A 144179-nucleotide genomic window follows, 5' to 3' on the forward strand; every position below is an offset into this window, starting at 1 on the left:
GACGCAGGCCCTTTCACATTGGACTGGCCCCATGTGAAAGGATGCATTGCTGGAAGTGCATCATTTTTGTGACACACTCCAGCAATGCATCACTTTCCTCTAAACACTCTACTTTATTTTTTTACTCTATTTTTTTACACTGTTTTTCCCCGTGATGCGCTCAGGGTGCGCGTACCGGAGAGCGTACCGGGGAGCGCAGCCAGCGCTTACCCCGCGAAAATTTAAAAAAACAAACGTTTTTTTGCCCTACAAGGTCCTTCTAGGCCCCCCTCAGAAAACCTAGGGGTGTCTACTCTGCCCCCTTTTAATTATTTCCCCCTTTCTTTTTCACCTCTTGTGTCTCGATTCTACCGAGACACAAGATGGCGGACTCTCCGGACTGTTTAGAATGTTGACAGACACCCGACAGCCAATCAGCTTTCCGCTCGCGCACTCACGTAGCGCGCCGGGTTCGCTCCCCGGTACGCGCACCTGTGAGCGCTCGGAGAGCGCCTATAGATATATATGTGTTTTTGAAGTTAATTTTCGTAAAAACCACTGGAGCAATTTTCACCAAACATAGCAAAGGCACATCTGCGTACCAGTCCCTACATTTTTGCCAAGTTTGGCGTAATTCCGTTCAGCGGTTCGGGCTGTAGACTTGTCAGACCGTCCTATGGAAATTAACATGGGGAAAACACGTTTTGCGAACCCCCTTTTTTCTCAGCCCCCACTTCACGAATCCCCTCCAAAGCTTTCAGGGAAGGAGCGCAGCGGAGCTGGCCAAAATTTTGGAAAATTACACACAAATTCCTCCACCGGCGCCAGAGTTATTCCCAATAGAATGTTGCGGATTTCCTATGGTAGCCAATCCTAACTATAACTACCTACTGGCAATCGCCAGTAGGTAATATATATATATATAAATATATATATATATATATATATATATATATATATATATTACCTACTGGCGGTCGCCAGTAGGTATATATAGTTAGGATTTTTTCTCTATGGGATTTTTGAAAATTCTATGTCTAATAACTTTGGCGTTTGTGGACGGAATTGGCTGAAATTTTCAGGAAAATGGCACATTTTGTTTCTGAGCAGCCCCTGAAAATTGGGGGGGGGTTCGTCTAGGGGGGGTCGAGAAAAAAGGGGGGTCCCAAAACGTGTTTTTAACATTGAGTTTTCCATAGGGCGGTTGGCCTCACTTTTAGCCCGAACGGCTGAATGGATTTGCACGAAACTTGGCAAAATTGTAGGGACTGGTAGCCCGATGTGCCTTTTGTAGGTCTCAATATATGTGCTACAGTGGATTTTGAGAAATTAACGTTTAAAAAAAGATATATATCTGTAACAGCGGACCGGGCAGCGCTCCAGTACGCGTACTTTTCGCGCAACGGAGCTTTGTGAAGCGAAGCTGATTGGTTCTCCGGCGTCTGTCAACATTCCAAACAGTCCGTAGCGGCCGCCATCTTGTCTCTCGGTAGGATCGAGAGACAGGAGGAGTCCAAAGCGAAGGGGCAAATGACCATAAGGGGGCATAGTAGATCCTCGCTGACCCCCTAGGTTTGATGTGGAGGTTTTAAAAGGGCCCCGCGGGGCAAAAAAAAAAAATAATAATAATAATCGAACGGCTGAATGGATTTGCACGAAACTTGGTAAAATATTAGGGACTGGTAGCCCGATGTGCCTTTGCTAGGTCTCAATATATGTGCTCCAGTGGATTTTGAGAAATTAACGTTCAAAAAAAGATATATATCTGTAACAGCGCTCCGCTTCGCGTAACGGAGGTTTGCGAAGCTGATTGGTCATTCTGTCACTGGGCTATAGTTGGGCTACATCTGGCTGATATTTGGGCTACATTTGTTTTTTTTGTCTCTGGCGGCCATCTTTGGGCTACATTGGGCTACATTGGGCTTCATTGGGCTTCATTGGGCTACATTGGGCTACATTTGGGCTCCAACATATATATAGGCCAATGTAGCCCAATATATATTTTTCAAAGTTAATTTTCGTAAAAACCACTGGAGCATATATTTTGAGACATAGCAAAGGCACATCGGGCTACCAGTCCCTACAATTTTGCCAAGTTTCGTGGAAATCCATTCAGCCGTTCGAGCTAAAAGTGAGTCCAACCGCCCTATGGAAATGAAGGAAATGAATGGGTAATTTGTAATTAGCAAATAGCTCATCGCAAACTAGGAATGGTAAAGAATCGCTATTTATTCCTTAAAGTTCGCTATTTAGGAAATGCAAAAAACTTTGATGATACATATGGCGGTTCATCTCTAACAAGATAAGAAGCATAGGGATAGATTTATGATGACTGGCGCATCACCAGGGATGTGTTAGTCATTCTGTGCCGCTGTTCCGTCACCTATGGTGTGCTGCATTTACAATGCGGCGCATCATGGGGCAAAAACAGCACAGATGCGTGATGTATCTGTGCCGTAAAGGTGGCGCATTGCTGGAGTTGTATCGCAAGTGTGATGAAGCTCCAGCAAGGGTCGGGGGTGCCCCTGTCGCAGGGTTTCTGTTCTCACACAGAACTGTGGACAGAGGATTGGAACCTCGGCGAATTAGGGTGCCCCAAAACTCACCTTAGTAATCAAAAACCCCTTAGCAAGCTAGGTACAGTGTCACATTGGATATAACAAACTCTCAATGTTTAGACAATCCAGAATATGAAATTATAGTACCTCAGGATACGTGGAACTCATGAACAGTCGGTCGTTATATATTTCTTAGAAACCAGAACATGGAGTTAAGAAGAACACATGTGTATTTGAAATGTTTATTTACTAATGCCGTCTTCTCAGGCGTAGTATCTTAGATAATACAAGTACACATATTATCAGTAGCAAAATTACCAGCATAGTTACTAGTACATAAAAAGCGAATGGTGACAGTATGTTAACATGCTGTAAATGAATAAGAGTTAGCAACACTTATAAGCAGCCGCGGGCCGTGGAGGGAGTTACGGTGGGGCAGGGAGGCGGGGAGGGGGAGGGGCAGGGTGGAGAGGGCTCCACCCTGCCCCTCCCCCTCCCCGCCTCCCTGCCCCACCGTAACTCCCTCCACGGCCCGCGGCTGCTTATATCTCACCCTCCCTAATACACATATTATATTATTTGCTAAGAAGGTCTCTTTGTGTTGGTTTAGGGCGTGCCCATACTTTAGTGTCTTAGATTTGAAGGAATCACATCAGCATACACCAGCTCTCTCTTCATGTGAACCGCATCAACTGTTGTGTATGTGTGTTCGGCAAAGCAATATAAAACCCGCCTCATGCCCAGAATTGGCAGAAGTTGCACTTATGTTATGAGTATGAAGTCGTGGAGATCAGACCTCATAACAATTCTGTATTGTGTTGTTCTTGAAACTTCAGCAGTCGCTGTACAGATATAGTTTAACAAGCAAAGCAGATAGTAGAGCAATAACATATTATTCTCATGTAAACCACGATGAACTACTAGGTTGAAAGCTAAAGCAACAACTAAGTGTCGTGTGCAGAAGTTGCAAAAAAGGAAAAATGGCGTTTAAACCGGTAATGAGCCCATGCTAACTTAACACGGTGTAAAGATATCCAGGACCTAGATGACACCTCCCCATGATCCGGAAACGAACTGAATAAGATAATAGAAGTGCCATCTCATGAGAGCAGATTGCAAGTTTATATGTGGACGGTCCGCAAGGTAAAACATTAAAAACTAGGAAAATTTAATGCTAAAGAAAAATAAAACAGCCAAGTACTTTATCGAGTCTTAAGCCAATAGGCAAGCTAAATAATAAAAACTTGACAAATAAGTCAATGAATTGTCAATGAAATGCTAGTACTCAGCATATCAAACATGAAAAAGGTCTATGACATAACTGTGTATGCAAAATAAGCTGCAACAGCCTCCAATAGGAAGTCACCGTCTTCATCCGAAAAGAGTTCAGCCATCCAATTTAAAAGCGGAAAAGAACATACGTGCTCTCCCAGCACCGGATCCTCTATCACCATCAGAGGACAGCTCGGTGGGTTTTCAAGAAAGCTCTGTTCCAAGAAAGACTGTGTTGCCGCCAGTAAATTCCAGGGACCAATTAGTCCATGCATCAATGCCACAGCCATAATCCTTTCGCCAGGACAAACCAACTCGTGAGTAATGATAGGAGTCATCAGCTGATTAAAGTCGACGTCAGGAGAAACCGGTCCGCAGAGACACAAATCAATGGCCCAATCGAAATCACAGGTCAGGCAGTGAAATACAGGCTGGACACAGGTGAAGTAGGAGAATCGAAAAGATAATCCATATGCCGTGCTTAATATCGCCAACGGCATTGTGCCATAATATTCTAGCATGCGATTGCGGAACAGTGTCAGCAGCTGCAGGGCGGGAGCTTGCACAGGAGGGACATCCATATTTAAAAATGTAAAAAAGCACAAGAGCGTCCGCTGGTAATGCAAGTAAAAATGGGAATCCACGAAGCAGAGTGGAAAAAATAGAATGAAAGAAAGCAAGGATGACTCCAAAGATTTTCTCAAATGAAGTCACGAGACCACTGGTAACAACTTTAAAAAAGTGCGCCAGGGCCTTTGTGGAGGACGCGTTAAAGATAGTCCGAACCATCTTGCTGAAATGGAAAGGCAAATCTGTATTGAAAAGGGTCTGCACCTCTGTACGGGTGTTCGCTATGTGAAGCACGAAAGTTTCATGGGCCGAACTCAAGGCCACCTCTCTCTGAGACAAAAGAGCTCTTATTCTTGCCATGCCGTTGAAATCTGCTCCCAAGGTTGGTATTTGGGCGAGATTGAAAACTCCCTATGTTCATGTGTGGGAGGAAATAGAACATTTCTGCAGCAAATAACCCGTTCACTTACTGTTACGATAAAAGGAATACTTTTAATTAACCCAGAACAATCTTCATTATTGAGCATCAAATAACTACCATTTTCCAACAACTTGAACGTGGGGATGATAGCAGGAGCTGGCGTGCCTTGCAACACGCAAGCCATATTTGGTCGGTGTTTGTTGCATGAACCGTGTAACTGTATGTGCCTACACATTAGTGAATGATCTGGCGTCTCAGTGCATTCCTCTCCATTCAGATAAACTTCTTGATCATCTTTGAAACATCTGTATGTGTATGGAAGCGACCAGACCTCATGAAGAAAAGCACTACCTAAAGGTTCATAACGACCTATTGGTATATATTTCATACAATTTGAAAACTTATATAAAGCAAAAGGCAGCGTTATTAAACCGTGGATAAGGCACGTTGCCAAAAAACCCGCAATCCTCTGCTGATGATGTCACTGAGCATGTCATGAATGATGTAATATGTGACATCATCAGCAGTGGATTACGGGTAATAGTATCTCTAGTTTACTCCCCTATAGCTGTCTTTCTTTTAACATAAGTGTCTGTTTCCTTCCCTTATACTTACTGTTCTTTTTTTAAAAAAAAAATTTTTGGTTCACTTCCGGTTCGCGTACCGGCGAGCGAACTGGGAAGCGAACTACGAGAAATAGAGGTTGGCACAGTTCCAAATATTGTACCAATTTTTTAATAACGGGGAGGTAGTTCTGAAAAGAACTTTTTTTTTTATTGTTTTTGTTGTTTTATATTTTATTTATTATTTTTCTGAACATTTTTTTACTTTTTTTGAATTTTTCTGAACAGTTTTATATTTTTGGGGGTTTTTCTTGGAGGGGGCAATGAAAACGATTCATTGTAAAGGGCTCAACAGGAGCAACAAAACAAAAAAAAAGTATTTATTATTTGGGGCGTTTCGTACAAACTTGCATATGATTGTCAATAGCTCTGTTGATCAGAGTGATGCTACTTTGTCCGTAGCAAATGAATCCACTGCAATGTACGCAGACTTGTTTTACTTCACCAAATCTCATTTGTATATTTGGCACCATCTCCCTGCCCTCTGGTCCCGTTACTTCCGGTACAACAGATCTTCTGGCCATAATAGGGAGATTATCTAGGTCGTTCCGAAACTGTGCAGCACTGTAGTTGTTAGGATGCCACCTAGTCATATGGCGATGCATTGTGTAGTTTCCGAAGCTGTATTTTTTGTCGGTCCCTCTGGACAGTCTATCTTGACATATAAGGCAAGTTACGTATCTTGCATTTACTTTTTTCTGACCTTTGGGAATTTTAAAAAATTGCCAAATTAAGTTTTCTTTCCGGTGAGACGTCCTGGGCTCCTCAGGCAAAAACTGCCTCTCTTCGTGCTCGTCGTCCTGTTCCTCTTCTTCCTCTTCTTGTTGAATTATAACTTGAGCAGGTGGTCCACTCTTCCTTGGATGTGGTGGAGGTGGTGGGGAAGCACCAGCTGAAGCTACTAAAGAAGCCATTGCTCACTGGTAACAAAGGGTCTTTCTCTCACAATGATGAAAGTCAGAGTGAGGAAAGAAGGAGGGATTTTCATCATTTGGGAAAAACAAGAGTTCTCAACCAATGAAAAGTGTTCATTTTAGATTATATGACCTAGTCTTACATCATTAGGAAACCAAAAGTGAAATGAACCAATGAAAAGTGTTATTACCAAGTCACATGACCTGCTGTGTTTACGTTAAGCGCTTTGCAGGGCCTCCCGGTTTGCTTCCAGAAACCTGCGCTTTGCGACTCGCTTCGTGTACCAGTTCGCTAACGTAGCACGTCATATGACGTATCACGCGACAACGTGAAACGTCATGCGGACGGGAGGCGTCACGATGTTGTTTTCTAATGCGGCAGTTGCGGTAAAGAAACGTTTACCGGCTCGCGGTCTATTTCGCGGCATCAAGGTCAGCTAACGGGAAGCTTCCCGATTCGCGAAGCGGGAACGAAGAAAAAAAAATATTTAAAAAAAAAATTATTCATAAACATATAAAATATATTTTTGGATTTAAAGAAGAATACATTTTACAGCTACAGATATTAGCTGTTAAAAAACCAATGAAATTCACTGAAAAAACCATAGGTTATAGACCATATATAGTTAGGAATTAGCATTTACAAAACCTTGAAAATTCACTGAAAAAACCATAGGTTATAGACCATATATAGTTAGGAATTAGCATTTACAAAACCTTATTTTACTCACACAAAACCATTGAAATTCCATATATAGTTAGTTGCACTAACTATATATCGCGCACCCGCAATCCACTGCTGATGATGTCACATATTACATCATTCATGACATGGTCAGTGACATCACTGATGACATCACTGATGACATCTCAAATGACATCACTGATGACATCACTGATGACATCTCATTTGACATCAATGACCACATCACTGATGATATCATTCATGTGACAATACAATGCATCTCCTCACATTTTAATATAACCTCTGTTTCACCCAGTGTTAAATACAGAGTATAATTTTTGAAACCATTGACACACCAATACTAGTTACTACATACGCACTCACTGATTCCTATGTCTACACACACATTCACTCATTCACCCATACAATCATTCATACATACAATCACTCATCTTTAGACTACTATCATATGCACTCATACACCTATACAGACACTCACAGTCTGCCACTCATCCATGGAGTTACTCACACACCTAGTCAGTCCTGTAAAGAATCAATGACACTTCCATTTTCTTGTCTATACAGTTAAACATAGAGCACCTTACATTTTCAAACATATACTAACACATACTTACCTTCTTATACAATCATTGATACAAGTGCACATTGATCTGCACAGAGTCACACACCTCCCAGCCAGCCACACACACACTCAGTCTCCCATACAAATACTTGGACAATCAATCAGTAACCCATATAGTTAATCATATAGCTACTGATCAACACATGCAGCAGTTTACAGAACAACAGACATAATGATGCACAAATTAAGACAGTTTAGTCACTAACCCATGCACTCAGTGAGACACATTTAATCACTCACTCATACATTCAGTCATGCACCTACTAAATCCTTTGTCCAGACACTTATACTTCCACTCATTCTTCAATATGTAAGACACATTTTAACTTTACAGAAACATACAGTCACTGGATGTTGTCATCAGTGATGTCATTAGTGATGTCATTTGAGATGTCATCAGTGATGTCACTGACCATGTCATGAATGATGTAATATGTGACATCATCAGCAGTGGATTGCCGGTGCGCGATATATAGTTAGTGCAACTAACTATATATGGAATTTCAATGGTTTTGTGTGAGTAAAATAAGGTTTTGTAAATGCTAATTCCTAACTATATATGGTCTATAACCTATGGTTTTTTCAGTGAATATATATATATATATACTGATAAAACATAGCCCAAAAAGGAAACTGTAGTCACGTGGAATTCACATTTCTCCAACTTAACAGACTGTGTTTTCTCCTTCTTTGTAATATTACTCTCCCATGTTTTTCTTGGTCTTGCATGGTGGCAAAATATATTTTAAAGCCTTGTTTATACAAGATTTGGTATGCAGCTGGGCCTTACAGAGGCCGAATGGCATGACCAAGTATTTGTATAAACCAAATTTAGTATGAAAGACAATTTTCTACTACTCATATCAAATTGTATACACCCCTCAAGTCCAGTTTTGTGAAGACCTTTGCATTCTTGACCTGATCTAGTACTGGCTGGATAGAGGGCAAAGGGTAACAATTCTTCATTGTTGCATTATCGAGGGCTTGGTAGTCTATGCATATTTGGAACTCTCCTCCCTTCTTGAGCACAAAAAACTGAGGAGATGAGGTAGTAGAGCGGAAAGGGCATATAAACCCTATCTGAAGCATTTCTAATTGCATTTACGGAGATGCATATTCTCTTTCTTCATCAAATTGTAGATCCTATTGCAAGGTATCTGGGCCCCATGCAGAAGATCCATTTGGCAGTCATAGGGCCAGTGCAGTGTATTAACTGTAGTCTTTCTTTTATCAAACACCTTTGCAAGGTCCTAGTAACATGGAGGCTGAATAGGAATATAAACCTCCCCGATAATCGCCACTTTGTTACGGGACCCACAGATAGGAGTATCAGTCAAACAATGCTTAATATAAAAAGCATATCGAAATGTCAAGGTGTGCTTAGGCCAGTCAATGTCAGGATTGTGCTTCTCTAGTCAGTGTATGCCAAGTATTGCTTGGAATTGAGGGGGCTGGATCAAATCAAAACGTACCACTTCTTTGTGGCTTTCCTGCATGTGAAGCAACAGTTCCCCAGTGGAATGGGCCCAGACTTTAGGGCACTTCCATGTATAGTTTTTACTTCCTTCAACACCTTTTTGGACAAGGTAGGTATATCAAATTGGTTAGCTAAGGATATATGCATGAAATTCCCAGTGGCACCTGAATCAATTAAATCATGCAGAAGTCTTCCTAGTACGGATAGACAGATAATGGTACGTATGTAAAGAAATGATGTGTGCTAATGTGTGTGAGACAGTACAATTAGAGCTACCTAAACACTTGTCTCAACAGGTATTGGGATGACTAGTTTCCAGACTCCCCTCTTCATGTGGGCTTCAGGGTATATTCCTGTAGAAAGCAATCTTTCCTGCCACATTATAAGCATAGTTCCATGTCTTAAGAACTCTGTCACTCTTCCTCTCTCAGTGGCCCTCTTAAACTACCCTTTCTCTGTACACTAGTACCTTGGTATCGGTACAACCCCTAGCTCTGCATCATTCCATAAGGCAATGGTCCAGCTCAACAACTAAATCAATCAAATTGCTGCACAATTTAGGAGGGTCTACTACTTGGGATTAGAGAGCCTTCAACTCATCTCTTAAGCCTATATCAAACAAAGAGCTTCGTTTATTTTTATGGCAGCCTGCTTCTGCAACCAGCTTATTAAAGTTGGAGACGTAAGTCATAAAGTCTTTGTTACCTTGCAGTAAATTTAATAACTCCATGTCTACTGACTACATAAAGGAATGATGATGAAAGAGCCATTTTAATTCAGGCTTGAAAGCATCAAAATGGGTTCGTTCTGCTCCACTAATGGAAAGGACCATGTAGCTGCAGTGCCTCCTAAGTATGATAAAACAAAAGCAACCTTGGACTGCTCATTAGGGAATCAAAATGTAATTGACATTAGTTGATAAAGGAAGGAAATTTCACAGGATCCCTGTGAACCTTTCAGGAAGGGCCAGCAGAATAGTAAGAGGGGGAGTTAGATGAATAACATGTACCCCTGCACCCTGACTATTCCCTGTAGAGATAGGTGATTTGGGAAACGTACCTCTCGTCATTCTTTTACCATGCCCTGATTGTTAACACTGATCCCTGTAGCCCTTAACCCCTGTAATGCATATACTCTTTGTGTTAATGCCTGTGTTTCTTTTTGAGGGTTGCCTAGCATATGGGCCGGATCTGCAAGAGTGATATCACATGCCTCCATTTCGCTCGGGTCAAAACTTCCTACGGCTTGTCGTTCTGTTTAGTTTCTATCTGGATCTTTCCACAGGAGGAAGAGGAGGTCATGTAGCTATATCCCAACTTCCCTATCAATAGAGAAAACCTAAAAATGGTCAAAGTCAATCCCAACCGAGGGGGAGGGAGAAGGTAAAAAATGTATGTCCACTGCTGACTGCCTTTCACAAGTTGCATCAATTGGGGCCCATCTACTCTCTCCCTACATATAGAACTCAAAAAGTTATGTCAGATGCAATGACCAAAAGTGAGTCTCTGTTATTGTTTGTACAGGATCAAGGGTTAACCTCATACCTGCATGTATTCTCTCTCTCTTTCAAAATAGATGTTTACAAAGGGGAAATGCAAGTATCACATCACTAAAAATAGAAAAGAGAAATAGACATCAATATGTGAGAGTCTGACATACTTAATAGTATTTTCTGGCTAGAGCAAATTCAAAAGGCACAGTATACCTCTTCTATATCAATTAGGTACCTTTTAATGTAGGCTTATATGGTGTGGCTGAAAAGTAACGGAGAGAAAAAAAGAGAGCAAACACACACACACACACATATATATATATATATATCACAAACAAAGAACCCAACTTGGAGAGCCACGTAGGGTGAGTACTTCTTTATTCTGTTAGACAGCCTGAAAAATAACGTCCGTTAGCACAGGATTCTGCATACCATTTTTCGAATTCCTTACGCGTTTCGGGAGTCCACGCTCCCTTGTTCATAGGTGAGGGCAAATGGGGGCAGGCAGCATGCCGTGACTCTAAATACCCAGTAACATAAGTCCCGCCCCATGGGCGTGTCAGCGAAATGCATCCTGGTATTGAGAGTTCTTATTCATATGCAAATCTTGAGTAGATACAGCTGCCCTGCTGCCCATTACGAGTTCCTTACCACAGTGGGTTCCTGTAACAACAAAAGCCATAATCAGACTGGCAATGTCCTGAACAGAAGACTCAGCGTTCCTTTAAGCACTGTCACAATAACTGTGCCGGACCCGCATACCAGCAGGAGGGCTCGTCCACGACCATGGGTAGGCCGCAATTATTACCACACACAAAGAACCCAACTTGGAGAGCCACGTACGGTGAGTACTTCTTTATTCTGTTGGGCAGCCTGAAAAATAACATCCGTTAGCACAGGATTCTGCATGCCATTTTTCTTATTCCTTACATGTTTCGGGAGTCCACACTTCCTTGTTCACAGGTGATGGCAAATGGGGGCAGGCAACATGCTGCGACTCTAAATACCCAGTGACATAGGTCCTGCCCCATGGGCGTGTCACATCCTGGTATTTAGAGTTCTTATTCATATGCAAATCTTGAGTAGATACAGCCGCCCTGCTGCCCATTATGAGTTCCTTACCACAGTGGGTTCCTGTAAAGCCATAATCAGACTGGCAATGTCCTGAACAGAAGACTGCTAACGGACGTTATTTCTCGGGCTGCCTAACAGAATAAAGAAGTACTCATTGTACGTGGCTCTCCAAGTTGGGTTCTTGTATATATATATATATATATATATATATATATATATATAGAGAGAGAGAGAGAGAGAGAGATATATATATAGATATATATATATTACCTACTGGCGGTCGCCAGTAGGTATATATAGTTAGGATCTAGTTTCCATAGGAAATTCGCAACATTCTATTGAGAATAACTTTGGCGCCAGTTGATGAATCTCCGCGAATTTCTCAAAGAAGATGGCCCGCTCCTTCCCTGATAGTTTTGGGGGGATTCGTCAAATGGGGGCTGAGAAAAAAGGGGGGTCCCAAAACATGTTTTCCCCATGTTATTTTCCATAGGACGATTAGACACGGCTACAGCCCGAACCGCTGAACGGAATTACACCAAACTTGGCAAAATGGTAGGGACTGGTACGCAGTATGGCCTTTTGTTTAAATGGTGTAAATCCCTCCAGTAGTTGTTGAGAAAATTGAATTTGAATAAATGTATATATCTATATAAGCTTACTGTACTCTGTACCTTCCAGAGTACGAGCTGAATTCTGATTGGCTGCTAATGTCTGTCAACACTCCAAAACAGAAATTGTTGGCAGCCATCTTGTACCTCGGTAGACTGAGGCACAGGAAAGCAGAAAAACAAACGTGTAGAACTCAAAAAGGGGGCAGGGTAGAAGCACCCTACCCCCTAGGCCTGCTCAGGGGGTCCCACAAGTGATGTCATTTGAGATGTCATCAGTGATGTCACTGACCATGTCATGAATGATCTAATATGTGACATCATCAGCAGTGGATTGCGGGTGCGCGAAATATAGTTAGTACAACTAACTATATAGGAGTAATTTCAATGGTTTTGTATGAGTGAAATGTCCAGCTAACTATAACACCCCTAAAACTTATAGTTTTTTGAGTGAATTTCAAAGGTTTTTTAAAAGCTAATTCCTAACTATATAAGGCCTGAAACCTATGGTTTTTTCAGTGAATTTCAAAGGTTTTTTAAATGCTAATTCCGAACTATATGAAGCCTGAAACCTATGTTTTTTTCAGTGGATTTGCAAGTTCTTTTAAATGCTAATTCCTAACTATATAAGGCCTGAAACCTATGGTTTTTTCAGTGAATATATATATATATATATATATATACCACAGGTTTCATGGACGTTATAGATAGTCTGACATTTCCCTTGTACAAATCCAGAGAAATTTGGCTGTTATAGTTAGCTGAGCTAACTATAACTTGTGCCCCGCAATGTACTGCTGATGACATCACATATTACATCACTCATGACATGTTCAGTGACATCCCTGATGACATCTCAAATGAAATCACTGATGATATCATCCAGTGACTGTTTCTGAAAAGTTCAAGAATGTTATCTATATATACGCCAAGGTGTATTGAAGAATGAGTGGGTGAATGAGTGTCTGTATGGATGATTTAGTGGATGCGTGACTGACTGTATAAGTGAGTGATTAAACGTGTCTTAGTGATAGTATGGGTGAGTGACTAATCTGTGTGAATGTCTGTATCAGTCTGTCGGTTGGTGTGTAAGTGGCTGCATGTGTTGGTAAGTAGCTACATGAGTGACTGTACGGGCTAATGATTGGTTGCTATATGGGGCCCTGAGTGTCTGTATGGGTGGGTGCGGGTGTGTGACTCCCTGCATGGATGTGTGAGTGGGTGATTCACTGGGTGAAGGGGGTCATGAGTGTGTCTGCGAGGGGCTGTATGGGTGAGTGAGTATGTGTATGGATGTGTTGGTGTGTGAATAGATGTCTCAGTGGTATATGTGTGAGTAAGTACATATGTAAAAGGCAGTATATATGAGTATTAGGATATGTAAGTGACTGTATGGGAGAGTGAGTGATTGTGAGAGTGGTTGTATGGATGAGTGTGTGCTTGTGCCAGTAATTGTATAAGAGAGTAACTAGGTGTGTGTATAACTGTATAGGTGAGTAAATTGCAGTGTGATTCCGTCTTTGGGTTACTGACTAGGTGTGTGAGTAACTCTATGGGTGAGTAGCAGTGTGTGAGTGTCTTTATGGGTGTATGAGTGCATATATCAGTGACTGTATAGGTGGGTGAGTGGTTGTGTGTGTAGACTTATGAATTAGTGAGTGGGTATGTGCTAACTGGTATTAGTGAGGCTATGGTTCCGAGTATGGTAGTCTGTATTTTAGTGTGGGTGTATGATAGGTTACAATAGGGTGTGAGTAGGTGCCTCAGAGATTAAATGGATTATGTCATCAATGATGTCTTCAGTGATGTTATTTGAGATGTCATTAGTGATGTCACTAACCATGTCATGAGTGATGTAATATGTGACGCCATCAGCAGTATATTGCGGTGGCTCGAGTTATAGTTAGCTCCACTAACTATAACAGCCAGATTTCTCTGGTTTTGCACGAGTGAAATGCCAGACTAACTATAACGTCCCTGAAACCTAGGTTTTTTTCAGTGAATTTCTTAGCTTTTTCAAATGCTAATTACTAACTATAATGTCCCTGAAACCTATGTTTTTTTCACTGAATTTCTAAGTTTTTTTAAGTGCTAATTTATAACTATAATGTAGTAATCGCGTTTGCAGAGTGGTGCAGAAAGGGGGCTGGGCCTCCGACCAGCGCTCAGAATTCCGCTGTGTGGAATTTACAGGAGCCATTCAAACAAAAGGATTCTATCAATGTGTGTTGGTGAAATAAATAATTATTTTTGAAAAATTATATAAGTGCGATACTAGGCTCTCTCTCACGGTGGTAAGACGAGGGCACTATGTGCTTTTAAAATACCCCTCACACACTAAGAATCCCTTAGTGTCATGCTTCATCATTGGGGTCTTCCCGTCCCTCTACGGGGCGGGGCGTGCTACGACCTACGGATTACGTGGGAGCACTGTTTTTGTGAAAGAAGGCTATGTGTTGGTGCAGTATTAAGTGATATCAGTGAAGTGTAGGGACCTAAAATATGTGAATATGAAAATTTAAAAATTCCCTGGCTAGTAGAAAAAATAACGTATTCGCTTCTCTGGCTGGGAATGTTAAAAAAGGGGTTGTGTGGTAGAGCTATTAGCCTGCTACCAGGTCGACATGTTTCACAAGCAGTCCCCTACTTCTTGCTCATCAGGACCTCTGATGGTCCCTACTGAATGATACTCTGTTCTAAAGTTGTCAGCCTAGAGTCCTACAAACTGCTAGCAAAAATAAGCTTTCAGTTTGTGCTTCAGGGCATGAGTTGGCCCTAGGTGAAGCGTAGTAAAAAAATTACCCCCAAAAATTTTTGGAAAATATTTGAAAATATTGACACACTGGTCTTTTCAACACAACCCCTTTTTTAACATTCCCAGCCAGAGAATCGATTAAATTATTTTTCTACTAGCCAGGGAATTTTTAAATTTTCATATTTACATATTGACAAATACTGGACCAACACATAGCCTTCTGTCACAAAAACAGTGCTCCCACGTAATCCCTAGGTCGTAGCACGCCCCGCCCCGTAGAGGGACGGGAAGACCCCAATGATGAAGCATGACACTAAGGGATTCTTAGTGTGTGAGGGGTATTTTAAAAGCACATAGTACGCTCGTCTTACCACCGTGAGAGAGAGCCTAGTATCGCACTTATATAATTTTTCAAAAAGATTTTATTTTTTCACCAACACACATTGATAGAATCCTTTTGTTTGAATGGATCTGCAAGGAGGGTGATTCTATCATTTCCCTCTATACTTCCTCTATTGTTTTGGACTTACAGGAGCCACCAGGAGGGTTTCTTGGCCCCCAAAGTCCCTCAGGAGTAAAGTGGACTTCATTCCCCAACCCATAGTGTGTCAGGAGGCGTGTTTGCAGTATGGTGTAGAAAGGGGGAAGTGGCCTCCGAATACCTCTGAGCAATATCACTAGGTGGGACTTCCTGGAGGTAGCAGGAGGGGTAGTTGGCTACCAAGGGCAACTTGGGGCCAACTACCCCTCCTATTACCTCCAGTAAGTCCCACACAGAAGTATTGATAAGTTCTCAAAGCAAGCAACGCTCCCTTTGCCCACCAGTCTGGAAACGTGCTCCCTGGCACGCTCTTCGATGGGATTCAAGTCCCCTTTGCTGCTGGGGGTCATTAGGGGCTGACTAGCCTAGCTAACACCTCCAGTAAGCCCCAGATAGTGGGATTGCTAAGACTGGACACAAACCACGCCCCCTTTCTCCACCACTCTGCAAACACACCTCCTGGTGTGCTCTTGGTTGGGAGAAGAAGTACCATTGCCTCCTGAGGGTCCCTGGGGGGGATCACTGAAAGAATATCGACGGACAGAATATCGACCGTCAAAAATATCGTTGAGAAAATATCGACAGTCAAAATATTGAGTTTCTATCTACAAACAGGTAAGTACAAAAATATCGAGTTAAAAATATTGTTTACAAAAATATAGTTGTTAAAAATATCGTATCTACTAAAAACAGTGTTAAATTAAATTAATATTAATAATTAATTACTAAAATATACTTAAAATTACTTAAATTAACTTATAATAATTAAATAATTAATGAAAGTTAAATAAATATTTTTTTATTTCATATTTATTAAACATATATATATAGTAATAAAATATAATAAAATAATACCCAAAAACTGAAAACTGACCCTGAACCCTAAAAATACCCCTTTACCCAAAAACTGAAAACTGACCCTGAACCCTAAAAATACCCCTTTACCCAAAAACTGAAAACTGACCCTCAACCCTAAAAATACCCCTTTACCCAAAAACTGAAAACTGACCCTGAACCCTAAAACACCCCTTTACCCAAAAACTGAAAACTGACCCTGAACCCTAAAAATACCCCTTTGCCCAAAAACTGAAAACTGACCCTGAACCCTAAAAATACCCCTTTGCCCAAAAACTGAAAACTGACCCTGAACCCTAAAAATACCCCTTTACCCAAAAACCCAAAACTGACCCTGAACCCTAAAAATACCCCTTTACCCAAAAACCCAAAACTGACCCTGAACCCTAAAAATAAAAACGATATTACTTCACTTACCTTAAAAACGATATTACTTCACTTACCTTAAAAATGATATTTTGGCTGTCGATATTCTGTCCTGTCGATATTTTCTCCAAACGATATTTTGGAGTCGATATTATGTCCAAACGATATTTTGTAGTCGATATTATGTCTGTGCACCCCCTGGGGGCCAACTAGCCCTCCTCTTATCTCTAGTAAGCCCCACACAGATGGGTTGCTGAGAGTGGTCCGAGTCCACGCCCACTTTTTACACCCCTCTTCAAAGGGCACCTCCGGCGCACTGCTGCTCGGCGGATAAAGTCCGCTTTAGTCCTGAGGACCTCAGGACACAAGAGGACCTCATTGCCCCACCAGCAGTGCGCCAAGGGGCATGGACTCAGACCACCTCCCAGCAATCTCACTTTGTGGGGTTTACTGGAGGTAAGAGATGGGCTAGTTGGCCCCTAAGGACCCCCAGCTTTTCTTAATTAGTGCCCTGGGGGTGGTGGTCCCCAAGGTCTGTAGGGGGGACTCAAGCCCCCCCACAATACCTTATTTAAACAAAAGCAGTGCCCCAGGAGGTGGCAGTCCCCGGGGCTGCAGGAGTGGCCGTGTGGCATTTGTTAATTAAAGCCCCGGGAGGTGGCAGTCCCCGGGGCAGTATGGGGGGGCAGGAGCCCCTCACGCATTTTGTTTTATGATAAAGGCCCGGGGAGGTTGTGGTCCCCGGGGCTGCGGGGACCACGAGCCCCCCTCATTTAAATAAGTATCGCCCTGGGAGGTGGCAGTCCCCAGGGCTATGGTGGCCCCGCAGGGCAACCACATCAACATATTCCAATGCCTCCGAGACATGACCCCCCCCCCCCGGGGGCTTCAAGAAAACGAAGTGCGGGAGACAACACTTCATTAATAAGAAATGTTCTGCTGGATTTGAGGACCCTATGCGAATCCCGCCAAATAATTTTTTTTAAAAAGCCTTTTTTGGCCCTGGATCCACTGAGCAGACCTACGGGGTCAGGTTATTCCTACCCTGCCCCCTAATCTTGTTTTTTTACCTGTTTTCTTGTAACTCGGTTCAACCAAATCACAAGATGGCTGCCAACACTTATTGGTTTGGAGTATTGGCAGCCAACCAGAATCAAGCTTGGGAGGGTTTGAGGATCCTGAGGATCCACCGCGGTCACCAAATATATATAAATATTTTAAATATGAATATTTCAGGGACTTCTAAATGGATTTATACCATTTAAGAAAACAAAGAACGCTTTCTGAAACAAGAGCTACCTTTTTGTTAAATTTGGTGTAATTCCGTTTGGCAGTTCGGGCTGTAGCTTTGTCTAAATTTTCTTATACAAATTAACATGGAGAAAACGTGTTTTGGGATCTCCCTTTTTTCTGGGTCCCCACTTGACGAATCACCCCAAAACTTTCAAGACAGGAGCTGACCGGAGAGCCCCATTAGTTTTGAAGATTTCAGGAAGATTTGTCATACGGCGCCAAAGTTATTGGAAAAACCAAAAATGCTTTTCACATTGAAACTAGATCCTAACTATAACTACCTACTGGTGACCGCCAGTAGGTAATATATATATATATGAGGAAAAGGCAGGACATTCAAACCTTGACTCACGCCCGTTTCCAAAAGCACTTGCACCTGGCGCTGAAGAGGCAGACCACGCCGAAATGCATCCGCCATAGAAGGTGACAGATATCCACTCTGTTTGTGCAGCCATTAAAGCGCTTCCGAAATACTCCCAAGTTGTGGCCTTTTCTCTTTCCTGGAAGGAGTTGTGTTTTGATATAAATCAGCGCGCATTCTAGTGTCGCACTTCAAAGGCCCCCGCTTTTCCAAGAGGCCCTGTCTACGCTGGAATACTGCTTCTGTGGTTTTTGTTTCTCCGGGGTACCGGAATCGACAGGGCCCACCACTCAGCAGAGGAAGAAGTATGACGGTATTGATGCCATTGAGCACCACGTCGGGCAGGTAGGATTTCCATGCCTTGCCCCTGCCAGAAAGGATTCCTATGCAGAGGAGGTTTAAGCGGTTGGGGACCGGAGGAAACGCCGCTGCTCAAGTGTGCTCTAGGACATTAAGGCTATTCGCAGACTTTGGAGCATAATTCTCCTTCCCTCACCTTACTCCTGCAATACCTACCAGTGTTTACTATTGCATGCTGGAACTTGTAGGCACTGACCACCAAGCGGACTACAGGAGGCAAATGTGTTGGAAGGTTATCAGTGTGGGAGGAGCTGCGGTCTGTGAATGAGGAAAAGGCAGGACATTCAAACCTTGACTCATGTCCGTTTCCACAAGCACTTGCACCTGGCGCTGAAGAGGCAACCACGCCGAAATGCATCCGCCATAGAAGGTGATAGATATCCACTCTGTTTGTGCAGCCATTAAAGCGCTTCCGAAATACTCCCCAGTTGTGGCCTTTTCTCTTTCCTGGAAGGAGCTGTGTTTTGATATAAATCAGCGCGCATTCCAGTGTTGCGCTTCAAAGGCCCCCGCTTTTCCAAGAGGCACTGTCTACGCTGGAATACTGCTTCTGTGGTTTTTGTTTCTCCGGGGTACCGGAATCGACAGGGCGCACCACTCAGCAGAGGAAGAAGTATGACGGTATTGATGCCATTGAGCACTACGTCGGGCAGGTAGGATTTCCATGCCTTGCCCCCGCCAGAAAGGATTCCTATGCAGAGGAGGTTTAAGCGGTTGGGGACCGGAGGAAACGCCGCTGCTCAAGTGTGCTCTAGGACATTAGGGCTATTTGCAGACTTTGGAGCATAATTCTTCTTCCCTCACCTTACTCCTGCAATACCTACCAGTGTTTACTATTGCATGCTGGAACTTGTAGGCACTGACCACCAAGCGGACTACAGGAGGCATATGTGTTGGGAGGTTATCAGTGTGGGAAGAGCTGCGGTCTGTGAATGAGGAAAAGGCAGGACATTCAAACCTTGACTCACGCCCATTTCCACAAGCACTTGCACCTGGCACTGAAGAGGCAGATCACGCCGAAATACATCCGCCATAGAAGGTGACAGATATCCACTGTGTTTGTGCAGCCATTAAAGCGCTTCCGAAATACTCCCCACTTGTGGCCTTTTCTCTTTCCTGGAAGTAGCTGTGTTTTGATATATATATATATATATATACATATATACATATACATGTATAGTGGTTTACAATGTATTAATTATTCTATGTCTATTAGTAATGTGATTTAGCCTATCCAGGAACTAGCACCATAAATGTTGAGCACAATGTCCGGGGTGTCATGTGATCAAGGCTGCTGCTACGCAGACGAAACGCGTCATGCTGGCAATGAGGAAACAAGAATAAAGCACTTGAAAATATAATCGAAAGCGCACTACTGTGGTCTGTACCTGGATCGTGTGGTAAACTACGAAAGTTCAGGACTGAGGTTTATATATCTAAAACAGCACTGTCTTTTCTGTGCCTGTCCATTTGATATTGGTACTAGGGGGCTAGAACGTCTGGGGGCCGGAGGGAGCACTCTGAAGAACTATTCACTGGACATTGACTGTTTGCTCCTCGCAACACTCTGCCACACAAACGCATTTCCACTTGGACACACCGCTAGCAGCACTTACCTGGCTGATGCATTCTGGGGCCTGTAGTTCCAACGAACAGCAGGCAATGTGATTTCACTCCACTGGAGGGTGTGGCGCCCAAAAACGAATGGGACAGTGACAGGGACTATTTAAACGAGCAGCAAAGTCACCAGAACATTTCTGATGGCATGTGTGGAAGGCCTATGTCAGGCCGAAATGCATTATGCCCTAATTCAGCTTTATTAAAGTGTTTCCTCCGGTTTCCCCGCTGTGGCCTCTGCTTCTTCACAGGTGGGAGGAGTTGTTTGGATATATATATATATATATATATATATATATATATATATATATATATATATATATATATATATATATATATATATATATATATAAATATAAAGGCACTCATGCCAAAACCCGTCATGCCATTGTTCCAATAGAGATTCTTCATGATATCCCCGCTGTGTCCCTCCAGTTTCGTTTGTTCTATATTTTGTGCGTTTGCTCTCGGCGCTCTGGGGGACCCGCCCATGAAGTGTTTGAAGCTACATGGGCAAAAGCAAGAGTGTTTCTGAGGTATTGGATGACTCCAGACCACCACATCCAGCGAAAGCAAGGCATCCCTGCAGTGGCAGCCTGTGATTGCACGGAGATACCCGATCACGGAAAAATCTCTTTTCGCTGCCTAAATCTTCTATGGTACAGGCAGTGAGACTTGAACTGCGAACCACCTCATGGGGTATTATAACGTGTATGGCCCTACTACGATTCTGGCAACGTGTGAGCTTGGGCCAAGATCTTAAAATCTCACAATGGTGCCAGAATGAAATTACAAAAAGTGATTTAAACTGGGCAAAAGAAACTAGAGTTATAGTCCTCAATGCTATTTGTCAGCTAAAGATTGAACTGAGATCAAAAAGAGAGAGCTTAAGATGCGGGGCTTCAAAGTCTCCCAAGCACAGGATCATGACTATCTTTCTAGGAAAAGCTCAGTTCTCCATATGGTCAGAGTGTGGCAAAAAGATCAACATTTCCCTTATATTGACAGGCTACCCAGTTGCTATCTAAGGCGCAAAGTGTTATGAGTAAGAATTGGGGTAAATCCATGTTATGTGAGCAAAGAGGTAAAAAGCTTTATGCTAAATAATGAAGTAAAATGTACTTGCACTTTAGGAACAACTTGTAATATCATACATATTTTATTAGATTGCCAGAAGTTGTTAGAACTGCGAATACAATTTTTATGTCAGATTTCTAAAAAGTATGATATTAAAAATAGGTCGCAAGCAGTAAACTTGTTAGTGGAAATGGTCAACCTAGACATAGCTTGTGCCATTGGGAAATATATAAAAAAGGTTAAGGAGTTCCAATAATGTAATGATTAGCGAGAGGTTTAGGCCAAGCGTATTAGGCGTCAGAGAAACATTAGATTAAAAATCATGTGATATCAAATATTTTTATATTTAAGGATTTTAAATTGAAATTGTGTTTTAGAAAATTTTGAAAAAATGCTAGTTTTTATTGCTTCGCTCTTCGAGGGGATGCTCGGTTTTTAGATGGTGTTTAGAAGCTGTATAACTTGGATTCTATTATGATGTGTCTTATTTATTTGGTTACTTTGATGGTTGTAATAGACCGAATAAAGTTTTACTGAACTGAACTAAACTGACCTGATCATGGTATTGAGGTCTCAATGCAGGCTGGACACTGGAGAAGAAAATATTGCTGCAGCATCCCTGTTTTTTACCAACTGGAACTTTTAATAACACTCTTCCAGCCCTCATCATAAGATGTACAAGCCGAAAGACGATACTTACCCAGTCAACCAGAAAGGTGCACGCTGGGTACTGGAATTCACCAACGTGTGCTGCAGAAAGACAGGGATTGCTAACTCGGCTCAGCTGGATGGCAATTAATGCAAGAGGGATTGAACATTTTAAAAGTAGGTTGGACGGAAAACCTAGTTGTTACAGGCATTTGATAAAGGCACTCATGCCGAAGTGCGTTATACCGTTGTTCGAATAAAGATTCTTCCTGATATCCCTGCTGTCTCCCTTAAATTGCTTCACACAAGAAGAGATCCTTTGTTATATATATATATAGGGCGGAACCACGCCGTCATGAGCACACGCCGCCCGTGGTTCATGACGGTGTGGTTCCGTCATGAGCACACAAGGGGTTAAAACAATCTTTTCTACTGATTTGTCCAATATGTGATTTTGCTAGTCATGTTATACTGAATCTGTAGTTTTGCTCATTGTTTATATGTAAATACGTACAAAAACATTATGTTGAGGTGGCAAGACTTTGATTTTTTTCTCAAGGAACTCTATCTATTTGGATCGAGAGACTTAGAAATGCTGTTTATGGACCTGACATTTAGAGACCTTTTGAAACTATTTCTGATTTCTGTGTTCTCTGTATCTGAGCCTTCATGGCATGTACTGCAGTGTTCTATATTGCTGTTCTAAATTACTGCATACATTTTGAAGAGGGTAGAGAGTTTCCTTTCAGGTAGGTACAGTAAGTGACTGCAAATGCGGCCGGCAGTGGGAGTACCTGCAGGGCGGTGACATGGGAAGGGGGAGGGGCAGGGTGGGGGATAGTAATGTATGGATTACGGATCTTCCCAGGTAAGTAAACATTTAAATAAATAAAACGAAATTCGTTGAGTGCACTGCATCACCAAATGCAATGCAGTGCGCGCAACGAAATTCGTTTTATTTATTTAAATGTTTACTTACCTGTAAAACTCCGTAATCCTTAGATTACTACCCCCCACCCTTCCCCTCCCCACGTCACCGCCCTGCAGGTACTCCCACTGCCAGCCGCGGCTGAATGACTGCACCCACCTGTAAGGCGATATCTGGGGGACTCTTGGGAAGCCCTTTCTCCTCTTCAAACAGCTTACTTTAGGAAACGCACTGAAACTGCAGCACCTTTTTGTGGTGCACTTCCAGTGCATATCCTACGGGCATGTTTGCCTCTGCACCTGCGGCCATAATACGGCACGGCCACAGAGGTAAAGTGAGCCCTTCATTTGCATGAGGTCACACATCTGTACAAATGCCTCTGCTGCCCTTTCTGTAATACCATTGTGCACTGGGGACGCACAAAGCAGTTGCACAGGCTTGTTGCGCTGCTGGGGTACAATGTATACTACAGCCCTTGGTTGGTAAAAGTTAAACAAAAATGCAAACCTTTAACTCACTTTTTACAGAATCATTCGGCACTCTAACAGGAGATTATTAAAAAATAACCTGTAAATAACTGCCATCCAAACCAACTTTACCCTCACGGTAATGGGATAGCAATAGGCACAATAATTTGCAAGCTAATTATGCGCCAATATTATCTCACCGACATCCTTAAATTGGCAGCCGCGAATTTCTGCTTCTTATTGTTGATCTAGTCGCTTTTAAAGCATGGATGCACAAGCAATGGTTATTGTGGCATTAAATTATCAACGCGTCACTCCCACTTCAAACATGGCAGCCGAGCGGTGTGTTTATAATTAATGCGCCAGTTTCTGTATCACGTAAGGACGCACATGAGGAAGCAGGCAAACGAGTACGTCAGGCCCTTGAATAGGGTCTGCGTGAATGCACCCGCCAGTAGCCATTGGACTGAAACATCAACACCCAGGCGCTTTCGGAGCTGCCAATATTACATATTTATTGTGTGTTCTGTTTATCAATGCGTCATCTATCACCGCTCTTTAACCTTCACAATTAACCTTCAAAGACCTCATCACGCCCTCTATACAAATAACGGACAACGACATCTTTCACTGTTAATGATTTAAGTGTATGTAGGTTGCCATAATAAATAATGCAAGCTAATTATATCTGAAAGATGAATTAATGAGGCTAAACGGAAAGGTCTAATGCCACTGACTTTATAGAAGGGTGTCAGTTTTTCCATTTGCCTTTTTCGTAGATGCCAGGGCACAATAAATGTAACTCGAGACTGAATCAGCATTTTTAGGCTGAAGTGGTGGCAAATGTGGTGATCACGTACACAAGCACCTGATCTTATCTTCTTGTTAGGAATACCCTTTACACCACAGGATAGGTGTTATTGAAACTTCAATTGGTTAACCCCGGGAACCGACCTCTGCTTCATCAATTAATGCAGTAAATAGCACAGCCTGATTGATCAGCCAAATTACAAACTTTCACATATGGGAATTTGCATTGATTGCTTCAGAAACGTGCTTTCTTTAGGTCGGGCATTAGCCTTTGACCTGGCTGTCTGAAGATGGAGCTAGACAGCAGTCTGCTTGACAAGAATGGACAGACCCAAACAGGCCCTTCCCAAAAGGACATTCTAACCAGCCAAACACATTTTCAGGAGTCTACAATTGATGTCTCTGGATCTGCCATTGTATTAACTGTTTCGTTCATTACAGAATATTTGCCTTCAGATCGGCCAAGGAAGAGGAAAATAAGTCCGTAGCCGGCACTTTTTTAATAGCAGGTTGATAGCCGGCCTCGTTTACTACCAATGTTTACAAAATGTTGCCTTCTGCAAGTCAGTGTATGGATACTCCAAAACGCCCTCCAAAATTAACAGCATCATAGCATCCTATTCATTATATTCATGTGTTCTTTATCGTAGCCACAGAGGTAGGAAGGCAGGAGAGAAGGCGGATGCATGCATTGCATGCGTCAAGAAGGCAGGTGGCCGACTGTGAAGTGGGATAATTCTTGGGTAGGGAGAGATGAGTCTTTAGGGCGATATAGAGGAGTCACTGTGTGCATTTCCTGTGAATGGAGGGAAATTCCATAATGTGGGAACTTGTATGGAAAAGCATCAGTGTCCTCATGGGTTGTATGTGGATTGTGGTACAAGGTGGAGAAGTGGGGCTCAATTGTTAGAAAGGCAGACCCTGATGCAGAGGTTTGGCCCGGGACCAGGGTTCAATTCCTGCCTCGGCGGGTCTTGGGCTCAATTTCCTCGGACCTGATAATTCTCGCCTCGGTGCCTATTCTAATCATGGGTCCCACTCTGGGCAATAGCTTAATCTCCACAATGGCCCCAACAGCGCTGGGATGCCTGGCTTCACCTTGGGGGTGCCCAGGAGTGGGCATTTCACAGGGAAAAAGCCAGGAAGGGTTCCACAGCGGTATGCGTACAGCGCCAAGACATCTCAGGGTATAAGTGCGCTATACAAGTACGAATTCATGTGGAGGCTGTTGTTAGTTAAGCATTGTGGTCATTTAGGTGTGGGTTGCTGGAGGTATAGTAGGTGTGTACCAGCCAGAGCTTTGCAGATTTGTTTAGGGGCATCCATTTGCAAGGAATAGGTGAGAAAGGTGGTTTACCTCCCACAGGGCTCCTTGAAGAGAATTGCAAGCCAATCCCCCAAAAATAAACGTGAGAGCTTTAGTGTGACAAATTGACCACATAATTGTACAGTTATTAAATAATGAACGTAAACGTTCACACAAAGAAAAGGCTTTCATCACAAAAATGAGACCAAAATGAAGAAAACAAGAGAAGAGGAGAAAAGCGGAACAAAAGGCCTTGAGAACAACAAGTCTAAAGTTAGACGATCGTAAAAGTTAGAAAATCTCCGAAGTAAGGGTCATAGTATCAAGAATGGCGTTAAAAATTATCGCCGGTTTAGCGGCAGAAAACTTCCGCTAAAGCGGCGATAATGGGATTGATAATATGGCTTGAAGAATTCCAATAGAAGTCCATGTTCTGGTGTGAACATGGGCTTCTATTGGAATTCTCCAAGGCATATTATCAAGCCCGTTATCGCCCCTTTAGTGGCAGTTTTCTGCCGCTAAACCAGCGATAATTTTAACGCCGCTCTTGATAATATGCCCCCAAGTGTGCAAAGCTTCCTAGGGTGTAAGGTAAGGTCACCTAAAATTTTTACGTTTTTAGACTAAAATGCAGTTGGAAGTTATTCCAGTGTGTCTAGGCTGAACTGTGTCAGTTACCCTGACATTGTATCTTGAAGTGAGCGAGTCAAGGCTGCTGTGTGATAGTGTCAGAGCTCCAGTCAGGAAAAATGTCACTTGAGGCTGTAATTCAACATCCTATTTACAGATGCAAGTCAATCAGATACTTAGATAGTACCTCCTCCTGAAAAATGACAGCCTTCTGGCTTGGAGGCATTCTGGCATCTGACAGGAAGAAATCCAAACAAGTGCTGGTTCTGTGGGTGAAAAGCAGTGAGCCACCCCAATTTACTCTAATTTCTATTTTTACTATCTCTATCGGGCATATGGTTCATTAACCAGTAACCTGTCTCTTGAAATGAAGCACATAGAATCTTGCTAAGACGGTTAGGACTGGAAAGGAGAGAGACATGTTCTTACAACTTTCTTCAGTGATGACAAAGAGGATTGTTACATATTTAGTTGCACTGACAATTTTGTTTGATTTAGTAAAGTAAATTAGAATAAAGCTTTTGGCTCTAGGCATTCTTACACACGAACAGTTATAGTTAATGATACTAATCAAATCCCAATAAAGTTCTCACACTCTACATTTCTACTTTTATTAAAGTATTCTGTATTTCCCGTTTTTGGAGAGAGAACGCCTGGTAGCAATAAAATCCTTCCAAATGATTTTGCATTTAAAATTTCAACATGGCTGAAGATAGTTTTGTAACTAGGCATCTCAATCCTGCCTTCTGAGCTCACCTTGTATCTACTTGCACACAAAACTCTAATCTTCAAGCAAACATCTACATATTTTGAGAAGAGAGTAAAAAATTTATTTTCTGAGGCACTAATAGCATGTAGGGAAAAACTATATCTGGGCTTAGAGTAGGCAAAGCAGAAAACTGCACAGTATGTAACTTATAATAATTGTGAAGTATACGCTTGCGTTGTAAAATCTTTGCAGACCAAACTCAGGCGTATGTCACTAGCTGTAATGAGAACACTCCTCTACAGATGGAAGAATGGTTTCAAGCCATGTAATTCTAAGGTGGAACTGTTTGTTGATATAATACTGAACAGTGCTTGGAGATTAAGGCTATTCATTGGCCAGTGTCGCAAATCCCTTCACAAGGGACACCCTTGGCTATCCTTATTGAAGGCTCACCTATTTCTATCCTCTTTTCTTCAAGATATGTTATTGTATACAACCATCTGTGAAATATGCCTTGATATTTACTAAATATATGGGATAAAGTACCACATGCCATACATTATGAGTATTGCAAGTCACTGAGGAGTTCCGTGACTATATAGAGGGACGAGGCCAAAGTCCAAGTTACTTAATAAGGTCCTAGACCTCAGAGGAGACTTGCAATATCCTTGTAAACTATTGGGTGCTACTTTATTCCTTATAAAGCATGGTCACGCCATCTTACTTTTAACAACGTCTTAAATGCTAAGTGAGTTGCGGTTTCATGTCAAAGAGATAGGATGTTTGCAGGCATGAAAAATCTGCAGTGCAAAATTAAAAAGACCAACAAGAGGTTGGATGTTTATTGCCAAAGATATTAGAATCACTTTAAAGTAAGTCACATTTAAAAAACAATCTAGCTCAGAATGTGTAGACTCAAGCATAGAGATTTCCTCATTCATATAATTATCTACAGCGTTCAAGAATAAGCATATTGCCATAAATATCTACTTTTTGCTGATCAATATTCATTTCGAATAATAGATTAGAAGAAGGTAAAGGCAAGTTTCATTTTCAGTGTTTAAACTGCAGATTAAATCATGCTCCGATTCCTGCCTTTCTTCTTCGCTGCTAGCTCTAGTGAAAGGCATTGTGCCTTCAGAACTCAATGGTAATAACTTATTACAGTTGAGCAGCTACATCATATCTTTATCACAGACTCCAATTTATGTCACAAGTCCCTTGTAATAGAGAAATTGTAAATGGGTTTGGAGGCTCCCGTGTATTACAATGCATTTTAGCTCTGTGGTTTGCCTAATTTTGATTGTAAGTGGTTGCTTCGTGTCAATAATCTTAAACAAATACAGCACCACCTTATTTAGGCTACACTGGCTTGACTTCCCTTCCACTTGTGACCCTATGTAGCTGGATTTTGTTCTGTATGCTTTGCGTGCATTTGCCCTTAACTCATAGCCTTTTCAGAAAATAGATGTTTGCTTAGACTTGAAGTCTTTCATACCATGCTCGAACAATTGGCAGACATTTTACCTGCACTTAACAGCAGGTATGACCTGTGTTTTGTGTCTCATTGTGTTGTTATACTTATTTTTTATGTGTTTGCTTTTCTTTTCTCACATTTTAACCCCCAAGCTTTGTACACTGTGTTTCAGTGAACATTCGGCAGTAATATCCATGCCTGACTTTCATGATGGCTGCCCTAATGGATTGTTCATATTTTGCTTTGATAAGACATTAATTTGCTGATGCTGCCTTTATTCTAGGTTGTTGAAATCAGCAGTCATGTTGTAGTGGACCCTATAGAATGGTTGCTTAACAGTTGGCTGTGGGCACTCCTAAATCTAAAATTGCCTCTTTGTTCTTCTCTAAGAGGCATCTGATTTCAAATTGGCCACACTTTCTGTCCAATGAGGGCTACCTGACGCCATTATAAGACTATGGTTTTCTTCTCACTAGTCAACCCATTAATTACTGATTTAGTTCCACTTTACTCAGAATTCTTTTTCTTTCTGGCATTCCACAGGCTAAATGCATACCCTTTGCGAATGCTAACATTGTATTTGATTTTGGTTTGTATAAAAGCAGTAACTGTTTTATTCATTCTTTAAATGTGGGCTCATCCTAAGATGACTGCCATGCCATCCGGTGTTTTCTTTAGCTTATCAAGATGTGAGCCCTTTGTGTCAATTTTCAAGGCTCACTCTTGGTCCCATGATACTAAAATGGGATGGTAGCATCAGGGTTGGATTTGGATTGGAAATCGGCCCGGGCACGCAAAAAAAAAATCAGCCCTCATTTGCATAATCACTCCTCAAATCCCTGCTATGGCGTAATCTTATAAAAAAAACTTTAAGGGGGGTAAAAAAAAAATGCATGCGTTAGTTTACAGTGGTGAAACAAGTTAGGCCACTTCTACTCAGGCCCCCTGCCCCCACTCAGTATGTGCCCACATTAATGGGCCGGCCAGCGAGACAAAGGGAGTGACACCTCTTGCCTGTTGCTAAACGGAGGTAATGAGCGCCCATCAGCCTCTAGAAAGGCCACTCAGACACCTACTCGGCTGCTGGCTGTATTCGAACAATGGAGTCAGCGCCCAAATGCCCCCCCAGACTGCTCAAAAAATCAGCCCACAGCAGAACTCGGACACCGGCCCCTCGGGCATTGCCCGAATGCCCGCGTTACCAATCCGACGCTGGGTAGCATTTATACATGTGATCACAACTCCTGGGATCTTTCAAGACCTTGTGTGTCATTGTTTTCAGTAGTTGTCTAGAAACCTCGTCCAACCCCTATGGGAGCTCCTCCAAAATTAAATGAGCAGAAGTCCTTCTCGGGCTTTGTGTGCTGTGTGCCTTCTACAACCACACGTTTCTAATCCCCTATTTCCTTGATAACCTTTTCCAGCAAGACTTTGCACAAATGTGCACTTGACTTCATCAGGCCATTAGTTGGAGTGTCATATCTGTGCTCAACGATGTCCCCTCAATTTTCATTTATCATCTTTTTGAGTGCCATGGTAACTCTCATACTCACAGCCTACATGAAGAACAAGTATCCAGACCGAGAAGTTCATATTTGATGCCTCCCTGCCTGGGTGTCTCCTGCCTCTTCCCTCACTGCTGTGGTATGCGCACACACCTATGGATGTGATTATGGCCTTATCCACTCTGTTTTATGCCTCTGTGACACATTGCTCTCTGAGCAAATGTTTACAATACACCTGACCAAGCAGAGGCATGGATTCCTATGCCATGAGCTGGACTTGATGGCTAATTTTCAGCCATTTGTAATTATCAGCCAGTTCCTAACTTCTGTGCTTTCTGACCCTGCTGAGTTTTCTTCTCTTTGTCGCCAGCTGTCGTGTTCTGACTGCAGGATAAACAAATCACATGGTACTGGGTATGATTCAAATGTATTATTTCCCAGTGACCCTTTCTATTTCTATGTTCCTCTACTTTTGGGAAAAAATTCGAAACCTGTGATGTTATTGTACTGCCCCTCTCTGGAATGGCCTTCTCCACTTTAGGCAGGAAGGGGAATCTAGTGTTCTGGATGTGGACCAGGAGGGTCTTATGGTCCTTCTTATGACATGACAGGTTCTGCCCCTGTTAGATATCCCATACTCTTATCATTCATACTTGTGTGCTTTAAAACACCAACTACGAAAACAAATACAGTTTATAAGGTGCACTTTTCATGATAGACCCCTTCTTGTGTTCAGCTCTGCCTTCGCTTATTCTCAAATTACTGACCCCTAGCTATACTAGGTATTTTTGAGTACTGCTGTTGATATTTTTCCATCACAAAAGGAAGAAGACATTTTATGCACTTACCAACATTTCGTTGGAAGGAGTTTCATTATGTTATTCATGAGGCAACCTCGACAGTTTTTACAGCAGAAGATGGAAAGGATTATTGCTATCTTTCCAGGGTGTGCTAAATCAGTGTAGAGACTATGCTCAGGTACTTCAGTGTCTTCCTTGTATTTCTTTGTTTTTGATTGGTTTAATCACTCATATTCTGAATGAAGCAAGAACACATGAAAGATTTTGACTTTATCAGTGTTAATGCTATGTCTAAATCATCGCAATGCTATTCACGTCTTCACAAAACAGACTTTGCTCTTCTGTTTAGACCAGTGGTTCTTAACCTAGGATCTGCAGACCCATGAGGGTCTACAACAACTACTCAAGGGGTCTGTGACTGGATAATTAAATAATATTTTGCAGATTAATAGGTTATATACACATTAAAAAGCAAAATTGAATATTTTAAAATGCTGATGTGAAGAAATGTGAAATTGGAGGCAAAAAACTTAAATTGGTATTCTTAGCTTGATTTGTGGGAGCAGCACAAGTACATCAAGCACAATCCAGTATAGACATTTCATAGCCTTAACTGAAGAACTGGTATGTGCTGACAAAAACAGAGTATGGATTAGAAGCAAATAAAAGTGATTTTCTGGAGCCTAGCACATCCCTCACATTTTAGAAATAAACCAAACGGAATGTTAAAAGGCTCCAACCCTGCCATTAAAATTAAAATTTCGATTGTTTAAATATTTTTTATTGGTAAATAAATAACACTTTTCATTTTTTTAATGTACTTCTTTCTGTAATTTTTGTAAAAGCCATCTTACTTGCTGCATTTCCACTTCTAGCTATTCGCGTAGCTTTCTCAGGAGCAAATATGAGGCTTCTGAAGGGCCATTGGTGAGACAAATGTCAATGATGTGATGTCATCAAATGTCTGCGGTAGCATGAGTTGACTTCACCTATCCTTGGCCATTTAGCATATCGAAATCCATGCAAAATGTGGTAAGAGGCTTCAATTCCGTTCTAATTCCTAATTCTGCTCTTCTCTTCTCCTGCCATTGAAGTCCTTCTAGAGTTACAATTATGCTAGTATGGAGGTTGCGTTCACAGACAAAGCTCCATCAATGACAGAGCTAAACTGTGTTACATTATTTGAAGATGTAAGGTAGTTCCCTCTTAAGCATTTATTTGCACTTTTATGTTGGGAATTGTTTTGAGTTCCCTGCACACGTGTGCAAAGCACTGCAATAGTTTCATGAAATTATTGTATGTGCATGCTACTACATATATGTTACTCTTTGTTTTATATGAAATCGTTTTAAGATACTAGCCTATAGAATTTTTTACAACTTTTACAAAAGAACCTAGTACCAGTCGCCAAGGTGTGCTTCACATTATTGGAAAATATTTCCAGTATAATTTTTGCGAAACGACTGAGGTACCAATTGACCGTACCGGGGAAATCTATTCACATCCCAGATACCTATACGTAGCTCAATAAATGTTCCCCAAACATTTCAAAAATATTTATTGAGACCTCCAGTTATTGGGGGCAGTTAATGGATTTTTCTGAAACCAGTAGCCAATTAACAATATACATTGGCCATCTATAATGTGCACAGACATACTAATTATTCCCCTGGGACAATGGAAGCTCACCTGAATTTCATCTTTGTTTTTGACTTTGATAACAGTTTGTGGCACCTCTAATCCCTAGAGACCCTTCAAACTGCACATTGGAGCTCGATAGGGCAATCTTTGCGGTGAGCCCAGAAAGGGAAGGCTCTAATCTGTCTCAACACCCCATAGTGTCAAGGAAACCCCAAAGTAAGCCCCCGTCAGTCCTAAACCTAGCTAGTGGAAGCTTTTCATAATTCTTGAGGTGCCCAGGTGCATCCACGAAAGTGAGCCCCCGGCCTTTCCAGGCACTCTGAAGTTCAGAGGCTTGGGCCATTCCACAGAGGAGTTCCACATCTCCCACTTCTTCTTTCTTAATGTTCTTTGTCGGAGGTCCTGTCTGAAGATAATCACATAGGTCACTGCAGCATCATCACCTTGAAAGGTGTATCTTGTCCTCTGTATTTTTGTAGAGACCTCTGCGTTGCATTCTGAGGTGATTCATTTCTAAGATTTTGCTAAAGGGTGGTAAATTCTGACCCAGCACGTTTGGGTGGCTATTTGAACTTGAAGGGTGCACTGGGCATTAATTGGCTCTGGGTATCTACCCAACTGAATTGTTTTGGAAGTATAAACTAGAGCTGCTGAGTAGTTCACTGATCAGCTTTTAGACTGGACCTGGGTCAACACTATTGCTTTGGTGAATCCTTTATTGGGGGATGGTGTATTTGTGGGGGCTGGAGTACTGTTCACCTTCTTTTCTCTAGGACTGAGGCTGAAGGCCCAACTGTAGCTCTTTTAGCTTTCTCTGCCCTCCTGCTCCAGAAGCCCTCGGTCAATCCAAGTATTCAACGGTACAGAGGTGGGTCTGAAGCCCGCTCTATCCCTTAAACAAGACCAGAGGATCATCGCTGAAGAAATAACCTCAACAACAACTGGAGTTTGTGAACATCTGCTGAGCCCTTCAAACCCCTCACCATAGATGGAGGTGTCAATCTGTCAGAATAAGCTTACCAGGCTGTAGAGACTCAGGAATCAAAGAGTAAGAATAAAACTCCTTACCCTTGGGCACTCCATGCAGAACGTAGACTTTAAAGGTCAAAGAGCACAGGAAATCGCCAGCTTGCACTGTACAAAAAAAAACTAGATGAACGCATGACTGGATCGATGGATGGGGAAGCAGAGGTTTTTATGAGGGATACGAGTAGACAGGGATACATGTGAGGGCAACGATCTCCATATGATAAGCAGCCCCATGCCTCACCAGATGCACCCATCTGGAAAACAGTGCACCTGGGCTTCGGACTGTGACAGAGTAGAAGAGAAGAGCACAGTTAAATATTTATGACCCATCTTGAGTCATAGATAAATCAAAACAAAGTGCAAAAAAACCAAAGAATCCTTCTCATCAGAATTTGCGGTTTAAACGCATAAGAATTAAGATTGCTTAATTAGAACAAATGCCAAGCTAAAGAAAGTGCAACAAACCACATTTCTTTTACGGCAGTCAAACGAATGAAAAGAAAAACCAAAGTCCTTTAAGGGAGGCATGCAAAGTACAAAGAGGGGAAATCTCCTATAAACCATTTAAAACACAACACACAAAGTCTCCTTTAATCGGTTATTAAGGTCTTATGCGAATGAGTCTACAAGCAGGTACGGGAAACATACAGGATCAAATGTGAATGACTTGTTAGTGAGATACAAAATATCACTTTGAGCAGGCATCTAACATTTGTTTCATAAAAGAGGATACACCAGAGCGTTCCTGCTTGAAGACACTAGGGTATTCTTAGGGTTTAGTCTTGCACATGCACACTAGACTGCATGGTCTGCGCATGCGCGTTTGAGACCATTGAAACAAAAGGCCAGCAGTGGTTTGCCTCTTCTAGTGAGCTGCTTCTGCACTAATTGCATTTTGTGGCAGCCATTAGGGCCTAAATTAACCCGGTAACAAGGATACTTCAAGGCCTCTGCTTGAGGGGAAGAACGGTGGCCATTCGAGGACTGTGTGCCCACTGGGTCACCCTAAACCAGTAAAAGCCATGACAGATGGGTTCCTGTAGTGCTAGAAGCACTCTTATGGTCTGACACCAAGTGATGACCTTTGACTACCATCATTTTAATTATCTTTTGGTGTTTTATTTTACCCTAGCATGAATGTACATCCTGCATATGCCTTGTTTCTCTTGAAGATGTCTTCTCGAAGTTTTGAAGTGGGAGCTGTCACAGTAGAACAGCTTGCCAAGAACAGAATGTGTGGGATGTGCATTTGAAAGCATGAGAGAGAGAGGTGTGGAATGTACTTTTTGGTCTTGAAGTGAAGTGTTATGAGCAGTGGTGCACACATGTGCATTGTGTTGTACATTGAGAGATGAAGTATGTGATGCTATAAGCAGTTGTGCACAAATGTGCATTGTATTGTACATTGAGAGATGAAGTATGTGATGCTATTAGCAGTGGTGAACAAAAGTGCATTGTGTTGTACATTGGGAAGTATTATGAAGTTCTTACTATTGGCTTTGACATGGCATCATGCCATCCTGAATTCTGACTCAGCCTTGCTTAAGCTTTTCTGTGCGCACAGACAGGCCTCCAGTGTATTTGCAAGCTGTTTGGGTTAATCACTTTCAAGGTTTGTTTTGTGAGAGATTGTTTAATGTACCCTGGAAGTCTTTCATAAGCTTTGTTAAGATAAAGGCTGGAACATATAGATTCACGCTCCAAGGTTGTCCACCATGTGAGTAGCACGCGAGCAGCAGCTTTATTTATGTGTAGGTGAGGACGGGGATCCGCTTGTAGACGCCGCTCCGTAATGGATCTGCCCGACGCGTTTCGAAGCTCCATCTGCTTCTCTTCAGGGGCTTTAACGGAAGCGGTGTGCGCACCCGCTACACTTCTCCAATTATATAACTCGCCCGTCGATGGGAGGCTCCAGTGAGACTTCTGGGAAGTGTAGTACGGAAAGCACACAATCAAGTCCTGTATGGACTCCACAAGTGGGCTCGCGTGCTACTCACATGGTGGACAACCTTAGAGCGTGAATCTATATGCGGCAGTCCAGCCGCAGAGTATGCACCACCCCGTTAACGTGGGGGTCACGGCAGTGAAGTAGCAGCCGTACATGGAATCGAGGACGGGCCCACTTGTGGAGTCCATACAGGACTTGATTGTGTGCTTTCCGTACTACATTTCCCAGAAGTCTCACTGGAGCCTCCCATCGACGGGCGAGTTATATAATTGGAGAAGTGTAGCGGGTGCGCACACCGCTTCCGTTAAAGCCCCTGAAGAGAAGCAGATGGAGCTTCGAAACGCCTCGGGCAGATCCATTACGGAGCGGCGTCTACAAGCGGATCCCCGTCCTCACCTACACATAAATAAAGCTGCTGCTCGCGTGCTACTCACATGGTGGACAACCTTGGAGCGTGAATCTATATGCGGCAGTCCAGCCGCAGAGTATGCACCACCCCGTTAACGTGGGGGTCACGGCAGTGAAGTAGCAGCCGTACATGGAATCGAGGACGGGCCCACTTGTGGAGTCCATACAGGACTTGATTGTGTGCTTTCCGTACTACACTTCTCAGAAGTCTCACTGGAGCCTCCCATCGACGGGCGAGTTATATAATTGGAGAAGTGTAGCGGGTGCGCACACCGCTTCCGTTAAAGCCCCTGAAGAGAAGCAGATGGAGCTTCGAAACGCGTCGGGCAGATCCATTACGGAGCGGCGTCTACAAGCGGATCCCCGTCCTCACCTACACATAAATAAAGCTGCTGCTCGCGTGCTACTCACATGGTGGACAACCTTGGAGCGTGAATCTATATGCGGCAGTCCAGCCGCAGAGTATGCACCACACCGTTAACGTGGGGGTCACGGCAGTGAAGTAGCAGCCGTACATGGAATCGAGGACGGGCCCACTTGTGGAGTCCATACAGGACTTGATTTTGTGCTTTCCGTACTACACTTCCCAGAAGTCTCACTGGAGCCTCCCATCGACGGGCGAGTTATATAATTGGAGAAGTGTAGCGGGTGCGCACACCGCTTCCGTTAAAGCCCCTGAAGAGAAGCAGATGGAGCTTCGAAACGCGTCGGGCAGATCCATTATGGAGCGGCGTCTACAAGCGGATCCCCGTCCTCACCTACACATAAATAAAGCTGCTGCTCGCGTGCTACTCACATGGTGGACAACCTTGGAGCGTGAATCTATATGCGGCAGTCCAGCCGCAGAGTATGCACCACCCCGTTAACGTGGGGGTCACGGCAGTGAAGTAGCAGCCGTACATGGAATCGAGGACGGGCCCACTTGTGGAGTCCATACAGGACTTGATTGTGTGCTTTCCGTACTACACTTCCCAGAAGTCTCACTGGAGCCTCCCATCGACGGGCGAGTTATATAATTGGAGAAGTGTAGCGGGTGCGCACACCGCTTCCGTTAAAGCCCCTGAAGAGAAGCAGATGGAGCTTCGAAACGCGTCGGGCAGATCCATTACGGAGCGGCGTCTACAAGCGGATCCCCGTCCTCGCCTACACATAAATAAAGCTGCTGCTCGCGTGCTACTCACATGGTGGACAACCTTGGAGCGTGAATATATATATATAATTATATATACATTTAAATGGTATTCGTTTGACATCTGGGAAAGCCTTTCTGCTAGAGAGCATTGCATAAATAAAACCCCAAGCCTCATTCTAACAAGTGAGTCTTTGCATTTTGTAAAGTGAAACCCCTTTCTAAGGTGTTGTCTTGTATGTCTTCTGCCTTGTCGGGTTTGGGCCATCATGTGGGGGTGGTAATATTGTGAGGACGAGGAAGGCAAGAAAGTTCCCCATCAGATTGACTGCTGCAAGTGGACAGGAGATGCCTGCCTTATGCAATCGCCCAGCACCCGGTTGGCTAGCCATCTAGCCAATGTGAGAGACCTTTGTAGGTGTGCATTGAGCCCTGAACACCTTTGGGCTCATACTCCTTTGTTCAACATTATTCCCAGAGGTCGTATGCCTGTAAACATGCAGATGAATTCAAACACACTGCATTTAATAGAAGTACCCTCAATACTGTTGTTGAATTGCCATCGTGTTTGTTCTGTATTATATCCCGGAAACATTAAGAGTCACATCACAAACCTTAAACCCTATGGGTGCCACAAGCTTATTTTCGAATTCGATACAATATCGACTCCTGTTTTTGCAAGCATTAGATGTTGTGAACCACTTGTCATGGTAAGCTGGTTCCACATTGTACAGCAGTGAATCTTTGTATCTTTTTTCCAGGTGCATTTCAAGTTTTGCAAACATTGAAGGTTCAAGAACATTAGAGCTTTCCAAACATTGAAGACAAAAAGTTACACAATTACAAACGACCAACTTTCACAAATGTATGTCCAAGACACACATTTGAATGAATTTCATAATGGCAATGCAGCCATTGCAGATCAATTAGTGTGTTGTGTGGTCAACAACATTCTAAACTCTTAATGAAATATTGCATTCTCTTCAGGTCTAAGCGATGCATGGTACCTGATTTGTAAGGGGCAATCACCCTTATATAGGGTACCTAAATATATCCATCTAAGCGAGGAGCGCATGAGTGGTGCTCATCACGCATTCAAAGAGGCAACACAAAGGGAGTGAAATAAAATAATTAAATAACTTTGTCGGGTGAGGAAACCGATCTAGCATGGAGAAGGTGTCTGCAGAATACTATGAGATGAAGGAGAGGGCGAGCCAAAATGGCCCAGTCAAAAAATTATAAGGCAGTGCCTCAAGGGAAATATGACCTTCAAAGATCTATCCTGGCTGGCCTGAGCTGAGAATTCCTCAGGCCTCTGCACCACATTGGATTTTCTTGAAGTGCTGCCTTAATTTTGAGGTTGAGGTTGCTCGACTACTTTGTTTGGCCCTCTGCTTCATCTTGTAGTATTCTGCAGATTGCCTTCCCCATGCTGGGTCGGTGCTTTTGCTATCCTCATCCATCGTTGTAGTTGGTGGCTGTGTAGACGGTCCCTCTGCAGTGCCAGCAGCTTCCTTCCCCCTACTTGCCACCTTCTCCTTTGTTCTTCACAGAAGGTCATACCACCTTTATGTATTTCCACAACACTATATTTTGTTACCCCCCCACACACACAGTATTAACCGTTCTTGAATATGGCTCAACATCCTCTTAGTGATGGCTTCTGGGGTGATTATGGAGGCTTTGACTTCTGCTTCATCTTTCTAGCACAGTTCTCCGCCTCCCCTTTGTAACTTACCATTGCACCTGAAAGCTGTAACTATGGGCCCACATAGGTCCTTACTGCAAGTTGCTGTGCTTCTGAATGACAGTGCTATAATGCATTTGATAATTGTCATATCATCAGTGAGTCTGGGTACCCTTTGCATTTTGCAAACTTGAACACATCACTTTTTGTGAATCAGTATTTAGAGAAACTATTCCCTGGAAATTATAATTCATTTACTGAATTGAAATATGCAATTTCTTATGAATTGCAAATTACAATTTGGTAAATCAGAGAATAGTACATCTGGCCCCTGATCACTTGATGGTAGATTCCCGTATCATCCACTAGCATGCAAGTCACTGTAGATCTAAGTATCGCTGGTATATAGGTGATAACTGATACAATAGACTCCCAGAAAATTTGTCAGAGGAGCCAGGTAGGAGCTAAAAGCATCTGGAGAAGAAGGCCAACACTTGAAGAATATCACAGCTGAAAGGAGTCTTTTCTGAATAAAGCAAACTAGTTAAATCTATTGAGTATGTGTTTTGAGGAAATATACAAATTATATTAGAATGATACCAAAATATCATTCTTGTTGAAGGTGGCTTTCCAAGTCAAATTCTTCTAACAATCTTCTTCACAAAGACATATTACACAACAGGTCTACCATTTTCCAAAGCATTTTTGTGTGATATTGGAGAATTACTTGAAGGGGGTGAGAACCTACCTCAAATAATAATCACTATCCTTGTCGGGATGAAGTCACTAAATAAATCTGTGCTTAACCCTTTGGTACTGTGGCCCAAAGCAGTCAGGCCTAACACAACATAAGAAAAAGATCAAACCAATATAGAGTACATTTGAATAAATAAAATGACAAAAATGTAATTTGTAAAAATGGAGTTATAAATTAAAAAATTTTAAGGTTCAAAATAGTGAAAAAAGTTTGAAGCACCAACCGCTGTTATCTGGTCACAATGCACAGGTTCACAGTCAAAAAAGTTGACTGCGATAGAGCGTGGGTTGGACACATGGACCAGGTTCTTCCTAGAGAAAAGTTTTACCTTCTAACTTAGTCTCTGGGATGAGTTCCTCAGTGGAGAAAAGTAGCAGGCTGTGGCCAAAGAGGGTTCCATGTCCTTGGATAGCCGCAGGGTGAGGTCTCAGTTAAAGTCTTTGACTTTTGGCGAGAAAGCTCCAAGTGGGAAAAATTACAATTTTCATACCCAGAGAAGGTCCCTCGTCGGACAGGTAATTTTCACACATTTGCCTGGTGAAGATTTCTACCTTCGGACTTATTCACATTTTTTGGAGCTCGGATTCTTCTTTCAGTGAGGTAAAGCTGCACACGCCGAAAAGGGCTCCACGAGCCTGGAAACCTTCTCCTCTAAGTCCAACCATAGAGGAAGCAACCTGCATCTTTGGCCCAGCAGCTATGCGCCTTTGTTGGATCGGTTTGGCAGGTTGGTTAGGGTCCCCATCGGTCCTCAAAGTATACATTTGGAGAAGGTTTCTAAGTCACAAGGTCTCAGGAAACTTTAGGCGAAGAACACTTTGATACCAGCCAAGGGCCAGGACCTTGGGGACAGCACTTGGGTATCAGGACTCACTCCCGAAAATGCCAGCAGAAGGGTCTGGGAAAGGTCCAGTTGGAATTGGTTAGCTGAGCAGTTGCAGGAAAGGCCTCTGGAAACGTTTTGTGGCACGGCAGCTCAAACAGGAGGACATCGAACTGACACCTAGGGGGTCATTAGGATCTCGGGCGGATCGCCACCGCTCGCATGGTGGTGGAGATCCGCCCGAGATCTGTCCCCACCTCCACCCATTTCCCCCCCGCCATATCACTATGGTGGGGGGACCACGGCAGACGGAAAGACTGTCCGCCGCTTTTCCGCCCGGTTGAGAAGTCGACCGGGTGGAAAAGAGTTTAATATGTTGGCGGTGTCTGCTAGACACCGCCATCCATATAATGAAGGGGCGGACACATGCCTTTCCGTGGCAGTGTTGCTGCCACAGAAAGGCATGTGGGAATCTATTGCGGGGGCCTGTTGCGGGCCCCCAGGGACTCTGGGGGGTAGGGGGTGCACATGGGGGGTACCAATGGTACCCCCCTGCATTTCAATATACAACGTGGCAGGCACCGCGCGGTGCCTATCACGTTGTGCACTGAAATGCATGATGTGCATATTTAGCATTGCGGCGCTCGGTGCTTTTAGAACCACCTGCCGCAATTTTAAATATGTGGGATGCGCCCGCCACTGTGGCGGGGGCATCCTAATGGCCCCCTCGGGACCCCCACCCGTATGGCGGGCTGTCCATTTTCACGTCGGGATGGCGGGCGAACCAGAGTCCACCCACCATCCTAATGACCCCCTTAGAGTCCTTTCTGAGGTCTTGGGTTCATGGCCAGCAGGTCCAGCCTTGCTTTAGTTTCATCCGACAGCAGGGCAGTCCTTCATCTGATTTGGACACAGATCCAGGAGTGTTTTGAAAGGAGGTTTGTGGGGTCCACTTTAATACCCAGGGCCGGTCTTTGGGTGGAGGGAAAGCCTTCGACCACTCCCTAAACCAGTTCTGATCATTTCCTCTACTCCCATTTGGTTTGGTGAAAGCCTCACAAGAGAGATAAAGGACAGGCAGGCCCAGGTGTGAGCAGCCAGTGAGAAGGTAGACCTCCTGTGAAGTCAGAAAGGGGCTATATATAGCCCCTAGGATGCCGTTTGAAGCTCAGGCAAGTGCTGGGTATGGCTACATGCCATCCTGGTCAAGAGAGGAACACCCCATTCCCCCCCATGGACTTTGTCCACTGTCTGGGAGCAATACATATAACACTCCTGGGGAGTTATGAGTATCAGGTGACACTATCCTAAAAGAATAGTTGGCTTAGGCAGAGAAATGATTACTTTCTAAACGTGTCATTTCCAAAATAGTCATATAAAACCCGACTTTACCAATAAGTTGGATTTTAAATTCCTATTCAAATTAGTCCTTGAATCATATATCCAGCTGCTCCCAAACTGAAGTTAGACATTACCGAATGTTACAATATAGCCCAGTGTTTTTCTATGGAATAGCCTGCCTTGCCACAGTGAAAATAACGACTTTGGAGATTTTTCTCTGTTAGGACATGTAAAACATTAAAAATACATGCCCTACTGTTAGACATGAAATCCTTGGGGTGATATTCGGCCAGCCTTTTTACTTCACCTATTTTTTGCTGAACTTTTTGTGGGATTGGGACTCTGCGCACTTTACCGCTGGTAACCAGGGATAGAGTGCTTGTGCTCTCTCTTAAACATGGAAAAATTGGCATACACCCAATTGGCACATTTAATTTACTTATACGTCCCTATTAAATGGTACTACATGTGGAGTAGTGTGGCTCACTGGTTAGAGGCGGCAGGCCTGAGAGCAGAAGTCAGCCTGGGACCAGGGTTCAATTCCCGACGCGGCAGGGTCGTGGACCTTGGTCAGCGGACTCGATAATTCTCGCTTCGGTGCTTACTCTAATCAGGGGTTCCACTTGGCAACTCTGGGCATTAGCTTGCTTAATCTCCACAACGGCCCCACCAATTCCGGGGATGCCTGGCTCCACCTTGGGGACTCCCAGCAAGGGACCATCCCACAGGGAAAGCCAGGACGGGTTCCCCAGAGTTATACAGCGCCGGGACGCCCCGTTGCTGGGGCAGCTGTGCGCTTTACAAGTATACTACATTTACATGTACCCAGGCCCTGTAAATTAAATGCTACAAGTGGGCTGCAGCACTCATTGTGTCACCCACTAAAATAGCACTGTTTAACATGCATTGGGCTTGCAACTGCAGCCAGTAGTACAGTTTTAAACTGCCTTTTCGACCTGCCAAAATAACCCTATTGCCAGGTCTAAAGCTTCCTTTAAAACACTTATAAGACACCCCTAAGATAGTCCCTAACAGCTAATAGGGCAGGGTGCATGGTTATAAGAAAATAGGGCATGTGTTTTGGAAAACCCCTAAAAGTCGATTTTACTGTAGTAAGGCTATCTCTCTCATTGACTAACGCTGGTTAACCTTAATACCATTAATAAGTAATAACGTCAGTTTGGGAACAGCAGAGAAATGTCTCTTCCACTCAAATTAATTGTAATTTATAACCCTCTTTAATGGTAACGTCAGACCCTTCTCTTACTATTCTACAAAGGCCACTTCTGGGAAGTTGAAATCAACACACAGTGCCCACACCACAATTACTCAATAAGTGTTTTCAAAGGGTAAGAAACCAATGTATTGTCACTTCCCTAGACAACGTTACTTTGTGTCTATTATTTTATATCTTTTTCATATTTGGGAAAACTCATTACAGAAAAGAAAACAATGAATTGAAATATTTACAAGGCTAAATACACTCTATACAAACATTAAAGACAAAAATTATTTACACATTAGAAAACATTTCAACATCAAGCGTTACAAAAAATGGTAATAATTATATCACAAACAACAGTTATTATAATCAATTAATGAGAAAAAATAAGTTTGGGAAAGTATCCTAAGGATGGCAAATAATTTTTCCCAAACAACACTGTCGACGCGTTTCAAGACCAGGCGCAAAGTCACTGGTCTTTCATCAGGGCTGTGGATTCTTTGTATCAATTCTGTTTGAAGGAGGACTTCGTGAAGTAGTCTAGTGGTGGTCCTGTTGCTAATTAATGTGGCCGAACAGAGATGCCTTAGTCATTAGGGACTGCCAAATTGCGGCGGGTTCAATTGTTCGGCGTAACCATCAGGTTTGAATCTTCATTCGTTTTCTTATTTTCAAATGGAAGAGGTGCCACTAACACCGTCCTGCTACTATGCCACTGCTCGAAAATGCTGGGATCTGGTTTCTCTCAGTAAACCAGAAACCAGATCCCAGATAGCAACAGGACCACCACTAGACCCTTCACGAAGTCCTCCTTCAAACAGAATTGATACAAAGAATCCACAGCCCTGATGAAAGACCAGTGACTTTGCGCCTGGTCTTGAAACGCGTCGGCAGTGTTGTTTGGGAAAAATAATTTGCCATCCTTAGGATACTAGGACCGGCTGGTCCAGTATTTAAGTGTCTATAAGCCATTTAGTCACTTATTTTCTTTCCCAAACTTACTTTTTCTCATTAATTGATTATAATAACTGTTGTTTGTGATATAATTATTACCATTTTTTGTAACGCTAGATGTTGAAATGTTTTCTAATGTGTAAATAATTTTTCTCTTTAATGTTTGTATAGAGTGTATTTAGCCTTGTAAATATTTCAATTCATTGTTTTCTTTTCTGTAATGAGTTTTCGCAAACATGAAAAAGATATAAAATAATAGACACAAAGTAACGTTGTCTAGGGAAGTGACAATAAATTGGTTTCTTACCCTTTGAAAACACTTATTGAGTAATTGTGGTGTGGGCACTGTGTGTTGATTTCGATTTATATAGGGTCTAGCCCCCACCACGTGTTTATGGACCTAACCCCTGTTGTTCACAACTTCTGGGAAGTTGGCATTTTACTTCCTAAACCAAATGTGCCTTTCAGCCGGTGCGCTGGGTCACATTACTATGAATGGCTCTCCCGTGCTGTTCTTTGTATTTTATCCAGACAGGGTACAAAGGAGCCCAGGGTGTGGAGAGAGAGGTTCGTCCTAACTGGAAGGCTTAGGAGGAGTTGTGTGCTGGTTACACTTCAAAGAACCCTGCCTACAGCACACACAAAGGGACTTGACACTAGCCCTGCTCCTCCCTTTATCACCCTAGACAGTTTGGAGCCAAGGCTAGGGGATAGGGAAGAACTGCTGTTGGAGCTACAAGGACACAAAAAACTTCCAAAGGCCTGCCCTGCAACTGTACAGCGGACCAGCACCAACTGTACCTGCCTTAGCCAGCTTCTGACCTCTGCTAGAGTGAGTCTTGATCCCTAAGAGATGGCCCTCAGGGCATGGACCTTTGGCTGGTATCAGAGAGTACTCTTCCTACCTCAAAATTCCTGAGCTTCACTTGTTGATCCAGTGGTTTTGGGCTCTTCAATACCGCAAACAGACTCCTCACTTCCCTTGATGACCATCAGTGACACCCGTTGATGCTAAGCTCCAGCAATAACCTGCTCTTCATGTCTGATCTGAGAACCAGTGCCAATGTTGCAATTCACATCGACCACCAATGCGAAGCTCCAGCAACAAGTGACTCTTCATGCCGAACAGCATCCTGTGCCTCGTCCCGACAATAGTCCCCATGCATCAACCGTCAACATGAAGCTCCATTGTAGCTCCTTGCATGGACGTGGACTCAGAGAAGGTAAAATCTACAGTGAGACAAAGCTGGTCCCTGTAACCCACCCACGGTCCATTGCGGTTGGCCTAAAATTGTGGCTTTGACCTGGGCTAGCACGACCAGATGACCACAATTGACACTTTGTCCTTTTGATGCTATTTTCACTAGAAACGTGAACAAATCATACCTCCTGTTCTACTGACTGGATTTGTGTTGTTTTGGTGTCATTTTATTAATTTAAATTAGTTTCGAATTTTCCCTGTGCTGTGCTGTTTGAGTGCTGTGCTGTTTGAGTGCTGCATACATACTTTACAAATTTCCTTCAAGTACAGCCTGACTGCTTTTGTGCCAGGCTACCAGAGGGTTAAGCACAGGTTGATTTAGTGACTTTTGTGGTTCAACCTGACAACTATTGTGTTTATTACTTAAGTGAACCTCTTATTCACCTTAAGTAATAGCCCAATTTCTCGCAACTACTTTTTAAATACCATGCACCACGCCCTAATGGCATTTAGTGACTATCTTAGGGGTGACGTATAAGTAATAAATACAATGTTTTAGGTTTGCTAAAGGTTGGTTGCCAGGTCAAAATGGCTTTTAAAACGGCACACAAAGATGGCAAGGGCAGGCTTGGGAGACATCATTACAGGGAAGTTTAGTGGATGGCACAATGAGTGCTGCAGTCCACTTATAGCATTTAACTTACAGATCCTAGGTATCTGTGGTACCATATAATACAGGCATTTAAGTAAATAAAAAATGCCCAATGGGTGTGTTTCATTTTTACCATGTTTCAGGGGAAACATAAAAGCACTTCACCATTGGTTAGCTGAAGAATCCTATCACCAACAAAAACTGTTTCAGCTAAAGGAGGCAAAAAATCTGGAGTGACCATGCAGAAAGGGCAAATTTCCGGCAATTTTACACAGATATCATTGACTTATGAACAGTCACTCTATTGTAAGGCAACTACCTGGAATATATTTCTGGAAAATAATTGTGGGATCCAAACTCCAGTTCACACACCAACAAAACTATTTCTGCCACACCATCATTTTCAGGTTACATTTTGCTACCTCAAATGCCCTTGATTTCAAGATGAGATCCCCATCCCCTGAAGAAAGGCTTGCCAACATCCAGACTCACATGACATAACGCATGCTCTTAAAACAGATGTTCTTCCAACATACAACTATATGTCTTCACTTTTGGTGATTCTAAACAATAGTAGGTTGGAAGGCATAATCAATGAGCAACCCCCCAACATTTTGACCAACTTTGGCAACCGTGCCAGAAACCTCCAAATTGGTGCTACTAATGCCAATATCTCTAGTTCCAGCACTAGAACGCATTGGATCATTACAAATGACGTAAAGGCATATGCCTTGGGTACACTCTAATCGAAGTGGACTGCATCTATCCCAATGTCACTGGATTTGGTTGTGAACTACAAAACTGAGGTACCTGTCCATCTAATCGTGTTACAAATAAATTGTCTGGAACACTATCCTGTCAAACAGGTGGTAAATTGAATTGTGTAGCGGTCTTGAATGTCAGCCTTCTCCTTCATTCCTCAGACTCAGTAAATACTCTGCTTGAACTGTAACATCTCTTCTGCAGCACTAATGCCAGAACCCATTTGCGCTAATTCTACCAAATCGTTCTACTATGGACCTCCCAAATTGTTCACACACTTGACAGCTGACACATATTGCATTTTCAGAATTATATAACATTTCATCCTGTCTTGCTAGACGTTACATGGCAACAGAACCATAACCCAATTATCAACAATTGAAATACATATATTTCTTCATCTCTGAGCACCTCCGGCCTCTGGTCACTCTACTAGACTATTTTCCTCATCATGTCAATTGCCTGATCGGCCTACCCCTCTATGATATTCAATTACCAATATATTGCTGCATCCAATTCATCACATTCAAGTACTATGCAGAGCCCAGAAATGCAACGGCAACAGAAACATGCCCATGTCAAGTATAAAAAGAGATATGTTATTCTCACCAAGGTATAGAACAAAATCAAATTTTCCCTCAACATCCTCTGCACAAGTTTGCATATCCTTTATAAGTTCTCCCATGTTAACTTCAAAACACAAGTCTGGGCCAGGCTTAAGCTGGAGCTGACACCTTCAACATAAAAACAAACATAAAACTTGAATCCTCCAGCATCACCTACATCAAAGTCTGTTAGATCCGGCTCTCTACTGCAAAAGCAGTTATTACGCTCTCAAAAGGAATTCAAAAGCCATCAAACATTATAGGGCTTATGTTAATGCTCTGGACCTTTTCGATCCTCATACTGTTGACTCATAAAAACAATTCTAAACTCTTAAAAAACATAAACAATCTCAACTTCATCTACTTCTTTCTTTCCTTTTTTACTCAGATCAATCAAAGTGAGCACTTACATTAAAGCCACTCCTTTATTTATTTCTGTGCCTAGAATTTAACCAAATGTTTCATTAATGTTCCAATTCTTTTAGTTCCTGATATTATTTGATGAACCTTGCTCCCTCTGTATTTTGTCTTATTTTAATTATTTATTTATTTGTCTTGTAATTCATGTGTTCTGATGCTTTATTTTAATTTGGTATTTAGTGTGTTGATTTATTGTTTCTCACTTTTATTTAGGCTGAATTTACTTTCTTATGAAGGTACTCACGTAGAGGAGCGTCCACATAGCTTAAAGAGTTGCTGAGGTCCAGTATGCTCTTCCTTTACCCTCTGTTTTCTGTTATTTCTATTTTGTCGCTAGATTTCAGTGATCCACTTGCCTTTAACTGTCCCCGCAGAATGTACGATTTACTTAATCAAACTGCTGCTGCTGGTGAGCCCAAAGCACACCTAATTCAAGCCTATCTGTGCCTGTTAGTGGCCCTAACGTGTCAATATTTACTGTTCCTGGATTTGTCTCCATGAGCGTTACCTACACACACAGTCAGCGATTGGCCTTGCACATATCCTCAAAGATACGATTATTTGATCTGCTGTTGCTGCTCCCCCAACCATGTCCCACCTATGGCTCATGGATCACTGAAATAATATCGACGGACAGAATATCGACTAGCAAAAATATCGATGCCAAAATATAGACAGACAGAATATCGAGTTTGTATCTACAAACAGGTAAGTACGAAAATATCGAGTCCAAAATATCGTTTACAAAAATATAGTTTATTAAAATATCGACTTTATTAAAAACAGTGTTAAATTAAATTAATAGTTAAAATTAATTACTAAAATATACTTAAAAATACTTAAATTAACTTATAATAATTAAATATTTAATGAAAGTTATAAATAAAAAATTCAATCATATTTGGTAAAACATATATATATAGTTACATAATATAATTAAATAATATCCAATATTATTACAGTACAATAGCAGAAGTGTAAAAAACTACTATTCCCACTCCAGAGAGTACAACAGTAGGGAAAGCGTTGGATAGCGTATGGGTAAAAATTACTATTCCCACTCCAAATAGTGCAACAGTAGGGAAAGCGTTGGATAGCGTAGGGGTTAAAATTACTATTCCCACTCCAGGGAGTGCAACAGTAGGGAAAGCGTTGGATAGCGTAGGGGTAAAAATTACTATTCCCACTCCAAATAGTGCAACAGTAGGGAAAGCGTTGGATAGCGTAGGGGTTAAAATTACTATTCCCACTCCAAAGAGTGCAACAGTAGAGAAAGCGTTGGATAGCGTAGGGGTAAAAATTACTATTCCCACTCCAGTGAGTGCAACAGTAGAGAAAGCGTTGGATAGCGTAGGGGTAAAAATTACTATTCCCACTCCAGTGGGGGCAACAGTAAGGAAAGCGTTGGATAGCGTAGGGGTTAAAATTACTATTCCCACTCCAGTGGGTGCAACAGTAGGGAAAGCGTTGGATAGCGTAGGGGTAAAAATTACTATTCCAACTCCAAAGAGTGCAACAGTAGGGAAAGCGTTGGATAGCGTAGGGGTAAACATTACTATTCCCACTCCAGTGGGTGCAACAGTAGGGAAAGCGTTGGATAGCGTAGGGGTAAAAATTACTATTCCAACTCCAAAGAGTGCAACAGTAGGGAAAGCGTTGGATAGCGTAGGGGTTAAAATTACAATTCCCACTCCAGTGAGTGCAACAGTAGGGAAAGCGTTGGATAGCGTAGGGGTAAAAATTACTATTTCCACTCCAGTGGGTGCAATAGTAGGGAAAGCGTTGGATAGCGTAGGGGTAAAAATTACTATTCCAACTCCAAAGAGTGCAACAGTAGGGAAAGCGTTGGATAGCGTAGGGGTTAAAATTACTATTCCCACTCCAGTGAGTGCAACAGTAGGGAATGGGTTGGATAGCGTAGGGGTAAAAATTACAATTCCCACTCTAATGAGTGCAACAGTAGGGAAAGCGTTGGATAGCATAGTGGTAAAAATTACTATTCCCACTCCAGAGAGTGCAATAGTAGGGAAATTAAATATTTCATATATTATTTCAATAAATATAAATTAATATCTATAAAAAATTAATTAAAAGTAATTACCAATTTAATATAATATAACAATTAATCAATTAAAATTACAAATTACAAAATAATTATTACAATTATTTACCTAATAATGTAAATTAATTACAAATTAACAATTAATAATTTAACATTTAAAAATTAATTAACAATTAATTCATATTAAATACAATTAAATTAATTGATTTATTTAATTAATTATAAATAAATAACTCCCCACCCTATTCCCCTATAAACCCACAACCCGCTACAGAAAATATATTAGTAAAATTAACATAATTAGCAATTAATCAATTAATTAAAATTGATTGCCAATTAAAATTTAATTAATTACTAAATATAAATTAGTTAACAATTAATTAAAAAGAATACCAATAAATAAATTTACATATTTAATTAATTATAATTAAATTACTTCCCACCCTATTCCCCTATACACCCACAACCCGCTACAGAAAATAAATTAGTAAAATTAACATAATCAACAATTAATCAATTAATTAAAAGTAATTGCCAATTAAAATTTAATTAATTACCAAATATAAATTAATTAACAATTAATTAAAAATGAATACCAATAAATACATTTACATATTTAATTAATTATAAATAAATTACTTCCCACCCTATTCCCCTATAAACCCACAACCTGCTACAGAATGAAATTACGCAAAAATTAAAAAAACAAATTTCATTAATTAAAATAAATTATAACATAAATACACACTTTTCACACATATAATAACCTAAAAAACACTATAAAAAATTAGATATTATTAAAAATTCGATAATTTTAATAACCTATATTATATACTTCGATATTTTAACTGTCTATATTTTTAACATTCGATATTACATTACTTACCTTAAAAACGATATTTTTTATGTCTATATTCTGTCCTGTCGATATTTTGTCCAATCTATATTAAAAACTCGATATTATGTCCATTCGATTTTTTGTAGTCGATATTTCGACTGTTTACCATGGCTCATCAATGGTGGACGATAGTGCCACGTCCACCATGCTTCACCCAGACCTTCGCCCACCCACCGAACACCCAGGAAATGGTGTAACTTATTTTACTTCGTGTTGGAGCGGACTGCGGATGATGTGATTGCAGCTCAGGTTTTGACGCCCCGGGTGAATTACATGGGGGAGGAACACCAGAGGATCTCTGTCGGATGACAGATGAAGCTATAAGCAACCATTGAACAAATATACAAGCTACGAATACTTGACGATCTGTTGGGACAACTTTAGACGTCCTAAGATAGCTGCGAATAGACAACAAGAATTTGTCTCTCACTGGTGACAGCCTTCTCCGGTGACGGCTTGACTCCTCGCTTCTTCTATTTGTTAGAAGCGCCGCTTAAAGAAAACGGTTTCATGGATCCCCAACGCGGATATGAATACGCGATAAGAGTTCACATATAATATTCATATGACGCTTAATGCATTACCACTACCAGAATAATCCGAAGTGGCCTTTGTGAACACTTAGAGGGTGTCAAACGAATTGAATAAGAAAATTGTGTCCTAAGTCTCCTTAAAGCTGACTGCTTAGAGGATACTAGGGTGCTAAACCCACTGTGGAAGAATATTTGTCATAAGTCCACTACAGCTGACTTTCTAGAGGCTACTAGACAATACCAAGTGCGCTGCACAAATTGATCTACCAACAACGTCACGACCAATAAGAACTTGATTTAGGATCAGATAATCCATCTTGGAGTAGTTCCAACCTCGCTCGCCTTTGGCGATAGGAGGTTGCCCGCCCACAACTCCTTTTGTCCTGATGAAGACCCAATTGTAAGGAAGAAACTCCTACTGTTCTTTCGGGTCGAAACGTAGACGACTACACACCAGTGACCAACTCCTGTCCCCACACAGACACTGATCGCTCCAAGGGAGTTAGGCTCGTTCTACTGGATCAAATTGGGACTCTGTATGAGCCTTGTAGTGTGGCCTTTGTTTTCAAGGGACCACCAATATGTATTGTTTGGACTGTAAATAAGATTTGTCACTGAATGACTCAGATCACGTATACCCTTTTCCTAACACTCCTTCCACTTCACCCCCCCCCCCTTGTTGTGTTTGTGGGCACAAGCATGTCTATAAATGTGTCTAATGTAACTTAATTTGTAATCCATTGAGAAGGATATACATGCAAAATTTGAATTAAATTCTTTTGCATTGAATAGCTTTGCTTCTTCAAATTGATTTAAATTAATGTAATTGAATAGTTGTGTGATATTTTTCTATACTCAGTCTTAGGACCGCTTTTCCTTCATTTCTCCTATCAGGGAGCCACCTCTTAATAATACTGTTTCTTCAACTCTATTTTTGCCTCCCACTCAACATTTGATCATTTCTTATTGCTGCGTCTCCTCCTCAGACTTTTGCTCAGTTCTGCAACAAATTAACTTCCTTTATCTCTCCATTTGCTCTTCACTTCTCTACCTTCACCATATTCGGCAACTTCAATATCTGGATGGATATACCATCAACGCCTGATGCTCCAGATTACTGGCTACTTTTCTCTTCTATGCCTTAAGCAGCTCTAAGTACTAGGCAAGGACAACATTTTAATTAATCCAGCATGAGTCTCATAATTTTGAGAATTTCTTGTAAAGTTTGTTACGCAAAATTCCAGAAATTATGCCATTATGCCACTTTGTGTAATTATGTGATATTCACTGTAAAAATGTGCCTAGAATGACATAATAACGCAAAAAGCATATTACATGAATTTCGCACACTCCTAACGAATAATTCTGATTACACTGGTGTGTCCCCGGTTGACACTACTCTCGGTAACTCTCCATAGTAGGTGTCTATGGCACAGTGGTGGTTAAAAACATGTCAGGTAAGCCTTAAGACATCCTTCTCCTTTCCTTTTGCTCTTCCTTCAAGAATTATCCTTGTGGAGTCCCACCAGGATACTACCTTAGGAGTGTCTTGTTTTAAATCTATTTACATTGACCTTCTTGCTTTTCTCTTCAAATCATTTAGTTTCTCCTTATGTCCTATGTTGGTGACATATAGATTAAAGTCTCCTTTAGTGAGGACTTCGCTGTCACTCAGTATGCGTTCAAAGCCTGCTTTACAGAGGTCAGCGTCTGAATGAATAGTGATTCACTGCAACACATCTGAAATGAGACAACGGTATGGATCTTTAAAGACCCTCCTACTGTCTGGTCTCCATCCTTGGTCTGCACTAGAAAATTGTTCGGAATGCCACTGCCTGGTATGTAAATAGTGTAAACTTAAAAATGCTTGCAACATATCTGAATCCTTTCTCTAACACAAATCCCTGCCTCTATGACTCTGAGGGAAGAAATGTTGTGTATCTGTGCCACGAGAAGTTCCTATATCCATGTGAAAATGACATGTATATTTCCTTGGACTTGTCAAACAAAACAATCCTCCTTTATCCATCCTCACCAACTTAGTTCCAGAAATGAATTCCTAATATCCCAGTATGCCTCTTTGATACTCAAGAATGCCCCTACACTCTGAGATATCTCGTTCAAAGAATCTTCTCCAAATACCATTTATTTATTTATGCATTTTACCATTCCCCCTGCAGATCCCCCCTTCATTTTTTGTGATAGCTGTTAAGGGTTGGGTTAGTCTTTTATAGTGCACTTTTCCTTCTCTCATCAGATAATGCCATGTTGGGTGTCCCTAAAAAATATGTCTCTATCTACCCTCATTGTGACAGTTTTTTCAGGATCCACCTTGCCACCCTGTGCATATAGCCTTTTCTCCAGATCAAAGAATTTTGTTGGAAAACCAAAATAATCAGTAGATGACTCTTCTTTAACACTTTACCTTTATCTTTTCAGGAATGATAGCCTTGCGGTCCATGAAAAGTAAAAAATCTGGAATCCAATTCTGGACTCCACCCTAATTTTGTGAAAAAACATCCCTGATGCCATTTTAGCTGATACGTCCTGGGAACCAAAATCAGCCCTGGAAAAAAATGCTCAAAGAACCCACTCCCATCCTCCCAACACTCCCTCTCACTCTTTCCATTTATTCATTTTGTGTCTTTCTCCTTCTCTCCTCTCTCTTCTTCCCTACTGATCTGCCACCAAGTTATCTCAAATGTTCTTTAATAACCTGTGTGCCCACTTCTTGTGATGTATTATGCAATAGCTGACTCGTATCCCTATCAAACATCACCTTCATGTAGCTGAGTTTTAGTGCTTGATGAGTTAAGTAGCAGGAAGCTCCACTCACCACCGTCATTGGTGGTAACTGCCCCAAAAAGGATGCATGACCTGCAGCACGATGCGGAGGGGAGGTAAGAAGGAACAGGCTTATAGGCAAGTTCCTCCAAATAAGTTTGTATAGGATTCCTCACCCAATTCGATGAACATGTATGTGTAGTGTAAGTGGACCTCACTTCATGTCTAAGGAGATGTTTTGAAGCAAGAGGATGGGGAATGGATCTGGCATATTACCTGTGATAGGAAAGATGGTTCAAACCTAACAGTACACAATGCCATAAATAGTGTCCTTGCACCATGTAAACATTGGAATCCACAGACTATAACTAAATGCTTCTTTATTCACAACTGTAAGACACTGTTTAGAGCAGATTATTGGTATCTACATACAGCGGCACTGCTTAGCCCCCTGTAGAGTTTGTAAGTGATGAGATAACCGATTCCACTCCCTCCTTTAATGTACTTTCTATTCCATTAGAGAACTTGTGCCATCAAGCATTGTGTCAGAGCACTCTCAACTGCCTTAGAAGTGGCAATAAATTCCTTTGGAGGACATTGTCATCTCAGTGTAGCACATAAAACAGGGTACAGGCATATACTTCAAACCTCAGGTGTGTTCCTGTTTTTGTTAGGCTCATAACATTGACTTTGTTTGCTTACTCCACTTTAAGCTCTTCTGACCAACTATGGACACACTGTTCGGGATCTGTGATTGTTGACTATGTTTGAGAGAGGCCCATCCTGCAGCAGGTCTCTGAGGCAGTGGCACTGGCTTTAGGTTATGACATTATTCTGATATTATGTCTGGAACCACTAAAGTTTAGACGTGGTTGTTTTGCCTTGATTACCTGATGCACACTCATGACATCAGTTAAGGGGATCACTGACATAATATCGACAGACAGAATATCGACTAGCAAAAATATCGATGACAAAATATCGACAGACAGAATATCGAGTTTGTATCTACAAACAGGTAAGTACAAAAATATCGAGTACAAAATATCGTTTACAAAAATATCGTTTTTAAAAATATCGACTTTATTAAAAACAGTGTTAAATTAAATTAATATTAAAAATTAATTACTAAAATATACTTAAAAATACTTAAATTAACTTATAATAATTAAATAATTAATGAAAGTTATAAAAAAAATGACAATCATATTTGTTAAAACATATATATAGTAACATAATATAATTAAATATTATCCAATATTATTACCGTACGATAGCAGAAGTGTAAAAAATACTATTCCCACTCCAGAGAGTGCAACAGTAGGGAAAGCGTTGGATAGCGTAGGGGTAAAAATGACTATTCCCACTCCAGTGAGTGCAACAGTAGGGAAAACGTTGGATAGAGTAGAGGTAAAAATTACTATTCCCACTCCAGTCGGTGCAACAGTGGGGAAAGCGTGGGATAGCGTAGGGGTAAAAATTACTATTCTCACTCCAGTGAGTGCAACAGTAGGTAAAGCGTTGGATAGCGTAGAGGTAAAAATTACTATTCCAACTCCAAATAGTGCAACAGTAGGGAAAGCGTTGGATAGCGTAGGGGTTAAAATTACTATTCCCACTCCAGTGGGTGCAACAGTAGGGAAAGCGTTGGATAGCGTAGGGGTAGAAATTACCATTCCCACTCCAGTGGGTGCAACAGTAGGGAAAACGTTGAATAGCGCAGGGGTAAAAATTGCTATTCCAACTTCAAAGAGTGCAACAGTAGGGAAAGCGTTGGATAGCGTAGGGGTAAAAATTACTATTCCCACTCCAGTGAGTGCAACAGTAGGGAAAGTGTTGGATAGCGTAGGGGTAAAAATTACTATTCCCACTCCAGTGGGTGCAACAGTAGGGAAAGCGTTGGATAGCGTAGGGGTAAAAATTACTATTCCAACTCCAAAGAGTGCAACAGTAGGGAAAGCGTTGGATAGCGTAGGGGTAAAAATTACTATTCCCTCTCCAAATAGTGCAACAGTAGGGAAAGCGTTGGATAGTGTAGGGGTTAAAATTACTATTCCCACTCCAGTGAGTGCAACAGTAGGGAAAGCGTTGGATAGCGTAGAAGTACAAATTACTATTCCCACTCCAAAGAGTGCAACAGTAGAGAAAGCGTTGGATAGCGTAGGGGTAAAAATTACTATTCCCACTCCAGTGAGTGCAACAGTAGGGAAAGCGTTGGATAGCGTAGAAGTAAAAATTACTATTCCCACTCCAGTGGGTGCAACAGTGAGGAAAGCGTTGGATAGCGAAGGGGTAAAAATTACTATTCCCACTCCAGTGAATGCAACAGTAGGGAAAGCGTTGGATAGCATAGAGGTAAAAATTACTATTCCCACTCCAGTGGGTGCAACAGTGGGGAAAGCGTTGGATAGTGTAGGGGTAAAAATTACTATTCACACTCCAGTGAGTGCAACAGTAGGGAAAGCGTTGGATAGCGTAGGGGTAAACATTACTATTCTCACTCCAGAGAGTGCAACAGTAGGGAAATTAAATACTTCATATATTATTTCAATAAATATAAATTAATATCTATAAAAAATTAATTAAAAGTAATTACCAAGTTAATATAATATAATAATTAATCAATTAAAATTACAAATTAAAATTAATTATTACAATTATTTACCTATTAATACAAAATAATTACAAAATGACAATTAATAATTTAACATTTAAAAATTAATTAACAATTAATTCAAATTAATTACAATTAAATAAATTGATTTATTTAATTAATTATAAATAAATTACTTCCCACCCTATTCCCCTATAAACCCACAACCCACTACAGAAAATAAATTAGTAAAATTAACATAATTAGCAATTAATCAATTAAATAAAATTAATTGGCAATTCAAATTTAATTAATTACCCATAAAAAATTAATTAACAATTAATTATAAATAAATACCAATAAATATTTTTACATATTTCATTAATTATAAATACATTACTTCCCACCCAATTCCCCTATAAACCCACAACCCGCTACAAAAGAAATTAGTAAAATTAACATAATTAGCAATTAATCAATTAATTAAAATTAATTGCCAATTAAAATTTAAATAATTACCTAATATAAATTAATTAACAATTAATTAAAATTGAATACCAATAAATAAATGTACATATTTAATTAATGATAATTAAATTACTTCCCACCCTATTCCCCAATACACCCACAGCCCGCTACAGAAAATAAATTAGTAAAATTAACATAATTAGCAATTAATCAATTAATTAAAATTAATTGCCAATTAAAATGTAATTAGTTACCTAATATAAATTAATTAACAATTAATTAAAATTGAATACCAATAAATAAATTTACATATTTAATTAATTATAAATAAATTACTTCCCACCCAATTCCCCTATAAACCCACAACCCGCTACAAAAGAAATTAGTAAAATTAACATAATTAGCAATTAATCAATTAATTAAAATTAATTGCCAATTAAAATTTAATTAATTACTGAATATAAATTAATTAACAGTTAATTAAAAATGAATACCAATAAATAAATTTACATATTTAATTAATTATAATTAAATTACTTCCCACCCTATTCCCCTATAAACCCACAACCCGCTACAGAATTAAATTACGCAAAAATTAAAAAAACAAAATTCATTAAAAGTCCTTCTAAGAGCGGCTTCTTTAGTTTACACTGAGAATAGTATATGTGTACGTCCGCTTGGTTATTTTTATACTCACCTGATCAAAGCCCAACTGAATCCTGGGTCACTTAGTCCGTTTGTTCCTAGTCAGCCACTGACCCCGAACGGAGCATATCAGTACAATGTGGGTAACCAGTATGGAAATGGGTTCAACATTGTTACACATAATAGATATGATACACTCTCAGGTTTAGAGGCCTGTGATTGACTTGAAGAATCAGTGGGTGAGGGAATTGATAGCCTGCAGAAGGAAGTGGGATGTACAGAGATATCTTGTGCAAAAGTGAGGGAGAACAATGTAATATCATGGAATATTGCGGGCCTGGGCTCCAAGATGGGGGATTGTAACTGGATCAAGTATATAAAGCAATATCAAATTATATGTCTGCAGGAGACCTGGTCTATTGAATGCAATCACTTTCTTGAAGGGTACAAGGCTTTTTACATCCCTGCAAAGGCAATTACCAGAGGTAGACCAAAGGGGGGAATGGTCACGTTTATCTCCATTGCACTATCTAGCAAAGTTCACAGAGTTCCAACCTGTAATACCGGTATCATTGGTCTAGTCCTAATGGGGGATAATTGTACGGCGGGTGTGGTAAACTTTTATAATGCTATTAATCATAGTTCTGCTCCTAGTCAGGTAGTTGCATTGAATGTTTTTATCAGCAACTCTATGAAGAATTGTTTACATAATTTATTAATTGTGGGGGACTTTAATGTTCACCCTTGCGGAGACCCCCTCTCAAAATGTATCAGGGACCTTCACTGTGTACAGTCTGAGGGTTTTCACCTTGAACACACCACCGAGGGGGAACACTTAAATGATATGCTAAACGATCTGGACTTAACAGCGACAATAGCCCTGGTGCACCCCACTATGTTATTTGAGACCCCGACCTTTAAGGGTCATGGGAGAGGTACCTTCATCGATTATGTTTTCATAACATCACTAATGCAGTCCTTTGTGGACTCTTTCATCATCGATGACAGCGAGTTTAGTGACCACAACCCATTGTCTGTGCATATGAGGGGTCCACTGATAGCTAAAGAAGGGCAAAATCACACTTCTGGTAGGGTGATCACGACAGATGGGAGAAGGCGACTGAAATGGTCTATGATCACCCCAGATCTGCTGTACAAAGAGATTAAAGTTGTATGTGCAGACGAGATTATGATCTGCATGCAAGAAGGCGCTCAGTCAAACAATATTCTTAGCGCTTTCCAAAACCTAACGGCCAAGGTCTCAAAACTGCTATCAGCCCCTGCTAAAACGATGATGTCCGAGGGACCTAAATGGTTTAACCAGGAATGTTCAAAAGCAGCCAGAAATTTTAAATCAGCACTGGCTGCTAAACCAAGAATAAAGGCGAATGTACAGCTATGCCGGAAGAATTATAAAACTATTACCGCCAGGCATAAGGACTTACTTAGGAAAGAGGCCTGGAGTGAGATTCTTGACCCCTCAATCCTACATTGTAGTACCAAATTTTGGGCGCTGATGAGGAAACCTTTCCTGTCTCAGGTACAAGGTGATGGTCTAGAAAGTTACATATCTAAGGATGACTGGGAAGAACATTTTAAGAAATTGTATTGTTACTCGTTAGATGGGTCTGATAATACACCTCCCCTAGTCAGTGGTGGTGAAATGACTAGTTTTAATAGAGGAGAGGTTATCAAGGGTATCGTTGGACTAACAGCCGGGAAAGCCCCTGGACCTGATGGGATCCCACCGGACCTATTCAAGTCCGACCCAAACTTCTGGGCACCTATATTAGAGTCTGTTTTTAATGCTGCTGTGAAAGATGGCTGTCCACAATCATGGGGTGTCTCTACAATCGTCCCGGTTTTCAAAGAGGGGGACAAGGGAAGCCCACATTGTTACAGACCCATCTTATTAATAGACTCTATGGTAAAAATCGTGGGGAGAATGGTACTGCAGAGACTATCCGATTGGGCAGAGGAACAAAACATTTTGTCCATTGCTCAGTACGGATTTTGTAAAGGCCGTTCTACAATAACCCAGTGCCTGAAACTTTTTCTAATACTCAATAAGTATACTGTAGTGAAAAGGGGCACCATCCATCTCGCCTTCATGGACTTGTCCTCAGCCTTCGACTGTGTTAACAGGGGAAGGCTGTGGCAGTCCATGAGGGAGAAGGGGGTGGATGATGGTCTGGTAGGCTTCTTGGCTGATTTGCACAACCATACCAGAGCTAATGTGAGATATTCTCAAGACCTGCCGGTAACGAATAATTTTAACATTGGAAAGGGTGTCCGCCAAGGATGCATCTTGGCGCCCTTCCTTTTTAACTTCTACATTAACAAACTAGATAACGTGCTTCAGAGAGTTCAGGCAGATTGCCCTAGAGTTGGAAGGCGGGGAATTCCGATTCTTCTGTATGCAGATGATGCAGTTTTAATTTCGCAAACTGAAAAAGGTCTACAATCCTTGTTAAATGCTTTTAACCTGTTTATGACAGACAGAGATCTTTTAGTGAACAACTCAAAATCATTTGTTATGCAAGTAGGCCAGCCACTGAAGAAATCCTTTATTTTTAGAATTGGTGAAGCTGTAATCCCTTCTACAAAGACGTTTTGTTATCTTGGGGTTCTTTTTGACGCTAAACTCAATTGGACCCCTTATCTTGCAAAAAAAAGGGGAGACCTTGTGCGAGTTAATGCCTCCATTTTTAACTTCGCAACAAAATTGGGGCAAAAACCTATTTGTGCCATGCTGAAATTGTACAATGCTAAGTCAGTGGCAACTGTTATGTATGGGAGTGAAATCTGGGGGTATCTTGGTGGCGAGCAGTTGCAGATTGCTGAAAACTGTTTCTTGAAGCGTCTTTTGTGTGTCCCGGTAGGCACTGCCAATTTTACTGTACATGAAGAGCTAGGGATTCGATACTTAAATGACTTGTTTTCCCTACGGCCTTTGATCTGCTGGCTAAGAATGTGGCTGAATGAGGATATTGCACTAACGCATCTGATTGCGAAGGACTTTCTCTGTCAAGATAATGTAATGTGTACCCCTTGGTTGAAATATTTGAAGTCTAATTTTGCCAGGCTGGGTCACTTGGACCTGTTTGAACATCCAAATAAAATCACAACAGGGGATTTGGAGCTCATCAAACGGGCCTTCCTCCTTGATAGGAGGATGCAGAGAGAGGAAGTGGAGCTGCAAAAACAAAGTGTGAGGAAATGTGCCATGCTAAAAACTTGTGAAACTATAGAACCATATTTGGCTGGCGCTTTGACCTCCCATGAAAAATATCTTTTAACAAGGTTCAGGCTAAATATTTTTCATCACCTGCTGATCAGACCAAAATCAGATATTTTTAATAAATTGGCAGCTCCCTGTGGCTGCGACGGAATGTCTCCACAGGACATGCTGCATTTTATATTTTTATGCATGTTTTATGAATTCCCACGCAAGCGTTATCTAGTATCACTTTATAAAAAATAAAAAAAATTTACAAATCAGACCGGAGTTAATGTACTTACAACTTCTGTATAGTGATTGTATCATTCAAATTAAGGAATTTTTAAAATTGACTGTTAAAATAAGAAATTGCTTGGACCAATATTGACCCATTGTGAACTCTGTACTTTTCATAACACCATTTTTGTCTTGACTGTATTCTATGGGCTTAATTCCACTAATGGCACTTTATATGACATGTACATTTATTGTTGATATGATTTTATACTGTGTGTGTACTTTTTATGGTTTGCAACATAACCGAAATAAAGTTTTTATTGAATTGAATTGAAAAAAACAAAATTCATTAATTAAAATAAATTATAACATAAATAAACATTTTTCACACATATAATAACATAAAAAACACTATAAAAAAATTGATATAATTAAAAATTCGATAATTTTAATAACCTATATTATATACTTCGATATTTTAACTGTCTATATTTTTAACATTCGATATTACATTACTTACCTTAAAAACGATATTTTTGATGTCTATATTCTGTCCATTCGATATTCTGTCCATTCTATATTTTAAACTCGATATTATGTCCATTCGATATTTTGTAGTCGATATTTTGACTGTTTACCCAGTTAAGGGGGGGGCATACGTAGCAAGCCCCCCCAGTGGTATGCTCTTGATTGCCCTGGCATGCACTGGCAAAAAATAATCACCGGGGTCAACAAAGTAGTGGCAGTGGACTGTCAGACGCAAGTGTGAGATTACAAAAGGGACTAAGGTCGGATCAAGAGTCAACCTTCTGAAGTCATCTGAGGTCAGAAGGTGAGTAATCTCACCTCGGTAATTCCTGGCATCTGGAATCGATGCCTCTCGTAGTAGATGGCCATGGGGAAGTATTCTTAAACTCTGTGGGGGAGATTTACTAATATTTTCTGCTGTGTTTGCATCACAAAAATGATGCAAATAGGCGCAAAATCTGATTTTGCTTTTCAGCACATAGCGCTGCTTTGCATTACTTAACATCAAGGAGATGTACCATGGGTGGAGCATGGGCTTTCCCATGCAACCATCCAAGGTTTCTGAGGCTAGACCCTATTTACTAAATAAAGTAGACAAGGTTTAGTGTCAGAAAAGTGCGCCCTTTTGAAGAGGTGCAACAAAGGAGAAATGCCCCCATTTCTCCTTCCTTTTTCGACTTTGCACGTGTTCTGCACTTTACGGCACATATACAAAGAGAGAAAAGGCTTAAAGTCCTCTGTCACCTAAGGTGGCTATGTTACTTTTTAAACTTTACGTTTTGTTATTAAATGTGTTTTTAACTTGCCTTATGGACTTCCTAATCTGTGCCTTTTATGGTCTTTGACTGAAATAGCTTGAAACTGGGTTAAAGTCAGTCTATGCATAGTTTTTTATACTGGAAGGATACAAAACCTATGGTAGACTCACAGAGACATCCTTGCACTGTGGCACAAAAGTGTCTCCGTAGCGCACAGCAGCTAATTTCCGCACCAGCTCGAGGGAAAGGGGAGGAGCGTGCCAAATTTCGGTAAATATGGCTCTCCCCTCCTCTCTCCTATTAAAGCAGCCCAGCATTTGCGGCTGCTGCACTGCACTGCGTGAGTAAGTGATAAATCCGGCCCTGAGTGTTTCCTGATCACAAGTCACTGTATTGAATTTGGGTTTTGACATTTTTTTTTTCATTAGAGAACAAATTGAAAATATTTTTTTTAAACTCAAGCTGAGAGCAAAGAGTGTAATCTTCCAAAATAATGCAGTGAAGTATGGCATGTGCATTTTGCATAAATAAAATAAATGTTTTCCAGATCAGAAAATCACATTCCTGCAGAGTTTGGAAACTACAATGCTGGTTTTCATTTTACTTGAAAATTCCTGCGAGCGTTTCACAATACTTCGTGAGATTATCGTAGCTTTCAGACCATTCATTCCCACTTACACACAGATCATTAAATCCTGAAAAGTTCATTCTTTGTGGGAAATTATTGTTTAGCAACAAAATGCTAAATATTATGCATAAACGCTCATCGTCATAAATCTATATATTCAATTAAACAGTGTGCAATTAACGCACAGCAGCCAGAAAAATAGAATCAGCTTAGTGGTAGCAGTATTTGTAATTTCTGGTGGAGAAAATTGTTTGTGGTAACCTATTTTGTGGTGCAAAACAGTTTTATTTGAGCTATTTTTTATTGAAACGAAATTGTGCAGTATGATGCAGCATTCAAACACCAGTATGACGCAGCATTCAAACACTTAGCCATTTATCAATGACATAAATTCTGATGCCAAAGACAGCTTTGACCGCCAATATGTATAAATACCTATTACGCAAATCGACCATTGGCATATTCAGATGCTACTGACATGTCCATCGCCAAGAAATTTCAGAACAATCTGTTTCTGAAATCTGGCCAATAATCTCCAACAAATCCAAATACTGCCAACCCAAAACTGCTGATGTGGTTCAGCACAAGATAAATTGACATCAATTAGAGGTTGTCATAGGTAGCAGCAGCTACCTCCTGCTTCCCCTAGGGGGGCTGCCATGGCCCATGATACCCCTGGACTCAGTGGTAATGAATGCATAGAGGAACAGAAAGTAACTTTGTCTCAAGGAGTTATGTTTACTTAGAGAGGCCAAATTTCCATTATCACTCATGAGGACACTGTGCATCTAGTGACACTGCGCACCGTGACGTGTTGTGTGCGACGAGGCATTAGAAGCGGTTTGTTGAGGAGTGTGGAAGACTGTGAGTCAAATAGTAATGTTTTCATTTTACAGCTCCCTCCTTTAAACCAGGCATCTTGAAAGATATAACTCAGCCCCATATTGAGATTATTGAGTGCAATTACTACTCATACCATATTTGAGTTCCAATAGTTCCACCCCCTCTTGAAGTATGCCTTCACTACTCGCTATTGCCACTTGTGAGGGACACATTTACAAAATAACCGATTCTGTTAGCCAAACAGAATGGTTAAGTCTTAAACCCTGAAATATGAATGGTTATTATCAGTATCGTCCAAGGATACTGCCCGTTGACCCACCCACTGCCACAGGACCTAAAGAAAAAGTCTCACAATCTACTCAAGTTTTTGCCTATTATTTGAAAATATTGGGCAGATTTGAAAAAGGTCACTCCAGCTAGTGAGTGCTATAAAAAATCGGTCACACCCATAACAAGGTGAACAAGTCATATGGGTGGCCAGACAACAGAATTAGATGCAGGTTGGCAGGTTGGCAGGTACTCTTTAGCCATGGAACAAGGGTTATTGACAGCCAGTCTCAGATTCACCACTTCACCTAAATATGCTGCAGTAACTCCTGTGCTCTAAATCTGGGCAGGGCCCAAAACACAGTGACATTTCTCTGGGAAGGACTGTCCTTCGACCTTTCTACCAGAATCACTGCCAACCAAGCCAACCAAGTTTGGTCTAGTGGCGTAGACCCAAAGGTTGAAAACAGGAGACATGGATTTTAATCCCAGCCTTCACATTTGGCAAAACTGTATTCTCTTGGGCAATCACTTTTTGAATTTATTTGCCTTCTCCCATTTTTTTCAAAATTGGGAGTATTTAGAATGAATGCAAAAGCTGTCATTCGCTTTGCGGTTAAAAAGTTGGACTGAGACTTCAGGGGCACTGATGGAGGGCTGTGTTAGTAGGGTGGTAAGATACAGTGCATCACAACTTTATAGTGTCACAGTTCTGATTCTCATGTGAAAAGCTAGGACATAAAAGCCCCGTTCATGACCTGCACTTGACAACCAATATGCAAACTGTACGGCATTCCATTGCATCTTCATTTTGTTGACAGTTGTGTTAATCTCCTTTGAGCAATGTTTCATTCAAAAGAGTTTTAATAAAAATAAAAAGATGGACTGCATATATTACCTGGGAAATAGAGTGCTGTGCACAGTCTCATAGAATATCCACCAAAATGCAATGGGGTGATAAATTGGTTTTGGAGTTCCAAAAGTGTGCTTTAGTCTTGGGTCTCCTAAATTGACAAACTGCTTGATCCTGGGCAAATCATTCTCTGCATGTGCCTCTGTCCACTAATCTGTTAATATATGAGCCCATTGGAAAAGGCATAATGTAAGGAATAAATTCCAAGGGCATATTTCCAGTACATGACCCAGCAATTGCTTCATTGATAGCTTCAGGGCTGCTTAACCGCATGCGTGCGGCGGCTATTTTCGCGCTGCACGGCTTTTTTCAAAAAGCCGCGTTACATGATGAGCTGAGCTCGTCATGAGCGTGCGAGCGGCACAACTCATGACGACCTCAGCTTGTCATGAGCGCGGAAGGGGTTAAATGTGGGTGGGTGACCTTACATCTGTAAAGCTGCTCCTTTAGCTACATTGTGCAGGACCTCTTCTGTGCTGCAGCTCTTCCCTCCCGGCCATGTGATGCAACGCAGGCCCATGTGGCCACTGCGACGCAGGGGCCCCCAACTTTCAAGGACCTTATTCATTCCAAGGTCTATGAATATCGGTGGCATATGAGAAACTTAGGAACCCCTCACCACATTCTGCAAGGAGCCTATAATTTTGTGTTATGCCAATGCTCCCAGCCACTAGCCGGCACCATTTTTAAGAAACATGAAGAGCTGAAAGAACGAAGATTTGGCCATCTTGCCAGGTCAGTCGAGGTGTTCTTTCTGGCAGCTCCAATCCTCCTCTTTAGCTTGTCCTGAAATGGAGTTGGGATCGTAATAAAAAATGTGGGGACATTGCTAACTTGCAGTGCATTTGTGCAGGCAGCAGCACACAGTGTTATATGTCCAAGTTAGGAGCATTTAGTAATGCTGCACATTTTCCTACATTATCGTCTTTTCTGCACAGTAATATTACATATGTGACCTTTTGCACATATTCGCGTGCGTGATAATATGGGATTAGTTTCTCTGAAACTACTTTTGTTTACACATCTGGCTTCGCCCAACATTATCACAATGCCTCAAACACCTAGTACAAGGCCTTTACGCATGATGAACAATTGTCAATCTATCTTCATCCACGGGGTGATAGGGCTATCTACATATCCACAAAAATGCTAATCTGTGTGTACATCGCAAGGATGCTTTTTATTATAATTAAAGAATCATTTCCAGGGGTTAGCAGAAGAGTCACTTTAGCTGACATCAAGGGTCTCTGGATGCTGTGGTTTCGCAGAACAGCTACCTGACATGAGGTGTGTCCCATTTGTGATCAACACAGGCTCCTACATTCTCTCCCGCCAGGTAATGGGGTTGGATCATCCCATGGGGGGATTCTTGGCTCTACACCTACATATACGATAGACATACACAGAGTACGGATTGCATAATAGGAGTATGCCTGATTACTACCTGCTTTTATAAGCCTCCATATATACACTGTTTTAGCCTAGTGGTGGTACTCTATCTGCTATTTACTCTTTTGGTGCTAGTAATCACTTTCATCTGATCCTGTCTACTGATTATTGCAGAACATGTCTTTTTTTAATACAAGAATAACGTTGGTTCAATAAATATATTGAAATGTTCCATTGTGTATTCTCTGCATATTTCTCTGAGAACAAAAAGCATGAGTGGCTGAGCCAAAGGGTTCTGATCTGTTACCACGGAATATGGTACATTGCAATGCGATGTATTGCATCGTATGCTTTTACAACGCAGTCATTACAATGACCGCGTTGTTAGTACACGATGCATTTACATTGCAAGTCATTACAACGACTTGCACTAGGGAGTATGCTGGACTTAGGAATAGTTTTAATTACTATTCCTACTCCAGTTTGCGGACCAGTAGGAAAGGTGTTGGAATTCATTTCCAATACCTCAGCTCACCTTAGTTCAAGTCGTTGTAATGACTTGCGATGTAAATGCATAGCATACTAACAATGCGGTCATTGTAACAACCGCATTGTAATGGAACAGCGATGTAATGACAGGGTTGCAAACACTGTTTCCAGTTACCATGATCCCTCAGGTGTCATTGTTGTCATATTCAGTAGTTGCCAGGAACCATTTTCTCCCTGGTTGGGTTAGAGGGGGCTTATGGTGGCACTGTGAGCTAGCTGGTCATGACAGCATATCCTGTGGGGGTGCTTGGAATCAGTCTAGGCACCTCACCCAAAGTTTATGTGGTCCACAAACGTGCAGGTCCGATGGATTATTGGGAACTACACAACTGGAGCCAGGATTGCAGGGCAAACCTGCGAAATGAAAGAGCTGGCATGCTTAAGTTTTCTTCCTGTAATTGTTGTCACATGGGGAAAAGTGTTGTGTGGTCACTATTGCAACCATTGGCATTTTGGTGTATTACTCTTCACATCAAGCTGGAGGCTCATGCGCATCTGTCGACAGAGAGGCAGTGTTTTCTGAAATCTTGTTTCCAGGGTTTTGACCACCTAGTAAAAACTGTTTTGCTAAAGAGACCAACACTTCAACACAAGAATAATCTACTGCTGTGTGGCCGATTATATCACAACTAGGTGATTGAGTGGAGTATGCAAACACTACTCCCTCCACCGCTTCATGATGACGTTTAAGCCATGGAAGGATAGAAATGAAGGACTGAGACTTTGACTTGAAAGCCATTTGTTTTTGTCTCCTTTCTCTTCCTCCTACTAATATTTGTATTTATTATTATTCAATTATATGACCCAGACATATAAGTGCCTTATGATGGAGTGCAAAACATCCAATGTTGAACAAAGAGTAAAACAGAAAAAAAGTGCTGCAGTTTTAGACCCAACAAATAACAAAAATTTGGATCCTAAAATAAAGTTACCACCATTTGTTTACATTTTCCCTGAGCACACTCCATCACTATCTACAAACTAAGAAGTCACAAAGTTTAACAGAGTACCAGCAACTCAGGGACAACTCTTGTGCCTTAGGAAGTTGGAGCACCTTGAATCTGGACAGCGTCTTTGCCAGGTAATCATCTGGAGACACTCTTAGTATTCAATGTCATGGCCATGTAACCAGGGCAGGACTGGCCATAGCTGTCAGGTGGAGTTTTCCCAGGAGGCTGGATGGGTGGGGGCTGCTTTTGCAGCAGTGGGGGCTGTTTTTTTGTTACTGGAGGATATTTTTTGCAATATCGGCCTCTAATACCAAAAGCAACAGTGCTTCACAATTGAAAACCCTTCCCAGGGCTAGTCCTATAAAATTGCCAGGGCTGCTTTGAGTTCCCAGTCCGGCCCTGCATGTAATAGGGCATATTGGCAGGCGGACTTTGTGTGGAGTTTATCTAGTCAACAGACTGGACTATGCATTACGTGGTCAGAATTCCCTGTTCTAATACTAGCCTCGTTCCTGCATGAAGTGTCAGCCGCCGGGGAGCTAGAATGGGCTTAGGTAGCCTGCCGAATGTAAAATTGCTGACGCTAATTCACAAAAATGACCAACGTTTGAAGCGGAGTATGGAAATCGGAAAGAGAGGTCCATTTTCTTGTGTGAAGAAAGTGGAATCTGAGCAAAAGTCAGATATTGTTTCACATGGTAAGACAGGAAGGAAGTTATATGTCAGAAACTGTGATGGAGAGAGTCTAGCTCATCGATTGCAAACTCATGGATCCAGAGGTCAGTAGAAGGTTTCAGTGTTAGTTACTTCCAAGAAGGGTACTAACGTTTTAGGTTTATGAAGTAATGTGTCCTCTGTCTTCAACTCTAGTAAAAGTTGAGCTTGAGTACGTTGAGGTCATGAACCTCATCATGCACAGTTGTACTTAGAAAGGACAAGCTTTGATCATGTTGGCAAGGTAGGCTCTAGTGGTACTCTGGATAAGTACAGTGGGATACGCAAATATGGGATTTATTGCATTCAGTGGCTTAACGCAGCATGGTAATACTCCTCCCCCTTGCAGAATGTGAAGACCGGCCCCTGAGTCGCCCATATCTCACAGGTATTTATTTGCCTTGGACAGAAGCGAGGCCGTCTGAAGGGATGGGGCCCCCGAAGTGTTGGCACCCTGCACCGCAGGAGCTGCACGGGCCACGGTACATCACTGAGCGTATCCCCAACAAGTCCCACTCAGCTTTTACTGCACCATACAGTGGGGACTGATGGCAGTGTAGAGAAACTAGCAATAAGTGTTAACCCCTTGCCTGCTGATGACGAGCCCAGCTCGTCATGAGGCACAGTGGAGCTGTGCTCATGACGAGCTGGGCCCGTCATAACGGCCGCGCCACTCCCCCGTGCGGCGAATTCCACACCTGTGCGGACGTTCTACAGGAGTGGGCGGAGTCATGACGAGCCCAGCTCGGCATGAGCACAGCTACACTGTGCCTCATGACGAGCTGGGCTCGTCATAAGCACCGCGCGCGGCCACCCTCCCCCCGCACAGGAGGGGAATTACCCCAGCGGTTAAGGGGTTAAACAGAAGTGCACATACACACAATATGGTGTATGGCTGTAGTCATCAACAACCAAGGTTTTCCACCCTTAGTTTCAGATGGTGTCATTGCTGTATTCAAAATACAGTGAAGCATTTTAAGCGCAGATGTGAAAGGAACATGGAAGGGTGGCTTTTAGAATGATTTGCAAGAAACAAAATATGTTATTATTGCCAGTTAAATCAAACTGATGAGCTAATTGTGAAAGCGAAGGTCGATACACAGGCAAAGGGAAGGACAATACTGCAGTGAAAGTTTTTAGAGCAACACGATTAGCGCAAATGAGGCAACTGTCGAGCAATGCCAATGAGGGAGGGAGAAGAAAAATGACAAGTGGATTGCTGTCCTTTTTCACAGGCTGCTAAGTCTGATGCACTTATAGCTTGCACATAAGAAAGGATATAGAATGTCAAACCAGGCTTCTCGGATCTCAAACATGAGGTCACCCTATCCTGCTTTGATGTATTCGGTGTGGGTTATTTTAAAAAAACACATTTTTAATTAATATTGTATTATTTGAGCATTGCTGCTCTGTTTATTTATTTAGCTATTTTGTTGTTTTTTGTAAGGTGCTCATGCGACCAACAGAAGTTACAGAGTGCTGGATGGCTAAGGGAGAGGAGGAACTACAGGCTGATTAAAGTCACTAAGAGGCAAACACTTGGGAGAATAAGTGGTTTTTGAGTTAGTTATCTGTGAAGGCTCTGAAGTTGGATTCACGATGAGGATGAGGTAGTTGAGATGGAGGAACATTGTTCATGCAGAGACCTGCCCCCCAAACTGTTTCAGTCTTAACTGGAATATTGTAAAGACCCAAGAAACAACTGTACGGAATATTCTGTTAGTAGAGGTAGCCTATAGGGTAAATGGTCTAAATATCGAATCCAAAATATCGAGTAACCTAAATATCGAGTCCCAAATATAGAATGGACAAAATATCGACTGGACAGAATATAGACATCCAAAATATCGTTGTGAAGGTAAGTACTGTAATATCGAATTTAAAAATATAGACAGTCAAAATATCGAAGTACATAATATAGGTGATTAAATTTAACGGCTTTTTAATAATATCAAATTTTTTAAAGTGTTTTACATGTTAGCTTATGTGTGAAAAGTGTATATTTAGTTGTAATTTATTGTAAGTAATTCATTTTATGTTATTTAATTTTTGTGTAATTTAATTCTGTAGCGGGTTGTGGGTTTATAGGGGAATAGGGTGGGAAGTAATTTAATTACAATAAATTAAATATGTTAATTATTTAATTGGTATTTATTTTGAATATATTGTCAATTAATTTTTAATTGGTAATTAATTAATTGTTAATTGATAATTAATTTTTATTAATTGATTAATTGATAATTATGTGAATAGTATCATTTTATTTTTAGTAGCAGGTTGTAGGTTTATAGGGGAGTAGGGTGGGAAGTAATTTAATTATAATTCTTTAAACATGTTAATTATTTGGTATTTATTTTGAATAAATGATCAATTAATTTTTAATTGGTAATTAATTAAATGTTAATTGATAATTAATTTTTATTAATTGATTAATTGATAATTATGTGAATAATATTATTTTATTTTTAGTAGCGGGTTGTGGGTTTATAGGGGAATAGGGTGGGAAGTAATTTAATTATAATTAAGTAAACATGTTAATTAATTAATTGGTATTTATTTAGAATACATTGCCAATTAATTTTTAATTGGTAATTAATTAATTGTTAATTGATAATTTATTTTTATTAATTGATTAATGGATAATTATTTGAATAATATTATTTTATTTTTAGTAGCGGGGTGTGGGTTTATTGGGAATTAGGGTGGGAAGTAATTTAATATGATTAATTAAACATGTTAATTAATTAATTGGTATTTATTTAGAATAAATTGTTAAATAATTTTAAATTGGTAATTAATTAATTCTTAATTGGTAATTAAAATGTATTAATTGATTAATTTAAAATTATGTGATTTATATTCATTTATTTTCACTAGAGTGGGGATATTAAAATTTACTCCTATGCTATCCAACGCTTTCCCTACTGTTGCACCCTATGGAGTGGGAATAGTAATTTTTACCTCTACGCTATCCAACGCCTTCCCTACTGTTGCATCCTCTGGAGTGGGAATAGTCATTTTTACCCCTACGCTATCCAACGCTTTCCCTACTGTTGCACTCACTGGAGTGGGAATAGTAATGTTTACCCTTACGCTATCCAACGCTTTCCCTACTGTTGCACTCACTGGAGGGGGAATAGTCATTTTTACCCCTACGCTATCCAACGCTTTCCCTACTGTTGCACTGTCTGGAGTGGGAATAGTAATTTTTACCCCTACGCTATCCAACGCTTTCTCTACTGTTGCACTCTCTGGAGTGGGAATAGTAATTTTTACCCCTACGCTATCCAACGCTTTCCCTACTGTTGCACTTACTGGAGTAGGAATAGTAATTTTTACCCCTACGCTATCCAACGCCTTCCCTACTGTTGCACTCTCTGGAGTGGGAATAGTAATTTTTACCCCTACGCTATCCAACGCTTTCCCTACTGTTGCACTCGCTGGAGTTGGAATAGTAATTTTTACCCCTACGCCATCCAACGCTTTCCCTACTGTTGCACTCTCTGGAGTGGGAATAGTAATTTTTACCCCTATGCTATCCAACGCTTTCCCTACTGTTGCATTCACTGGAGTTGGAATAGTAATTTTTACCCCTACGCTATCCAACGCTTTCCCTACTGTTGCAGTCACTGGAGTGGGAATAGTAATTTTTACCCCTACGCTATCCAACGCTTTCCCTATTGTTGCACTCTCTGGAGTGGGAATAGTAATTTTTACCCCTACGCTATCCAACGCTTTCCCTACTGTTGCACTCTCTGGAGTGGAAATAGTAATTTATACCCCTACGCTATCCAACGCCTTCCCTACTATTGCACTCTCTGGAGTGGGAATAGTAATTTTTACCCCTTCACTATCCAACGCTTTCCCTACTGTTGCACTCACTGGAGTTGGAATAGTAATTTTTGCCCCTACGCTATCCAACGCTTTCCCTACTGTTGCACTTCCAGGAGTGGGAATAATAATTTTTACCCCTACGCTATCCTACGGTAATAATATTGTGTATTTTTTATTAATATAATGTATATATATATATGTTTTAACAGATATGAATATATATTTTTTTGTTTATAAGTTAAATTAATTATTTAAGAATTGTAAGGTAATTTAAGTATTTTAAGTATATTTTAGCTATTTATTTTTAATAATTTTTTTATTTTACATTATTTTTAACAAATTCGATATTTTTACAATGTATATATATATATATATATAAACGATATTTTGGACTCAATATTTTGGTACTTACCTGTTTGTAGATAGGAATTCGATATTTTCTCCGTCGATATTTTGGCCTCTATATTTTGGGTAGTATATATTGTGTCCGACGATATTTAGTCAGTGATCCGTCTGCATTTAATGCCGGGTTTGATTTGCTTGTTGCCCTTCAACTTAGATTACTGAGGCAAAATGTTGTGCTCCTTGTAATTGACTCTGGTTTTGGATGGGAGACCAATGTAGACTGGTGCAACAGTCACTGCTTGAGGGGGCCACAGTTTTGACGAGAAAGGATCTGTCTTGTGTTTGGACTATTAAGATAACCCAGCAGAAGCAGCACATGCAGGAGAGAGCATGCTTGGTGACAGAATTGTCCTGACTGGAGAAGGAAAGTTCATTGTCAAAAATGGCTCCTGAGTTTGATTGAGAGGACCTTTGAGTACAGCTTAGAAAGTATGGCTAGATCAAGGCCAGAAACTCAAGTTGTTCAAGGTCAATACGCAGGAGTTTGGTTTTGATGCCATTCAGGCATAGCCAGTCCTTCATCATTCATGTTTACATGTGGCAGGGAAAATTCTGCACTTCCCTTCCATTTTCTGGTTCTTTTAGGATCTTGGTGTGTAATGAAGTATCATCAGCATGCTTGAGGTATCTGACATTGTGGTTATTGAAAATGGCTGAGAAGGTGGACGTCTCTGTATTGGAGAGAGCCAGTAGAAAGGATGGCCTCGGATGATCCCTGGGGAACACTGACAGTCACATAGATGTTTTTTGATGGGAATGCGTGATGATGGTGGTTAGCAACGAATGAGCGGAACCTTTAGGCAAGAAAACCTCTTGCAAATGCTATTGCTTTATTGTAATATTTTGGAAAATAATGCAATTGTGTAATCTCCCAAAATGTATTTTCTATTTACAAGTGCAATCTGACATCAGAATGTGCCTGTACTATGGAAATGTCATCACTAGTCACATGGAATAGTGGGGCATATTACCAAGCAATAGCGATAATTATCGCTATTGCTTGGTTAGAGAGAAAATTTTACCGCTAAGCTGCGGCGATTTTTACCGCAGATAAACCTTGGTATTACCAAGGTTTATCGCAAATGCGATAAAAAACGGCCGCAATGCATGAATATCGCTGAAAAGTCAGCGATATTCATGCATTACCGAGCTAATGCTCTTAGCCATGTTATCCACCTACCATTGGATAACATGGCTAAGAACTGCTCAGGGGCAGGTGTTAGCTTTTGGAGATATTCGCGCTTAGCGCGAATATCTCCAAAAGTTGGTAATAGGAGATAGCGATGTTAGCGACTGTTTCCAGTCGCTAACATCTTGGCACGCCCACTTTGCATGTCATTAGTGATAAATATCACTGACATGCAAAGTGGGGTTAGCGACAGCTAGGTAATAGGGAGATCATTTTATCTCCGCTTTCTTGGCTTTTAAAGCTAAAAAAGTGGAGATAAACCCCCTTGATAATATGCCCCAGTGTATTACAAGCACATAGTGATAGCATAATGCCCCCATCAATTAGCCAGCAGAAAATGGATGGCTAAATTGACTCAGAACGTATGAGGTAATGCATGGCTCCACAAGCAGTCTGTAGGCCTGAACAATTCAATGCATTGGAAGCAGTTCAAACGTGAATATCTACAGAGAGGCTATCAGGTGTTTGTCTTAGCTCACTCACGATAACTGATGGAACTTGTGCACCCGTCAGTATGCTGTCTTAGGAACGCCAATATCTCACAGCCCGCCCTCAACATAGGGAACCAAAAAAGTAGCACACACTCACGTGATCCACAAGAGGATACGCACAATTTGTTCTTATGCACCAGCTTCCTGTTTAAAATGGCACTTAATTTTTAACAGCAAACCAGGAGCACAATGGAAAATATATTGAAACAATGAACACTGCACAGTTGGCAACAGTGAAAACGCATGTATGTTTTATTTTTATGTGACTACTATCAAGCTTAGTTGTTTGCTTTCAGGCATGTAAAAGTATTATGATCTAGTCAATGCAGACTTTTTATTTTTGGGAAACCATGCTGCAGGCAGGTTGCTTCAGACTACATGTGACACCTCAAGCCGGTGCAGGTTTTTTGCTCAAAACATGGTGCATTGTGGCGCTTGTATTACACATTTTTACTATACAAATGTTGGCTGAAATATTCAAGAATGCAAACTTGCTTTGTCTGAGAGGCCAGGACTGGCTGAAAATGTCAAACATGACAGAAAACCACTTGGCAGTTACGAAAGGGGTGGGAAAAATTCAATCATGTATTATAAAGAATACAAGTCCTCAACCATGCATTAAAAGGATATTACAGGTCACCTCGGGATTCTAGGACATTATAGTCAATCAGTCTGTAGTGTGTGCCTCTATTTCATAACAAAACCTCTTGCTTACTTGCAAAGTCAGGGTATTTTGACATTCGTATGTATATATGATAAGGTACTCCCTGCCGTACATCATAAGGATACTGCAAGTCACTGAGGGGTTCCGTGACCATATAGAGGAAAAAGGCCGAAGGAGGAGTTCTTTTATAAGGACACAGAACTCCAAGGTGACTTGCAATTTCCTTATAATGTACATCAGGAGGAACATTATGTCTTAAAAACATGGTCCATAATAACACTTTCCACAAACCACTTAAATCCTTGGTGCCTTGCTCTTTCATGTGAAAGAGATAGGACGTTTCTAAACATAAATAATAAAATTAGTATCTCTAGTGCTAAATTAACCCCTTGCCCGCGGCCGGAATTCCGCTCCTGTGCTGGACATTCCGATCGCGGGCGTGGTCATGACGGCCCCCAGCCGTCATCAGCACACGAGCACTATGTGCCATGACGACTGGGGCCGTCATCAGCATGGGAGGGGTTAAACAGAACAATAAGCAGTTAGATATTAGTTGCAAAAAGATGTTAGAACCAGGTTCATACAAGTCATATTAAAAAAAATTATAGTTCAGTATGTGTAGAAACATGCAGAGATATTCTATCTTTCCTTTAAAAGCCTGGATAAAAATAAACATGTTGCCATAAATACCTCCTTTCTGCTTACCACTGTTCAAAAAGCAGAGTGGAAGAAGGAAAAGTCGTAATTCGTTTATCATTCTTTAAACTGCAACTTTAATTATGCAGTGTGACCTGTCTTTCCCAGAAGCTGATGGCTCTGGCAGTAAGGATTGTGAGTCAGAACTCAAAAGTAATAAGCTGTTACATTTGAGCTTCAATGTAATTTCTTTATTACAGGTGACGTGAGACGTCAAAGGGGAAACATCCTTCACAACGCAACTTTTACCACGCAGTGCCTTTACGACGTAACTATTACAACGCATGTCATTACAACGCATAGTGCTGGGTGGCGCTCTAGGATAGGGAATAGATTTAATTTACTATCCAACACCTTCCCTACTATTCACGGGACTGGAGTTGGAATAGTAAATTAAACTATTCACTATCCAGCACCCCTAAGCGCTATGCATTGTAAAGGCATGCGTTGTAAAAACTGCGTTGTAAAGGCATGCGTGGTAAAAGCATGCGTTGTAATGTCATACATCCACGTCAAAGTCGCATGATATAAGAAAATTAGAGACAGACTTTTAGGCAGGGATTGGAGGTTACCATGAATTATATTAATATTATCAGAAGTTGTAGTAGTCATACTAGTAGTCGCAGTGGTGGCAGTAGTAATAGGGGGCTTATTTCCAAGCCCCTTGACCCGCTGGTGTGTCATATTTAATTTGGAAAACGTGACGTACCGGTGGCGCAAGGGGCTTGAAATAGGCTTCTAGATTTTAAAGTCACATTCAGAATTTTCCTTATTGTTCCCTTAGACCTGAGAACATACGGGGTGTTAATCATCAGTAGCCAATGATGTAAGAGTTTCAACATTCCCAAGTGAATTCACAATGTTTATTTTTTTTAATGCTCTGCTGTTGTGAAGCAGTGGTGACTGTCTACCTGAGAAATTTAGATTTATGACTGCAGATGTTTTGCATACCCCTTTCACTGCAGGAAGAATATCTTGCAATGATCATTGATAATAACAGTCTTATTTATTATTATCATTATTATGATTTATTTGGAGTTTTGTAAATTGATTATGCTAAAAAGGGTAGCATGACTTATGACTATTGTTAGCATTTAAAAAAATAATTCACACCTACATAGATGAAAAAATAAATGTGACTCAGGCCTGAAGTATTTTGCGTTGGATCACAAATATGATGTTGAAGCTGGTACAATGCTGCAGCGCTACTGGATACATAGTTGACAATAAAGCCACTAGACAAAATGTTTAACTTACAAAAAGGTGAGCCATATGCTATATTCTGTCTGATAGCCAATAGGGTCATATCAGAAATGTTTCTGTGGGTTGTCAGTGTTTACAAGAGGCGTCACAAAAAAGGAAAGGTGATTAATGAGTAGTGGGGCCTGTAGGGCTAGACTGCATTTTACCATGAATGGAACAGTGACACAAATGAGGCTGGCCTAATAATAAAGTAAAGGGAGAGAACATGTAGAATTGAAAATTGAATGAAAAAGGGGACTCAAATATTCAAAATTGCATGGGTCAATCTCTACAAGCATTGGCAAAGTCAATATATATATGAAGTCGGCGGCCAACGTTTTGGCTTTGTCAAAGCTTGTTTTGTCGTCGTTTTCATGGCAGAGTGCCATCACTCATAGTGACTGAAGTGGGATAACCCATTCTTCCATGCTGTATGCTTTAGTGGGTGGAAGAAAAATGTCACAACAGGAGACCAATGGATGAAAAGGACTGGCTGAAAGCCTCTATACTATAAATATATCATAAATGTAATTTTTGTCAAATCAAAAGATCTTGGTAGGGTCAGACCTAGAAACACAGATGTACTGAATGGTATTACAGATAAATGAGCAAAGATATTTTGTGTCAGAGAAAATGATACAGGAGTAGACTTTGAGAGATGGTAGGATGATGTTCGGGTGCGGATGGGCAGGTAGTTTTTTTCTTTTTTATAAATTGGTTACTGTCCACTGAGGCATTATAGAATCACTCTGGAAACAGTGGACTAGAACAATACTTGAAGATAAACATAACATACATAAGTACTAAGTATATGTAACAGTTGTGTATTATTTTACCAACTGTAATTTTGTACATAATTCTCATTTTGTCACTATCCTACGTGCGACCCTTGACCCTGCACCCAGGCAGGTCGCTCTCCACACCGTGCAGCTCCACTGGTCTGTGCCCATGCTTCTACCCAGCCGCTGCCGAGTTCGAGGCCCGCCTGGTGGGCCCGATCTGCTTTGTCCCACCCTGTTTTTGTATCTTGTGACTGTTAATATTGCTCAATTCTCTCTTCTTTATTTACCATATTTTGTGCCTTGTGCCCCGGCCCCGATCTGCTCTGTCCCTCACTAGTTTTGCATCTTGTGCCCGTTAATATTTCTTAATTCTCTCTTCTTTATTTACTGCATTTTGTGCCTTGTGCCCCGGCCCGATCTGCTCTGTCCCACACTGTTTTGGTATCTTGTGCCCGCTAATATTGTTCAATTCTCTCTTCTTTATTTACTGTATTTTGTGCCTTGTGCCCCGGCCCGATCTGCTCTGTCCCACACTGTTTTGTATCTTGTGCCAGTTAATATTGTCTAATTCTCTCTTCTTTATTTACTGTATTTTGTGCCTTGAGCCCCGGCCTGTGCTTTGCCTTTCTCCCGCGCCCGCTCACCCCCTGCACCCTCGCCGGTCCCACTTCCCGCTGCTGCGTCCCCTGTGGCCCCGCCCCCCCGCTCCCATTCGCCCGTCTCCCCACCCAGCTGCTCCTCCCTCCCACCTCCCCTTCTTATGGCGGCCGCTACATGACAGTGAGAGCGACCCTTGACCCTGCAACCAGGCAGGTCGCTCCCCACGCCGCGTAGCTCCACCGGTTTGCGCCCGAACATCTACCCAGCCGCTGCCGAGTTCGAGGCCCGCCTGGTAGGCCCCGATCCGCTCTGTCCCACACTGTTTTTTTATTTTGTGCCCGTTAATATTGTTTAATTTTCTCTTCTTTATTTAGTGTATTTTGTGCCTTGTGCCCCGGCCCCGATCTGCTCTGTCCCACGTGGTTTTTGTTTCTTGTGCCCGTTAATATTGTTTAATTCTCTCTTCTCTATTTATCGTATTTTGTGACTTGTGCCCCGGCCCCGATCTGCTCTGTCCCTCACTGTTTTTGTATCTTGTGCCCGTAAATATTACTTAATTCTCTCTTCTTTATTTACTGTATTTTGTGCCTTGTGCCCTTGCCCCGATGTGCTCTGTCCCACACTGTTTTTGTATCTTGTGCCCGTTAATATTGTTTAATTCTCTTTTCTTTATTTACCGTATTTTGTGCCTTGTGCCCCGGCCTCGATCTGCTCTGTCCCTCACTGTTTTTGTATCTTGTGCCTGTTAATGTTACTTAATTCTCTCTTCTTTATTTACTGTATTTTGTGTCTTGTGCCCTGGCCTGTGCTTTGCCTTTCTCCCGCGCCCGCTCACCCCCTGCCCCCCGCGGGTACCGCTTCATGCCACTGCGTCCCCTGTGGCCCCCCTGCTCCCATTCGCCCGTTTCCCCAACCCACCTGATCCTCCCTCCCACCGCCTCTTCTTATGGCGGCAGCTACACGGCCGCGCAGCAAGCGCCCCACTGGCTCGCCAAAGGCAAGCCCGTCTGCACCCATCCGTACCTGGACCGCGCCGAGCGCCAGAACCCCTGGACCCCAGAGACACCGCGACACCCAACTGCACTACAACGCCAGCACCCTCCACGCACTCAACTCTGGCCGAGAACACACCTGCTACCGGGCAACCCCAATGCGCACCCAAGGACCCTTCACCTGCCGGAACCTCAACTTCACCAGCATCTGGCCAGCCAAACCGCCAACCAAGGAACCCAACTACCTCAGATGCATCCTCTTCAACACCCGCTCTGCCCGCAAACACGCCGTCGAGCTCTGGGACCTCCTCGACTCAACCTCCCCGGACGTCGCCTTCCTGACAGAGACCTGGTTGAACATCGCCTCAGAACCCGACATTGCCATTGCTTCCTGGAAGGATACAAGATCACGCGCAGGGACTGCACCAACGGAACAGGAAGAGGAGTCACCATCATCCACAGGAGCAACCTCAGAGTATCGACCAACAACGGCGACACCCTCAGCACCACCGCCAAACATATGCACTTCCAGATCCACACCGACATCAACACCACCCTCAGGGGAACCCTCATCTACAGACCGGACCCCGACCACAGTTCAGCGACTCCATCGCCGACTTCGTCAGCACGCACGCCCTCGCCTCCACGTACTGCATCCTCCTGGGAGACCTGAACTTTAATCTCGAGAACAACAACAACACCAACTCCACCACCCTGCTCGACAACCTTGCCAACCTCGGACTCAGACAGCTCGTGACAACACGCAACAAGTGTCCTGTGCACACGACAGAAAGTACGGGGTTCTCAGGTGAGAACTAGACAGCAATGATACTTTAAGTAGAGCAAAGAAATTCAACAGTGTGAATTTGAAGAAAAGGTTTTAATGGTTCTATGTAGAAAATCAGTACAGACAAGAGCATAAGGCCGACACGTGTTTCGTCACACCGTGTACGGGTGGTGACTCATCAGGGCCAGCTGTGTGCATGGTCCAGCAAAGGGCGATCCTGGGTGGGGTTGAGGCCGAGCCCAAGTAATCGCTGGAGCAGTTGAGGACGGGTAAGTCCAGGGCGTGGTGCTAGGGATCAAGCAGGACACGGGTAGGTGTGGTCAGCACCGCACCTCCCCGTGTCCTGCTCGACTGGATGACGAACAGCCGACTGAAGTGGAACTCGGACAAGATGGAGGTCCTCATCCTTGGGTCCACCCCTTCAGCCTGGGACGACTCCTGGTGGCTGACCACACTGAGAACTGCTCCGACACCCACAGACCACACACGCAACCAAGGGGTCATCCTCGACTCCACCCTCACCATGACTAAGCAGGTCAACACCGTCTCCTCCTACTGCTTCAACACCTTTCGGATGCTGCGTAGGATCTTCAAGTGGATCCCAACTGAAACAAGAAAAACAGTCACCCAGGCCCTCATCACCAGCAGGCTGGACTACGGTAACGCCCTCTACGCAGGAGCATCGGCCAAGCTCCTGAAACTGCTGCAACGCACCCAGAACGCCTCGGCACGTCTGATCCTCGACATCCCCGCCGCAGCCACATAACGACTTCTGGTGGCTGACCACACTGGGAACTGCTCCGACACCCACAGACCACACACGCAACCTAGGGGTCATCCTCGACTCCACCCTCACCATGACTAAGCAGGCCAACACCGTCTCCTCCTCCTGCTTCAACACCCTCCGGATGCTGCGTAGGATCTTCAAGTGGATCCCCACTGAAACAAGAAAAACAGCCACCCAGTCCCTCGTCACCAGCAGGCTGGACTACGGGAACGCCCTCTACGCAGGAGCATCGGCCAAGCTCCTGAGACTGCTGCAACACATCCAGAACGCCTCGGCACGTCTGATCCTCGACATCCCCTGCCGCAGCCACATAACTCCCCACCTGAGAGACCTACACCGGCTCCCCGTGAACAAGAGGATAACCTTCAAGCTCCTCATCCACGCAGACAAAGCCCTCCACTACACCCTTCCAGCATACCTCAACAGACGACTCAGCTTCTACACCCCAACCCGCAAGCTCCCCTCTGCCGACCTCGCCGATGTCCCCCACATCCGAAGAACGACTACCGGAGGCAGCTGTTTCACCCACCTCCAAGACCTGGAACACCCTCCCCACCAACCTACGGCAGGCCAAAGACCTAGTGGCCTTCAGAAGATTACTCAAGACCTGGCTCTTTGATCGGTAGCAGCACCCACCTCCCCACCCCAGTGCCTTGAGACCCTTACGGGCATGTAGTGTCCTGATTGATTGGTTCTCTTGTGTGAAAACATAAGCTCAGCATGGTAAGCCAATGATAACATCTAAAGGCCTAATTAACTCACTGGAACAAAGTTGTGTCAGATGCCATAGATCTGACGGATGAAAGCATGAATGAATCTGTGCATATATGAATAGATGCAAAAGTGCGCAAATGAGTGACATAGTGCATGTATGATGTGTTATTATGTGCCTCAACTCTCCAATGACTTTACAAGATCCTTTCAGTTCTAAGTCAGTTCTATTGGCAATACCTATTTCTTGTTTTGTTATTTATATCTTTAGCCTGAGTCTCCAGTGGTATGCTTTTGGAAACATAACCTTATGTTTTGTGTGCTGCATTCACTGCTTTCTGTCCCAGAGATATTCAAAGAGTTAGTCTGTTTCATTTTGCTTGTCTGCTTCCTGATTGGGATGTGGTTTATCATTGTATAACCTCCTAGTTGTGCAGTCAGATGACAAAAACAAATTATTTCTCCCTGCATCCAATTGGCCGCTTTTCTTTGGTCTCTTTAAATTGAGGTCACACTCATTGCCCTCTTATTCAGAAGTTTAATGACAGCTTACATTCTAACGTGTACTTGTATAGTTCCACAGTAATGTCAACTTTTAACAGATTTTTAGCTTTGGTCACAAGATGTTCCAGAATAGTTTGCTGACAGATTCAGACTTTAATGCACCATAAATCTCTCTGTTATGTAGCCTTGTAGACTATGACAAATGTGTCCAGTGGCTGGTCACCAATAAATAATAGCAGAACCGTTATGGTTTGTCTATCCCTCTTGTAATAAGTCACTAAGTGTTGACCCAAGTAATATATTTAGTATTAAAACCTCTGGATAGGAAGCAAATGTATTTTTTTAACAGCTATTGATGGTATATATGAATACCAATACCTTTCCAGTGACAGCATCCAAGACTTATAAGCAGTAGTGGTCTACTAAAGGAGCTCTAGTAAACTACAGTTCAACATGATTAAGACATTTAGTCAAAGGAGTAAACTGTATCTAATTATACTGAACATGGTATAGACATATACTTCACAGACTTAACTGAAAGCAGATAATGAATAAAGAAGATATCACTTGTTGCAGAGGCATAAGAGATGCTCCTGCGTAAAAGTAATTGAGCCCCATTTATGAGGAATTGGTGTAGGGCAGTGCCGCAAATCTTCTTGCTGCGCTGCCCTACATCAATGTGAAAGGAATGCACCATATTTGACAAATACGGTACATTCCTGCACATTCCCTGTGTGCTGGCGCACAATTTGCTGCAAGGGTGCCTCTGTTTCAGGCAGGATTGTTTTGGGCCAAAAAGGAGCACCTTCATGCACAAATAAAATCCTAAGAGACTAGTTTCCTCTTTCTATGTACGCTACAGAATGCAGCACACATGGGAAGATGAAAAAACGAGGGGAAATAAAAAATATTTCTCCTTGTGAGCCTGCTGTGGGGAGTAGCTGCTCCGGGTTTACGTGATTAAGTAAATTTGGGACATCGTTAAAATCAATGGGTGTTGCATGGGGAAAACCACTGCAGTGCACATGGAATGCCTCTTTGAAGCAGAGAGAGGCAAGGCAGTGACTTGCTCTGCTTTGTCTTACTCCGTATCAAGGAGGCCATGCAAAGCATCAAAAAAGTGATGCTCCGGTGGCGCAAGAATCTCATTAATAAACCCATTATCTCTACTGATTCTGAAATAAAGGTTATATCTTTGATTAAAAAACAAAAAGAGTATGGAGTTCCACTATGGGAGTAGACTATTTGTTCTCATGATTATGATAGATTTGTGACTAGTGCTACTGATTGTTTTTGTAGACGGCAAACCATTTTGAAATTTTTAGTCAGGTTGAAATATGTCTGTCGATTCTATAGAATTCATTGGTATTTTCTTCACCACATTCCTAAATTATTTTAACACATTCAATAGTTAAGGAAAATGAATTACCTCTACATTGGTAATACTCAGCAAAATATTTGCCTTGAAGATGACCCAAAATGTATTGGTACTAGAATCAAAATGTGAATGGATTTCAAGTGAACTAATAAGCAGTTATACCAATAAAGGGTCTTCCATGACAACGAATAAGAATTTTTCCTTTCTTGCACAAAACTATGACGTCCCCAGTTTCCTGTATACATTTCCATGTGCTTTGAAACACAAAAAGATATTGCGCATCTAATCACATGTGTTCTTGAGCACTGCACAATAATTGTAACTATATAATACTCTATGAAAAAAATATAGGGATTCACACCATAATCTATTGTATATGCTCTAGATTTCTAATCAATTTAGTTATACTGACTGATTTACAATGATCAGCTTATAAAATTAATCATTTTATTCATTCAACTCTTTTAGATTTTATATAATCTGGTGTTTCATAAAGTCCATGGTTTTCTAAAGATACAGATACTCAGGTACAGACGTCATAAAAAGGTTGTGCTGTTTTATGAACCTTGCAAGCTCTGACCAGACAGTCTCTACTCTTTAAGGCATGGACATTGTTTGAGTTACATAAAAATGACCACCATTAATCTTTTTGACTTTGTCAGTCTGGAAATTGGTTAGAAGGACACACATAAAACAAGAGTAAACCACAACTATTAACAGAATAGCTTTGTCAATTTGTCTCATGGTGAGTAAATGTGGAATGAGTTTTCGTGGTCTCGCCTCTAACTGGAGCGCTAGATACAGGTTATTTAATTAAATGTCATGTGCCTATTCAGTCATTATTCACTCAAAGATTAATTGCAGGTTCTGCCAAATATTAAAACTATACACATACATAATAATGACAATTTAGCAATTGGATATTTCATTTATGTATGAAAGTCAAAAAGGACGTAAATGTTACGATAATAATGCATCCACATAGTATATATTGGCAGTGCCTAATGGCAACCGCGGTCCGTGCAGGTAAGGGCAGTGGGGCTGGGTGGGGGAGGATTTCGATAGATGATGGTGATGGAAAATTACGTTTTTATTTAATTTTCCCTCATGGTCATCTGGCGAATCCCCCACAACCCTGCCCCTCTGATTTTACCTGCACCGACTGCTTCTGCTTAATACACTTAGTCAAGATTTACAACTGTGAATCATTTTTTAAATAACTCAGGACCCAAATGTAATGGATTTGTTGTATATTACACTGGTTATGATTACAAACGTTTATAAATCTTATTTTATACAATAATTTTTCCTAGACACTTTTTTGTAGATATCATACCACAAAGAGGAAATTTTTAGTAGTTCAAAAAATTAATGTAGGCGCTCCTGATGTATGCATTCCAGTACCCCCAAGTACTCTGCAATGCTCATTTGAAGGTGCTTGAAATGGTGTGCCAATGGATAGAGGAAATCATTGTTTGTCAGTGAACATGCATGCTTTCAGTGGTACTGCTTAGGACAGAGGATACCACATGCTTCTGTAAATATTTCAACATATACACCACAAAATCATACATCTAATTAATAACAATAGTGATGGTATGCCTTTGGGATCCCAAGGGGATCATTTATATTTATATTTGAACATATATATTTACAAATATGGTAATAGCCATAGACTTGAAATCTTTTCAAATTACTCACTAAACACATTATGTGTGTCTTCTTTCTGTTACAAAATGATTCACTGTTAGCAAATTACCAAGAGTATAAACACTTCTAATATGTTCTTATATAAAAGAGGATCCAGGTCAGTCATATTAATGAATGCTTTAGGTTACCATCCGATACAAAAGGGGATGATGGACGGAGCGTTTGAGCAAATCAAACACTCACCCCCAGTCAACTGATCTGGGTTTAATCCATTACCACCCCAGTGCAGACATGGCTATATGCAAATCAGTCTGACCCTGTGCCTCATGGGAACAGTCCAGCCCGAACTGCCAAGCCATGTCTTCCCTGGACTGGAAACAAGCATCCTGAGACCGGTTTCGGATTCATAATCCTCATCAGCCAGGCTATCTTGAATCCAGTGGCCAAGTGAGCAAGGGACTCACGTCTGAGCATACCCTGCCACACTTAGGGCGAACAAAGCGATACAAAAGGGGATGATGGACGGAGCGTTTGAGCAAATCAAACACTCACCCCCAGTCAACTGATCTGGGTTTAATCCATCACCATTCTTTAGCTCACTCGGCCACCCCAGTTCAGACATGGCTATATGCAAATTAGTCTGACCCTGTGCCTCATGGGAACAGTCCAGCCCGAACTAAATAATTAATGACTTTGGGGCTTATTATCAAGAAAGGGCGTTACATTATCGCCGCTTTTATCGGCAGGAAACTGCCGATAAAGCGGCGATAATGGGCTTGATAATATGCTCTATGAATTCCAATCGAAGCCCATGTTAGATGTCTTCACATCTAACATGGGCTTCGATTGGAATTCATAGAGCATATTATCAAGGCCATTATCGACGCTTTTATCGCCAGTTTCTTGCCGATAAAAGAGGCGATAATATAACGCCCTTTCTTGATAATATGCCCCTTTGTTTGGTGAGCTCTTTTAAAGAACAGTATTAATTGTAGGCTATTATTTTATCTCAGTTGTCACATTACTACAAGCTATCAACCGATAAGTATTTTCTCTGCCAATAGGGTTTACTTGTAAGGAAATTTGTGAAATGTATAAAAAAGACAGAATGAGGCATATTAATTCTACAAGTACCTTTTATGTATAAATCAATGTACACTTGAAATGGGAAATACAAAAATATGGATGGTGAAAGAATGAGAATACACGTTTTGTTCATTTATTTTAATGTCTGATGAATGCGTAAGTACTCAATCAGTAGTACCATGCTGTTTTGCTAGAACATTCCAGCAATTTGAGAAAAGAGGTGCTTGATGTGCGCATCAGAATATTTCGCTTGTATGTGTTATAAGACAAAATCAAACGTTTTTTACCCTCATTAATGATGTGTGTGTGAGTCTCAGTGATAGCTGTTGGGTGGATGCTTTCTTCTAACGAAGCAGTTATTGGGATATTATCAAAGTTCAAGGGAAAACAACACATCGCCTGTCAATGAGTTTGATGTCCATAGGGTGTCTGTTGACAATTTATGAATGCGCACTGCGGTGAAAAATATCCCGCAAGACCACTACAACAATTAGCCTCCAGTTTCACTCAAACTGCGCAAAACGACTGCACTCCAGTGATAAACTCGGGCACGGCGTTTTATTTGACCATCTATCTAGCTGTAATCAACTATGCTTATCAAGTGAAAAGCAGTGGCTGCATGTTTTCTTTGCACATAGTGACAGAGAGGAAGATACTGTCGCAGCACAAAGAGCAGAATTACAAAAGAAAATGATGTGTATTATTCCTTAATCAGTATGCACAATAGCACTACCATTTTCCTAACATACACAAAATTATTAACACAAAAAACTGTATTCAATCACTTATGGCTGCACCCGCCAGTAGGGTGCATTTTCAATGGGAACTTTATAATAAAAACATTTCTACAATAAATAACAAAATGAATGAGCGGCAAACAACAAGGCTACTTTCTTATTCAAGGTAGGCATGTTTGTTCATTTTTTCAATTGCATATAGATCCATGCACATCAAAACAAGTAGTGACACAAGTAACAATGCATGATTTCATTTTTATTGTATTTTATTTGACAGAGTGGCAGGAGAAAATCAATCCACAGCCACGAATAACATGACTACAAATATCCCCCCCTAATGTATGTGATTCCTCAAACTATGCCCAGCAATACAACTCATGTGAAACATGTGACTGGATGAGAGATTACCTAACATTTGGTCCTATACAAATAAACATCATGTAATGATAAATGGAGTTGCAACCTTCTAAATGTACAAATTAAAACAGTTTTAGAGCAGATCTTACTGTTAAAGGATGTGAATCAGAATGTTCGCCGTTCTAAAACTATTCCTCAATTAGTTGCACTTTTTCTGAATAAAGGAAGTTGCTTTTTATTTGTCATGTATCTAATTTATATGCATGGAATTTCTCTCTGGAATGTGCACTTTTGCAAGAGTGGCTAATCCAGACACAGAATACAAATTTCTAATAAACATTAGCGAGGCTAGAGGCCTCCACACTCTTTCATGATTAGGTAGGGCAAAGGCTGGCTAGGTGATTCTGTGGTTTTCCCTCTGCTCCCTGATATATCCATGATCTGTGCTAAGAGAGGAAGGTACATGTATTTGTCATGTGATCCTGAACCAGCAATATTTGACTACTTGGGGCCAGATGTAGGAGCCAAAATACCGGTCGGTAACGGCCGATTTCGGCCGTTACCGACCTGTATTTAAGAATTGGCATGTAGGGGCCCTATTTTACCCATTCGGTACCGAATCGGTAAATTTACCGAATCGGTAAAATACCGAATCGGTATTTTTACCGATTCGGTAACTTCAAGATGTAGGTGGGACTCTTCTGAGTCCCACAGGCCTTACAGAATCGGTATTTTACCACCCAATCCAATTGGGTGGTAAAATACCGAATCCAGGTGTGCATGCACATGTGTGCATGCACAGCTATGCCATGTGACAGACAGACATGCCCTCAGGGCATGTCTGTGTGCCACATGGCACACATGCCTGTATTTGGGGTGCTAGAGGGTGTCAAAGTGACACCCCCTGCACCCTTGCTGAAATCGGTATTTACCAAATCGGTAAAAACCGATTCGGTAATGGCCATTGATTCCTATGGGCTTCAATGCTCATAGGAATCAATGGGCATTACCGAATCGGTATTTACTGAATCGGTAAATACCGAATCTTAACGATTCGGTATTTACCGATTCAGAAATACCTACATCCCCCCCTCTATTTTACCACTTCTTAAACACCGAATCTGTAAAATTCGGTATTTAAGAAGTGGTAAAATAGAATTACCTACATCTAGCCCTTGGTCTTGTCATTATTCAACCAGCGACAGATGCCTGATAACCTATAAGTCAGTGCAGTATGCCTGTGTCCCTTGGATGCAGTGTGATTTGGTGGGTCAGTGCAGATAGGGTACAATGTAGCGCATTGGCTAATTGTGCAGCGTATATATGTAGTGTTGGGGACTTGCTTCCTCAGGACTCGGTGATGAGGTAGTACTACTATGAGACATTGGATGGAATCCCATTAGGGTCGTCAGGAGTTACTACATTGTGGTGGTTTGGAGTCTCTGGGGCCAAATGTGCCCAGAAGTATGAAGCATCCCTAATATGTAGTGCAGTATCGAGTAGTGTAGTAGAGTAATGTCCCTATGGTATAATGAAGAGTTGTGGGTTAAAGAGATTCACACCTGTGACAGAAAAGTTTCACATATTTTTACGCCTCGGGCCTTAAGACCCCGCCTGAACCATCCTCCAGTCAGGGATTCACGAGAGCTATACATAAAAGCAGAAGATGATGGTAGAGAATGACCTAGATTTACTGAGCAGATATTTGGAAATACATAATTTAACAGACACCTAGCATATTTCAGTTATGGGTTCACATTGGATTGACTTTCTCACCTGCTGTGAGACATCTTTAGATAGTGCTAGAATAAGATGCCAGAATACCTTTGAAGTGCACTAGACCAAACTTGTTAGAGCTAAATTAGGCTTCCAGGACTGAAGTAAATAACAGTCACCCTTCCAGTGTTCTATCTGCATTAAATACAGGAGTTTGGTGGGCTGAATGGCAGCATTGTATTTCCATTTCAGGTCATTTCACTTGTATTGCTGATTCCAGTGTTATGACCTCATGCTAACTTCTAACATGTCAGCATTTGCGATCACTTATGCTCAGATGTATTTTATTCCTCAAACTAAAAAACTCAAGAAAGTAAGACGAACAGAAAACAACAGATTAATACAAATACACTCATATATTACATTTGCAAGAAAGAAAACAATTCCGCCATCCATACCACTTATGTTCCCATGAAAAGCATAGCATAGCCCTGTTAACCCCTTCTACGCTCATGACTAACTCAGCTCGCCATGGGCATAACCTGCGCTACGCGGATGACGAGCTGAGCTCGTCACGCAACGCGGGTTTTTTAAAATCGCAGCGCGCAGCGGGAAAACCGCTAGCGCGCATGCGGTTAAGTATGTGCTTGTTACATATGGCAACACACACATCACCTTTCATTCCACTCTGGCTTCCTGCAACCTGGGTAATATTGTAAGGCAAAAATGTCCTAAACATTGCTGCAGTTGGCTTTGGTGTTGGCCAGAAGACGTGTGGTCATCACCTGGCTGGTACAGAGATCCCCTGATAATGATTGCTGGTGCAAGGATGTCATGGAATGGGTGGTCGCATAGGATGCTCAAATGAGAATTAGCAGGAGGGATGAAAAGGCAGGGAAAGATATTGCTGTGCGCTAGGTCCTCAGACCCGGACGTTGAGTGGCGAGGCAAGGGGGGTGCAGTCCACCCCAGGTGGCAGAGGTTTTGGGGGCAGTGGTCTCCCTCCTGCTCTTACCTGCGGCCGTCACGGTGCAGCCGCCAAGGAAATCGCCAGCACTCCCCTCGCTCTTATACAAGGCTGCGGGGCGGCAAATGGAGGGGCCGCCATGGGAGGCCTTAGGTCTAGCTATGCCACTGGGAAGTTGGCACTGAGGTTGAGGATATGGGTATTGATACTGATGCAGAAGGACTGTGATCGATTGCATGGGAATTATGGATACTGCTTGACTGTGGAATACCCTCCCCCTCCATAGCAAAACCAGTCCCACTGTCCTCACATTCAGGAAACAAGTAAAAACCTGGCTCTTCAACCAGTAGTCATCAAATTTCAACTGCTCTCCTTTAACTCCACAGTACGGAGACACCCCAGGGTAGATGCGCGCTATATAAATTGCACAAATAAATAAATAAATTAATGCTGACAGGCGATTGTATGGGGATGCACAGTTCACCTCACAAGAGCTTGGGAAGAAATGTAATGTGTTTTCTTCATTGATATTCTGCCTCTTAACCTGAATCACCAGGTATAAACTTTGATTTATTCATTTCTGTACCTCTCTCAATATGCTGTATTATTGAATGCTTTGAAAATATAAAGTATACAAAAAAAGTGTGCGCTTTTTTGTAGCGTTATGCGCTAAAGCAACCGATTTGGATAGAGAGATTAGCTGTGCACCAAAAGCTATCTCCACTAGACCTTCTTTTGAAGGTGAAATTTATAAAGGCTTAAACCCTGTAAACACATCATTTCTCCTGGCTTAACACTTGTATAATGTAGTATACAGCAGCAATAAGTAAAGGAAATAGAGGAAACACTTTATTCTTGTCAGTGTGGAAACACTGCCCACACCTTGACTGTTACATGCTTAAAAGCACATAAACGTCTGCTAATTAATTATACAGTTCATAAAACGGCATTATCTGAAAACTGCTGCAGTATTTCTAATTAGTATAGCTTATCGTTAAATGTAAGTAATGACAAAATAATTGCCCAATGTTTTCCATGTGCTCAATCAGGCTTTTATCCTACCCGGACAGATTAATGCACACATTTCACATTGAGGAATTGCTCGAGTATGCCACTGTGAAGGATTTTAGGCTCTATTGGCAAGTATTCAAACAGGTGTTTTCTTTAAATAGCATACAATATTTTCATTCGAAGTGCCACTGTATCTTTAAATTGCTGAGCATCAATGTCAGCTCAGATATTACTTTTGAAAAATCTCCGTATGCTAATGACTGCCCCTCACTGAAACACCACAATAAATGTGTAATGTTTTAAGCTCCTTAGTTAAACCTGCCCCAATAAAAGAGTAACATTCAACATAGAACAATGACATAATTATTTATTTTTCCTCTTACAATCTATGGTTCCATGTCTTATTTTTGAAAGTTGAAATATTGGATTTTAACTCAGTACTTTTGCTTTAATAATTAAAAAACACATAGGCTTATATTGGAGGGTGCACAGGAGTATTTCACTTTTCCTCTCTGGGGATGATTACAAGTGCACGGTAATCCCTGTGACCACAGTAATGGAAGTTACAGGAACCCATCAGGAATATACGAACCACTGTAAATCCGCAAATCTGGTCCATTTCAACCAGGGATTTTAGCTACAGAAAGAATCTGAAACCTACGGGTGAAATACTGGAGAGAAATGAGGAATAACGAGGAGACTTGGCCTGGGAACTACTGATTCCCTGGTAACTCCCCATTCCAAGGGATACCCTCAGTATCCCATTTGTAATCCGCGTTAACCACATCTCCCATCCGCAGATTTACCAATGCCTCTGGTATGGTAAGTATGGCGGTACGAAGTTAATTTGACCAACACTGGGACACTCTTAAATGACACTCTGCGTTTTTCTGGAGGGGGAAGATTCTGTGTACCTTGCCTTGCTGATTGCTTTCAACTGATTATTTTGTTTTGTTTGTATTTTAGTGGCATTATACCTTTACATTTTTTTGCCTATACCCCTCCTTTTCTGCCATAGTTTTACTTTAAGTATGCCAATCTTGTAATTTTACTTATGAAATATGGCAATAGTTAACATCTCACAGGATAAGCAATGTGCAATGTTCACTTATGTTCAATTTTGATGAAATATTCTCAGCACCGAATGTGGGCTGCTCTTCCACTCAGCTTCATGTAAAACAGTGATAGATCTATTTTAAAAACCTGTTTCTAAATATGAGCCATATTTGCATACCTTCTGCATTGCAACCACTGAGAGGTCTTGTAGCCACACGAGGCTAAAGGTCAAGTTCCTATTTAAGGTCGTGGACACCCAAGGTAGTTTGCAATACCTTAATAGAGTGGTTACTACATTATTTAATTAAAAAGTGGTAAAACCTATAAATAGTTCTTCAGAATTTTCGTCATATTCCCTATAATGCCACGCATTATCTGGGTGCAGACTAGAGATATGCACAGTTTTAGACCCATATTATTGGCCTACCCACAGTTCACAATTTCCCACTTTTCTGCTGTCTATGAGCCAAATTACGAGTCTAGCTGTCTTTGACTGCCAGACTCGCGGTGGCGCAGGTAGCAGTACAGCGGTCCCTGTATTGTGAGGTGGCCATTCGTACTGCCACTGCTGCACCAGGGAACCTCTGTTCCCTGGCGGTGGTGCAACAGACAAGGGTATACAATATGCAAGGAGGGACTACCGCGGTATTCCGAGCATGTTACAAGTTTCTCCACCGCTAGCCTTTCCATGATGAGGCTGGCGGTGGGGAAACAAAGGGGGCCCTACAGGGCTCCCATGCCCCCGCCATTATGGGGATGCATTCAGGGGGGAACAACATGTGCCCCCTTATGCATGCATCCCAAGTTCCAGCACGGCATGGAATTCACAGTCCTAGCCGTGCTGGAACTGCTTTTGCATCTCCATTGGGGTGCTCGTTTTCAGGGCACCGCCGTTGGGAATGGCAAAAGAAAAGCCCGTCAAACACCAGTTGAACTCGTAAACTGGCGGGCAGGCAATGCACGGCTTTGGCAGTGCTGTGCCGCTGCAAAGCTGGCGCAGCACCGCCAAAATCTTAATCGAGACCTAAGTGTTTTCTACACAAACTGACACCAAACTCTCAAGTTATAGTTCACACTGAAAATAGCTGTTTGTTTTTCTAGCAAGTTAACCTGAAACCAATTTTCCTTGCAGCTTAGAAACCGGACGGATTTTGATTTCTTATGTTTCCGTGAAAGAATGCCAGAGAGGGTCGCAGCCGTGGCCGGTAGTGGGAGTACCGGCCGGGCGGTGACGTGGGGAGGGGGAGGGGCAGGGTGGGGGTAAGTAATGTATGGATTACGGAGTTTAACAGGTAAGTAAAATATAAATAAATAAAATGAATTTTGTTGCGCGCACTGCATCGCATTTGGTGAATCAGTGCACACAATGAAATTCGTTTTATTTATTTTTATGTTTATTTACCTCTTAAAGTCCGGGATCCATACATTACTTCCCCCCACCCTGCCCCTCCCCCTCCCCACGTCACCGCCCCGCCGGTACTCCCACTACCGGCCGCGGCTGGAGGCTTGTACGTTACCCACATGTAGAACACAAAGGGCAATAATCATCGCTTTTGCGAGAATTGATGAAAGTTTGCGAGAGAAAAACTTTGCACACCTCTACAGACACGCAGAAAATATTTGAATCCTCACCGTGGAAAAAACAAGCAGATGCAGGGTATGACAAGCAAATGTTTCACACAGGCAATTGCACACTTCCAAAGAGCTGTCTACTTACTAAACGATTGTAATAACCTAGAGACACCTTCCGACTCTTTACTGACTGAAGTGGAAAAGTGCACTAAATATGTGAAAGATAGCATAGGTTTCTTTGTCGGCTAATGAGAATGAACTCTCAGAAAATGAAGTTCACATAAAAACAACCAGAATGAAGTCGTCCCTTTAGTTAAGTATTTAAGTGTAGTTGTGGTTTGATAGGCTGCTTAGAGCACTCTGTGCTGGTAGCAGTCATGTGACTCAGACCTCAGTTTTATTTAAAGAGTTACAGTAAAGCACTGATGTCACTTTCTTATCACAGGTGGGAAGTCATGTCACAACAAGACTGTAATTATTACACTGTGTGTAGGTTTTTAAACAGGTATTGAATGTCTTTCATTTTATACCAATATCCAACCATCCTGCTGAAAATAGACGTGTTTCCCAGTGTTCAGACCAGACTAATACTTAACCAGCCAGAGTACAAAGAGGAAGGGGAGTGTTGCTGCATGTGTATAACCAGCAAGTCGACCATGATGAAACATCAAAGGTAGTGTTCCACCAGCCTTCATCTGTATCTAAAATACCCAAGCTGAGGCCACACAATGGCCCCCAACATTTGTACAAACAGACTCGTGTTCATAAAAGTATTTGCTACTTATCCATGAAAAAACTTTCTGCAACATTTGTTCAACATAGCTCAACCTCATATGTTGTCAAGTTTGTCTCAACAACACCTTAATATACTTAAGTAGAACCACAAATATATAGCCGTAAATTAACCAAAATTAGTATTCCGAAGATGATTGTAGAAGTGTTTCCCACATGCTTCAAGCTTTGCCACAGATTCTTTACCAGCTGCTCCTCATACTAGTTTACAAGTCCTCATTTTTCTCTACATCTTTCCCAAATTTCAGGGGTAGTGAAACACAGAAATGTAATTTACAGCCAGGTGTTGCATGGAACTTTCACGTCAGTTAACATGTCCTTAGGCCTACCAAGGGATCTGGCAGGGAGGGCTGGGTACTGGCTGGAATTTTCAGTGGAAGGTCTTTTAATCAGTTAACAGATACCACTGTCATTTCTAGTGGTTGTTGACAATGTTATGACTGCTGTAGAAGCTTTAGAATGATTAACTAGCAGCAATTGTTCACATGGAACTCATTTTCAAGAGTGATCTTTTTTATCACAGGTTTTTACTTTGCATTGGTTTCGTCATAGACAAAAAAGGTTCAAGATTAACAATAAGGCAGAATCTATCTGCCCCATATCAATTACAGTAATAAATTGTGATTATTTGTTCTGAGAAGAATGTAGCCGAAGGGATATAGTAGTTTATACTCAATTCAGCCGAAATTAGCATTACATTTATTCATTAATTAGTACTGATCATAGACACATTCATATTTTAAATACAATGCACAAAAAGCAGTGATTAGTATGTTTAAAAAAAAAGGAAAACAGTGACAATTGCGACCCCAGTGAAGTGACCATAACCAACCATATATTTAAAAGGAATTATAGTGACTTAACATCAAACAGCAGGTTATTGGTATGTCATAGGATGTCTGTGTGGTTCTACTTTAAAATTCCAGACAAAGGGCTAGATTGTTCCTTGGTGCTTTATTCGAATATCCTTAGGTGCTGCCGACGACGTTTCGAAAAACAATTTCAAAGACACATAGCGGTGCAGTGAATATTGGTGCAAAATAAAAATGCTAGGGTGCTCTCTTTAGAGGTGATACACTCAAGTGAAATCTGGAAAAACAAGTGTATCAATAAACACATGAACAGCACGACCACAAGTTCTCAACTGTCATATAGGGTCCATGTTATTAAAATCGATGGGGTTTTGTTCCCAACGAAAATGGCGGGATCATCATCAGGCTTCAGGGAGATAAAACGAGCCAGAGAGAGAGAGAGAAAGAGATTTTGAAAGACAATACAGTGGCTAAAGGAGGGGGTTCCTGGTGGCAAGCCTCAGGAACAGGGTGGGAGGGAATGGCATGCGATGGAAATGTGCTGGATGCCCGCAGGAGGTTCCAATCCACCTGCAGTGAGAGCCATGCATGTGGTTTGGTCTCAAGGTTGAGTGTCGATTCCTTCACTCGACTCAAATCATGGAGTCCTTTCGGCACAATGAGTTTTCCTTCAACACAGGAGTGACGATAAGGCACACTCTTACTCTCTGCTTACAATAGAAATTATGACTCTCATTATTATGCCTTCTCTTTGCCATGCTTGTGATCAAGAAATGTCAACATGTTCCTCCTCTTTTAATGTCAAAATAGGAAAATAAATTATTTTCAGACAAAAGACTACCACCACATACAAACGCATTTGTGGTTAATAGTTCTTCATATTTTTTAGTCTTCCTCCTCTCTCACCTGCCAACTTGAGGGGTGCTTCGTATCTAGGCGTGTGCTACCTCACATTTGTTTTCATGGAAGATTGCATTCTGCATCTGAACTCGTGGATTTTTCTATGCATACACATATGAAGTTACCATCTGTGTTTCTGTTGTGACTATAAGCATTCATTTATTAACACTTAACAACAACGTCATTTTCTAACCAGTGACTCTGGCCAGATTCAGAAATTCTTCAGCAATCTTTCTGTTCAAGCACTACTTATAGAAACAGATCCCTTCCATTTCTTCAGCCTGAGATTTTTCTCACACCCACTGACTTAAACAATTTCAAACATCAAAACTCTCAAATACTCTCACAATTATCTAGTCTTTGTCTACAGCCACGTTTCTCCCACAAAATGACTATTGGCTTCAGGTTCCTCTGTATATGTAACTCTGGTATGAGCAAGTAGATTCTTTTTCATACAACCCCACTGTGACCCCTTAAGTCAAAACATCAGTCTATTAGTCTATTTTGCCATCATGGAGGATATATCCTTAACAACGCCTCTTAAAGTATCCAAGTGTTTATTTTCCTTTCCATATTTTCCATAACTCTTTACATATTTATCTGTTTAGATGTTCTGTATAGTGGCAGCATTACCCCATGTGGACCCAAAGTAGTGCAGGCTTTGATGACTTGTCATTCTGTGGTGGATGGCTCTATGAAACAGACTAAGAGATGTTTAAGGCTGATGACCATCTGCATTGTGATTTTTGGTGAACACTTACTATTATGAATTGGTTGGACTGTCTTCTGATTAATGAGGCTTATTTCTCTTCAATCAAATAAAGAAGTTGAATCAGCAAGCTCAATAAAAAGAGAAGGTTAGTTGGACCTGGCTGCTTTCAAATTATGCTAGAAGGTGAAAAACTAACTTACTAAATAAACAAATAATAGGTTTGATAATGTTATCCGGTGTGGTTCCTGAGAATTCCAGATACAGTGGTCTACCACCATGTCATATGTATATCTTTGATTTCACTGCTTGAACTATGTCTGTGAAATGCTGGAATATGGGAGTTAAAATTACTTATCCATGTCAGTCAGTGTTGGATAGTCAGAGTCCTGTGAAGTAAGGTGTTTAACTATGACTAATTTAATAAAGGAAACCCTTATTTATCCATGTGAGTGGCATTGATGGGGATGGGGACCTTGGAAAGAAATGTATGACGAGATGATCTTGCTCTACTGCATCCGGATGTTAGAAATGTCTTTTCATTTTCTAGAACTGGGATGAACCTCCTGATCCTCTCACCAGCTGCTTCACTGTGAGGCACCCATAAAGTAGGCATTAGTGGCTTTTCTCGTGGGGCTAGACTGGACAGCTGAGACATGTAAGGGGACAGGTGAGTCAGAGACAGATTGCAACAAACATGTCTGCAATGAACCAGCACCATGGATGCGAGAGAACAAGGCTTAGGGGAAGCAGAGGAAGAACTAGGGAGTGTGAATATTGTCTCACCTGCCCTGCCTCCCATGCCTGTTTACAATCTTCATCCATGGAACTTGGTGACAAAAAACTGAGGTTTCATACTAGAATACCTTATGGGCCCACTTTGGAGGAGGAACCCAAAAGGAATCCAGTGGAGAAGAGGAAATGTTCTGCCTACAGATAGGTCATGTGCTGCCTGCAGGACAATGACACCTCATATGACAAGGACCAGTGCTGAAAATGGAAAGATATAACTCCAAAATCCCATATTTTGAGGGGCAAGTGTGGAGCAAAAAGGGGTTGGAGTCACAAGGGGTGGATTCATGAGGAGCAGAGTCTGACATTATTTGTTTTTAAACTCTGGGAGAAAGAAATTGTCAACAAGAATATGTGTGGCAGTAATTTAGCTTTAACTTACTTAATTGGTAATAAACAGGCTGCATTTTACAATATCTTACTACTTAAAGTACTTGCAGCAGAGATCTTTGTACCCCAACAATTCCCAGGCTATATTAATGGTAAGATAATTCTAATGGCTGATTCATTTTCTGGAGATTATGTGTGTGTTCTAGTAACAGGTTTGACTCATCAAAAGTTTAGAGGGTTGATGGGCCAGCTGCAACGCACAAAGTGTAACATATAGGAAACTGATATGTAATTTATGTAGGTAGCTCGGTGGATTACTGTTTTAGTTGCAAAGATCCCAGTGTTACCTGCAGGCCATATGTGTAACCTGCAGCTCGGTGGGTTACTACTTTTGTTGCAAAGCTCCTAGTGTTACTTGCAGGTCATATGCTACTATCCATGTAATATAGCAGAGTGAGTTACGAACTGGAATGGACTAGCTGCATGAAAAGTACAGGTACTTTATTGTTTGTTTGTTTTGAATCTTTTTATTGAACAGTAAACACATGCTTCAAAGAAACACAATACCGTGCATATGCTTGATGAGGTGCTTGTAGAGTGTATACATTAAGTTTCTCATGTTAGATATCCCATTAGCACACAGTTACAGCCATTATGATCCAGGGAACAACGAGCTGCATAGTCACTCTAAAGGTCCCTAAGTCGTTTCTCATGGCCTTGTCCATTAACTTTTATATTTCGCCCATGAACCCCATATCTTTTCCCATTTGCGTGGGCAGCCCCTGCTTTGTTATATTGATTGTTCCGCTCTGTGGCACCAGTTCAAATCTTTCTTCCTGGATTCCAGTGATGGGGCCTCCCCCACACCCTATGCCCATGCAATGTTCCTTTTGGCCACTCCTCCCAGATGGGCAAGCCAGGTCTTGGCCCATTTCGGTCACACAGTCTCGCCCGTTACCCCCAGGATGTGCCACAGTACTTTATTGTTTTATTCAATCTTCCATTATTCTAAGATTGCTACAAAAAGGGTTCCTGCGGGTTTTAATAAATACTTATTAGTACAAACCAACCACTAGATTCCGTAGATTTTTCCAATTACTTCGTTAAAAGGATAGGCATCACCAGGAGGCGATTCAGACAAAACTAAATATAATGTCCACATACGCAATGTGGGCTCTTTGTGCAGATTTATAGACAAAATGCCAGGATTATATGTGCAACTCAGTGGCTGCTCCTCCGCTAAGGTGGAGGAGTGTTGCCCCATTGTTTTTTAGCAGTGTAAATAAAGGAAATATTAAATGATAATATCTGGTTGTTCTTATCATTTTATGTTTCCCAGCTGCTGCAGCTCCTCATGCGTGGCTGCTCTGCTCTCAGAGCAGGCCAGGGGAGGAGTGGTTTGCCCTCTTCAAGTACACATGAATGCTTGGCCAGCCGCTTGAGCCGGCCAAACATTCATTCGCACTTTGCATGTTCTCCGCGCAGACTGCATTACAGCTTCGGTGGAAAACATGCCCAGGCCCATAGACCCTGGCTGAGAACCGAACCACGGCACTCAGACCAATCACAATGCTGCATTGCAGCGTAGAAGCCGGGTGCTTGTTGCTTCCCTGTTCCGGCCTGAAGAGACAACGGAGGAGAGACGAAGAGAGGAGCGGCAATCAGGTAAGTTTTTTTCTTGTTTTTAAAACCGCCACCCCCCTGCCCCTGATCTGTGCCGGCCACTACTGGTGCTACTGAATGCTACAATTGCATTTTCAAAACATTTGCAAATGGATTTTGTTTATGCAGGGTAACAATACTAAACACACTCATGAAGTTCCCGCTGCAAAACAAAAACTTCAGAAAATTACAAAAAAATTAAACCACTAAAACCCAGAAATTACTTATAGTAAGCGAGAATTGCGATTCTCCTATTAACATGACCAGAGAATCTGGATTTCATTAAAGACACGGAGGCTAACATTATGCATTAATCTTTTTAATGCAGCTCACAGCCGCTTACATCACAAAGGTTAAGAATAGAACTGAATGACATAACAGTGTCCATAAAAGGCGTGTGCCAAGACAAATCAGCCTCTTTTAGAATGCTTTGAACGAAGAACAGATCTTGAAACTTGAAGGAAGTATACTTGGAACTTGTAAAATCCATGCGAGTCATCAATTCGAATTGTCTGAAAGAAAATAAGGCAAGTCAAGAAAGGCACAGGGAAACCTTCAGAAGCAAAGAAGAGCAAGGTTAGAGGTATGAAACATTCAAAACATTGTAAACCAAAATAATCCTCAACATCCCTCAAGGGAGGGACGGGAGGGATAATGTTAGCCTCCGTGTCTTTAATGAAATCCAGATTCTCTGGTCATGTTAATAGGAGAATCGCAATTTCATTACAAGACAGGAGGCTACATTATGCATGTTGGTAGCCCTGAATCACAACATCAGAAACATGTTCAATTGGTTTACAATAATGATGAGCAAAGGTAGAAGCATTAGACCAATCAGCAGCTTTAAGGATAGTATCCAACTTACCACCTGACCAGTATGATCTGCTGGCCATTGCACTTCTTAGTGAATGAGCTTGGAATTTTGAAAGGTCAATACCTGCGAAACTCATAGCCAATTTAACCCACCTAGCGATAGAGGAGGATGAGATGGGTTTAAAGGGTTTAACGTAGGAGACGAGGAGTTGATTTGCATCAGGGGGTCGAAGATTAGACATCCTGGAGTCGTATTCCTTCATGCAATCAACCACGCAGAGCTTTTTACAAAAATCAAAACGTGGGTAGAAGATAGAGTCAGACATGGTCTTAGTTCTCCTAAAAATTTCGAATTTAACACCGAACATCTCATAACATCTATTTGAGATGTCCAAAGCTTTAACATCTGAAACTCTGCGACAGGAGATTAAACAAAGGAGAGAAGCGAGTTTAATTGAAAGACATTTCCTGTTGAGAAGGGAATTATCAGGCCAGGAGCAAAAAAGATCAAGTAGCAATTTAACATCCCAAACAGATTGATATTTAGGTCTGGGGGGTCTTTTAAGTCTGATACTTTTAAGGACCCTACAAACAATAGGGTTTTTACCTACCGTTTTACCGTTGACAATAGAGTGACCTGCAGAAATGGCAGACCTATAACAGTTAATGGATCTATAGGAAAGGCCCCTGTCAAAAAGTTCCACGAGGAAATTGACTATATTAACGATAGGAGCTTCCACGGGATCCAAGTCCCTTTCCAAGCACCAACTAGACCATCTCTTCCAGATGTTATTGTATCTGTAGTGCGTTCCAGGTGCCCAGGATTCTCCGAGGAGTGTAAGAGCAGATGACGAAAGTCCAGATAATTGGTTAGATTGCCTGACACTTTCCAGGCAAGAAGGTTCAGGCTCCCTGAAAGAACCAGGTGGTGATCTTCTCCGTTTGCGTTCAGGAGGAGACCTTGAGAGGCCGGGATTATGTTATGTTATGTTATGTTAATAACTTTTATTAGGCGCACAGCTGCCCCAGCGAAGGGGCGTCCTGGCGCCTGATCAGATACCACAACACAACAGGTCAAAACTGAGAAGAAAAGGATCAATTAACCGCAACTAAACAGGTGGGTTTTAATGGCGCGTCTAAAAAGAGTAAGGCTGTCCAGGGCACGGATGTGTACCGGGAGGGAGTTCCATAGATCAGCCGCCAGGACATGAAAAGAGCGCCCACCCATCCTACTCAGTCTGAACCTGGGCTTAATCGCCAGATGGAGAGATTCAGACCTGAGGGACCGTGTAGGAAGATACGGAGAAATAAGGGAGGAGGGAGGAAAGCTTCAGAATCTTAAATGTCAGACAGAGAGCCTTAAATTTGATTCTCTGTCTGACCGGAAGCCAATGAAGGGAGGTCAGGACCGAGGAGACAGAACATCGTCTCGGAAGGCCCACGATGGCACGTGCCGCAGCGTTCTGCACAATCTGAAGCCTTGAGGCCTCAGCCTGGTTCACTCCAAGTAGCAGAGCGCTCCCGTAGTCCAATCGCGACAAGATGGAGGCCTGGACCACCAATTGCCGCGTGGGGGGGTCGAAGAACTTCAGGACAGGTCGCAGTCCTCGCAAGATACCAAAACAGGTAGCTGCAGTCTTCTTTGTATGACTGGCAAAAGAAAGATGGGAATCCAGCCAGACCCCCAGATTTTTAACTTCAGCCGCTGGAGTAGGAGAAGTGCCCAATTCGGGAGGCCACCACTGGTCACCCCAAAGTTCCGTCTGCCTCCCTAAAATCAGAACCTCGTTTTTTTTTGCGTTAAGCTGCAAGCAGTTGCAACGCATCCACTTAGCTACAGCAATAAGTCCTGCCCGGAATCTGGGAGCATTTACCTCAGGGTCCCCGCTTAGTGTCACCGCCAGCTGTGTGTCGTCGGCGTACGATGTCATGGTAAGGCCAGATTCCCTGACGACAGCAGCCAGCGGTTCCACATACAGATTGAACAAAGTAGGGCTTAAAGCGGATTGAACAAAGTAGGGCTTAAAGAGGAGAGGGATGTCGTAAGAGAGTTCCAAGGCTGTGGGGAACCAAGCTTGAGACGGCCAGAAAGGGGTTATCAGGACCAGGGAGCACTGCTCTTGTCTCACTTTCTGAAGAACCCTCTGAATCATGGCAAAGGGGGGAAAGGCGTAGGGTCTGAGAGGGGCCCAAGGTTGGAGAAAGGCGTTGACAGCGAGAGCACCCGGGTCTGGCATCCAGCTGAAATACTGTGGGAGTTGGGAGGATAACCGACTCGCGAAGAGGTCCACATCGAAGGGGCCCCAAAGGTCGGATAGGGAATTGAAAATGGTTGGATTGAGTTTCCAATCGCTGAAGTCTACTAGGAACCTCGAGTTCCAGTCTGCGGAGAGGTTGGATTTCCCGGGGAGGTATTCGGCCCTCAGGGAGATCTTGTGCTCCAGACAGAACATCCAGAGTTTCTTGGCTAGGTCCGAGAGGTCGGCAGATCTGGTACCGCCAAGACGGTTGATGTACGAGACTGCGGAGATGTTGTCCATCTTCAGGAGGACGGATCTGCCTTGGAGCCCGGCTGTCATCTCTAGAAAGTTTAAGTGGTGGGAGGATTCCGAAGGGGTCCATATACCACCAGTGTCCTGGTCGAGAAGGCGGGCACCCCAACCGTGGAGGCTGGCATCTGACTCTAGAATGAAGTCTGGAGATGAACCAAATATAGCTCTTCCATTCCAGGCGTCCAAATTGTCCAGCCACCAGGAAAGTTCCAGTTTGGCTTCTTCGTCTAGAGAGACTTGGTCTCCGTACCAAAGTCCAGATCTGAGAGCTTTGGCTTTCACTCTCTGAAGAGCACGGCCTCTTCCACCGGCCTGGCCAAAAACACGCTTCATGTTGTTTTGGGCTTTGTCTAGGGCTGTAAAGGTTGCCACGTACTTGCCGAGGGTCTTAATCATATCTTGTCCAAAGAGGAGGCCATTAGGTTTGGTTGTTGGCTCTTTCTCTGCAAGGTCCCCGAGTTTGGGGTTGATTCTGATGAGGACAGATTTTCTCCTCTCAGTATTGAGGGAGGAGTTGGCATTGCCCAGTAGTACAATGGCCCTCTGGCTCCAACCCTTAATCAGGTTAGTGTCTAGGGGTGTGTGGGAGATGTGTGATTCCTCGGCGAGGTCTAGGATTCTGGTGAGGGGGCCCAGAAGGTCAAGGAGGTAGTCTTGACATGTTTTAAGGGCTCTTTCTAGGCCTTTTCTTGGGTCCTTGCCCAGTTTGAATAGGAACTTGATTAGGTTGGGGTCCAGATTGGGGGTCTGGCAGACTTTCCCCTCAATGAATGGGCGGGGGCACTCCGATCTCATGGTGTTAGGAGATTCCCTTTGAAGGGAGTTTCTCAGCCATCTAGTGACGAACTTAGCCACGTGGTCGTGGGGGTACCACCTTTTGCTGTTAGGGTGGGAGATGTTCTCCGGGGAGAACATTTCGGCACCGAGGGGATCGAGGATCGCGTCCTTTGACGAGGGGGAGGAGTGCGCCTCCGAGGGAGGGTTAAAGTCCCATTCGTCGGTATCCTGTTCGTCAAGGTCTAGGACAAACTCGTCCTCGGGATCTAGGAAGAATTCGTCTTCCTCTGAAGTAGAGTTGGGGCTTGTCAGAATCGTGCCGCTATGGGCGACGTTACCTTTTGGGGCGCTTAGGCCTCCCGTGCTCTTTGAGGTGCTTGGACCTCCCATGCCTTTTGAGGTGCTTGGACCTCCCATGTCCTTTGAGGTGCTTGGACCTCCCGTGCCTTTTGAGGTGCTTGGACCTCCCAACTCGGATGAGGTGGCGTGACCTCCACTGATATTGGTACAGTGCTTAATTTTTTTGGTGGATTTGGAGTGATCAGCTTCGGGGTCTGAAGTGTCCTCGTCAGGTAAGAGGGACCTTTTATTGGACATAAGCTCACGGAATGTATTAAGCATGCAGGTCCTCATCTCCTTCTGAAGGAAGGATTTAAAATTATCAGAGTTATGGTTGGGGGAGCTTGCCATGGCGTCCTCTGATTCCAGGTCAGGCATGCCAGGTAGGTAGTGACTACAGGGTTTGGAATTAGCTCCCTAGAGTAGGGTGATAGAGTTAGGTAGTAAATCACCTCTCCTTGTTTTTCTCTTTTTTATTTTTTTAAAATATTTTTTTCATGTCAGGGGCCAAAACTAAGTAAGGAGGGTGTGGTGTTATTAATATAGTGGAGGTAAGTAGGTTTAGTCGCAAACTGTAGTGTCCGGAGCGGGGAACAGCTGTTTGGTGATAGCGCAGTCGGGAAAGCCTTGAAACGGCAAACGCTCGAGCTGCGAATGGTTAAGGCGGAGGAATGGACCTTAGCAGGCACACAGCGTTGCGTTGCTGTTGCCGAGGGCCATTCCTCCGGTTTGGTTGAAGCCAATGGGGGTGTCGGGCTTGGTGAGCTTAAGCGTGGAGCAGAAGCATGGGTACTGGGTCCGCGGAGGGAGAGGATCCGAGGAGGTAGGGTTGCGCGCGAGGCGCGAGGAGGGAGCGCGGGGGCGGTCTGTCGCGGAAGACCTCGTGCGAGGGGGAGTAGGTAGACAACCATAAATTGGAAGTCGAGGGGGGGGTGGGGGCGGGGGATCGCAGCGAGTGACGGCGATCGAGGGAGGGGTGGGGAGCGAGTCGCGCCACAGCTTTACATAGAGAGGTGTCGTAATGACATAAACAATAAGCATGTTAGACATAAACAGTAAGCATGTTAGACAGCAGTCACAGCATTAAGGAATATAGGCATCCTATCGAAATCTAGGCATCATAACAGAGTAAACTGGCATAAGTTAGTAGTAAGGATTGAAGAGAGTTACTTATCTGTTGTGAGCCGCATTCAAAAGAGGCTGATTTGTCTTGGCACACGCCTTTTATGGACACTGTTATGTCATTCAGTTCTATTCTTAACCTTTGTGATGTAAGCGGCTGTGAGCTGCATTAAAAAGATTAATGCATAATGTAGCCTCCTGTCTTGTAATGAAATTGAAATTTAGTTGAAAAAAACATATTTATTTGTTGAAGTTGAAAGCAGGCTGAGCAGTGTTTTGACATGTTCAGCAGTATCAAAATGAGCAGTCTCAGGTGCTAGGGTATTGATATGTCCAATAGTAAATTTCAACAACTATTTCCACAAATCCAAAATTTTCAGAATTGAATACTGTCAAATATTTGGTGGCACAAGGCGAAAGACAACTATTAAGAGCACCACAAGTTTATGTCAGTGACTGAAGAAGATAACATACCCTTGTTTAGAATGCTCAAACTGCAATAACTTAACAAAAGGAGAAACCCCAAATGTATGATTCCTCTCCCCATTCCTGTCTCTCCTTTCCACTTCTCCTATTGAGAAATTTCTGTTGTTGCCACGTGTATTGCAGTTATGCTTTTCCCCATTTTTCTGCTTCACAGTGTTCCCTATGACCAAGCCAATTTTGTTTGATATTGGTGAGAATCTGCACTGTATATTTGCTGAGGTGTGTGGTAGGGAGGTAAGAAACCAAGGAACATATCATCAAGAACAGGCGATAAAATTATCGCCGCTTTATCGGCAGGAAACTGCCGCTAAAGCAGCGATAATGGGCTTGATAATATGCCCTTGTGAATTCCCGTAGCAGCCCAGGTTAACACTAGTATCTGGGCTGCTATGGGAATTCACAAGGAATTATTATCACGCCCATTATCACCGCTTTAGCGGCAGTTTCCTGCCGATAAAGCGGCGATAATTTTATCGCTTGTTCTTGATAATATGGCCCCAAATTACAGGAGTAACCACAGATCTTCTGCAAAAATAGAACTTGCCAACGAGCCTTCTCTGGCTCTGCTCCTAAAATCTGGAACTCTCTTCCACCTGAAATTCGGAGGATCTCTTCAAAGGAAGCTTTCAAATTGGAAGTAAAAAGATTCCTCATGAATAAGTTCTTACCTTAACAGGAGGGGCAATTTTTAGCTCTAAGTGCATCGGACATACTATAGTATTGGTCATTATTCCAGTATATGATTATTATTTTGGTTTTGGTTATTATTCCTGTACATTATTATTGTATTTATTCCCCTTAAGTCATTATGTTACATCGTCTTGCCCATTCTTTGTTCACCCAGGTGGATAAATGATCTATTAGATGTTCACCATTTGATTCAATGCCTATTAGATGCCCCATTTGGCTCATGTTTAGATTATTATTTTGGTATTGGGTATTATTCCTATATATGATTATTTCACTTATTCCCCTTATATCACTATGCTCCATCATATAGCCGACTCCTTGTTCACTCAGGATTGATAAATGAGCTGTTATGTGTGCACTATTTGATTCAATACCTATTATACTCCCCATGTTAGACTCATGTTTGATTGTTACCTTTCCCTATAACTGTAAAGCGCTCTGATATCCTTCGGGATCAAGATCACGCTATATAAATCTTTATAAATAAATAAATATAATTATTACCCTAAGAGCACATTAGCTGTTGGGACTGCTTTCTTCTTACAGAAGCTCTTCTGTGTTAGAGAGACTGCCTGCATGGTCTCTTCTGTAAGACTAATGCACTGGAGCACTGTTTGCGCATGCAGACAGGGGCGTAACACAGGACCCTGTGGTGCGGGGGCCCACACTTCAGGAGGTTCCCGTTCAGATTAAAGCTTATGGGCATCAGGAAGATGTGGAAGTATCTGGCAACTCATCACCTTCTGCAGGGGGGGCCACGTCATTTTGCGTTTCGCCACTGCCTACAGACTGTGAAGGGGCATTCCCTCATGCACATGGGGTCATGACCCTAAATCAATGAGGGAATGCACCTATCCACTGAACCTGTGCCTTAGCACAGATGTGTGCACACAGGTGAAGAGTCTCTCAGAAGGCACACTAACAGTGTGCCATTTCAGAAGGTGTCCCCTGTTGAGAGGATGCACGGTAGGTCTCAGAAATACTCCAGGAAACCACCTTGCAGGGAATGCAGTTGTGAACCTCTCCTTCTGTGTAGGGTTTCTTTACCCCCCATACCCCGCCTCCAAGAGAGGCCACCTCTATCTGCAGAGAAAGAAAGAGTGGCATGAAAAATCATTGCTGCACTTTCTCTGGTGCATACCTTAATAAAGAGGAAATGAATGTACTGGGGGCCACATGATTTTTGGGAAATTCGGCACACAGCATTGGTCTGTGCTGCTAGGGTTGTCTCCTCCATTGGAGTGGAGGAGCATCGCTCCATTTACATTACACCCACAGCCCAAGAGATAAAAATAATATTAATTAATTACCATTTTATTTTTCATCTCCCATCCCGAACAGAGCGTCAGGATGAGGGCAGGGCCGCTGCTGAGTGACAACAGCAGGGAGGAGGGTGGGCGGTGTTTTGCACTTGTTTAAAGTGTACATGTCTTTTAGCCCAGCCGTCTTGTGACAATCAGCCACAGATGCACTTTCAACCTATCAACCCAGCTGTTTTAACACAGCTGGTTTGAGAGAAAGTGTAGGCCTCCAGAGCGCTGTGGAGCGCTGAGTGACGCTCCTCCCTCCAATCAGGGCGCTGCTCACATGCTGCATGGGAGCAGTGCCAGGATTGGGCAAGGGAGTTTCCTGGTGGCCAGGCTGTTGTGGAAGGAAGAAGACTTCCGCACCAGAGGACGTCGTGTTTGTCTCCAGTTATATATTTTTGTTTTATATATTATTTCTGCACACTTGCATGTCCCCCCTCCCTTTGGAGTTGCCAGCCACCACTGGATGCGCTCAAAGACATTGCATGCCATCACAATCAGGCACCAAGTGTTTGATCACTAATTAGGCATCAAGCCATAATGGGGCTGGGACGGGTATGAGTGAAAGTGGGTCAAGGTTAGAATAGGCAGGCAGCAGAGGTGGGTTGGTCAATCTCCATGGCAACAACCCAGTAGGCAGTAATCAGAAAACAAAGAGTAGAAACAGGGTAACCAAATGAAGGAGCAGCAGAGTCTAAGCTACGAATCTAGGGCAATCAATGTATCGACAGCATGTATGGTAGATCGCCATAGACAGCATTATTTGTTGGCTCAGTCCCTGGAACTGGTCAGAAATAAAACAGCCCTGATTTCAGGAGACTTCTCAACCGCAAGTTGCTTCTGTACATTAACAGATGGGATGACAGAACTTCAAATCCTAGGACCTTCATTTAATAAATCTCAGGAAAAGTTTCAAATGTTTAACGTGAATTTTTTATTTTGCATGTAAACTTAGTGATGCAAACTGCATAAACCTGTAAAAAGAAAGCCAATTTTAGTTTGTGGTATACGAGAGAGCATGTAGTTCTTCTGTGACCATCTCTAACCTGAGGAATTGTAAAGTACCAAGACCCTAATGTAGAGTTTGGTGCATGGGTTACTCTGTCACAAACATGAGGAATATCCCATTCACCTTATTACAAGTACCATAGGTTATAAGCAGGGTCACTGGAATTATGCGGCACATGGGGACTAAATTATGTTGGGATGGTTTACTAAATGATGCAACCAGAAAAGGCTAATTATGTGCATAATGCCGTACATTCATTGATAGTATTACCTCATTATTTTATCATTTTTACCTATCTTCACACTATCTGGTTAAATGTCTCACCTCAGTGGTACTTGTCTGAAACCTAAATACAACAAAAAAACAGAAAGAGGACATGAAAATCTTAGGCAAGGGCCTTCCACTGCACAGCAAACTATGTTGTTGCTACCTTTTTTTAAACTTTTGATCCATTTGAGCTAGCAACAAAATCAGTTTTTGTTAAAATCTGCAGATTATGCATCAGATGATGGATTATGTGGCAAATGCAGCACATCCTTAATTAAGCGGAAAATCCTGCACCTACAAAGTTGCATCATTCCAGTGACCCTGGATATAAGGCACTTGTAAAACTGCAGACAGGCTAGGCAGCTCGTTTGTGACGAAGTACCCCTCCGCTGAACTCTAAATCAGGTCGCAAATGTGGTTGGAGAGGGAAGCTTATGTGTAAGCGTAAGCAATGCTGCAAACCCCTCCAAACATTACTTAAAATGTTCCTACTGAAGCACATTCCCCTTGCATGCTGAAGAGACGGCAAACACGAGGGAACCGCAAAGATGAAAGGGCTGGCACAGCACGCTACTCCACATTGGATTACAGCTCAATATCTGTGGCCTGTGGCAGCCTGCAGCGAGAGTGCAGTGACAAAAGCAATCACAGTCCGACATTCTCCCCCACCATGAACCTGACAGCCGAGCTAGTGACCTCGAGACGCTGATCCAAATCTGGTCAGAGGTTCACTGGCGTCTGCGGCATACTGTGCATAATACGCAATCGTTCATTCCCGCATTTTACTCACAATGGGTACTATCCTGCCTGGTTTCATGCATTAGCAACCAAAGGCTTATTATCTAGCACGGCGATAAAATTATCGCCGCTTTAGCGGCAGAAAACTGCCGCTAAAGCGGCGATAATGGGCTTATCGCCGCTTTAGCGGTCGTGTTCTGCGATAATTGTATCGCCCGTCCTTGATAATATGCGCCTAGGTTTTCGTTATAGACCTCAAAATATAAGTCTAAAAGCACAAGGAGTATCTTGTATTTGATGGCGCGATAGAAGCATTCCTAGACCCTTATCACCAGGGTCTCTTTAATGAAGCCAGTGATTGTGGCCCCTGGAAATACCTACCACAACAGGATATCAGGAGGTTGGAAAAGTCGGCCCATTATGAGTTGCCCTTAGAAATGGGTAATAGCCAGGGACCTGCACCCAGAAACCATATTTCTAGGTTATTCCCCATTTCTGGAGAAGGTTTCATTCGAGCATTTTGGCTGCTTAGAGCAGCTGGCACCCCAAGAGAAACTGGAAAGGTATGTGGGAATTTCCAAGTTACTCATAATGCCCTTCGGCCCGATAGCTGAGATTATTAGGCCCGTCGGAGGTTAGGGGCAACTTTAGAGGGCCCTAATGGAAGAAAATGAATAAAGGAAACCCCATACTCAGTTTTTTTTTCACCTTTAAAATTGAGAGGGTAGTCCTCCAAGTTGCTCTAAGCACACAAGGAATGCATGAGTTTTCATTGCACACATTCCAAACTCTTGAAAATACTTAATTCCCAGCAAAGCTTCAGATTTAAAGTCTACTTTCTAAGACCAGTACAAAAGTAGTTTTCTTGATTTGTGTATTTTAATCCGTTCTCAAACACGTGATTCAGCACAGTGGGTGAGTTCGTTCAAACCAGTACAGTGAGATGTGTATGTATTTCCATTTAAAACACCACAAATTCGAGGACAAATCACATATCAAGGTGCCCGACAGAAAATGAGACTATAAACTACATTCAACAATATAGCAATACAAATTAATAACTATAACAGCAATCAAAGTTGTCTAAGTATTACATGTATATGAATGAGGAAAACATTTTCTCAACAACATGTTGGTAGAAAGTGTCAACTAACCAAGTTGATTGTAATTGAATGTTTTGGGTCATTTTGGGTGGCATTCAGTGGGTACTTTGATTAGCAAATCTGCCGCAATTTACCCCACCCAGCTAAGCCTGCAGCACTGAAATGTCTATCACTCACATAGAAAAACATCTGCTGGACCAGTTTCGCCATCAGCGCATGCAGCAGATGACCACCACTTAAAGATGTATAGCCACGCATTATTTTTTGCGGAAGGACATGCTTCCGCTGAGCACTTTGTGTTGTAGCCACACAACATTTAGAGCTTATTTTCAGGAGACTGAATGCTGAAACAGTCAGCAACAATGCCTTTTCAAATTCCACTAAGAAAAGCTACAGGTGACATGCTTTGTGTTTTCAGAGCAAGCACTTCTTTAACTCAAAATTGCTTACCCGGTTGTCCTCGTTTTGATTGGTTGATACGGCCATCACCAATCTCTCCTGCTGGTGTCCTGCTCTCCAGATACCAGGAGTCAACACTTTTGTCAAAAACTTTAGCATTCATAGAGTACAACTTCTTACGAAACCCAACATAGAAAAATCAAATGTCATATTGCTCACATTTGCCACCTTCTACAATGCAAAAAAAACATGCAAAGCAGCAGATTCAAAAAGGTACAGATTATGAAACAATTGGTGTTTGAAATGAAGACAGGTGTAAAATGCAAACCTTCTTTACATTTGAATATGTTATCTTTTCCGCGCTCCCTTCCAACAATGACCAAATTGTGTCGGAAAAACTTCAGCACAAAACAGGCAGGGATTAGGTGAAACCATCAACAAAGATAAACTATCACAGAGCAATAACAGCTGGGTGTGGCTGACAAGAGGCAACATAGAAACCACTACTAATGGTATACAGCCACGCCCCGCCCTTCAGGAGTTTAAAGCAACCCTGAAGTGTCATTTCCAAAGAACTGTAGGCAAGAAGTGCTTACTGACCCTTACTAACTTAATATAATAAATATGTATCGTCGCTTAGGTTTCTGCGAAGTATAGTTGTGAACTGAGTTGGGTTTACTCTGTTAGTCTGTCACACACCAGACCTTTGCACCTCACCTCAGTCTGTTTAATTAATTTTAACCACCCAATCTTTTTACCACGTTACGTATCAGTACCGTTCCCTTGTACAATATGCAGTAAGGAATCCTCATCAGTGTTTCAGTAGGCAATGTGTCAGTCTGAAGTTCTGCACTTGGGTTCATGAGGGCAGAGGGGTTTCACTGCGCTGTGCTTTCAGATAATTGGGTGTCAGACGATACCATTAAGATACTACAAGAATAAACTGAGTATGCCTGCAGGTAATTTTACTGTTGTGCTGTTTCTAAAATAAATTAACCTGCTGCTTACAGGTTGCCACGCTCACCCTAGCCCAAACTACGCAGTAACAAAACGACGTTATGAAGAACATAAAACAATTGATTGCTTCATCCCCAGAGCACTCCGCTGAAGAGAGCCTGCCATGTCTGACGTGTACATATTGGTCTTCAGTCACCATTACATTAAATATGAACTACTCACTGAATGACGGTAAAGACGCCCAAGGAGTCTTCATAATCGTCCATGGTGCTCTAGGCAGAGAGGCGCTCGAGCCTGCAGGAGTAAGTTGATGGGTCCGTGCGCGTTCGCGCCAAAAAGTACGTCGCTCCCTCTGCTCCTCTGCTTGGTGCGCTCGGCTTGTTTAGAAAGTGAGCTCCTCAGGTAGATAAACTGAGCCAACTCCTGAAACCACCGACTACAGAGCGGAGGCTGTGGTTAAAGCAGGTAGCGGCCGCTGTCCTGTAGCTGAAGGGAGACTTAAACCCGGCTGCAGAGTCGGAATAACATCACACACGCAGACTTAGCGGGGATCAATGGAAATCAGCGGGGCTGTGATGCGTGTTTATCGGCGTCATTGAGCGGCTCTTTGCAGCACAGTTTTCTGGGGATAACCTTTTAAATATACGAGGAAACGGCCAGGGTGATGGGAAACGGCATCACACGCAGCTGGAGGGTTCACACTGACAGGCAAGTCTGTTAAAAATTCTGCAACGTGGAGACTTACAAAGTTTCACCCCGACAAGGTCATGGCTGCTGTTCCTGCTCCTAAGCCATATGGGATCAATGTCGACTGTGTCTGTGACACAACTGATACGTGGCCATCCTGACTCGAGCGCATTGATTTTAGGAATAGTAGACATGCTTTGCAAAAAGCTGCACGCTGAACATTGCTACGGGTGCAGGCCAGTGGCTACTTTTGCACAGAACTGCGTCTCAGTCTTTTTTGTTGAGTTTCAATAGATGTAAAAAGCTTCCACGGCCGTTGAGACGAATCGACAGAAGTACTGCCTCATATATTTCACAAATGCAAAACGAACAATTGATGGACGAAATGCCGGACAATGCAAATATTCACCCCCAGTCACAAAGATCTGGGTTTAATCCACCATTCTTTTGCTCACTGTGCCACCCCAGTTTGGACTCAGCCATATGCACATCGTTCTTGACCCTGTGCCTCATGGGAAGAGTCCAGACTGAACTGCTAAGTTAGGTCCTTCCTGGACCATTAACAAGCATCCTGGGAACCGTCTCGGGATATCACCCCCTCATCAGCCAGGCTAGTTTGAATCCAGTGGGACAGTGAACACGGGGCCCACGTCTGGACCAGAAACAAGCATCCTGGGACCGGTTTCGGGACATGACTCCCTAATCAGCCAGGCTTGCTTGAATCCAGTGGTGCAGTGAGCACGGGCCCATGGTCTGGGCAGACCCTTCCCACTTAGGGTTACAGATGCAAACCAATGGTCTGGGCATACCCTTCCCACTTAGGGTGACAAATGCAAAACAAACAATTGATGGACATGGACTGCTGAATAAAGCAACCATTTACCACCCCTCACAAAGATCTGGCTTTAATCCATCTTTCTATAATTCACAATGCCACCCTAGTTTGGATCCAGCCATATGCAAATCAGTCTTGACCCTGTGCCTCATGGGAACAGTCCAGACCGAACTGCCAAGCCAGGTCCTCCCTGGACCGGAAACAAGCAACCTGGGACTGGTTTCAGGGCATCACCCTTCATCAGCCAGGCTAGCTTGAATTCAGTGACGCACTGAGCAAGGGACCCACGTCTGGGCATACCCTTCTCACTTAGGGCGACAAATGCAAAACAAACAATTGATGGACAGACTGCTGAACAATGCAAACATTCACACCCAGTCAAAAGATCTGGGTTTAATCCATTGTTTATTTGCTCACCATGCCACCCTAGTTTGAACCGAGCCATATACAAATCAGTCTTGAACCTGTGCCTCATGGGAACAGTCGAGCCCAAACTGACAAGCTGGACCAGAAACAATCATCCTGGGACCTGTTTCGGGGCATCACCCCTCATCGGCCATGCTATCTTGAATCCCGTGGTGCAGTGAGCACAGGACCCACGTCTGGGGGGCGACAAATGCAAAACAAACAATTGATGGACGGAATGCTGAACAATGAAAACAGGATTCGGTCTGCAGAGGCTGCTAGGGACAGAAGACTTCCAACCCTCCATCTGCAGTCATTTAATGCTGACATGTTAAAAATAATAATGGAAATGACGATCTTTCTGTGGTATTCCTGAAGACACAATATGTTAACCTATACCCGCATTAACTCTAGCACACATGATTTAATCATTATGTACTCAAACTATGGGCCTCATTACGATGGCGGAGGGAGCGCCACCGACATGCAGTTTTCCCCGCCAGATTATGATGGTGGGGGGGAAGCTTGGCGGTCGGAAAGACTGACCGCCACTGTACAAACGGGCTGATCAAATCCAACCGCCCGTCGGACCAACTGCTATTCCTTGCATTGCATCAGTGCCTGCCAAGCACCGCTGTAGGGCTTATAATTTCCCTTTCCCTTGGTCGTTCTGCAGCAGTCAACCTGCTGCAATATGGCTGGCAGAAACAGATTTGGGGGCCCGTAGCGGGCCCCCCTTAACCCCTGGGGCAAGGACATGTACCCTGGCAGGCAACTTCCTGCACCATTTGGCAGGGACCTCAGGGTGTCTGCCACGTAGTGCAGGGATATATGTCTGCACCATATTCTTGTATTGTGGGGGGCTGCTAACTGCATCCCCTACACAATACAAAGTATAGGTAATGCAATCGTCAAAGTGGCGATCGTATCATAATTTGGATGGTGGGTAGGCCTCCTTGTAGGCGGTCGGTCCCAAATCCGATACGATGGCCGACAGACTGAAGCCCGTCCACCATGGTAATGACCCCCTATGTACAGTGACCAGGCCTGGTCGGTCCCTGTTTATTACCAGCTGTCCCAGCAGATTTCAGGAAATTCAGCTCATGTCCCGGTTTTTAGAATGGGTCGACTGAAAACAGCGGGAGGTGCTTTTTATGTTTTACCAAGCAGGGATAGCTAGCAGTGTTTTCAAGAAAGCAATTTAATTAATAGGCAAGCTATTGGGTTTAAAAATAGCATTTTATGTATATTCTAAGTGCCTGCTCTGTAATTCTCTCATGAGGAGTGCTGTCATTTTGTGCACTCGTTTGAAGTAAAATTGTAGTCTATCTTCTATTTTTTGCCCTGGTTTTGGCTTTAAAATTCTGTCACCCTAACCCTATGTCGCTTATTAACTTCATGTTATTCACATTTAGATTTAGCAGAATGACACATATACCTACATTTGATTAACCTTAATTACCTAATTAGCATTTCAAGTTAGCGTGAGTAGGCCTAGGTGATGCATACCATTTTGAAATGAACAATGTATTTCTGCTTGTTGTGCATAATGCTTTTCTGTTTAAGATTCCAAAGGCACTGTGTGCTCATTCAAATGCTATTCTTTGCTAGCTTATGTTTTGAAAGTCGTAGTATAGTGGTTACTTGGTTCGAACTGAGACCTCAACACCCACAGTGGATGAGAAAGCTGAGCAGTTAATGCCCTTTTGTGTGATATATTAAAGGTCGTGGTGGGAAACAGAGTTGGCATTTTCTTGTTTTGTGAGGAAGAGGACAAGACCAGGCACATAGAGCACATTGGGCTTTGAATAGTCAACTCCTGGTGGGAAACCTGAAGATTGCAAAGTGTGAGACCTGGCATCCTTGGCGTGGTTTCCCCAGACTTTTTGCCTCTACCTCCGGTATTTTTGACGCTGTGCTGGATTTCGTTTCTGCTGGTTTAGATGCTTTGCCATTATAAAAAATGGGGTTACCCTAAAAGGTCTTGGACCTGGGTACAGTTTGATACAAAAACCAATGGCCCTTAACCGTGTTCATAAGGGGAGAAATAAATCAGTTTACCTTAAATGTAATTGTTAAACACTATGCATAAGATATTTGTACAAATTATTAAGTATCAAGAGCAGATGGAATGTCCTTTAAAATGCTGACAAATAATGTACTGAACGCTTTAAGCTAAACTAAACTTATGAACATGGTTTAGATGCTTTGGGCACTTTGCCACTGCTGATCAGTGTCAAAGTGCAAGTGCTCCCTGGGTAAATTATTGTTGTGATTGGTTATCCATGATTGGCATATTTGTTTAACCAGTAAGTCCCTAGTAGATTGCACTAAGTGTGCCAGGGTTGGTGATTCAAATGCTAATAGTAGGCCTGCTTCCGGTCCAGGGAAGGCATGGCTTGGCAGTTCGGGCTGGACTGTTCCCATGAGGCACAGGGTCAGACTGATTTGCATATAGCCATGTCTGAACTGGGGTGGCAGAGTGGGCTAAAGAACGGTGATGGATTAAACCCAGATCTTTTGACTGGGTGTGAGTGTTTGTTCGGTTCAGATGCTCAGTCCATTACCACCCCCTTTTGTACCGCTTTTGGCCGCCATAAGTGTGGCAGGGTATGCTCAGACGTGAGTCCCTTGCTCACTTTGCCACTGGATTCAAGCAAGCCGCGCTGAAGACGGCTGGAATGCCAGAAACCGGTCCTCGGAAGCTTGTTTCCGGTCCAGGGAAGGCATGGCTTGGCAGTTCGGGCTGGACTATTCCCATGAGGCACAGGGTCAGACTGATTTGCATATAGCCATGTCTGAACTGGGGTGGCAGAGTGGGCTAAAGAACGGTGATGGATTAAACCCAGATCTTTTGACTGGGTGTGAGTGTTTGATTGGTTCAGATGCTCCGTCCATTACCACCCCCTTTTGTACTGCTTTTGGCCGCCATAAGTGTGGCAGGGTATGCTCAGACGTGAGTCCCTTGCTCACTTTGCCACGGGATTCAAGCAAGCCGGGCTGAAGATGGCTGGAATGCCAGAAACCTGTCCTCGGAAGCTTGTTTCCGGTCCAAGGAAGGCATGGCTTGGCAGTTTGTGCTGGACTGTTCCCATGAGGCACAGGGTCAGACTGATTTGCATATAGCCATGTCTGAACTGGGGTGGTAGAGTTGGCTAAAGAACGGCGATGGATTAAACCCAGATCTTTTGACTGGGTGTGAGTGTTTGATTGGTTCAGATGCTCCGTCCATTACCACCCCCTTTTGTACCACTAGTAGGCCTGCAGCACTGATTGTGCCACCCACACGAGTAGCCCTAAAATGGTGTCTCAGGCCTGCCACCACAGTGCCTGTGTGCAGTTGCTAACTGCCATACTGACCAGACAAGTGTCCCCACTGACCAGGCCTAACACTTTCTTTTCTGTGCACATTGGACACCCCTATGTAAGGCCCAAGGTCCCCCCCTGGGCAGGGTGCAGTGTATGTGAAAGGTAGAGCATGTACTAATGTAGGTGACATGCTCTGATAGTGAAATACTGCCAATTTTGTTTTTCACAATTGAAAGGCTATCTTGTCCATAGGCTATAATGGGGAATGCTGTGTATAATGTTTACCTGCATATCTTCCCATAGGAGCAAGATTGAAAATAAAATCTGGTATCCCTGAACTCAGAATTTAATAACACATCTTTTAGGAAAGTTGTTTTTTAAATCCTGTGTTTGAAAACAGCCTTTTTAGAAAGTGGCTGTTTTCTTGCCTGACCTTTCTGTGTGCCTTGCCCTGTTTGTGAATTGACTGTCTGGTTTGTGAGTGACAGGGGCTGGGTTGGCTCCAAGGAGCTGAGCGAGTCAGCCCTAGGCTGAATAGCTTCATCTGCATCTTGAGTGGTGGGAGGGGATAGCATCTGGGCCTGAATAGGGCTGTGCCTGCCTTCCACAATGCTGGCTTCACGTCCTGCTGGATGGCTGACGACCCTGCCCCTCTCTCTAAAAGAAAAGAAGAAGTCAGGAAAACAAAGTGCTCCAGGACTGACCAGAACTGGTTTTGACTAGGCCAAGGCCTCTCTGCTCTCAGAGAACAAAGTGAATTTTGGCATAAAAAGGGATGCCCAGACCTCAGAAAATTAGATCATCCTGGAATCAAGAAAGAACCTCTACCATGGAGAAAGCTGGAAGACTGAAGAGGAAGGACTGTCCTGCTGTGTTTTTGTGGGCTGACCTGCAGTTGCTTTTCTGCGAAGGAGAGGGGAAGTACTCTGCTTTTGCTGTGTCCCTTTGCTTGAAGAGATATCCAAGGGCCTGAGGAGAGCTGGCCTCCTGTTAAGAAGGCCCAGGAACAAAAGGACTTCACTCACAGCTTCCCCCCTGAACTCTACTGTGTGAGTTCTGCCCTTCCTAGAGTGATTGAGCCATTTGTGGGGCCTCTGGAAGTTGTTGCCTGCTGTTTGGGGAGCTGGAAAGAAGAAGAACAGAAGATATACAATTTGCACACATCGCTCGCTTGCGGAGCGCATCATCAACAGTGCGAAAAAATTCCATCGCCTCGAAGATCCTTGCAGTGCCTGTTCCCGCTGCACGAAAGGACGCATCATTTGCTTGCAGAGCGCATCGCCCCGGTGCGCAAAGATTCCTGTCGATGCTAGTATCGTCGCAGAGCTTGTCGTTGCTGTGAGAAACCGTCACATTGCTTGCTTGCGGATCGCATCCCATCGCTGTGAACATCGTCGCAGAGCCAACGCATCGAGGAACCACGAGGAAAGATCAATGCTGCACCACGCATCGTCGCCGCACCGAAGAGCGTCCCCGTCCCGAAGATCGTTGCATCGTGCCTGTGCGAGGCGCTTCCTACCGAACCTGCGCACTGGAATCCATACATCCTCCCCAAACAGGCCACATTCATCGCAACACGCCTGCTGCGTGCAGCAGGGTTGTCACATCACCTCCCAAGGGTCTCAGGAGTGACGCATCGCTTGTTTTGCAACGCTGCAGCTTCCACTTGGAACTTTTGTCGCATTTACAGGTACTTTGGGTTAAAAGTGATGCAACTGTGGATTATTTTGATGCAAACCCTAGAACTCTTTTAAAATCATATTCTTGAACTGTATAAATAAACAGAACTTATGCACACGTAATTGTAAATAACAGTATTAATACTGAGAGTATTTCAATTATAACAAGATCACGCAATAAATGATCCAGACGACGTTTTTTCTCCTTTTGTCAGGTCTATTATTTTTCCAGGTGCCCAGCCAACACGTGTTTCATCTGGGTGAAACCCACGACTTCTTCAGGGCTATCAGACAAATGGCTATAATGTCAAGAAACCTCTCCGCCGGTGTCATCAGACGTTTTCAAATAAATAGTAGTGTAAAGCAGCGAATGGTCAGTATCAATATGGGGCACGAATGTAGCTCCCTGTTTCGCGGTAAAAGAGTGAGTGCTGCTCAATCTGCAACTGCACGCGTGCAGTTGCAGATTGAGCAGCAACCCGCCAGCGGGATCGCTCATTTACCTCAAAATAGGGAGCTACATTCGTGCCCCATATTGATACTGACCATTCGCTGCTTTACACTACTATTTATTAGTAGTAGTAGAAATGGCCAAAAATGTTCTGGTACTGGATATCATTGAGCAATCTTTCGTCAAGCAGGTGACATAGATTATGGGCTTGCTTATTGTGACACCCTTGCATTTGAGGCCACCTCATCATTACATTTTAGGTCGAATCACACTATTTCCAAATGTAACACCCTACATGAGGATTGCTATGACCAACTTAGCCACTACATCAGTTTCTCTCAGGTCACAACGTTGAGCTATCATTAATGACTGTAAATGTGCCAAGAATCAGTTACGGGGTTTATTCACACAGAGTATTAGGATTTGCTTCAAAAACCTGACCACAACCATATTAGTATAGTTAATATTAGAAGCATCCATAGATATTTTTTTCCACTTGTATCCTGTAGGGAAGTGTGCATCGGCCAGCTGTAGGTTTGGGCACTACCAATTTTGCAAGATGGAAGGGACTTGGATCCGGATTATCTATACAACGTGTGTGTTTTTCTAATATGTAATCTGAATGTGATCAAAATGGTGATCAGTGTTCTATTGGCTTTTGAGCTATATACAATAACTCTGATGCAGAACTTTAGGACTGCTGCTTCAAAGTCTAAAAACACTGCAGTAATCCTGTTAATGACAGGTCGTTTTAATCGAATCTAAACACTCATTTTACCCACTCACATATACTTACATTTACATTTTGCTGTTCAGTTTTCTTCAAACAATGAATTCTTGATTAAATTATTTCCAGTTACTTCCTAATTGCGTTTAAATTGGTCTTGTGTTTGGGGAGGGTCGTACACCCGCCCCCCCCCCCCCCCCCATTGGATTCTCGCCCCTATGTATGCCACATGGATTCTTCCGGTTTTTAGAAGAAAAAAAAATCTTCATTATTCATGTTATTTTATGGATATCTAAATTCATTCTGTTATTTGTCAATCCATTTTTCATAAATTCATTCTTGATTACATTGCACTCTTATAATTTTCAAGCTGATTTCTAATACTTTTAAAAGCATAATGTCATGACACCAATGCATTTAAAATAATGCTTCTCAATTATTGGTTTTTTACCCATTTATAATAATTCTTTTTTTTCTGTTTTATTCAAAAGAATGGAAAGAAAAGCCTTTTACTATTTCACCCTTCATGAATTACTAAAAGAAGTCACGTATCTCTCTGCACACTTGTTCATAAACACAGCTGTCAATTTGTAAATCCCCACTTATCTCATTTATCCTGTAGCAATAAACATTACCATTCATTACATTATTGTGTATTTGTCTTCTGTTTGTATTAACCCATAGTAGCCACGCATCCATACAAATACATTATTGAGTTGATTGTCCTACCAGTATCAGTATCTCAGACCGTATGTCTGATATTTCAAAACTGCCATTTCGGAGGTATCCTTGATTAGACCTTTCATTAATCCTTATTATCGATGTGATCACTCTTTTCACCTAGAAGTCAATTTCTTCACTCTTTCATTTCATGGTGTAGTTTCCTCCTAATTAACATAACGTATTTCCATCTCCCTTTGAATATTAAGATTTTTAGGTAATCACATATTACCGATTCCTAAATACCGAATTTTACCAATTCGGTATTTAGGAATTGGTAAATGTGATGTAGCTAATGATTCAGTAAATTTTGCAGAATCGGTATTTACCGATTTGGTAAATACTGAATCGGTAAATACTGATTCGGTATTTACCAAATCGGTAATAGGGGGGCCATTCACAAGGGTGGCAGGGTGTCACATTGACACCCTGTTGCACCCCTGAATACGGCATGGGTGCACATGTGACACACATACATGTCCTAGGTATTCAGTAGTTACCACCAACTTGTAGTTGGTGGTAAATAACGAATCCTTAAATAACAAAGGCACTAATTTGAGTGCTTCCTACATTAAGGATTCGGTAATTTACCGAATCGGTATTTTAAGAATTCGGTAATTGACCGATTCCTTAAATTACTGATTCGGTAAATTACCGAATCCTTAAATATAGCCCCTACATCGCAGATGCCTAATAACGGTCGGTAACGGCCGATATTCGGTAATTTCGGCCGTTACTGACAGATATTGGGCTACCTACATCTGGCCCCAAGTCTTTTTTCATTCTTTTACCCCATTTAGATTTTCTTCTTAACGTACACCTTGAAGTAATGTATTCTTCTGTAAAAATAGTTTCTTTGAAATTATAATTCAACTTTAAGATCTTCAGCACCATTTTCAATTCACTCTTCTGCTGCCATTTTTTAAATTGATTTATTTTTTACTTTGTCACACTTCCTTTCACCATTATCTGTATTTATAAACGCACCATTTTTGTTTTTAAAATAATAAAACCCACTTTGACAGTAGATTTACCTGTGGAAGGACCAGATCAGGATGTCAAATTGCTGAAGGTGAGCTCTCCAGAATCCAACATGGAAAGCAAAGCAATAGCCTGGAAAATAGAGGAAAAAATAAACAACTCGATAGTGGAGAGCCAGAAGGACTGAAGGAAGAGGAAAAAAAGTCTCAGAAGGAGGAAGTGTTGGGGACAAAAGAGACTAAGGAAAGACTCCTGTTATCACAGAGGAAGAGAAAAAAACTACAGCAAAAGGCAAGAAGGAAACTTGGGAAAGTGAGCTTCGGGATCAAGAGAGAATGCCTGAACAGAAGCTCATAGGGCCCAGAGCCCTTCTGGGAAGAGAACAAGGAGGTGGGGAAGTGAAGAAAGTACCAGATCGACCCGAGGAGAGAGAGAACTGAAATTACAACCCCAGCTGACAGATCCAGATGAAGAGCCTTGAGCGGATGAAAGCAAATTCTCCGGAAGTCGGGAGAAGTCTCCAAACTAGTTTCCATAGCCTAGGGAAAGCTCTTAGAACACCTACGTGTGAAATGTTGTTATAAAGGACAGGGGAATGAAAAACAAGAGCCAAATGAATAGTCTTTTGTGTAGGTTCTTTTCTTTTAATAGGAAAAACAGAGCATAATATGATTATTTTTATGAAAACTAAGCCACAGGATTTGCATGTAAAAGAATGGGAAAATATTTCCTTATACTGAAGGATTAATGATAATAAGAAGGAAGGGAAACAATGTTTTTTTTGGTGGGGTCATTAAAGCACACCATGCACAATCCAAACATTTAAGGAATCAAAATCTCAATAAAATACTGGAACACTCTTCTTCTTTGACCACCTTCCTTCCCATTTATCAAGTCTACTCCAAGCTCGTATCCCTATAATTAGTTCTCGAATGTGAGTCTTCAGTCCGATCACCCTTTTCTCTTCTATCTCTTGGTCAGTATATTGCAATCTGTGATTACCCTGCAACATTTTAGTTTTGGACAAGTCAACACCATATTTATTCGCCAATTCAGTCAGTTTCTCATGGGTCGACCTAGCTTTCCGAGTCACATCCTTCACTACAAACAACATCTCATCTGGTTCGTAAAGTTCAACCCTCTCTAAAGGCAGGTTTCCTTCAACAATTGCATCCACTTCTGCTTTTAACCGCATCACATCAATTCTCCTTACTTTTATTACTGTGCTCAAGGTACCCCGACTAGATGCACCACACGACTTCCTGCAATCATTGTCCTGACCCATACGCCTACACTTCAGGGGTATTGGGAGGAACCATCCTATTTTCGGTATTCCCACGGTCCCAATCCTCTCTTGGCCTGTCGCTCTGAACAGCCTCAACGGTCTTTCATGTTCTGAGATCTGGCCTCAGTTCCCCAAAAGATTTTGGTCTTGGGCCTCTCAAATCCATTGGTCCCCTCTACTCGATTCCACAGGCCTTGGCATTGGGCTCAATCTTCCACTACACTGTTCCTGTCAGATCTGATACTTCCCTGCATACCCATCTGCGGTGGACCCCCACTTTGCGGCTCTGGATTATACACTGACACTATCGGACCAATCGTGACCTGTACTGTAAGAGCATCTGGCAACCTCTGAGAACTGACACCTTCTACATTCTGTCCTTCTCCTGTCGAGAGCTTTCCCACTACTTCAGCTCTAGGGGGGACCTGCAGTACCCTAACTTCCTCCACTGGGGCTGACTTCTCCTCCCACGACTCTGGGTTGTAAGGAGGTGGCCTCTCAGATAACAGCCTTTCTATTAAGCTGTCATTCGTATCACTGTTGTCATCCTCTGTGCTCTTCTTCTGTGCATCCCCTGTTTTAACCAACAGTGGATACAACCTATCTCCTTCGATCGTCTGCATTCTCCATCTCTTTTCCAATGCGTCCCATCTCGCGTCTTGGACTGCCCTAACTAACCTCTTCACTCTTTCCTGTCGCCTGTTTCTTTCGAATGCCGCCCTGATCCATGCATTCAATGCCTCAAACTGTGTCGGCCTAGGTAAAGGCTGCAAAGAAACCATAATCGCTTTCAACTGATATAACACTTCTAATCTGAAAGTTTCATATATAGGAAAAGTCAACTCCTCATTTCCATTTGTCATCTTAGCCAAATTCTCGAGCCACAATATCGTGCGCAACCCAACATTTGTAGCCATGTAATGAGCCGGAGTATCCTCGGGTGGGGCCTCTTCTCTCCCCGGGGTTCTAACTTCTTTTCTTTTCTGAATAAATCTCTCAAAACTTTGAAACATTTCATGATGAAACTCAGCGTTTCTTCTCTCGCAGCGCTCCTTTACTTCCTGATGGCAATCCACCAATCCCAGCGCGGCTTCACACCAACCGCCCTATCCCAGCGCGGCACCTACTGACGTCACTCGCCTCCGCTTCGCAGCAGTTCCCCTCCTTCACAGTTCTTCTTACACTCACACACGCGTCCCAAGCATACACTGAAATGATCACTTCCGACCAAGCAACCACTTCACTGACTGTACGTCCACAGTCTGACTGCACATCCACAGTCGCGTAATTGTCACCGAAGTGGCAACTGTCTGTCCGCAAAACGACCGGACAATCACCTCAACTGATAGGTTACAAACACACAGCAACTCACGACCAGCGTCAGTTACTCATGCACTCACACGTTCGTTCCCCCTATCTCGGTCCAGCGGGCGATCGATGGTACCTCACGATCCCCTTAACAATGGTCGACAATTAAAATGGGTGATCAATACACCCGAACTACTTAAGCTACTCCTCAAGCCTAAGATTTTCCCGGGCTGCGCGCGCTCACAGCCTGATCTCCTTTCATACAACAGGCCTTCCAACTCCGCAAGAAATCACAACACAACACAACAAATTACACCGCAATCTAACAACATATAACAATATTCATACTCACTCTCCTACGAACTGCTGCTTCTCGCCATACCGTCACTCTCCATCAGTTTCCATGGAGCGCTGTCTTCCGCCAACAATCCACTGAGCAATCATTCTCCATTTTCTATCAGCCTTGGGAGACTCTTATCCTAATCTAGATCAGATCTTTCCCTACACTAGAAAGGGAACCATACTCTGCTACCAACTGGGGAAGCTGGGATTTTCATCTAGATTTTCCTACTCATCTCTAGAATCCCAAACCAGGTCGACTGGACCTTTTTCCCTGTTCCAGAAGAATAAAGGGAAGATTTACAACAGCTTTGAACAACTTCACCATCAAATCCAGATTAAACTCAAAGGACCACTGACTATGGACTGAAGTTTCAAGAGTTTATTACAAAGCCAAAAATAATTGGACATACAAACATCTCAGCAAGAGGTTCAGAAAATAAACTGGCACTAATACAAACATAATTCTACGCAACATTCTCAGACGACTCAGAATAAACAGCAAAATCAATTTGAGTAACATTAGGCAACCAAGAACTGTCCCAGCTTGTAATTTGGACTGCATTTACAAAAAGAAAAAGAAAGTGATTAGCCTGTCCCTACACTATTCTAAGGTGACATCCCTACATAACATTCCCATCAGACAAGAGTAAAGGTGTCAGAAGTGAAGACTTCCACAGAAGTACACTTACTTTTTCCTGGCAAATAATCTAACTGTCGAGCTCGTTCTAAGATGCACCTTCTTACACCCCACTCTGTCCTAAGTTTCCCAAGACTCTCTCTCTCTACAGCTTTCTACATCCTGCTCTGTCCGTTCCCTGACTAAGATCTGCCCTCCACCCTCAGGAGCTGTCCCTAATACAAAGTCCCAAAAACAGTCGACACGCCCTCTGGCAGGTGAGGATCTTCGGATTTTTCCAGTATGGCACCTTTCCATCCAGCATCCGTTGGTGTGCCCTTGGGTCCCAGGCACCTTCCTCGCTAAATGTTACACTCCCAAATTCTTTGGCAGCTTTTCTCCATTCGCGCCTACTATCCTAACTCCTAAACAATGGACCTTTCTACCTAACGAGCCTTGTGGCCTTGCACCTGCAAACTGAAATACATGGGAACATCTCTACAAGCATTCGAAGTTACAATTCAACATTTTGCTGAAGACAGCTTCTTTCCCAAAGAGAGAAAATCATTCCTTCTCAACTAAAGCTAACAAAAGAAAAATACAATTAGGCCCCTTCTAGCTCCAACATGTCCCAGGCCTTTGCACGTTTAAAGACATTTCTAATACAACATGGCATTACATTTTACCACTATGGAGTATTAATCCTGCTTTCAATGTAAACACTACCTTTCATATTAGAAGCCTATATTAATTCACTCCTTACTAAGCTCGTATACATTTCAAAAACATTTCATTAGTAATACGACATTTCACACATGATTATACTTCTACATTAGGTAACACGACATTTCGATTAGAACACTACATTAGTCTTAATTTATAACCACCTCACTACATATCGTGCTGATTCTCAGCCTGACATTATAAGTCTAAACTACATTAGTAGACCCTCTAAATATGTGGGTGCTGACTACTCGGGATTATGGTGCACCCCTACAAATTTCAAAATTAAATGGTGCTCTTTCATGGTAAAAGGAGAACATCTAGGAACGAATCATGACCCAGCTACCAAAATATTCTATACATATTTTTTACTTTGTTATGTTGTTTGACTCTAACAAGTATTGTCTGTGTGCTGTTGGCGGGTGACTAGCCTGGTGGAAAGAATTAAGACCGAAACTTGAGTCAGTGAAAAGAATCCAGGAAAGGAAAATCACCAACAATCATGTAAACAAGTGTTTTCAAGGAGCAAATGTTCTGCTTGTTGTTTATTCCAAGGCAAATGGGCAATAAATTGTTTCTGAGGATCCAAAATCATAGACTGTTTAGAATTTTAGTATTAACTATATGACCCACAGTGACACCCAAGTTCTTCTTTTATTGTCTTCTATATAACAATTAAACATGCATGAAACATAAATTGTGTTGTAGTTAATTTATTATTTATACTTTTGTTTGTTGGGGTCACCACAGCAACAAAGGGGCAGTAGTAAGCCCAGCAGCACACATGACCAACCACTTAAACTGCAACATCCACCCATTGAAAATAATGGAGACACAGACTTAAAATAAAACCTCTTGGGAAATAATGTTTTATTACAACAATTTACCATGTTTTTTTATAAAAATACATATAAATTGAATGTTATATATAATCATTCTAATATATATATATTGAAAAACGACAAAGGTTACCAGAGACGTTATAATTAGGGTCAGATTTCACTGGTACATAATAGGAGAAATTCAGCTGATATAGTTAGTGAGCTAACTATAACTCATCATGGTCAGTGACACCACTGATGACATCTCAAATGACATCACTGATGGCTTCATCAAGTGAGTGTAAGATCAGTGTAAAATATATATAGCAAGGTGTATTGGGGAATCAGTGGGTGTATGAGAGCCTGATTGTATGATTCAGTGGGTGCGTGACTAACTGAATCAGTGAGTGTGATTAGGTGCGTCAGTGAATTTAGGGGTGAGTGACTGGTTGTGTAGTTGTCTGTATGTGCCTGTCAGTTGGAGTCGAAGTTGCTGTGTGGGTGTGCAGATGGATGCGTGAGTTTCTGTATGGGTGAGGGATTTGTTGTCTGAGTACCTCTGTGGGCATCTGTATGGGTGGGTGATGGGTGATGAGTGAGTGAGTCAGTCAGTGGCTGAATGGGTTAGTGAGTGCATGGGGGAACCGGAAACACTACTTTGCTGTCGCCACATACCCTTTTGCCAATTGAGGGTTCCACTTACCTACGCATCCCGAGGCCACCAACACCGCCACCGGTCCTTCCCCGCCGCCGCAGCCTTCCCTCCAGTGCGTGGCTGCTGTGGGGGGAGGACCGAGGGGAGCTGGGAATTACATCACCCAGGCTCCCTTGCGGCCCTGCTGATTGGAAAGACGCGCCAGGAGGCGCTATAAATTGCACGTCACCCCCGGTGGAGCGGGGGAACCGGAAACACTACTTTGCTGCCGCCACATACCCTTTTGCCAATTTAGAAGGGAGAGGATTCCACTTACCTACGCATCCCGAGGCCACCAACACCGCCACCGGTCCTTCCCCGCCGCCGCAGCCTTCCATCCAGTGGGCTGCCGCTGTGGGGGGGGGGGGGGCGAGGGGAGCTGGGAACTACATCACCCAGGCTCCCTTGCGGCCCTGCTGAGGGGAAAGACGCGCCAGGAGGCGCTATAAATTGCACGTCACCCCCGCGTCGCAGGAGCGCGCGGGAGCGCCGGGCAAAGGGCGGGCCCTCTACGGCCCTCGGAGGCCGGGCTGGGCTACCCCCCTAACTCCTTGGCAACGGACCTCTGGGAGGACAACACACTTATGGCAAGTCATCATTGATTCTTTTATGATACATTTTGTGCCTCTACACGTGTTTTGGAGAAATTGTTGACCCTTTTTAAACATACCAATATATTCTCTCTAGTGGCCTAGAAAATTATTTTCATCAGACAAGTACTGTTTATTAAACAATGAGAAAGGTGCCCAAAATTGCGAGGATGCCTACGCTTCGCTCTAATACTAAACAGAAGACCGCCATACCACAGCCCCTACCCACACTTACAGCAATAGATAAGATGCTGCAACAAACTATAGGGGTAGTAGCCACGGCAATTGTTAACACAGAAAGAAGGCTTTCCCTACCACCAACTATAACTATTCAAGATGTAGGAGAGGATTTCTCAATCGCTGTTACAGATGCCCCGGACATAAGTTTTTGCTTTACCTCTTCTTATGCTGATCTTCCCTGCGCACAGGCACCCACAGGATCTCCTAGAGTGGCAGAGGACATTCTGGCAAATTTAAATCCCCCGCCCGCTATGGAAAAGCTGAGACCAAACAATAGAGGTTCGAGTAGGCCTAAAGAAAGCCCAGCTAACAACAAAAAAAGGGGAAAAATCATACTGTAAATCATAACCTGGTGACACCAATACCTAATATTACACCAGGTATACCCTGTTGGGTAGCAAATATGGTAGCCGATTTAAAGGCAGGACTGGAAGAAACCATCATCACCCACATTAAACCCTTGATGTCAAAGATTGACAGACTAACCTCCATATTAAACAACAGGGGGGTAGGAATGCCAAAGCCGGTGGTCCCAGTGGGAACTCCAGTCTCGGCCGAGCAGGAAAGGGCCACACTAACTAATACACACAAGGATTAGGTAGCTCTAGCTGCAAATCCCTCTATAAAAAATACTAAGATGGGCACACAAATCACTACCGCAAAAAGTATCAGTGCTCCCCTACCCCCTTGCCCCAGTACTATTCCCCCAGGCTCCTAATAACCAGGGAGTGGGAAACCCTACAGCTGTAAATGGCAAAATAGGTCCTAACCTGAAGGAGAGTATCACTGCGACCAAAAATACTATGCCTAAAAATGTGTCAGAGAAAAAAGGCCCAGCTCGCTTCCATACTATAAATCTTCCCCCAGAAGCCCTGCCCTTTGTGGTCGATTAACGGGGGTCCTTCCCCTAAAGGAAGGGAAAACAGAAAATAATTTTGAGCTACAAAATAAGTGTGTGCAATGGCTAAGGGCAAATAGGCGGTTGCCGCCAAATATCTCTGGGGAAATACTTGCCGTCAGAAGAGGGGAGTGGATTGGGAAAGGAGTGAAGACGATAGCAGGTGATATTGTAACAATAAACTTTAGGGACACCTCTGCAGTGAACCACATATGCAACGTCCCTTCTAACAGCACAAACACCCAAATATTCCCGCTACACCTATCCTATTTCTATTCGACGACATCCCAGAGACCAGTGCATACAAATAGAGTTCATTCTAGTAGGGTTTATTACCATGACCCCCAGAATAGAGTGCAACAGTGGCAAACACCTTGGCAGGGGACACCGGCATACGATCCTACTTTCCCATCGTACACCCATTGGAATAGGTTCTGCGTACTGGATGAGGTGGATTGACTCGCCTGCGACGCAACTCGTACACCACAATCTGATAGGGGATTAGTTGGTGAAGGGTTCACAGGGCTGGGAAATATAACATCTACCACCCTAGAAAAAACCAGCAGAAGGGGAGTCAGTAAGAAGGATGTCCCAGAGCAACAAGGGGGGTCACAGCGCATAGAGCTTAAGGCATGTAGAAAAGCAAAGAGGGTTATACCACTCACGGAGTTAACAGCTAGCTCAAATGTAGAAAATATAGTTGTCCCAATACTAGTTGGGGTGGATAGGGAAACTCGCTCAGCAGGGGACGGAGCAAACATATTGACCAGTCAGGGTGGTCTCAGAGTCATATCCTGTAACATAGCGGGTTTGGCGGCCAAATATGACTGCCAGGAATGGAGACAGTACATTACCAGCTTCCACATCATATGTTTGCAGGAGACATGGGTGATTGATCCCAATCAGTACATTATAGAGGTATTTAAATGCTTTCCAGTTCCTGCTGTAAGGTCCACATCAGGGCGAGCGATTGGAGGACTACTAATATATGTAGACCTCCGCATACAAGGGGTATGGTTCAATTACAACTGGAACTCAAAAAATATGCAGGCAATAGGCTCCCACTCCAAAGGGACCAATATCTTATTGGTAAATTGGTACAATGCGGTAGGCACTAATAGTAGAGGAAACGTAATAAAAGAATTGTATTCCCGCCTAGATGCGCAGTTATCATCAACCAAGGTAGCAGGCGCCCCACACATTATCCTCACAGGGGATTTTAACTGTCACCTCTGTGAGAATTTGAGACCAATAAATAAGGATTGGTCGCAGTGTTCAGTGGTAAAAGGACCACATTTCGCACATTCCGCAGAGGGGGGGGGAAATAGACAAAGTTATAAAAAGGCACAATTTGGTGCACACAATGGACCTAATCGAACTAGGTAGTGGTGGGGAACCTAACCCAACTTTTAAGGGTAGAGGCTGTCACTCATATATAGATTTTATTATGGTTTCTCCCATACTTAGAAACTGGATCAGCAGTATGGTTATTGAAATTAGCATTTTTAGTGATCACAACCCCTTGGTAGTGGAACTAAAGTGTCTAAACTGCAAAAAATCATTGACCAGAGTAGACGCAATAGAAAAGGTGGCAGATCAGGGGAGGAGACTTAGGTGGGCAAAGATAGACGGAGACAAATTTTATAAGAGTCTTGTAATAGTAGGGCTAAATGCTATAAATGTATGCTTGGATCAAAACAACGAGGGAGCGGTGGTGGTCAGCGCATTTGAAGAAATAGCACGCCTTGTTGACGGTCTATTAAAGACCACTAAAAGAAGTAATAGAGTCACCACTTCTCGTTGGTTTGACCAAGATTGCATTAAGGCACACAAAGATCTTAAATATAGTCTAAAACAGCGCCCTAGGGATAACATCAGAATAGCCCATTGTAGATTGAAATATAAAAAGGTCCTGAAATCCCGTAAAGAAAGTCTCCAAATACAAGCCTGGGAGGACTTAAGGGAGCGGCAGAAAGAGGAGATATGTCTGGGTTCTGGAAAGTCATAAACAAACAGTGCTTCCAGGACCCAAGTGCACCACAAATTCTGAATACCATCTTACCAGAACAATGGCATACCCACTTCCAGAGCTTGTACAACCACACAAGGGAAACAATTCTTGATGAAGGGCAGAGGCCAAACTTAACAGCACGGCTAGATTTCTCTATGGCAGAAGTGGAACTGGCTATCTTAGGGTTAACTAAAAACAAAGCACCCGGACCTGACGGTATACCCCCTGACCTTTATCTGAGTAATATTGAGCTGTGGGCTCCCATTCTCACGAGGGTCTTGAACGAGGCAGTTGTGGCAGGGCTGCCCGGCTCATAGTCTTCGGCGACAATTGTACTAATCTATAAAAAAGGGAATCGGGATGACCCCCAATGTTATCGTCCCGTACCATTAATTGACGTGACGGCGAAGGTGTTGGGCCGTGCCATCTTAAACCGCCTACAAGAATGGGCAGAGGATAACCAAATACTTACAGATATACAATATGGGTTCAGGGAGGGAAGATCAACTACCGATCAGTGTCTGAACTTATACCTTTTGACGGCCAAGTACACTATTGCCAGCAAGGGGGCTATTTACCTGGGGTTTATGGACCTTTCCGCGGCCTTCGACTGCGTAAACAGAGAACAATTATGGGCATTGATGATAAGCCTGGGGGTGGAACAAGAGCTAGTCGATACCCTGAAGGCCCTACACTGGAAGACATCTGCTACGGTCCGCTACAACCAAGATGGAAGTAAGACAGAACCATTCCTATTTTTGAGCGGAGTGCGGCAGGGCTGCATCTTAGCGCCGTTTTTATTTTCCTTATACATTAATAACCTGGACAAGGAACTATCCAAACTGAGCGTGGATTCCCCTCATATAGGCCATCGCGCAGTGCCCGTCCTGCTCTATGCGGACGATGCGGTGCTGTTAGCCCAAACACCGCTGGGGCTCCAGAAGCTGATCGATGGATTTGTCAACTTCATGGCTACGCTTGATCTATCAGCTAACCTGGAAAAATCCTACGTTATGTCAGTTGGGGCAAGACCTAAAAGGAAATTTGTATATTGGATAGGCTCTCACAAAATAGGCCAGGTCCAGTCTTTTTCCTACTTGGGTGTTTTATTTGATGAACAATTAGATTTTAATTCCCTGTCTGAAAAACATGCGGCAAAACTGGTGGCATCATCAGGGGCCATAATGGGTTACGGGAGAAGACTGGGTAGATGGTCGCCTGAACAAGTATTTAACTTGTACAGGTCAATATGCTGCGCTAAAATAGCCTACGGGGCAGAAGTGTGGGGCTTCACAAATAAGTATCTGCACCAGATCCAGGTGGAGGAAAATAAGTTTTTTAAAAAGATACTGAAAGTGCCAAAAAGTACTCCATCTTATATTCTACATGAAGAACTGGGGGAGCCCTACATTGAAGACCGAATAAAAATCAGACCGCTCCTGGTTTGGATCAAAATTTGGACTAATCCAGTGGCTGGCCTCAGCAGGCAAATCATTAAAGATTGCCTGAATCGTGATAGAGGGGGGCATATTCCCTGGATAAAGTACATAAAGGATTCATTGGAGGTAATCGGTTGCGAAAACCTTTTTCACCGCACCCGAAACCCTAAAGGCCCAGAACAAGTCGCTGGTTAAAAAACTGTTCTGTGAATGGACATCTACGAGAAGGGCTGTCACGGAAAAATGCAAATCTACAGTTCTGTCCTAAGCCTATTGAAAAAGGAACATGGAATGGAACCATATCTAGCTGTGATGTACAATGCACAGGACAGATTTTATATGACTTGTTTCAGACTTAATATGCTACACCATCTACTCTCTGTCCCCTCTGGATTTACACCATCACTGGAGTCGAAGGGTACCTGCGGCTGCGACAGTAGGTCTCCGCAGGATACCCTTCACTTTGTACTTTTATGTTCATTCTATTCAGCCTAAACAACAAAAAAACCTGAAGGTCTGGGTTAGCTGAGTGACAAAGACTATCACCACCGCGGCACACTGGGAATGCAGCGCCTCAGTTACCACATGATTGAGAGACACTTATAACACTGATATAAGTCCTATCAGCCCACCCCTATGGCGGTGCCTCATCATGTAGGACGTCTGGAACTAGGTCTTTGTCCCCAAGCCTAGATGTATTGGCTTTGGATCACTTAGGCCATAGCTCAGAGGATAGAAGTGTCCTCACCACTAGTGGTGCTGATGTAATGCAGTGCAATAAGAGAAAAAAGTGAGTGATGAATTTTAAAATGACGGTCAAGGCAAATGAAGGAGTTTATTGATATTCACCTGGACGTCAGGTTAATAAACAGTGTAGTGACAGTGTGAAAAAATCACTGTCAATTTTGCTTGGTAATCTTTCAGGCCAACATGTTTCTGCCGTAAGGTGGAGTTTCACCAGCATTCGTCAGGGCCAAGCTAACTAATATGCTACTGCAAATTACACTATTAGAGGTGACAAAGACTCAAAAGTGATTGAATGAAATCCAGCAGACAATGAGTTGTCTGTGAGTAATAACAAAATGGTCAAGAGGACCATCCTACCGTATCCTCCCAATCGATGCAAATGTGAAGGATATTACCCCTGTAACAATCAGAGAAAAAATATGTTTGATATATCAAAGTACAGTCATAGAAGTTAAACTCACTTCAATAAAAAGCACAATGACGTGAAAATTGCAAACACAGAAAGTGCAACAACATGATAGTCAAAAGAACTCGGCTTTGCCAATCAATACTATGATGGCCACAATCTTATATTTGCGCTGTAATAGTCGCCACCAGGTAATCTGTAAATCTGTAAAAAATTATTTATACATGAACTTACCCATCTATGTGTGGGAAGATAGCCTCACCTCACCCGGCAACGGCTCGGAGAAAGAGGCCCCGCTCTAAACATATAAAAAGGGACATTTTCAAAGCATTATAAATGTCACAACCAATGTTTTGAATATGTTTAAAAGAACTCAGTTTTCTAGGTTGCCCACAAAGCTCGCCACACCATGGAGACCTAGGTGGTGACAATCAATGCTCGAAGACTCTGAAAGCAGTCCTCTAGCATATCTGAAAGGGTTACTGCACCTCTGTATATTGTGATGCAATAACCTCTATTCTCAACGACAGCCTTACAAAATAACAAGTGTGTAAGTGCTAATGGAGATTACTCTAATTCTTAGTGATTATTTAGACAAGGTTTGAACTAAGGCTCGACGTGTCTAGCACTAGAGTGAAAAAGTGATGGACACGCTGATCAGTGGCAACAGCGCTACTGATCCCAAAACTATGGCTCTGAGTATCTCCTACCAGCGTGGAAGGCAATGAAAAAACTGATCAATTACAACAACGCTACTGATCTCAGAACCCCACAGTTAATACACAACGCGTTTAACCAGCCCTCTTACCTATCCGTCGGTACCTCTCGGCGTGGTCCTAAGCCGAAGGGGAGGCACCGGCGGTAGGTATGGGCTGTGTCTTTATACCGTCGCTGATTGGTGGAATCTCGCTCTAATGAGAATCAGCTGGTATAGGTCTTACTATTACATCGACGCCCTCACCGTGAGGAGTCATCGCGCGCCTGCGCGCACCATGGTCTACTACTTCCTGACTGAATGTGAGTGTCTTACAGAACACGCATGCGCACCCGGTCGCCCTAAAGAAACTGGGACACTACATAGTTCCTTGGTGCCGTGAGACGGAAGTCAAGCTTATTGGAAACAAGCCTGTATCTGGGAACAGCACCGTTTCAGTCAATATGAGATATTATAAAGGAAAATCAACGCTAGTATGATCAATTACTACGTACAGTGGCAGTGTGACAGATCGAATGCAGCAATTCAGAATTGCAACCCCAATGCGTAATGTGGATGCAGATGTCCATGCAATATCTCATTTAAAGGACTGACGTGTCGGGATAGGTCAGTTGCTCGATCACCGATCACAACTAAGTGTTTAAGCAAGTTTGCTGACAGCTACTGTGCGTTGACTGTAATTACTTTTCTTGATAACTCTAGTGATCAACTAGAGGCTCTGTATCTAGAAGTTACAAAGAAAAACTACAGAGTGAAAGGTAGTGGTTGGGTATTTCCGAGCTTGGTCAGATGTTGAATATTACTTTAATAGAGTGACCACTACTCTGAGATTATTTAGTGTTTGCTCGTGATAATCCTTATCATAATCATGAAAGTTCTAACTTAACGAGGTATTAACAGGAAACCCCCGGTTACAAGATAATTACTCAATGTGCCCTGATCTAGTCGGACACGCACCTATCACAGGCCTAAAATGTCTGGGGCTAAACCAAGCCTCCCTGACAAAGAACCGACCGTAAATACAGCAGTACTGTGACTAAAAGGGTCTAAGATCCTCTGTAAGCATGGTGAGACTACAGTAAGCTGATCTAATTCAAAGATGTCTCTTAAAGTCAAAGATTGAGTTTCCTCAAGTGACAGGTCAAAAAAAGTACCAGATGGTAAGTGTGAACATCAGATTGACACCCAAGGTATGTTATCATTCAGCCCCTTGATATCGGTCTTAAGTTTAAAAATCCAACGTTGTTCTTTAACAAAAAGAAACCGTGAAACGTCGGTAATGTGTGCAGGGATGTGGGGCTGTTCTAAAACCACCCACCTTAAGTCCTCAGCTTTGTGTTTCATTTCCACGAAATGATTCGTTAAGCAAGTAGATTGTTTATTGCAACGAATCGTACTCTTATGCTCACTGATGCGTTGCTTAATCTTTCTGGTGGTGTGGCCGATGTAAATCAGCATACAGGGGCAAGTGATCATATAAATCAACTTCTCTGAATTGCAGTTAGTGTGGTTGTTCAGACACCAGGGTCTAGCTGTTCCGATGTCTATTGTGAAAGTCTTCTGTGTCTGCGGACAAGCAGCACAGCCTCCACACGGGTAATGTCCCCGTACTGGGCTGGTGTTCCAAAGAGTGTTCGTGATTTCTTTTCTTTGGGGTCCGGATCTGGTGTGCACCAGAGTGTCCCTGATGCTGGGACCTCTCTTGTAGGCAAAGAGAGGTCGAGGTATTTCTCCTGATACTGTGTTGAGAATCTTCCAATGTTTGAGGATGATCTTCTTAACCCCGTTGGACAGGGTACTGAAGGTATGCACCATCGTCATCCGATCTTCTGATGTATCAGATCTTTTGTGTTCTATGAGCGCTTCGCGGTTATTGTTTGATGCTCTTTTGCACGCGCGACATATTAAATGATTGGGGTAGTGTCGTTCCTTTAAATGTAATGACAGCTCCTTGGAATGCTCCTCAAATAAATTGCTGGAGGAGCAGTTCCTCCTCACCCTCAAGAATTGCCCCACAGGTAGATTGTCACGGAGTGATTGGGGATGGAAACTCTGATAGGATAGTAAAGAGTTTCGTGCCATAGGCTTCTTATATAGTTCACTCTGTAGGCCTCCTTCTCCAGGGAATATTAGAATGTCGAGGAATGGAAGCCTCTCTTTGCTGTTTTCCATGGTAAATTTGAGATATCGGTTCCTCGAATTCAGCCAGTTGTGAAAATCAGACACTTCAATAGAAGAACCTCTCCAGATCACTATGATGTCATCAATATACCTTCTCCACAGCAACACCTGGTGAAAAAATGAGTTGCTGTGGTTCAAGACGTGGTCTTGCTCAAACTGGTGCATGTATAGATTAGCGAGACTGGGGGCAAAGACGCTCCCCATTCTATTCAGCCCCCAGACGTAAGTTTCTAGTGGGGATTCTTAAAAAAGCTAAATTTAGACAGGAAAAAGCAGCTTTACTGTTCTTACAGGAAGCCTCAGATGCCCACACATTGCTTTGTATAATAAGTGTTATCAAGGTGGCTATGAGGTTAAGGAACACAAGAGAAGTAAATGATTGCAATACCCTGTAATTAGAGACTGATAGCAGAAAATCTTTGGACATGAATTTAAAGCCTCTCTTTTTAATCATTTTAACGTGGCTTTTTAATGTATTTTAAATGTACTCTTTTATGTGTGTACTTTTATGGTATCTTTTTAAGTGCCGAATAAAGACAATTGAATTGAAAATTGAGTGCATGTGTGTGAAGCTGTGTGGGTGAGTGAGTGTGTGTATGGCTGTCGGTGTGTGGGTAGTTTATGGGTGAGTAACTGGGTATGTGAAAGGCAGTATAGGGGAGTGATCGGGAATATGAATGACTGTATGGGTGAGTGAATGAATGTGAGAGTGGCTGTATGGGTGAGTGTGTGCTTGTGTCAGTGACTATAGGTGAGTGAGTATTTGCTAGAATCTGTATGAGTAAGTGAGTGAGTGTGTGCGTAACAGTATGGGTGAGTACGTGGCTTTGTGATTGACTGTATGGGTGAGTGAGTAGGTTTATGAGTAGCTCCATGGGTGACTAACTCTGTGTGTGAGTGGGTGTATGGGTGTATGAGTGGATATGTTAGTGGCTTTATTAATGACTGAGTGGGTGTATGAGTGGCTGTATGGGCGAGTGAGTGTGTGTGTGTGTTGATCAATGAATCATGAGTGGCTGCTATTTGTGTGTGAATGGGTCTGAGAATGGTAGTGAGGTAGTTGGAGTGGGTGTATGAAAGATTATATGAGGGCGTGAGTGGGTGCATCAGAGATTTTACCAGTGATGTCATTTGAGATGTCATCAGCGATGTCATGAGTGATGTCACTGTCCATGTCATGAGTGATGTGATATGTGAGGTCATCAGCAGTGCATGTCTCTGGTTTTCTGCGAGTGAAATCTGACCCTAACTATAACATACCTGTAACCTTTGTTTTTTCAGTGACTTTTTAAAAACATTTTAAACACTAATTCCTAACTATAAGGCCCCTGTAACCTTTGTTTTTTTCAGGGAATTTCTATGTGTTTTTAACTAGTAGTCATCTGCCTATCTCTCAGGATTCCTGCTGTGTAGGACTTGCAGGAGGTACCAGGAGGTCTTCTTGGACCCCAAGGTCCCTCAGGAGTAAAGTGGACTTCATGCCCCAACCAGCTGCTCACCACGAGCTGTGTTTGCAAAGTGCTGGAGAAAGGGGGAATGGCCTCCAAAGACCTCTTAGCATCAGTGATGTCACTGACCATGTCATGAATGATGTAATATGTGAGGTGATAATCAGTGTATTTCGGGGGTGAAAGTTATAGTAATCTCAGCTAACTATAACTACTGAATTTCTCTGGTTTGGTGCGAGTGAGATGTCAGCCTAACTATAACGTCCCTGTAAGCTTTGTTTTTTTAGTAAAGTTCTAAGGTTTTCTAAAATGTCTAATTTTGTAAAAATGTCATTGCTTAATTTTAACACCCATTTTTCTAAATTGAGCCTTTAAGAGTTTCATATTTTCTTTCTATAATTGGATATTGTATATTATATTTATATTATATACCACTCATTTTTAGGTTGAGCCTGAGCCAGCCCGCAAACGCTGCTTCAGCGATCTGTTGCAGGTAGAGTACGGAGGCGAAGCAACACCCATATTTTTTATTGGCTTGAGTCTTTGTCCTACATAAATGCTGGCGTTTGATTCCTTAATTGGCTTGTTAGTTGCTACTGTCGTCATTTGTATCCTCCCATGGCTACTGGCCCCTTTGCTTGGTTGTTACACGGTACGTGTACTTTATCTCTATTGAGCCGGGACAATGGCGGCCGCTTGTTTGCAATGCCATAGGTCTCGCATTTAAATGCGAGACCTATTGCACTGTAAATATTTGTGTTACTGCATTCTTTATAACAGGGTCTGACGATTAAGGGGCCTTGCAGTCAGGTTTTCTGTTTGCTCTTGGACGTTTACACCTCTACTTTCCATATCGCTCTGTGTTGAATATGTTCTACTAATCCCCAAACGAGAATGCTTTGTGGCTTCGAGGGGCGACATCAGAGCACCCTGTTATTTACCACAGGCAGTGCAGTTGCGGACATGGTTCATCTTTGATGGTGGATTGAAACGTCCCGTAAACTCTAAGACGCAGGCAACAGTCGCCACATCTGCTTGGCGTGTCCGTATTCCCTGTGTAGAGAGTATTTTCGGTAAATAGATCATAATTATTTGAAAAACATTTACTTGTATTGTCTAATAATTATCGAACATTCTTGCAAAGCCCTCCACGTTCAATAATGATGACCGAAAATGCTCTGTGATTCCACCACAACGGCGTTCTGGCAGATGCCTGCCTTGCCCCACATGAGGCCCCAATCGCTGCCATTGCAATATAGATTAATTTTAAAATGAGGCCAGGGACAGAAATGTTCAGTTGTACAACAACCCCAAAATGCCAGCAGCTATCAAGCCCAGATCCCAGCGAAAAATACCAGAAGTCCGTGGCTGTCATATCTTATGGCTGGGCGCCCCGGGACACCAAGGAATAGCCACGAACATGTTTTGCTAGTTAACATGGACGCCAAAAACTTAATTACTTCCCAGACCCAACTTTATTTATGTCCTTTGCTGACACGCCATGGGGCGATACCACTGCGCAGGGACGTGCAAGTGTCACCTCGCTGTGCATTGCAAATGGCTTAGTCTGTATATGCAACATTTCCCCAGAACTTTAAAACAAACATGTCTATGGTGCAAACATGATCGCACCGAACCATGTAGCCAATATCAGATGCAAAAAGTCTTTCAACCAAACAGTGCTCGGCTATGTTCCCTCTAAGGTGCGTGCTCGGCGGCCGCCCAATCTCTCTCTTAACAGCTCGCAGAAATAAACTGGGCGCGTGCTAATACCAGAGAACTGCATCTACAAATGCCCTTAAACCTCCTTTGGAAACATAGCAGCAGGCTTTTTCGATGCCTTGGGCACACTGATACATTGATTGAGCCCCATACTGTGAAAACTATCTGTGGGGGACGCCTGTCAGGAGAAACATTTGCTTACATAGTTTAGCAGAGGGTGTGTGAGCTTTAACAATGAAAGTTCACTCTTTTCTAATACTAATAACGAGAAATGTGTCAAGGAGGGAGGATTCCATAAACCGGTGGGAGAGGGCCCCTTCAGCAAGAGTAAGGGCCAGTCTTCTCCAGCCTCACTGCAAAAGGCCTGTTTTAAAATGTTTACGGTGCATCAGCAGCCTGTAAAATAAGTATTTATGGTGCTTCATTCTGTATTTCTGCCTTTTCTAATTCATGTAAACAGGTGCTACTGTTCTGATAACAAAATGACCTTTTTCAGAAGTATGGAAGGCCGAGACATGCTTCCTGAGATTTAAACTAATGACTGCACATCACTGAGCACTTAACACACTGACCTCCTTTAACGGTTTCATAGGCAATTGATACAAAAGGGGGTGGAGATGGACGGAGCATCTGAACCAATCAAACACTCACACCCAGTCAACAGATCTGGGTTTAATCCATCACCGTTCTTTAGCCCACTCTGCCACCCCAGTTCAGACATGGCTATATGCAAATTAGTCTGACCCTGTGCCTCATGGGAACAGTCCAGCCCGAACTGCCAAGCCATGCCTTCCCTGGACCGGAAACAAGCTTCCGAGGACCGGTTTCTGGCATTCCAGCCGTCTTCAGCCCGGCTTGCTTGAATCCAGTGGCAAAGTGAGCAAGGGACTCACGTCTGAGCATACCCTGCCACACTTATGGCGGCCAAAGCGGTACAAAAGGGGGTGGTGATGGACGGAGCATCTGAACCAATCAAACACTCACACACAGTCAATCACCACCCCCTTTTGCACCTCATAGGAAATTGAAGCACAAAACCCTTCGATTACATGCTACACACTAGTGTCCTGTCACACAGTCGAAAGTGAGAACGAACAGTAAACACTAAAAAGTACACGTGCGTCTTCAGCTACACAACGGGAAATATGTGTTTGAGTTGAGATTACAAACCCTGTATGAGATGAGGTCATGGTAAGAGTCTCTTCTCTTGAGAAGAACAGAGCTTCTCCCTATTTCACTTGTCTCCTTCTGTCCTGGAGCCTTGTACAGAGAACCCAACACAGCAGACATTTTCAGTATCTAAGCATTTTAATGAGAGTCTAATCAGTGCTTTGAAATGTACAAAACGTTGCTCCAGGAATCCACAAATTGCTGATAAGGCATAGAGTTAGAAAAGGGGAACCCCTGAAGGGCGGAGTAAGTAGGAGTGATCTAGCAAGGTGTCTACATATGGTCTGCTGGTGCATAAGCATTATTTTAAAAACTCTGCACTCCCCTTCCCCAAAAAATGCAACAACAATAATGACGTTTTTATATATATAGCTCTTCATTTCACCCTGAAGACATTCCTAAACAGTGTAAATAACTAACGGCAGTATTACTCAATTACGGATGGAATGCTGGCTCTGCAATACTTTATTCAAACTTGAAAACTATGCTCACTGTAAATGTTGGGTGGAATCATTTAACACACTATCCTATCATGAATAGCTAAGCCGTCAAAACTAACTTTATTTGTTACAAAGGGACCATATTTTGAGATGGTGTAGAACATAAAGACACCTGCTGAAGAAATCTGTGGATTTATCAAGTCTCAAGGAATAATACTGAAAAGACATGTCAAATGGTTAATCTGCCAATCACAGGTTTGAATTTATAGCTCAGAGTGTTATTGTACCGGATGGATAATAATGTATGTAACATGCAGGTCATTGCTTTCTTTTAACAGGATAGGTTTGAATTTTTCATTTTTACTAAGGCTGCTGAAATGGGTATAGTTGATATGTTTAGTAATTAACTCCAATAATTAAGGGCAAAACAGTTCAGTTTGTATTGTCTTATAGTAATTGCACACTTATGCATACATTTGCATTGATAATGAACATCAAGGTATGGTTATTTCATCCACAATAAAGTTACAAACTGTACACTAGGGGCCAGATGTAAGTAGCCAAATACCGGTCGGTAACGGCCGAATTCGGCCGTTACCGACCAGTATTTGGCTTTTGACATGTAGGGGGAAGGAAACAGGCCAATTCGGTAATTTTACCGAATCGGTAAATATACCGGTCGGTAAATTTACCGACCGGTATTTTTACAGAATCGGTAACATTGAGATGTAGGTGGGACTCTTCTGAGTCCCACAAGCCCTACAAATTCGGTATTTTACCATCAAATTCAATTTGATGGTAAAATACCGATTCAGGTGTGCATGCACATGTGTGCATGCACACCTGTGCCATATGACAGGCAGACCTGCCCTTAGGGCAGGTATGCCTGCCACATGGCCCCCAAACCTTTTTTGGGGGTGCTAGAGGGTGTCAAAGTGACACCCCCTGCACCCTTGTCAAAATCGGTATTTACCGATTCGGTAAATACCGACCGGTAATGCCCATTCATTCCTATGGGCTTCAAAGCCCATAGGAATGAATGGGCATTACCGGTCGGTATTTACCGAATCGGTAAATACCGATTTTTACCGATTCGGTAAAAGGAACATCTGGATGTTCCTACATCTCCCCCCTTCTTATTTACCGATTCTTATTTACCGAATCGGTAAAATTCGGTAAATAAGAATCGGTACATTTTTCCTACCTACATCTGGCCCATGATCTCTTCTACAGCTATATTAGAGAAGATATACGTATCCCCAATTGGTATAGCACTCCTGGATAAATCCCCTCCCCAATACACCTACAGAAGTGACATCTTGCTCATTTTGAGCACTTAAGAGTAGTTCACCACAAGTGTTGATTCTGCACACAACATAAGAACATGCGCACATGTGTATTTTGGTGCCACACACAGATGACAAATATTAGAGGGAACATTGGTGCTCAGTATTGAGGTAGGTATTAGACTACAAAGTCGCTGAGACAGGGTAGGGTTAGGCCTCAGCGCATAGCGTTGACTGTCCAACCTAGTTTGAGGCTTGTGGGTTGCGTATTATTGCTTGAAGGATCACAGGAAGACTCAGGTAAGGCACTTCCAGTTTGGTGGTTTAAATTTAATGGGTTTCATGATTACTTGAGATGACACTGCTCAGTCACCATGATGCTCTGGGGTTGGTGTATGACCATTGGTGAGTTTCCTTGAAACTCCTTAAACCATAAAACGTTGCAAGGTATTGCAGTACCTCTTCGGCACACTGACATCATGGTCCCAGGGACATATCAAGGTTTTTGAGGGCCCTAGGCCTCATCTATTTTGGTGGCCCCTGTTCCTAACATCCTTGCATGTATGATCCATTTCAGCTAAATTTTGCCAATTGATAATTCCTAAAAATTAATTTATAGTAAAAAAAAAAGAAAAATGATAGGCAATTGCTTATTTAAAATCAGCACGCGTATCATTGAAAATCCATCTTTTTCTTGAGTCCCCTTGGACCTGCTTAATCCATATTCAGCAAACATATTGTCATGGACATGGACCATGGGGCAGCCCTGTATGAGTCTGTGGTTTACTTGTCAACATCCTATTACTAAAAGAGGTAGAGGTCGTTATACGGGTCGACTGTTCAGATAAATGAATGAGGGGTCCTGTTCTGACCCCTTGAAAGGTGGGGACCTGGGTCAGAGCCCACTTTGCCCATGCCTTAAAACGTCTCTGCATGGTCCCTCTTACTTGGGTTACTACCCACAGCATGGGATCAAACAGGGACTTAAACTTACTTCCCTGTGTCTTGCCACTTACCAATACTATGTCCCCCACTCTTTTATCTTTGCCCTCCTCCTGTGGCTTGCTCATCAGTTTGCATTGTTCCTTCACACTCCGTGCCACTCTACAACACTCCACGCTACTCCACCCTGCAACACTCTACCCCACTCT

Source organism: Lissotriton helveticus, chromosome 8 (genome assembly GCF_964261635.1).
Source record: "Lissotriton helveticus chromosome 8, aLisHel1.1, whole genome shotgun sequence".
Lineage (NCBI taxonomy): Eukaryota > Metazoa > Chordata > Amphibia > Caudata > Salamandridae > Lissotriton > Lissotriton helveticus.